Source organism: Bubalus bubalis, chromosome 1 (assembly GCF_019923935.1).
Source record: "Bubalus bubalis isolate 160015118507 breed Murrah chromosome 1, NDDB_SH_1, whole genome shotgun sequence".
NCBI lineage: Eukaryota > Metazoa > Chordata > Mammalia > Artiodactyla > Bovidae > Bubalus > Bubalus bubalis.
The window spans coordinates 112,133,492-112,246,729 of NC_059157.1; the positions used below are offsets into that span (position 1 = coordinate 112,133,492).

Consider the following 113,238-nt stretch of genomic DNA (forward strand, 5'->3'; position numbering starts at 1 on the left):
ACATATCCTATCTTTGTTAAAAACAGTTATGGATACATTCTAGAACATCCTACTAGGAAAGATCTTTGGAGCTAGAAGAGGTTTAAAGGGAGATGAGAACTGTCAGCATAGTAATAACTAAAAAGACATAGACTGAAAAGAAGTATTATGAATAATATTAAGAGCCTACTTACTGTTTAGCCATCTGAGCAAGCCACTTCCCCTGTCTTGGCCTCAGTTTCTTTGCCTGAACACTGAGCTAGATCGGGGTCAGCAAATTTCCTGTCAAGTGTCAGATAATACATGTTTTAGGCTTTGTGGGCCACTCATTGCCACAGCCACTCAACTCTGTCATTGTAGCACAAAAGCAGCAATAGACATTACACAAAAAAATAAGCATGGCTGTGTCCTCATAAAACTTTATTTATGGACACTAAAATTTGGATTTTGCATAGTTTTCACATGTCATGAAATATTCTTCTTCTTCTGATTTTTTGTTTTCAACTGTAGTTTGCTGACTACAAACTGGGCTGGGCTGGGCTGGAGGATGCCTGAGCTCCCTTCCTGGTCTGTGTCTCTGTTGATTCAACTGCTCTTGAGTCCCTGCTTACCTAACACTGGGGTTATATCTCTCTTACACCTTCTTGTACCTTCTTTTGCAGCCTAAAGCAGTTTCTCAAGCTTTATTTACTCACATCCCATTAGATAAGAATTAGAAAGATGTCATATCGTTTGTGGGCTTCCCTGGAAGCCCAGCTGGTACAGAATCTGCCTGCAATGCAGGAGACCCCTGGGTCGGAAGATCCCCTGGAGAAGGGATTGGCTACCCCAACTGGGGTACCCACTCCATTGGCTACCCACTCCAGTATTCTTGGGCTTCCCTGCTGACTCAGATGGTAAAGAATCTGCCTGCAATGTGGGAGACCTGGGTTCAATCCCTGAGTTGGGAAGATCCCCTGGAGGAGAGCATGTCAACCCAATCCAGCATTCTTGCCTGGAGAATCCCCATGGACTGAGGAGCCTTGTGGGCTACAGTCCATGGTGTCACAAAAAGCTGGACATGACTGAGCAACTAAGCACAGCATGCACCATATGTAGCTCATGATATTTTAAATGTAGCTATCTTTGGTCCTCCAAACATACACAAATATGGGTTTTCAACTTTGCATGCCCTTCCTCTCAACTCACCACATGGAGATTCCCAGGCTTGTCCTCATGCACTTGAAAAATCACTGCCTTACAGTCTCTTGGACTTGAAAACTCCCTGTGGGAAAGCCCCCTAAAAGCTTCACTTCTCTTTTCTGCTGGAAAAGAACATCAGTTTTCCACGAACTCCGAGCTTACTTTGTGAACCAGAGAGTTGCAGGTAAGACATGGACTTGACTACAACTTAGTCCTTTCTTCCTCGTGGTCAGAATCCACAACATAAGTGAAAGCAAGGGTTTCTGCATTTATCCCTCTCTCCACTTCCCCTAAGACCATGAGACAAGATCTAATCAGCTTGATGACCATGTAACTGGTTATAATTGCTATCAATACGAGAATAAAATTTAGGGAATGCACAGTGACGGTCCATCTGTATAAAATGTCTTTAAATTGTTGAGGAAGAGAAAAAAGTTAGCTGCTTTTAGATGTTCAAGCTGGTTTTAGAAAAGGCAGAGGAACCAGAGATCAAATTGCCAACATTTGCTGGATCATGGAAAAAGCAAGAGAGTTCCAGAAAAACATCTATTTCTGCTTTAGTGACTATGCCAAAGCCTTTGACTGTGTGGATCACAATAAACTGTGGAAAATTCTGAAAGAGATGGGAATACCAGACCACCTGACCTGCCTCTTGAGAAACCTATATGCAGGTCAGGAAGCAACAGTTAGAACTGGACATGGCACAACAGACTGGTTCCAAATAGGAAAAGGAGTACGTCAAGGCTGTATATTGTCACTCTTCTTATTTAACTTCTATGAGAAACCATCATGAGAAATGCTGGGCTGGAATAAGCACAAGCTGGAATCAAGATTGTCCGGAGAAATATCAATAACCTCAGATATGCAGATGACACCACCCTTATGGCAGAAAGTGAAGAGGAACTAAAAAGCCTCTTGATGAAAGTGAAAGAGGAGAGTGAAAAAGTTGGCTTAAAGCTCAACATTCAGAAAACAAAGATCATGGCATCCGGTCCCATCACTTCATGGGAAATAGATGGGGAAACAGTGTCAGACTTTATTTTTCTGGGCTCCAAAATCACTGCGGATGGTGATTGCAGCCATGAAATTAAAAGATGCTTACTCCTTGGAAGGAAAGTTATGACCAACCTAGATAGCATATTCAAAAGCAGAGACATTACTTTGCCAACAAAGGTCCGTCTAGTCAAGGCTATGGTTTTTCCAGTGGTCGTGTATGGATGTGAGAGTTGGACTGTGAAGAAAGCTGAGCGCCGAAGAATTGATGCTTTTGAACTGTGGTGTTGGAGAAGACTCTTGAGAGTCCCTTGGACTGCAAGGAGATCCAACCAGTCCATTCTGAAGGAGATCAGCCCTGGGAGTTCTTTGGAAGGAATGATGCTAAAGCTGAAACTCCAGTACTTTGGCCACCTCATGCGAAGAGTTGACTCATTGGAAAAGACTCTGATGCTGGGAGGGATTGAGGGCAGGAGGAGAAGGGGACGACAGAGGATGAGATGGCTGGATGGCATCACTGACTCGATGGAGGTGAGTTTGAGTGAATTCCGGGAGTTGGTGATGGACAGGGAGGCCTGGCATGCTGCGATTCATGGGGTCGCAAAGAGTCGGACACGACTGAGCAACTGAACTGAACTGAAGGAGTTATTTGGCCAATTAAACCAGGTTAAAAGACTCCAAATAGAAGTTTTCCACTGGGAATTTACCAGATAATCTTACCTGTAATGTTCTCTATTCAATCCTTATCACAAACCTGGTTATGAGTAAAGTTATTTTTGCAAGACAGCCAGAGAGAGTGGAGCTCAGGCTCTTAAAACCCCGAGATTGACTCACAGATCAAGTCAGAACAATAGAGACCCTGATAAGTCACTATTTGACTTCACTGAATTATAAAACACATTAATGTACACTGAACACTATTAAAAACTAAAGCATATTTTAAAGCTCTAAAGCTTCTGATTATTATAAATAAATTAAGTACCCAAATCACTGATTCATTCCCTTGAAATAGTGAAGGAATGTCAGATACTTTTAAAATAACTCCATGATATTATCAGATTTTATGTGGCTTATGTCCTACAATTCTGCCCCATAAAAATATATGCCAGGATTTGAAGCAATGTAGCTAAGAATGACACTGTTTCCCATTAGTTAGGATTTTGGAAATTTTTATTAATTTTTACAGAAAGTAGAAAAACAAATGAGTGGATATAAATTTCGAACCATAAGCCCAAATATCAAAGGAAATATAATTTGAGTTTCTGTATTTCTATTTCTACTTTGAGCTTTCATCTGATAGAGCAACAGCCTTAGCTCTCTGGCGGCTCCCCTTTCTTACTTTGGGTTATACCATTGTTCTAGAGCCTTATATAACACCAAAGGTGGGGGAAGAAGGGTCACAATCTGGCTCCAAGTCTCAAGCAGAGACTGTCCACGGTTCCCGTCAGCCTGCCCCTCTGCTCCCACCCTGGCCCTGGGCACAGGGATCGCTGCGAGGCTGCCTAGCATCCCACATGCTGAAAGCAGCTTGAAGTTACTTCCTCTTTTGGGTTTTGCTACCACCTTCCTTTACTCCAGACCCCTGAGATCTCTGTTCATTGATCACTTCCCTTCCCCTTGGCCAGGACAACATTTTCAAGTTCCCCTTAGGTTTCAGACAAATCTCTCCCTGTTCTGGAATGTAACCTCTTAGAAACAGAAGCCAGAAAGTCTAGCAGACTTCTGCTTTCTGCCATGGAACATCCCTTCCTTAGGACAATGAGGACAGGGTGGCCATTAATTTGAACGGGCAGGGGAAATGTATAAGAGCAAAAATACAGACAAGTATCTGAAATACTATCTGACCATTCTTTTCTTTTTCAGTATTTACATAGGTTCTTACATGCCTTGCTTGCACAAGTTTTGTATCTCTCATTATCCCATTTACTGAAATAAGTTTGCAAGTTTACTTTCTACTTCCAATCCCATTTTTCTCAATTGAATATTCTCTCTACTTTGGCCCTGTATTTCCCTAATACCAAGCATCCTGGGACTTAAAAGTATAAACTAAACCCAACCCAAGAAATCAGGGCATCTGATCATCTTCACTAAGGAAACTGAAATACTAGCATCCTCTAATCGATAAACATACATGGGCAGAAGTTTATATTGAACAATGTTTATGCAGCATTAATTATATAGGCAGAAAATGGAAACAATCTAAATGCTCAATAATGGAGAATTGTTTAAATAGAGGAATCACATGAATATCTATGAAGCTATTAAATCTCAAGTTGTAGAAGAATATGTGATAATATAGAAAGATAGTCACCAAAATAATAAAGGCAATATGAACTGTACAATCACAATTTTATAAAGTACACACTTAAATAGAGCCCATTTAAGGCTCTATTTAAGGAAAAAGGCTGGAAAGTTAAAAGGGATCTGTGTTCTGGGACTGTGAATGGTATTATTAACAATAATTATTTTCTTTCCACATTTTAAAATATTTCTACAATTCACATATGTTGTTTTCCTAATCAGATAAATAATGTTACTCAAAAAACTGAAAACATTTATTGAGCTTATGATTTGTGCACCAAGCATATGCTATACCTCAATAAAAGGATTTTAAAAAATAACAGAGATCTTTAACAAGAATAAGAAAGAAAAGAAACATCTCCTGAGATCATCTCAGCCCTGTTTGGGCTTTCTTTCTCACCAAAGAAATCTTGTACTAATTAAATTTCTTGGCTGTCCCATGGAAAACATGCTCCTGGTTATTTTTTTAATTTTCATATATTACTGTGCTTAAGAAAAATATTTTGCAAACCATAGCTGGCAAAGTTGGCAAAGTTGGCAAAATGAAAGTCGCTCAATTGTGTCCGACTCTTTGAGACTCCATGAACTTAGTCCATGGAATTCTCTAGGCCAGAATACTGGAATGGGTAGCCTTTCCCTTCTCCAGGGGATCTTTCCAACCCAGGGCAAACCATATGTACAGTAATTACTGATCCAAAGAGGAAATTATCCCATTTCTTCACAACTGACTGCAGAACCAGGAAGTAATCAAAATATGTCATACAGGTTATGTATGTCCTGGTTCACAGGTTAAGTGAGTCATCAAGAGCTTGTTGGGTAAAAATCCAGTCTGACTACTTGTTCTGGACTTCCTAGCTCCTGACTCTACCCTCAGAGCTCTGGTCGGGCTGTCAGACAGCCTCACCCTCTTGCTCAGGCTTGCAGAACAGAGGATGAGCAGTGATGTTCCCAAGGAGGAGTGGTGCTGGGCTGAGACATGTCTGGTGAAGAATGATGGATGTGGAGGATACGAACCTGTTTTGCCAAATCTGGGCCTGACTTCACCTATAAGCACCTTTTTTTTTCCTAGCTGAATCATTTATTAGCTCCATTTGGGTAGTTTCTGTCAATCAGTGATGCCATCCTCTGATGTCTTCTACTTGGTTTCAGGGTTGCTGCGTAACCAGAGTGGTGGAGGGGGATGATTTCTACGACTTGTGTAAGAACTGGCTAATGTTCCTTTAACTGATCTCTGACACTGAATCTTCAGAGAAAGCCTCAAAATTACATTCTGAGTCCCTGAGCTTCCCAGGTAGCACAGTGGTAAAGAATCTCCCTGCCAATGTAGGAGACACAAAGAGAAGTGGGTTCAGTCCCTGGGTTAGGAAGATCCCCTAGAGAAGGAAATGGCAACCCACTCCAGTATTCTTGCCTGGGAAATCACATGGACAGAGGAGCCTAGTGGGCTACAGTCCATGGGGTCACAAAGAGTCGGATACAACTAAGCATACACACATATCACCTCTAGGTCTAAGTGACTTTTAATTAAGTTAGTTTAACTTGTAGGATTTTAACCATCCTCAATCCATTCATTCAACTATTTATTGAATGCCTGGAATGTGTAAGACGCTATGCTAGGCACTGGGGATGATCTGGTGAACAAGAGACAGGTCCCTGCTTATGAAGCTTATGGTTTAGCTAGAAGCACAGACCAAAAAACAAAAGCAAAGCCAACAATCCGCCAAAAGCAAAACCAGCAATTCCAATACACTGTGCTAAGAGCTCTGATGGAGAAGTTACAATCATAACGTACCATAGGAGTACCTGGCAGAGGTATACAGTTGGCAGTAGGGAGAGAAGAAGCTGGGGAGGGGAGGGGAAGTTGGAGGGGGGAGAAGTTGGAGGAGGTTACGTCCCAAGGGCTTAGGTCTTGTGTTAGTTTTCCAGCGCTGCCACACACAGGACTACAGATAAGATGGCTTAACAGCAGATATGCGTTTTCTCTCCTTAACTTGTAGATGTCCACCTTCTTTTTCTTCACATGGTCTTCCCTCTGTATGTTTGAATCCTAATTTCCTCTTCTTATAAGGACACCTTGAGAGCTTGTTTGGAAGTTCTAGCAGGGGAGCACAGCTACTCCTATACCCTTGACGGAAGACTGGTCCTCCTCTATCAGGGATGGTGGGCTTCCCTGGTGGCTCAGATGGTAAAGAATCCGCCTACAATGCAGAAGACCTGGGTTCGATCCCTGGGTTGGGGAGGTCGGCTGGAGGAGGGCATGGCAACCCACTCCAGTATTCTTGCTTGGAGAATCGCCATGGACAGAGGAGCCTGTACAGTCTGTGGGGTCACAAAGAGTCACACACAACTGAGTGACTAGCCACATACAGAAGGATACCAGTCATATTGGATTAAGGACCACCCTAATGACCTCACTTTAACTTAATTACCTCTTTAAGGACACTGTCCCCAAATACAGTTGCATTCTGAGGCACTAGGGACTAGGACCTTGCATGAATTTAGGAGGACACACTTTGGCCCAAAAAAGGCCTGAAGGATAAAGAGGTATCAGCCAGCCAAACGGAATCACAGGAAAAGGCTTTCAGCACAAGCAGAGGCAACAAGGAAGGCACTCGAGGAGAATTGAACAGGAGCCAGATGAGAAAGGGCTTGTGACAACTGTGTTCTAAGGACAATGGAATGCTATCGAAGGGTTTTAATTAAGGAAACAATATGATTTTGTATTTTGTCTCTAGCAACTAATCCTCCCTTAGACTGGCCAACTTTTAGTGTAATCACCTCACTTTTGATTCAATTGTTTTTTCTTCTTGCCCTTATTTTTCTTCCCTCCTCTATTCCCTAGCTTCTCAGTTACAAATGGTACACGTTTATCTCATTGATATGTTGTAAGGACTTGGCCTGGCTGATCGGAATCCTTTTTAGAATATTGCAGGATGGAATAGAGAATCAATTCAAGATGGAAAATTGAAGGCTGTGGTTAGGGTTGTATGAATTATATTTAAATGCAGATATGTAAGGAATGACAACCAGGGCCAAACAAGGGTTCTATTTGCAATTTCTAAACATGCTTCAGTTGTTCCACAGGTTTTTCAGTTCTGACCTGCTTTCTGGCTCATCCTCAGTTTCGACTCAAGACAGAGATTGCCAGGGCTCTGGCTACCCTTGGTTGTCAGGGGTGCCCTGCTTTTCTTGCCATTAAGTTGTCAATCTCTCTAGAGTCCAACCATTTTCTGTATGAAAACACAGAAAATATCTTCAGCTTATCCAGAAAGTATAAGCCTACCTTATCCGTATGATGAAAGAATAAAAGGAAAACAAGAAAAGAAGAATGTGACCCTTACCATTCTTGTATATGTGAAACCATGTGTTATTGTTCAGTTCAGTTCAGTTCAGTCGCACCCGACTCTTTGCGACCCCATGAATCGCAGCACGCCAGGCCTCCCTGTCCATCACCATCTCCCGGAGTTCACCCCAACTCATGTCCATTGAGTCGGTGATGCCATCCAGCCATCTCATCCTCTGCTGTCCCCTTCTCCTGCCCCCAATCCCTCCCAGCATCAGGGTCTTTTCCAATGAGTCAACTCTTCACATGAGGTTGCCAAAGTATTGGAGTTTCAGCCTCAACATCAGTCCTTCCAATGAACACTCAGGACTGGTCTCCTTTAGGATGGACTGGTTGGATCTCCTTGCAGTCCAAGGGACTCTCAAGAGTCTTCTCCAACACCACAGTTCAAAAGCATCAATTCTTCGGCGCTCAGCTTTCTTCACAGTCCAACTCTCACATCCATACATGACCACTGGAAAAACCATAGCCTTGACTAGACAGAACTTTGTTGGCAAAGTAATATCTCTGCTTTTGAATATGCTGTCTAGGTTGGTCATAACTTTTCTTCCAAGGAGTAAGCGTCTTTTAATTTCATGGCTGCAATGACCATTTGCAGTGATTTTGGAGCCCAAAATTAAAGTCTGACACTGTTTCCACTGTTTCCCCATCTATTTCCCATGAAGTGATGGGACCAGATGCCACGATCTTCGTTTTCTGAATGTTGAGCTTTAAGCCAACTTTTTCACTCTCCTCTTTCACTTTCATCAAGAGGCTCTTTAGTTCTTCACTTTCTGCCATAAGGGTGGTGTCATCTGCATATCTGAGGTTATTGATATTTCTCCGGGCAATCTTGATTCCAGCCTGTACTTCTTCCAGCCCAGCGTTTCTCATGATGTACTCTGCGTATAAGTTAAATAAGCAGGGTGTTATCATTAGGGAGATACAAATAAGCAGACAGACACCAGAAGGTGTTACAGCCTGCTGGCAAAGTGATTGACTGGATTTTCTCTTTCCTTAGGGTTTTTAAAATTATTTAAACTAGTAGTTAAGGGCTTCCCAGGAGACCTGGGTTTGATCCCTGGGTCAGGAAGACCCCCTGGAGAAGGAAATGGCAACCCACTCCAGTATTCTTGCCTGGAGAATTTCATGGACAGAGGAGCCTGGCATGCTACAGCCCATGGGGTTGCAGAGTCAAACACAACTGAGCTACTAACACACACAACCTGGTAGTTAAGTCTAGTCCCAGTCCTATGCTTAACAAGCACTGTGAACTCAAAGTGAGCTGCAGTTTCAACTAAAAAATGGAAAACTTGACCAAGACATGTTCAGTCAATGATGTTCAAGGACTTCAGAGGTCTGTGTTGGATGGTTGATCCCTTCTCCCAAAAGGAAATTGGTGAGACCTATGAATTTTCTCACATGTTTGCTGGGCAGATGCTGTGTTTGATAACCTAGGAAATACACTGGGTAGCAGCCAAAACAGTGTCTGCCATAGAAGAGATTACAATCAGATTGTGGAGAAGATAAACAAAATATGTGTTAATACCTAAAATAACAGGAATATATAGTGCAAACCCAAACCTAAGGGGAAGCAGAAAACTCTGGATGGTGTGGTTTTTTAAAACAGTGTGTGCATGCTAAGTTGCTTCAGTTGCATCTGAATCTTTGTGACCTATGGACTGTAGCCCACCAGGCTCCTCCATCCATGGGATTCTCCAGGCAAGAATACTGGAGTGGGTTAGCCATGCCCTCCTCCAGGAGATCTTCCTTACCCAAGGATCGAACCCTCATCTCTTATGTCTCCTGCATTGACAGGTGGGTTCTTTACCACTAACGCCACCTGGGAAGCCTTTTAAAAGCAGTACTGAATGTAAATTTATGAAAAAGAAGATTAATACCCATGCAAAGGGGCATTGTATGAGCAAGAACATGGAGGCAAAAGTGAGGATGAGAAAGAGGAGTGAGAAACACCAGGACTCACCTGCAGGGGAGTTCTGAAGGAGGAGGCTGGCTCAAGAAGGACCTTGAGTATTTGAGTGTAATTCTTAAGAATTTAGACTGGATTTGATAGATAACTTCCCTGGTAGATGGGCTTTCCTGGTGGCTTGGATGGTAAAGAATCTGTCTGCAATGTGAGAGCCCCGGGTTCCATACCTAAGTCAGGAAGATGCCCTGGAGAAGGAAATGACTACCCACTCCAGTATATTCTTGCCTGGAGAATGCCATGGACAGGGGAGCCTGGCAGGCTACTGTCCATGGGGTTGCAAAGAGTCGGACGCAACTGGGCAACTAATACTGAGAGATGACAGGAAATTCCCAAGTTATGGAGCAACATTTTTTAAAGTGAATGAGAAAGAGTTTGATTTTCAGGAGGAACTAGAAGGATAAGACCCAGCCAGGAAGCATCAGCAGTAATCCAGTAAGGGGGTGGTGACAGTTTTGACAGAGTCATTCCTGTGAAATCAGGTATCGTGAAGGGTGAATTTGAAAGACCTTGTAAAGTCATAAACTGCCAGTGTATTTGAGTAATTCCTAGCAATATTGCCCCTGGGTTTCTGTGCAATGAGCCTTTAAGTTAGAGGTTTCCAAGACTTCAGTAATATTATGGCAAAACCTCATTTAATGCTGTTTCAGTCATTAGAAAGTGCTCCATAAAAATACAGTATTTCTAAATAACAATGAATGCAAAATAAGAGAAGATTTAATGTTTAACCCTGCCTCACCTTCTTTCCTAGGTGGTTGGCTCAGTGCAGGAGAAAAGGAATACTAGGAAGGTTAAAATGGAAATGACATAGAAGGCAAAGGGATTCTACAGATAGCAGAGAAATATTGTTTGTCTTTTGATTAACACTGTGGTGGGGCTATGGCCAACTTCTGTCCTCTATTGATTAAATAGCTCTACCTGCCCAGTCATGGAATCCTCAGCTAGGTTTGGGGCCATGGCCTTTGAGCTAGGACAAACGCTTTTTTCTAATTTTTTAATAATTTTATTTATTTATTTTATTTTTGTCTGCACTGGGTCTTCATTGCTGCGTTCGGGCTTGCTTTATTTGCGGTGAGCAGGGACCACTCTCTAGTTGCTGTGCACAAGCTGCTCATTGTGGTGGCTTCTGCTGTTGCCTAGCACAGGTTATAGGGTTCAAGGGCTTCAGTAGTTGTGGCTTGCAGGCTTTAGGAGCGCAGGATCAGCAGTTGTGCGTGCATGGGCTTAGTTGCCGTGTGGCATGTGGAATCTTCTTGGACCAGAGATCAAACCAATGTCCACTGCAATGGCAGGCAGATTTTTAACCACTGAACCACCAGGGAAGTCTAAGAACAAACACTTTTAAGGACTGGCTCAAAACATGCCCTCAGCTGAATGTGCTACTACATGAAACCCGGAATCAACTTGCAACTAACTCAATATGAACAACTCATGATAACAACATCTGCCTTGTTTCTTGCCTTGGGCTGTTTTCATTTGTTTTATCTGGACTGGCCATCCAGATTCCCACCTTTTCACCTCCCACCACACCCGTAAACCTAGCATACTAACACTGTTATTTGCTAGGTCTCTAAATTTAATGCTCAGAAGTCTTGTCTGGGGAACTTTCTTAAAATGCAGATTCTAAGGCTCACTCTAGAGAGTGTAATTTAATAAATATGGGAAAGGGTTCAGAATCTGCATTGAACAAGCATCCCAGGGGATTCTGGTGTAGGGGTCCCCAGATTACGTGTTAGGGTCACTACTAAGCTGAACCCGCAACACTAATCCATGCAGAGCCAAACTCACAAATTAACATTTATCAAGAAACCTTTGAGAGCACTGCCTTAAGTTTATGTATGTGCCCATTTTTTCCAAGGTGTAAAGCGACGGGAAGCCATGCTGGAAGACGCCTATGATCCAAGTGTGTCAGGCAGGACAGAATTTCCTCCCTAGGGAGAGGTGCAATAACACTGATTGCATAATATTACCCCACCCTGGCTTTTATCATTAGTCATAACAACTGACTGAACTGACTCCAATACTGCCAGGTCAATCGACGAATATCCAGGGTGTGTAAACCCCTAGAGTTCCCTTCCCTGTCCCCTCAAAGGGCAATAACACAGTGCAACTCAGAAATCAGGCTACTTGAGCAAGGGTCAGACAAGCTTTTCTACATTGTTCTTAGAGTCCCGAAAAGCCTTTGTGGTTGGTGACATCAGTTCCTTTGTCCTGCAGAGAAGGAGAAGAAGATGACTGATGCTGCAACCCTTTTGAAGTGAGAAAAGCTTCAGGTTGCTAAGAGATTTATTCTTGAATTCCAATTCATATGATCCAGCAATTCCACTTCTGGGCTTTTCTGAAGAAAACAAAATCACTGTGTTGAAAAGATACCTACATCCCCATGTTTATTACAGTATTATGTATACATACATAAGTCCACTTCAGGGTGTATAGTCAAAGGAAATGAAATCACTGTCTCCACGAGACATCCATACTCCCGTATTTATTGCAGCATTATTCACAGCAACCATGGTACTGTCACAATCTAAGTGTTCACCCACAGATGAATAAAGATAATATATTATCTATAATATATTATAGATATATATATATCTATATGAGAGATAATATAGATAGATGATATGAGATAATATGAGATAGATGATATAGATTAAGATATATATAATGGAACATTATTCAACACTTAAAAAGAAGGAAATTCTGCCATTTGTGATAACATGGATGAATGTAAAAACCATTTTACTAAATGAAATAAAGTCAAACAGAGAAAGACAAATACGACATGATATCACCTGTATGTGGGATCTAAGGGGAAAAAAATTGAATTCATAGGACAGAGAATGGAATGTGGTTGCCAGAAGCTGGGAACACAGGAAACAAGGAGAGGCTGGTGGAAGGGTGTAGACCGTCAGTTACGAGATGACTGGGCATTAGCATCCATGAGCAATATTGTGACTGTTGTTGAGAATTCTGTATTGTATGATGTATTAATTAACTCCATGCTGCCATCCTTACACAAGGTACTCATATACAAAATCATCACAATGAATGCTTTAAATATCTTACAATTTTATTTGCTAGTTATACCTTAAGAAGGAGCTGGAAAAAATATTTTTAATTAATTAATTTAGTTTTTGGCTGTGCTGGGTCTTCATTGCTGTGCAAAGGCTTCCTCTAGTTGTGGTGAGTGGGGGCTACTCTCTAGTGGTACACAGGCTTCTCATTGCAGTGGCTTCTCCTGTTTGCATATTCTTTCCTAAGGAAAAATGTTAAGGACTTCCCTGGTGGTCCAGTGGTTAAGGATCTGCCTGCCAATGCAGGGGACATGAGTTCAATCCCTGGTCCGGGAAGATCACATATGCCACGGGGATGCAAAGCCCGTGTGCACAAATACTGAGACTGCGCTCTAAAGCCTGTGAGCTGCAACTACTGAAGCCTTGAGCCCCCTAGAGCCTGTGCTCTGCAACAGGAGAAGCCACTGGGGTTTGAGGATGGCTGGTACCTCAACCTTGTCTGGGGTTTCCTGGGTTGTAGGCTTCACCACTGCAGCGGGACAGGGGGTGGGGGGATCCAGGGTCACAGGCACTCTGGGGGTTGAAGTTCAGGAGTGGCACAGCTGCGGGCAGGGATCTGAACTTGCAGGCACCTCCATGGCTGGAGGGACAGGATTAGAGGCCCCACTGCTGCTGCTGCCCAGCTCCCTGTGGCTGTGAGCACTGCCAGAGTAGGGAGGCCACAGACCTGTAGCCCCCTCACCTGCTCCTCCTGGCTTTTCTGGGGCAATGGGCCCAGACATTTGCAGCCAGGAGTCTGGGATGGCACACACTGCTTCCACTGTTCCCTCAGCCCTACCTCCTCTATCTACTTCAGTCCACCCACTTTTAGATGTATGGGACATCTGTATGGGACTCTCTGGCATCCTGTTGTGCTGGAAAAAAGAAGCTTTGTTCAGTTACAGATGTTTTACTAGTTGGAAACTGAAGCAGAGAGACAAAGCGAGTGTCTCATGAGACCATGAGGCTGGATAATCTCTACAATTTCTTAAATCTATTCACCAGTTGATGAACATTTGAGTCGTTTTAGTTTTGAACTATTATGAATAATGCAGCTGTGAACATTTGTACACAAGTCTTGTGTGGGCATATGTTTTCACTCCTTTTAGGTCAATACCTAGGAGTGGAAATGATAAGATGTAGAGTAAGTGATGTGTCCACACATTCACCCCAATCGTGGGTGGAAGCAGAGTTAGTTGAGGAAGTTCAGAGTCCCAGGCCTGTACCAAAGCCGGAGATAAGCCCAAATTCTCAATATCTTCATGAGTTAAGAGTCCTAAGCCTAGAATAAAATAAGACCTTGTCTGGGGACTATATACCCACTGTGGCCTAGTAGAGACAACCACCCAAAACCCAGCTCCCACCAAGGGAAATCTCCCATAAAAGATAATTCCTGTGGAAGACAAGAAATACACAACTTATGAATATGTCAAGTTCTGTAAAAATAGCCTGAATAATTGATATCCCCCAATCCAATAACACTATCTTAAAGGTACTTAAAAATAAATGTATATTAACCTAAAGATGGTGTCCTGGGCAGTGAGGGGAGCTATGGAGCTGCCAACAAACATCGAACATCAGCTGGTCCATTGCATTGTCAGAAAAATTCCCTGGACCACTTGAGTGAGCTGAGAGGGCACTTTGTACAATTTGGCCATGTGGGAAAGTGCACTGTACCTTTCGACAACGAGATTGGCTTTCACAGAGGTATGGATTGGATTCAATTTTCTTCAGAAGAGGAGCTTCACAACACACTACTACAGGAAAATCATGTTACTGATGGAGTAAAGCTCCATGTTCAAGCTCAAAAACCCAAAGATTTACAAAGGGATCAAACATCTGATGAAGAGAAAGATTTTTGAGACCATCACTGCCTATTAAACAAGGTAAATAAAACGTAAATAAATATGCATTTAATTAACTGTTTAATTAATTAAACAGTTAGCACAGAGATATTAATTGTTGTGTTTTTCTGCACTTCCTTATGTGACTCTTCCCCTTTCAATAAGAAGTATTCATTTTACCTTAAAAATAACTAGGACAAATAGTAGGACAAGAGCAACCTGTGCTTTGAGGAAGGTTCTGCTTTTAAAAGCAATTATTGAGAATCAAGAGGGAATCTGAGAGTAACAGAGCATAAGCTCTAGAAAGAGAACAGAGGATATGCTGCTTTCCCCATGGCTGACTCCTGGGGAGATCAGGTAAGAATCACCTGTATCAACATGGAATGACTAAAAATACATATTGAATAGCAAAAAGGGATAATACAGAGCATACGTTCAGTACAAAATTTAAGCAGATTTTTTAAAACACACTAAATAAAAGTATTTTTTAAATGGGCTAGAAGGATACCAAACTCAAAATGTAGTTTACCTGTGCAGAGGGCAAGACTGGGGATGAGGGAGTGGCAAATTGTGATAGTTTATTTCTTGAAAACAGCTACCAAAAAAAAAAAAAAAAAAAAAACAGATGGGAAGCAATATGACCAAATGTTAAAAGTTTTAATTCTGGATGATAGGAATAAAGGTGTTTGTTGTTTTATACTTTGTGTTTTTCTGTATTTTAAGCAGTTAGAAGTGTAAAAACAAGTAAAATACAAATATCCAGCCAAAGTTCTCAAGATAGATCTTTTACTTTTTTTTTTTATAAAGTTAAGTCCTTTTTAAACAATCGGCCTTGACATTATTAAAAAGTATTCCTTGAAAAAATAAAGTTTTGTTAGAGGTTTTAAACACTGGGAAAGTCTGGTTGTGGTTTTGGATTTCATACTTCAGAGGCAACAGGATGAAACCATGAGAACACAAAGAAGTTTGACTCTTGTTCCAACACAACACCTGTACACACCCATTCATTCCTCCCCAGCCCCTCGTTCTTCCCAAGTCCTCTTAGCGTTTTCCACAGAGGAAGCAAGAAGTCTTACTTCAAGGCATACTCATTTTCCCTGTGCTTTTTTCTCTCTGAGGAAAACAAAACATTCTATAGGCGGAGCTTGTGAACAACAGCCTCTTTAAAAACCAGAATCTCCACCCTTACTGACCACTTCAGCGCCAGCATCCTGCCCAGAAAAGACACAGTTAGCCAAAATGATCCCTGGAGGTTTAACTGAAGCCAAACCTGCCACTCCAGAAATCCAGGAGATTGCTAACACGGTGAGTGAATGCAGCCCAAGGAAAGGTTTGATCCCAAATCTTGGTTCCTAGGTTGGCCCTGGGCTAAATGTGTCAGTGAACAGGAAAACTGGAAGGTGGGGAAATGAGTGGTTTTGTTCGGACTTCCTTCCAACTGAAAATTTTTTCAGATGAAATCTCTGATAATCCTGAGAGTGATCTTGAGCAAGTCACATCCCTTCTCTGAGGCTCAGGTTCCCCATTTGTAAAAGAAGAATTTTTATGGGATCATCTCTAAAGCTCTTACAATGTATGATTCTAGGATTACTAATTCAGCTTCTGATGAAATTTGTCTTTCCTTACCAAGGGTAGCCAACATGTAATCAAAGTCTGAGGCTGTTAACTATTGATGAACTAGACTTTAAATGCACTATAGGAAAAAAATTTTTATGAGTTAAATGTAGAATAAATCATAAAAATGATCCACTTACAAACTTCCTACAAATTTGTCTCAATGGACAATGTTTTAGTATTTGGGAGATTACACTAATAGAGAAGTGACATAGTCTGTGGTGATTTCAAAATTAATTATGGTGAAAATAGAACTCAATGTGTTTAGCAGGTTAATATATTTTTCTAAGTGTTGTCTGATTTGTTATCACCTATCAAATAAAAATTATATTGCATTTTTATGAAAATAAAAAATATATAAATTACTATTTTAGATTTATTAATTATTGCCCTATTTCCTATGTCATTCCTTCCTGCCCTTTCATTCTATGACACTGGCAAAGACTAGCTTCATGTGTAAGTGGAAGAGATGGGATTCTCTATGTTAGAGCACAGAGACGGTCTCTTTTGCCTGGAATTCTATCACTCATTCTGTGGGGCTAAGTATTTTCCTTTCAACTGTTCTTTTAAAAGAGTAAATACCTTCTCACTTATCCTTTCTTGAAGAAGATAATATTAAGTCATTAATGTCTTCATTGGAATCCCTATATTGTCAGTGTTCTTAAACTTCAATGGGCACACGGATCACCTGGAAGTCTTGTTAAAAGATCGGATTCTGACACAGTAGGTCTAGGGTAGGCCTGCGGTTCTGCATTTCTAATCAGCTCTGGTGATGCCCAGACTGTGGTCCATGACCTCACTTGCCTGCAGGACTAGAGATACAGGGTATTCTGAGAAATTGACAGGAGATGGGCAGCAAAAATCAGAGGGCAGCAAAAGACTCTCTATTTCTTCTATGAAGTGAAAATAACACCACTTGCCTTGCAACTCATAAAAAAGACTTGGAAGGAATTCCCTGGTGGTCCAGTGGTTAAGACTCCATGCTTCCAATGCAGGAGTCATGGGTTTGATCCCTTGTCAGAGAACTAAGATCCTGAATGCAGCGAAGCACAGGTGAAAAAAGAAATGACTTGGAAATGAACGTGGATAAGTGAGGCATCACAATTGTTTACTTCCAATTTTTGCTTGAGATCATTACTGTCCTGGGAAAATTCCTGAGACTCTTCAGGGACCAGAGATGTAAGGGGGTTGGGAATAACAGATATTTGAAATATAGAAGATAGAAGGTACAGAAAATTATAATTATTTTTATAAAGCCTATCTTGGTTTGCAAGTATAATTTTTTTAAGTAACAACTTATAAGAAGGCCTTGCATTATTAATAATATCTATCAGTAAGCCACACCTTAAATATATAAATTAAGTTGAAAGTGTGTTTCTTCCTGCTCACCTTGGGCTTCAACTCTTGTCAGAGAGGTAGAATAAGAGTTAGTTATTGAGTAGCTACATCTGCCCAGAAAGATGTTTTGCAGTTTTGATAGCCTTGTCCTCCATTCAGCCTCTCATTTGATTTTTATAATCCCTGGGGCAAGGAGGGAAGACATCACATCAGTTTTTCAGATGATGAAACTAAGATTCAAAGGGGTTAATAACCATCTAATCAAGAAGCTAGCCTATCTCCAGATTTATGGCAGGGACATGATGAAGCTTGTGGAGTGGGGGGAATACACTGGGAGGAGACAATGTTGCAAACCTGCCTTCTCTGTGCAAGCAGCCAGCCTCCCTTTTAAATCAATATGAGAAATGAATATCAATGAATCATTTCTTGAGTACCTCTTAGGTGTCCAGCATTGTGTTAAATGTTATAGAAGATCCATAAGGACTATAAGATACAGCCCCTGCCCTCAGGAAGTTTACAACCCATTTAGGGAAGTCAAGATATCTAGAGCATAATATAAAACATTTTCCTGTTAAGTGCTTTTTCATAATCATAGGTTTGGAACCAGGAAAAACTTTAGAGATTACTGGTCAAACGTTCTTACTTTCAGGTGAATAATTCCTGCATGGCAGCTCTTTTCCTCCAGTACTAAACTCCAAATTATCACTTGTCTTCCCTGGCTCACAGACTTCCCTGGTGGCTCAGATGGTAAAGCGTCTGTCTACAATGTGAGAGACGTGGGTTTGATCCCTGGGTTGGGAAGATTCCCTGGAGAAGGAAATGGCAACCCACTCCAGTACTCTTGCCTTGAAAATCCCATGGACGGAGGAGCTTGGTGCAGGCTACTATCCATGGGGTCGCAAAGAGTCCGCAGGACTGAACAACTTCACTTTCACTTTCCCTGGCTCACAGGAGATAGCCTCAGGCGACAATTCCTATTTAAGGGCTGAAAGATTCAGGGATAGTCAGCTTAGAAAACATTTTAGAGTTTAAGAGGCACTTTCACTTCAATTATATCATTCATTCCCCCACAAAAAACCCCAAGAGGCAGATATTACTCCAACCAGTTTTTAGGTGAGGAAATTTAATCAACACCTTCTCCAAGATTATAGAATTATTTAGGTTCCTGGGCAGGGCCAGGGAAATGGGTATGTGTAGGTAATCACATACTTAATGTGATTTGATGGGGTCCCAGGGAAGACCTCCACTTACCTGTCATTTACCTTGAAGTCTTATTCCTTTGATGTTATAATGTGTTTCTAGTTTTAAAACTCACCTATTAAAATCAGATATACTTGGAGGAAATGAAGTTTATCAGCTTTCCCTGTTTTTATCAGAGAGCTTCTCAGTGGAATTCGAGCTGAAGGAAGCACCCATTGGGGAGGCAAAGAGGGGAGAGGGAGGTCATCACACATAAAGGGGAAAGCATCAAAGAAAAATGATGACCACAGGCTCAAGGAACTTGACATCAGAATGAAAGAGAGAGCTTGAATCAGAAAGAGAAGAAGGCCAAACAAAGGGCTTGGGGTTGAGAAGTCTTGAACATTTTTGAAGGCAGAAGAAAGGACTTTCTCTGTTCTGAAGATAAGAGAGACTGGATGGTGATGGGTGGTATCAGGTATTAAAGGCTGTTAATGGTACTTGGGTCCAGAGTGTGTGTTAGTTGCTTAGTCGTGTCTGACTCTTTGCAACCCCATAGACTGTAGCCCCACCAGGCTCCTCTGTCCATGGGATTCTCCAGGCAAGAACACTGGAATGGGTTGCCATTTCCTTCTCCAAAGGGAACTATAGAAGGAAAGGAAGTGAAGTCGCTCAGTCGTGTCTGACTCTTTGTGACCCCACGGACTGTAGCCTACCAGGCTCCCCCATCCATGGAATTTTCCGGGCAAGAGTACTGGAGTGGGTTGCCATTTCCTTCTCCAGAGCACAGAGGAATAAAGCCCCTCCATCAATATTCCTCTCTTCTATCTTCTTTCCTATCTGGGGAGACAAGCTATTAGGAGGGAAAACAACGCTGGTTTCTGCATTCAGAAAACATTGATTTGAGAACTCCCTGGTGGTCCAGTGGTTAGGACTCAGCATTCCCACTGCTGAGGGCTTGAGTTCAATCTCTGGTCGGGTAACTAAGATCCCACAAGTTGCATTGTGTGGCCAAAATTAAAATTAAAAAAAAGAGAGAAAATCAATTATACACACAGCACTGAGTGAATTGCTATAGGAAGAGAAGGGACATTAACCTGGTCCTACCCTCAGGGAAATTTGTAAAATAAATTGGAGAAAAGGGATACACACAAGGAAACAAAGACTCAAACATGGCCCCATCCCTGAATATGTGTATTTAATATGTGTGATTAATTACTTAAGATGTAAATTATTAATATGTGTGATTAATTACTTAGTATGTAAATACTTAATATATGTAATTAAGGATCAGATGAAGGGCCCACTGGCAAGAGCCTCTGGATCATTTTGGCTGATCCATTACCTTACATTATATGTGAAAAATCACTGGATGAGAATTCTGAGTATGTTTATATACAGGAAAGAAATGTTATAGCAATAATTTTTATTTTTAGAAATAAGAGCTATTATTACACACGGGCAGATGCATACACACAAAACATACACATGTGCACACACACCCCTAAGTCAAACCTGGCTGCTGAATACCATTCCTGGCATACCCACAGATCATAACTTTTGTCTGCCAGGACACCACACAAAACCTGCAACAAAAACAACAGACAAACACCCCATCTGCACACCATTATGGACACACCCGGGAGCTTAGCATGCTGTGGCTCTTACTCACCACAAAAGTGTGTTCTCCTCTCTGACCACAGCCTCCTCATCAGTCAGCTCTTCCATTGCCCCCACTTACAGAGAAGCTGCGGTTCAGCCACACCAGAGCCCTTCAGGCACTGACCCTCCCATCTGCATCAGAGCATGCCTCAGCCCACTGATCACTCACCCAGCTGGACCCCATCGTTGGTGGTTTCCTCCCCTCCTCCACCCTGATTTCCATGACCCCGTGAGCTCTGGCATTCCGGTCCTCAATCAGAGGTCACTCCCACTGCCATCACTTCCTCCTCAGCTTCTACTCCAGCTTCAGAGAACTTTGCTCAAGGAAGATGTAGAATCACAGAAAACTCCCCCTTTACACAATTCACACCAGTGAACAACGGCTGCAGGGCCCTGGGGCTGCCAGCTAGCCTTCCAGTCACATCCTGTGGGTTCTTTTCTAGAAACCCGACAGCGGTGGAACTGGACCTCCTCTCTCCTCAGGTTCTGAGTCCTCCCAATCCCCATGTCCTGACCAGATGGCATTTCAGTCCTTTCTCTTAGAAGATTGCAGCCATCTGGTGTGAGAACTCTCTGATTTACTTTCCCTTGATGACTGCGTGCCTCTCTCTGGTCTAAGACTTTGTCCTCCTTTCTTAAGGCAGGTGCCATTATTTCTTGTATGCTGGTTGCCTTGCCCCATACTTCTCCGGCCCTCAAAACATAGGCGAAAAATGTCCTCAAGTCACCTTTCACCAACCCCTCTGTACTTTCATGCTGCTACCCAAACTCTCCTTTGTTACTCTCTAAAACATCCCCAAAATGGCCTATTCATGCTGCCACCATAATCTTTCTATTCATTTTTCCTAAATTATGCATAGCCCAAGTGTGTTTCTGCAGGATGACTACAGGTTGGGGAAGGTAGGAGAAACACCTGCATCTTTGGTGCAGCAAGGCTGAAATCCTCATATCCCAGAGAATTAACAACTCACCAAGATTCATCCTCTGCAGCAACAAGAAAAGCTTGAACAGCTCTGGGGTGACTGCACTTTATCAGCTGCTCCTCCCTGATAGCATCCTTCCCCTGGTTTGGACCCCAACCTATACTGTTCCCTTCAGCACCTCAACCACCACCATGCATAGCAGATTGAAGAAAGTAAGGGGCAACTATGCACAGCTTAAGATCTGTGTATTTCCACCACATTGGACCACCACTCCCCGCTTGTCTTCACTCTCCTAGCACCCATCCTGGGGGGAGGTCTTTCAACACTAACCTGCCTTCTGAAACTTAAGGTTTCGTCATCAGTTCCTTTCTACCCTGCCCGTTTCCTCCTCCTGACCTGATATCCCATCATTCAGGTTCATAGCATCCAACAATAGAGCAATACAAATCTGTTTTGCTGGTAAGAAGGAGCAGGGATACAGGGTGTAAGTACAGTGAACCTGCAGTCAGGCTGCACAGTCTGTCAAATGTCCATGCACTTATGAAAATGAACAAGGACATTTGAAATCTGTCAAACTCTCTGATGGAAAATTGTGGGTTGCATAGATACAATGCTGCTGCTGCTGCTAAGTCACTTCAATTGTGTCCGACTCTGTCTGACCCCATAGACAGCAGCCCACCAGGCTCCTTCATCCATGGGATTTTCCAGGCAAGAGTACTGGCGTGGGGTGCCATTGCCTTCTCTGATAGATATGATGGAAAGACCCAAATTACAGATTTGGATGTGTTTCTGGGACAATAAGAAATAAAAATGTCTGATACAGGGTTCCAAAAAAGATAAATCAGTATAATTAATAATTTTTCAGCCTTTAGCTGTCATGTTCTCTCACAGTCTCAGGTTCCTCACCTGCAAAGTGAAGCTTAAATAGATAATTCAGGGTTTAGTGTCAAGATTAACCCTTCCCAACTCAGCTCCTAACGTGACAGGTACCCAGTATTGGCTCTAAAGCATGAGGATGGGGGGAGCAATAAGACACTGAACTCTTCCCTAGCTCATTCTCTCTGCACACTTGGCCACTTTTCTCTTCTCTCTCCTATGCCCTGTCTCTTCCCGTTTCTTTCTCTTTTTTCTTCACTATTTGTCTTCTTCCTTTCTCTGCTTTGCAACCTCACTTTCCATCCCAAAAAACAATCACATTTTTCCCATCTATTCTGGAGATTTCCCATTTATACAGTAGAAATGGCTGGTGGTCCATGAAGTGTTTGCCCTTCAAAAAAGGTCTGAGAGCTCAAAGAATTTGCAAATGTCTAGGTCTTTTTTTTGGCTCTGCCATACAGCTTGCAGGCTCTCGTTTCCCGACCAGGGATTGAAACCAGGCCCTGGCCATGAGAACACCAAGTCCTAACCACTGCACTGCCAGGGAACTCCCTAGATATCTAGGTCTTTGAAAACAGTTCTGGTACCCAAACTGAGGCATCAATAGAAAAGGATTCAAAACATTTACCCACTGAAGGAAGGACCAGATGGTCTTGGGAGAACCCTAGATGCAATGGAGGCCTGATTGAAGCCATATATGCATATAAAATGTTCAGTTATGGGCAGGGAGGCAACTTCCCAATAAACAAGGTATATCAAACACACACACTTGTTTCCTTTCCCTCTAAGTGATAAGAAAGGGTTGGAGGGGAAAGTCATATCAACAAATATGAAGACAATGAGAGACAGGCAAACACCTCAGAGATATCAACAATATTTTGTGGATTTTTTTACAACAAAACTTTGAAAGATGGAAAACACGAACAATGTAAAATGATTTGAGTGATCTAGACAGCCTAAGCTACATAGGGGAATGTCTGAGCCAGAAGCAAGCAGATTCATGGTGCAGAACTCCAAAATGGCTCAAGCACTAGCAACATCAGAAACGGGAAGACAAGAGTGAGGCATGCAGCTAAAACCCGAGAACTGATGGAAGATTGAGAAGCAATTACGCTGTGCCTAGGTCCTTCCCTCTCACTATTCTCCACCCTGAAAGACAAGCTATTTCCGGTCCTCCACACAGACAGATGATCAGAACTCTACTCTTAGCAGAAACTGAGTCAGAGAAACCATCGTGGGCACTATTGTATCATGCCTGGCTGAGAGCAGGAATTCAGTATCGGGGTACCCTGTACTGAAAACTGACGGACTTAGTAAAATCTTACATATTCCATTTGAGATTCTTTAGCTGCCTTTTCATGCTTGGTTCAGGAATGCTGGCATCTAAGCTTGTATCCCCTTCTGGTAGACAGAAGGATGGCCTTCAAAGATGGCCACACTCTAATCCCTGAAACTTTCCATGGCAAAGGGACTTGCAGATGTGATTAAGGACCTTGAGATATGCTATACTATTTTTGCAAATTTGAGTCTGAAATTTTTTTTAAAGATCTTTTTTTAATGTGGACAATTTTTGTTGAAGTCTTCATTGAGTTTGTTACAACATTGTTTCTGTTTTACGTTTTGGTTTTTTGATCACAAAGCATGTGGGTTCTTAGTTCTCCAACCAGGGATCAAACCTGTATCCCCTTCACTGGAAGCCAAGGTCTTAACTACTGGACCACCAGGAAAGTCCCTGAAATTATTTCAAAATAAAAACATTTTGTACTTAGTAGGAATTACTGGTCTCCCACTTTTATTAATCAAAGATGTATTTAACTATTTGTAAACACATATATAACAAATTTGTAAATCACATACATGGAGTTCAATACAGCTTTGGTAATTTGTTCCCTCTTGTTGACAAAAAATTGATCAGCTGATTTAAGAAAAAAATGGAAATTTTATTCAAGCTGAATTTGAGGATTATAACCCAGGAAGAGCATCTCAGAAAGTTCATCTAATGTTCCACCTTTTAGAAGTCAAGGCACAGGTATATAAGTTTTTTGAGACCAAGAGCTGTGCATCAAATGATGTTTAGTTGACAGTTTATTTAATCCAGATCTAAGCAGCAATACGGTATGTCATGTGACACCTTACAAGATCAAGGAGGAATGTTATCTTTGAAGGAGTTGTCTTGTTGATGCTAAGAGAATGTTGCTCTTTATGGTTGAGCAGGTATTCCTGCTCTTGGGGTGGTTTGGGCGATGCATAATGCAGACACGCAATGCAGAGTGTGGGCCAGGAAAAGGGAGGCCAACGGGCAGAGAAGATTTTTTGTTGTTTAAATTTCTCTTGTCTTGCCATAAAAATATGACTTCTATTTCACACTCTTTTCTAAAGGTTAAACCACAGCTTGAAGAAAAAACAAATGAGAAGTATGAAGAATTTACAGCTATAGAATATAAAACTCAAGTGGTTGCTGGAATAAATTACTACATTAAGGTTAGACTTCAACATTCATTTTAGCACTAAAAGATATTGTATCTTTCATTTTATGTGATGTTCCCTGTCACCCTTACTTTATCATTTGTTCCTTCTCCTTGTCCTAAATCAGGACACCTACCTAGCATGATACTTCCCAAGTGGTAACTCTCAAACTTGGCAGATGATAGTATATTTATATCATCTTTTTCTTGTGAAATTAGAAGGCTTTCTTCTACTGATTCTTAACTTAATTTCCAGAAGATGTAAAGAAAAAGATTCAGAATTCAGAGTGTGTTTAGCTCATAACCATGGCTTCTTCATGTGGGATCTTCAGGATGTGGGGCTGGACCAGATGCTATCTTGAAGCTCTTTCTGTCTCAAAGCTTTGTGATTCTATGTGCCGGCACTGAATGGATTTAAGGAATGGTTTGAATCAGTAGCTGAGAAAATAATTTAAACCACTTTTGCCCTTTAAATAAGCATTTTGATTAATATAATTTAAATACATGGGGACTTTCTGATGGTCCGGTGACTAAGACTCTGTGCTCTCAATGCAGGGGGCGCAGGTTCGAGCCCTGGTCAGGGAACTAGATCCCATCTGTCACAACTAACAGTTTGTGAGCCACAGCTGAAAAACCTGCATGTCACAATGAAGATCGAAGATTCTGCCTAATGCAAAGAAGACCCAGGGCAGCCAAATAAACAAATAAATATTTTAGAACTTTCATTGTCCAAACCAAAAACAAAAGTGGAAATTCTTATCATAGTTTTCTAGGACCCAGATTCATGCCCAAACTACCATGTCAGTCTTCATACAAATGATTTCCCAGGAAGATTCCTTTATTTTAGAAGGAAAACTAGACTCTCCATCCCTGGGTCCTGCTCAGTTTTACCTCTGGGCATTTATAAAGCAAGTTCTAGTATAGATATGGGAACAACACATCCCAAATTTCCTAGGGCAATTCTGATTTTCTTCTTTCTCAAACCATGTGACAAAGTATCCCAATTTGGGAGTCAGAACATAGAATCACAGAAAAGGCTGTCACCTGTTTTTTTGATCTGTGTGTCCTTGAAAATAAAACGTAACTCTGGATTTCATTTGTGCACACGACCTGTGCCTCTTGCCTTGTCTTTAGCCTGCCCTTTCTCTCATAAAATAAAGTGATAGGTTTATGTAAGTGTTAGTCACTCAGTTTTGTCTGACTCTTTGCGACCCCATGAACTGTAGCCTGCCAGGCTCCTCTGTCCATGGAACCAAGGGTCTAAAAATGGTGGTCCAGGAATGCTATTCCAAAAGAGTTTATTGCAGCGAAGTCTTTATGGGTTTGTAGATTTTTCATTTGATATGGATCCACACAAATAAATCAATCTCCTTTTTCTTTTTCAACTTCCAGATACGAACAGGTGATAATCGTTATGTTCACATTAAAGTATTCAAAAGCCTTCCTCAACAAAGTCATTCTTTGATACTTACTGGCTACCAAGTTGACAAAACCAAGGATGATGAGCTGGCCGGCTTCTAGCAGCATGTTCCTAAAGTGGTCGATTCTTTCCTCTGGCACCTGATTAATGACTCCTGCTAATAATAAATGTAGCTATCAATAAAGAAGCATTCCTTTTCCAATAAATTAATCTCTTCAACTAGTTCTCGTCTATTTTGTATAATAATAATTACCTTTTCTTTCTCAAAATCAATTTATATCTTGAGATATAAGAAATTCCATGCAAACTGATATCAACTGGAAATCTTAGAAAAATTACTGAGGATGGCAACCCACTCCAGTGTTCTTGCCTGGAGAATCCCAGGGACGGGGGAGCCTGGCTGGCTGCTGTCTATGGGGTCGCACAGAGTCGGACATGACTGAAGCGACTTAGCAGCAGCAGCAGCAGCAATGCAACTGATCATGGGGTTCTCAAGGCAAGAATACTGAAATGGTTTGCCGTTCCCTTCTCCAGATGAGGAAAAGGATGGAAACAGTGACAGGTTTTATCTTTTATTGGCCTCCAAAATCACTACAGATGGTGACTATAGACATGAAATAAAAAGATGCTTGCTCCTTAAAGAAAAGCTATGACAGACCTAAAAGTCAGACACAACTCAGCAACTGAGACAGCAACAAACATGTGTTTACATGCTTTTGTGTATTCAAATGTTTTTACTTCTCTTGGGTATATACCTAAGAGTAAAATTACTGGTTCAAGACAACTCTGTGTTCAAAGAGTGACGTTCAAAGACTTACAAACTGCTTTCCAAAGCAGCTGCCTTATTTTACCCTCCCAAAAGCAGTGTGTGAGAGTTTGGACTTTTCCAACATCCTCATTAACATTTGTTTAGCTGACTTTTTGAGTCTATTCTTCCTACTGGGTGTGAAATGATTTCTTATCATGGTTTTCATTTGCATTTCCATGATGACAAGCATCTTTTCTTGAGTTTAATATTCACTTGCATATCTTCCTTGGAGAAATGTCTATTCAGATCATTTGTCTATTTTTAAATTGGTCTATGTGTCTTTTTATTATTGATTTTAGGAGTTTTTGCATATTCTGGATATAAGGTACCTTCAGTTCAGTTCAGTCGCTCAGTCGTGCCTGACTCTTCATGACCCCATGAATTGCAGCACGCCAGGCCTCCCTGTCCATTACCATCTCCCGGATTTCACTCAAACTCACGTCCATCGAGTCAGTGATGCCATCCAGCCATCTCATCCTCTGTCGTCCCCTTCTCCTCCTGCCCCCAATCCCTCCCAGCATCAGAGTCTTTTCCAGTGAGTCAACTCTTTGCAAGAGGTGGCCAAAGTACTGGAGTTTGAGCTTTAGCATCATTCCTTGCAAAGAACACCCAGGGCTGATCTCCTTTAGAGTGGACTGGTTGGATCTCCTTGCAGTCCAAGGGACTCTCAAGAGTCTTCTCCAACACCACAGTTTAAAAGCATCAATGCTTTAGCGCTCAGCTTTCTTCACAGTCCAACTCTCACATCCATGCATGACCACTGGAAAAACCATAGCCTTGACGAGAAGGACCTTTGTTGGCAAAGTAATGTCTCTGCTTTTGAATATGGTATCTAGGTTGGTCATAACTCTTCTTCCAAGGAGTAAGCATCTTTTAATTTCATGGCTGCAGTCACCATCTGCAGTGATTTTGGAGCTCCCAAAAATAAAGTCTGACACTGTTTCCACTGTTTCCCCATCTATTTCCCATGAAGTGATGGGACCAGATGCCATGATCTTCGTTTTCTGAATGTTGAGCTTTAAGCCAAGTTTTTTACTCTCCTCTTTCACTCTCATCAAGAGGCTTTTTAGTTCCTCTTCACTTTCTGCCATAAGGGTGGTATCATCTGCATATCTGAGGTTATTGATATTTCTCCCAGCAATCTTGATTCCAGCTTGTGTTTCTTCCAGTCCAGCGTTTCTCATGATGTACTCTGCATAGAAGTTAAATAACGAGGGTGACAATATACAGCCTTGACATACTCCTTTTCCTCTTTGGAACCAGTCTGTTGTTCCATGTCCAGTTCTAACTGTTGCTTCCTGACCTGCTTATAGGTTTCTCAAGAGGCAGGTCAGGTGGTCTGGTATTCCCATCTCTTTCAGAATTCTCCACAGTTTATTGTAATCCACACAGTCAAAGGCTTTGGCATAGTCAATAAAGCAGAAAGAGATGTTTTTCTGGAACTCTCTTCCTTTTTTCATGATCCAGCAGATGTTGGCAATTTGATCTCTGGTTCCTCTGCCTTTTCTAAAACCAGCTTGAACATCTGGAAATTTGCAGTTCACGTATTGCTGAAGCCTGGCTTGGAGAATTTTGAGCATTACTTTACTAGCGTGTGAGATGAGTGCAACTGTGTGGTAGTTTAAGCATTCTTTGGCATTGCCTTTCTTTGGGATTGGAATGAAAACTGACCTTTTCCAGTCCTGTGGCCACTGCTGAGTTTTCCAAATTTGCTGGCATATTGAGTGCAGCACTTTCACGGCGTCATCTTTCAGGATTTGAAAGAGCTCAACTGGAATTCCATTACCTCCACTATCTTTGTTCATAGTGATGCTTTCTAAGGCCCACTTGACTTCACATTCCAGGATGTCTGGCTCTAGGTACCTTACCAGATATATAATTTGCAAACATTTTCTCTCAATTTTCTTGTTGTCTTTGCACTCCTTTTTTTTTAATAAGTAATCTTTTAAAATATTTATTTATTTATTTATTATTTGACTGCACTGGGTCTTAGCTGAGGTGACCATCTCTGAGTTGCATCATGCAAACCCTTAGTTGCAGCATGTGGGATTTAGTTCCTTGACCAGAGACTGAACCTGGGCCCCCTCCTTGGGAGCGTGGAGTCTTAGCCACTGGACCACCAGGGAAGTCCCATCTTTGCATTTCTTGATAGTGTTCTTTAAAGCACAAAAGATTTTAATTTTAATGAAATTCAAATTATCTTTTTTTCTTTTGTTGCTTTTGCATTTGGTGTCATATCTAAGGATCCTTTGTCAAACTCAAGTTCATGATGATTTTCTCCTGTTTTCCTCTGAGAGTTGTGTTGTTTTAGCTTTTAATTTGAGTCTTTGATCCTTTTGAGTTAATTTTATAAGTATTAATAGTATGATGTAAGGATTCCATTTCATTCTTTTGCATATGGTTATCTAATTTTTGCAGCATGACGTGTTGAAAAGATTATTCTTTCCCACATTAGTCTTGGTGTCCTTGTTGAAAACTAGCTGATTACAGTCCCGTGAGTTCATTTCTGGACCTTAATTCTGTTTCACTAATTTACACGTATATCTCATGCCAGCACCACACTTTCTCGATTATTGTTGCTTTGTCGCTCAGAGTCAGACACGACTGAAGCAACTTAGCAGCAGCAGCAGTAAGTTTTGAAATCAACAAGTGCTGAGTTCTCCAACTTTGTTTTTCTTTTTCAAGAATGTTTTTGTTCCCCTGGATCCTTTGAACTTCCATATGAATTTTAGAATCAGCTTATACATTTCTACAAAAAAGTCAGCTAGGATTCTGATAGAAATTGTGTTGAATCTGTAAATCAATTTGGGGAGTAGTGCAATTTTAACAATGTTAAACCTACCAATACACAAATAAGGATGCTTCTCCAAATATTTATACTTTCTTTAATATCTTTTGAGAATGTTTTATAGTTTTCAGAGTATATGTTTTATACTTCTTTTTGTTAAATTTATTCTATGGATGCTATTGTAAGTGGAATTGTTCTCAATTTCATTTTTGTTTTTAGTTGTACAAGTATAAAAAATACAATTAATTTTTATGTACTGGTCTTGAATTCTTCAAACTTGCTGAGCTTGTTTGTTGGTAGATTCCTTAGGATTTTCATATACTTCAAGAACACATCATCTACAAAGAAAGATAGTTTTAATTCTGCCTTTCCAAATTGGATACCTTTTATTTTAATTAAGTACCTAATTGTACTTGCTAGAATCTCCAAAGTTGAGTAGAAGTGGTGAGAATGAATATCCCTGTCTTGTTCGACCTTTAGGGGAAAACATCCAGTCTATCACCATTAAGTATGATGTTATCTAAGGGGTTTTTGTAGACACACTTTATCAAGTTGAGGATATTCTCTAATATGTTGTGTTTTTTATGATGAAAGGACATCAAATTTTGTCAAATGCTTTTTTTCTTGCATCTAGAGATGACAATGTGGTTTTGTCTTTTTATTCTACTGATACAGTATGTTACATTAATTGATTTGAGAATGTTAAGTCAACTTTGCATTCTGAAATGCATTTCATGTGGTCATAGTGTACAATTCTTTCTTACATGCTATATTTGGTTTGCCAGTATTTTGTTTAGGACTTCTGCTTCCGAATTCTTAAAAGATACTGGTCTGTGGTTTTCTTCTGATGGCTTTGGTTTTGGTATCTAGATAATACTGGTCTCATAGAATGAGTTGGAAAGTGTTCCTCTCTTATTTTTTGGAAGAATTTATGTGAAATTAGTATCAATTCTTCTTTAAATGATTGGTGGAATTCAGCAGTGACGTCATCTGGGCCTGGGCTTTTCTCTGTGGCAAGGTTTTGATTACTAATAGAATCTCTCTACTTGTTATAGATCTATTTAGACTGATTATTTCTTCCTGAGTTTGTTTTAGTATTATGTCTTTCTAGAAATTTTTCTATTTCATGTATATATTCTACTTTATTGACATACAACTATTCATTGTAATCCTTCCTTGGCTTTATCTAATGGATTTTGGACTGAATTGTTTAGGAAGGAGAGGGGAAGAAGTGAGAGAGATGAGAGGGAGAAAAAAGAAACAGGAATAGGGGGAAAGAGATGAGGATATTTGTTATAAAGATGCCCTGAATAATGTCTCCCAGTGTGTTCTGCACTCTGCTCACTACTCAGCTAGTGCCACTTGCCAATCCCCCACCCCCAGATAATAATATAGTATGTATTAAGTGCTTATTATATGCCAGAGCCCTAAAGACTTTCCACATATAATTCATTTAATTCTTATAACAACCTCGTAAGGTAACTATTATTATTTTCTCCCCTTTACAGAGACTGAGCATAGAGAGGTTAAGTTACTTGCCCACAGCCTCATGGCTAGTTAGTAAAGTAAGGATAAAATCCCAGGCTGTTTGCCTCCAGAACCAATACTCTTAATCCCTACACTTCACTAAGACAAGCTTAGAATTCATTTGCTCAGCTCTTCTGACCCTGAAGAAGGTTCGAGAGAACTTGAAATACAGCGATTTTTTTTTTTGGTAACCACTGACAACTCTAAATGCTTCTGGATAAGGAAACTGTTCTATTCATTTGCTATCTTACTACATAGAGATTTAGTTCAATAAATGAACTAAAAGATCTCCACTGCCTGGCTAGTATTAATGCCACAGGGCTCTTAGGTAACAGGGTTACCACAGATGATTCCACATGCCTAATAATAAGAATCATTTTCTGAACCGTGAAAACAAGGACACAAATATCTATAGCTATATACACAGAAGAGCTGATCAAAGATATTTGAAAGCCTATACCACCCGTTTAAGAATTGGCCTAGGGGCTTCCCTGGTGGTCCAGAGGTTAAGAATCCTCCTTGCAATGCAGGAGACACCAGACCGATCCCTCATCTAGGAAGATCCCACATGCCTTGGAGCAATTAGGCCCATGCGCCACAACTACTGAGCCCTCATGCCACAACTACTGAAGCCTGTGTGCCTAGAGCCTGTGCTCTGCAACAAGACAGCCATTGCAACAAGAAGCCAAGCATTGCAACTAGAGAGTAGCCCCTGCTCGCCACCAGTAGAAAAAAGCCTGAACGGCAGCGAAGACCCAGTGCAGCCAAAAATAAAACTAACCAAATAAATAAATAAAAATTTTTAAAAGTAAGAATTAGTCTAATGAAGGACGCACAGAATCTATACAAAGACAATTATTGCACTTCACTGTCAGAAATTAAAAACTGGAGTAAATGGATACGTATATCATGCTGCTGGTTAGGTAGACTTTATGTTAAAGAGAACATAATAATAAATAGGAATAAGTAGGAAAGAAGATCAAGTAATATGTGCAGTGATTCTCAATCTTGCCTACATATTAGAACCACTTAATTTATAAATTAAAAAAAAAAAAATCTACGTTGGAGTCCCACTGCAGACCAATTAAATAAGAATCTCTGGAAAACAGTTGAAGTGATTCTAATGTTAGCTAGGGTTCAATACTTCTATGCTATAAAGGAAAAAAGAAAATGGTTTAACTGAAGTACCTGCCTTAATAGAATTGAAAATGGAAAGTGTGACCCAGGGAACTCCCTAGCAGTCCAGTGTTTAAGACTCTGTGCTTTCATTGCCAAGGACACAAGCTCCACCCCTGATTGGGGAACTAAGATCCCATAAGTCTTGTGGGGCGGGGGGGGGGGGGGGGGTGCGGGGGGGAGTGTGACCCAAATCTGTCTAAGCCAGGTAAAATAAAAATAGCATGAAAATAATTTTTTTTTTCACGAAATGTTGAAAAATACATTTTGGGGAAAGCCGGGTGGGATGAATTTGAAAACTGGGATTCACATGTATACACTATTGATACTATGTATAAAATAGATACAGTTTATTTTCTTTTATTGGTGGATAGTGCAGAAGCAGGAGCCCCACAGGCAGGCTGCTTGGGCTTAGCCATATGTGAGCTGCCGCCTGGGGACTGGCCGGGCTGTCCACGCTGAGGCAGTGAGCGGTTGTGCGCAGCCCATGGCCCAGCCCCCACCACTGTCGCAACTGGCTGCTAGCTCCTGAGCCAGGGAAAGAGAGGTGGAGCCAGTGCAGCCACCCGCCCAGAGAGCAGATTTCTAGATTGCAGGGAGAAATATCAGCAACTCTGATATGCAGATGACACCACCTTTATGGCAGAAAGCGAAGAGCAAATAAAGAGCCTCTTGATGAAGGTGAAATAGGAGAGTGAAAAAGCTGGCTTAAAACTGAACATTCAAAAAGCTAAGATAACGGCATCCAGTCACATCAGTTCAGTTCAGTTCAGTTCAGTCGCTCAGTCGTGTCCGACTCTTTGCGACCCCATGAATCGCAGCACGCCAGGCCTCCCTGTCCATCACCAACTCCTGGAGTTCACTCAGACTCACATCCATCAAGTCAGTGATGTCATCCAGCCATCTCATCCTCTGTTGTGCCCTTCTCCTCCTGCCCCCAATCTCTCCCAGCATCAGAGTCTTTTCCAATGAGTCAACCCTTCGCATGAGGTGGCCGAAGTACTGGAGTTTCAGCTTTAGCATCATTCCTTGCAAAGAACACCTAGGGCTGATCTCCTTCAGAAAGGACTGGTTGGATCTCCTTGCAGTCCAAGGGACTCACAAGAGTCTTCTCCAACACCACAGTTTAAAAGTATCAATTCTTCGGCACTCAGCCTTCTTCACAGTCCAACTCTCACATCCATACATGACCACAGGAAAAACCATTGTCTTGACTAGACGGACCTTTGTTGGCAAAGTAATGTCTGCACATCACTTCATAGGAAATAAATGGGGGAAACAATGGAAACAGTGACAGACTTTATCTTCTTGGGCTCCAAAATCACTGTGGACAGTGACTGCAGCCATGAAATTGAAAGGTGCTTGCTCCTCGGAAAAAAAGCTATGACGAAACTAAACAGCATATTAAAAAGCAGAGACATCACTTTGCAGACAAAGGTCCGTATAGTCAAAGCTATGGTTTTTCCAGTAGTCACGTACAGATGTGAGAATTGGACCAGAAGGAAGGCTGAGCCCAGAAGAATTGATGCTTTAGAACTGTGGTGTTGGAGAAGACTCTTTAGAGTCCCTTGGACAGAAAGGAGATCAAACCAGTCAATCCTAAAGAAATCAGTACTGAATATTCATTGGAAGGACTGACGTTGAAGCTGAAGTTCCAATACTTTGGCTACCTGATGCGAAGAGATAACTCATTAGAAAAGAACCTGATGCTGGGAAAGACTGAGGGCAGGAGAAGAAGGGGACGACAGAGGATGAGATGTTGGAAGGCATCACCAACCCAATGGGCATGAGTTTGAGCAAACTCTGGGTGATAATGAAGGACAGGAAAGCCTGGCGTGCTTCAGTCCATGGGGTCACAAAGAGTTGGACATGACTTAGCAACTGAACAACAACAACAAATAAAATAGATAACTAATGAGAACATACTATATAGCACAGGGAACTCTACTCAATGATCTGTGGTGACCTAAATTGGAAGGAAATCCATAAAAGAGGGGATATGTATATATGTACAGCTGATTCACTTTGCTGTCCCACAGAAATTAACACAACATTGTAAAACTCCAATGAAGATTAATATAAAAGAAAGGAAAATACATTTCTCCACATTTAAATGTATCATAATAATTTGCAAATTGGTTTAAAAGTATTCAACTGGAATAGTTTAAAATCAGCTTTAACATAGATGATTTTGTGAAAAGGGAGTAGCTTATTTAAAGGCTAAGGAGGTGGTACTTGAGCAAGTAGATTTATTCCTCCAAAATTGTTGGGATTCCCAGAGTAACAAAAAGGAAAATAGACCTAAAACTGGATAAACTGTTGATGGAAAGGGTGTTCAAAAGTTGGTTGGCCATTTAATTAAAGGCCTTATCCAAATAAAGGATCAGATTTTTCCCCCAAAAGACATGTCTTCTCTTAGCAATACCACGGCAAGCAAAGGAAAAAAATTACATTTGTGAAACATTTGCCCCGCCAAATTTGAAGTGGAATCTGGGAGAAAGAATTTGTTCTTTATGGTGAGAATTATTTTCCCTAACCCCAAAGAAAGAGACTGAGAGGATGCACTCTTGCCTTCAAAGGTGAGGGCCTCAACCCCAGCTATCTGTCAGGCACTTCCAGAATTCTCTGCCATAGACATGGTTAAATGATGTATTGGGTCAACTGAAGATTCAGAGGGCATGAGGCTACCCAGGGTTGTAGTCAGTGCCTACCCTGTTCTTTCCTGGGAAACAGGATTGCTTTACTTACTTAAGGGAGTGAATTGATCAATTTCTGGCATGTTTCTCATTTAAAAGCCAAAACTCAACCTGGAAGCTAATCTGAGTCTTTCCTTGCTGGAACTGAAGTTCAGACACCATGGGGAGTTTCTCCCAAGAGGCTATCCAGCACATCCATGGTACTCTCAACAACAGTATGAGAAAGTATTGATTGGATGAAGAAAAAATATCCTAATGTCAACAGACTATTTAAACAAGAAGATACTGCTTGGCCACTGACTGACTGGAAATGTTCTTGATAGACTCCTTTGGTTCAAAAGAACTTTTTTATGTCATGTGGGGATTTATCATAAAGATGCATCTACCGAGAAATCTAGAAAATGCCAATCAACCAGGTCTCATGGAGAAGAGGGACCCGAATACAAACGGATATCACAGCCAAAACCGGGATCCAAGGCAGCTCTAAGGAACTGAGAAGCTGTGATGGTGAGTTTTTACTCTAGGGGCCGATTACTCATGGGTCTCAGCTATTCCCCAAGCTCTCTGCTTCTCTGTTTCTGTCCACCTTTCTGCCAGCTCCAACTGGCATTCTCTCTTCTATTTTGTATCCTTTTCTCTGCTTCATGGCATGCATCCTCATATGTGTGTGTGCTGTCATGTTCGACTCTTTGCAACCCTTGGACTGTAGTCCACCAGGTTCCTCTGTCCATGGGAATCTCCAGGCAAGAATACTGGAGTGGGTTGCCATTTCCTCCTCCAGGGGATCTTCCTGACCCAGGGATCAAACCTCTGTCTCCTGTGTCTCCTGCATTGACAGACGGGTTCTTTACCACTGAGCCACGTGGGGCCCCTGCTTTTTCAGAACAGTGGGCTCTCCTGGCCCCTGTTGTACCTCATCACCACTCTCCTTCAAGCTTCACCTCCCACTGCTAAGTACATCATTTTCTCAGTATTTATCAGTTCAGAGCCTTGAAGAATTTGATTGTCCTGATCAACTTTTTGTTCTAGGACTTGTCACAGGACACTGGCTAGCTTAAGGTTTGCCAGTTCTTGGGTCAATCGCTCAGCCCTGGTCCAATCAGCATGGTATAAAGTGGGCTACCAAGGAGTGCTCTGTAAGTGGGAGCTATGAGCCAGAGTCCTGCCTAGAAAGGGCTCTGATATGGTATCTGATCCACATGACAAGTATATGGATGAGGAGATGGATGGATGGATAGGCAGACAGGAACATTTTGTCCTCAGAAAGGTAAAGAACAATTGATTAGGGAAAGAGAGAGAAACTTAATGTGGGTTGAACAACTGAGCAAAGAGAGAAGTGTATTTGCATGGTGGAATATTTCAATGAGGTCGGACTTCAACCCAGGGATGCCCTCAACTAGTCACTGCACTCAGAAGCTGGGAGCTAGCTGAGTTCAAACCTCTTATTAACATTTTGACTTTCCTCTCCAACATAATGCTGTGGGTAAACTAGGCTTTTTCTGGAAATGCTGTCGCTATTATGAGAGATCACTTTAGACCTTTTTGGTTTTTTTTTTACTCTTCAGTGTTTATACTCAACTAAATAAGTTGTTTTTTTTTTTTTTAAAGAAACAATCAAGGCTTATCTAGAAGGCTAAGTGCACACAGAAATCATGAGTAACCTAAATGGTCTCTAATGTATTTAATTATATCACCCATCTCTAGGCAGAATATTCATTTTTCTTAATTTGAAATGAGACCACATCTTTGACTAATCTCCCAGTTTACAAGGTATTCCTGGATGGTCTTACGTAGGTAGTGTGGCATGGAAGCAGAGTCCACTGCGGCAGCTCTAGGTGTATTATCGCTCTGTTTCCCAAACTAGTATCTTTGGAGCATAACTTGAAAAGAGACTTACTTATTAGAAAACCTTTTTTTTTTTTAACCACGCTGCACCACCACATGTGGGATGTAGTTCCCTGACCAGGGATGGAAACTGCATCCCCTGTGGTGGAAGCTCAGAGTCTTAACCACTGGTCTGCCAAGGAATTCCCTAAAACTTCCTTTTTATTACTATACTTATTTGATACATAACATTCTCTAATTCAATTGACTTTTCAAAGATCAAAAGCATTATAATATTCTCTTAGCTAAACAGTCATTTGCAATCTCCATTTCTGATTTCTTGCTTTTTGGTGGGGAGGGAGTGGAACTTTATCACCTCTTGCTGCTAAGTCGCTTCAGTCGTGTCTCACTCTGTGCGACCCCATAGACGGCAGCCCACCAGGCTCCCCCGTCCCTGGGATTCTCCAGGCAAGAACACTGGAGTGGGTTGCCATTTCCTTCTCCAATGCATGAAAGTGAAAAGAGAAAGTGAAGTCTCTCAGTTGTGTCTGACTCTGTGCGACCCCATAGACAGCAGCCCACCAGGTTCCTCCGTGCATGGGATTTTCCAGGCAAGAGTACTGGAGTGGGGTGCCATTGCCTTCTATTTCCTCTTAGCATACTATATAATTGTTTTCTATTATTTGTCTCCCCTTACTATATGTAAGCTCTTGGTTGCTGTTGTTCAGTCACTCAGTTGTGTCTGACTCTTTGTGGCCCCATGAATTGCAGCATACCAGGCTTCCCTGTCCTTCACAATCTCCTGGAGCTTGCTCAAACTCATGTCCATTGTCTTGGTGGTGCCATCCAACCATCTTGTCCTCTGTCCTGTTCTCCTCCTGCCTTCAATCTTTCCCAGCATCAGGGTTTTTTCTGAGCTCTTTGCATCAGGCAGCCAAAGTATTGGGGCTTCAGCTTCCTCATCAGTCCTTTCAATGAATATTCAGGACTGATTTCCTTTAGGATTGACTGGTTTGATCTCCTTGCTGTCCAAAGGACTCTGAAGAGTCTTCTCCATCACCACAGTTCAAAAGCATCAGTTCTTTGGTGCCCAGCTGTCTTTATGGTCCAACTCTCACATCCATACATGACTACGGGAAAAACCATAGCTTTGACTAGACAGACCTTTGTCAGCAAAGCAATGTCTCTGCTTTTTAATATACTGTCTAGGCTCGCCATAGCTTTTCTTCCAAAGAGAGTTTTTAATTTCATGGCAGCAGTCACCATCTGCAGTGATTTTGGAGCCCAAGAAAATAAAGTCTGTCACTGTTTCTTTGAGAAAGAAAGCTCTTTGAGAGCAAAACATTTTTTAATCTGTTTTGTTCACTGATTAGCAGTGAAACTGATTAGCACTATTAGTGGCTAATCGTACCTAGAATTTGGATGTGGAAGGTACTCAAATACTTGTTAAAAGAATTTCAAATGGATTATCATCGGTATTTCCTCTATGGTTATCTTCCATTTTGCAGTGAAAGGGCCAAACTCTTCTCTGAACTTTTGCACCTTCTGTTTTTTCTCTTTCTGGCTAAATCTTACCTATCCTTCAGGGTCTTCCTTGGTGGCTCAGACAGTAAAGAATCTGCCTTAAGTGCAGGAGACCCAGGTTTGACCCCTGGGTCAGCAAGATCCCCTGGAGAAGGGAATGGCTGCCCACTCCAGTATTCTGGCCTGGAGAATTCCATACAGAGAAGATCCTGGAGGGCTATAGTCCATGCAATCACAAAGAGTCAGACACAACTGAGTGACTAACATTTACCTATCCTTCAAGCAACAAAATCAATACATTGTTGTAAGGCAGCAATTACATGCAAGACACTGTTTCAGCACACAAATCAACTTTCAAAAGCAATGTACCACCCATTTCTTAAAAACTGGAGGCTTTAAATGCCATTCATCACAAACTAAATACACTAATATTCATTTACACTAAAAGTCATCCATACCATAATTGCATTTTCATAATATTGGAATGATTCAAGCATCCTGCTAAAATTGGATTAGCTAGACAGTACTTTAGAGCAGACGTGAAATGCTGGAAAGGCTGTTATGAATCTTTTCCAAGGATTCTGGTTCTGAATTCCCTGTTGGACATCTTTGTTGCATCTTATTTTTATTCTTGCATGAATCCATTCAGTTCACTCATACATCTAATAATTGTTAAACATCAGCTGTCATGTGGGTTCTTCAGTAGCTCAAACAGTAAAGAATCTATGCAAGAGATCCAGGTTCAATCACTGGGTCAGGAAGATCCCCTGGAGAAGGGAATGGCAACCCACTCCAGTATTCTTGCCTGGAGAATTCCAGGGACAGAGTCTGGAGGGTTCCAGTCCATGGGGTCGCAAAGAGTCAGACACAACTGAGTGACTTTCACTTTTTTCACTTTTTCTGTCAATGTACCATTCAATAACAGGCAAGTCCTATAGAAAATCCTTTTCATTGCTGGCACTAGGAAATTTTTTTCTTGTTGAAAGACTATATAATCTTCACAAAAGTAGGTCTTGTAATATCCTCAACAACTGAACAGTATCTGATCCATGGTAAATGCTCAAAATGCTCTAGTGCACAACCTGACAGTCAACACACTGAACACACAAGCCTATCCACAACCCTGCTGGGAGGGTTGATCTAACTGCGCCAGAGCCAGGAGGCTTGCATTTAAACGGTGGTGGGCAGTACTCTGGCCTGGAAAATCCCATGGAGGAGCCTGATGCGCTGCAGTCCATGGGGTCGCCAAGAGTCGGACACGACTGAGCGACTTCACTTTCACTTTTCACTTTCATGCACTGGAGAGGGAAATGGCAACCCACTTCAGTGTTCTTGCCTGGAGAATCCCAGGGACGGGGGAGCCTGGTGGGCTGCCGTCTATGGGGTTGCACAGAGTCGGACACGACTGAAGCGACTTAGCAGCAGCAGCAGCAGGCAAACTCCTAGAATGGCTCTCCAAAACGCCCCACTCTAATTCCTCAGACTGTGAATAAGAGACACTACATCTGTGATGTTACATTACCCAGAAAAAGGGATTTGCAGATATAATTAAAGTTGTAATCAGTTGACTTTAAGTTAAAACAAAGGAAAATTATTATGGTAAAACTAATATACACCCTTTAAAAGCAGTTTTGTTTGGCTTATAAAGTCAGATTCCAAGAATGAGGGTTCAATACACCATTGCTAGCTTGAAAAGGGAGGAGGCCATAGCATTAAGACATGTGGATGGCTTTTAGAAGCTCAGAGTGGCTGATGAGAACCAGCAAGGTATCAGGAACTTCAGTCTTAGGACTGAAAGGATCTGAATTCTATTAACTGAATGAGCCTGGATGCACGTTCTTCCCTTGGAGACTCCAGACAAGAGCCAGTCACAAATTGATTGCAGCCTGTGAGACCCCAGGCAGGGAACTCAGACAAGCTTTCCTAGCCTTCTGACCTACACAACTGTAAGATAACAAACAGGAGTGACTTTAAGCTGTTAAATTTGTTAAACAGCAACAGAAAATGGATACGATCACCCTATACTAGAAGTCCACCATGCAAGCCGTCTTCTACTTTTCCATTTTCTGAATTTGTTTTACTTTGCCTTCCTTTTCACTGTCCACAGAAACATTATCCAGGAAAATATTTCCACCCAACAATAGTTTTTGCATATAAAAATAAGGTACTAAGAGAGTTTCCTTGAACAGTATCCAGGCCATATTACTGCCCTTTAACTTATGAGCGATAAACCTAAAGAAATAAATAAGAGATAAAACCATCAATGACCAAAAAGGTCCACGCTGATGTCAATAAATTTGTAAATTTCAAAAAGATAACAATATAAATCAAATTACGTACTGAATCTTAGAAGAACTTACTGTCTCAACTGGGAAAACAATGAAATAATTGTGTACATTGAGTCAGAAAATTATTTTAATAGTTACAAAACATTTTTTTTTTTACAGAATCAGTATAAAATAGCAGTTGATTTCTCCATAATTATCAGAATTATTTATATGTGAGGTCTTGGCTAAGTGGGGCTGAAATCAACAAAAGGTCTTGGACTGTTGGCTCAGAAATCCTCCTGGGAAGCCCACCATGTTGATGTCTGTCATGCTTGACTCTTTATGAGATGACCCGGTCCATCTTAAAAAAAAAAGTATCTTTTTATTCATTCTTTGGAGGCTTGAAGTGAATTCGGCAGCGTTCATTAAACACCTAAGACATGTGAACAGAAACAAAGATCACTGAGTCATCCTGTATAAATTAGACCTGAAATTTCGGGTGAATATAACCTTCTTTGGGGCTTCCCTAATAGTTCAGTTGGTAAAGAATCTGCTTGCAATGCAGCAGACCCTAGTTCAATTCCTGGGTGGGGAAGATCCACTGAAGAAGGGATAGGCTACCCACTCCAATATTCTTGGGCTTCCCTTGTGGCTCAGCTGATAAAGAATCCACCTGTAATGCAGGAGACCTGGGTTCAATCCCTGGGTTGGGAAAATACCCTGGAGAAGGGAAAGGCTACCCACTCCAGTATTCAGGCCTGGAAAAGTCCATGAACTGTATAGTTCATGGGGTCGCAAAGAGTCAGACACGATTGAGTGACTTTCACTTCACTTCATAACCTTCTTTGCCCCAAGTCAACAGGTTTAGGAAACAGAGGTGTTTCCTCACTAATTTAAACTGACTTACTAGGCACTAAGAGTACAGTGCCTAGTCTATAAAAGACCCTGATGCTGGGAAAGATTGAAGGCAGGAGGAGAAGGGAATGACAGGATGAGATGGTTGGATGGCATCACCGACTCGATGGACATGAGTGTGAGTAAGCTCTGGGAGTTGGTGATGGACAGGGAAGCCTGGCGTGCTGCAGTCCATGGGGGTGCAAACAGTCAGATATGACTGAGCGACTGAACTGAACTGAAGAGCACAGAATGCCTTGATATTCATTTATAAAATAATTTTCATTATTTTAATAAAATTTAAATTATTCAAGGACAAAAATCATCACAAGTTAGCTTATTTAGTAAATCACAAATATTTTAATTCCATATAACATATTTTGGATAGTTTTAAAAAATATCTAAATTAAGAGAAAACTGTTTTAAAAATTCTTTTATAATGTAGATTTTATTTAGATATCTGTCATGCTTTTCTAAATGAATGCCAGATGCTTCTACCATGTAGGTAGGGAAGTCCAGTGTACGAAGGGAGCCCAGTCTTTTGCTAAATTGTATAAATTTATGTAATGTTTTGTTCTGTTTACCTTGCTTCCTAAAAACTAAACCAATATATATGTTAAAAACATTCTAAGATTACTTGTTATATGGACTGTGTTAAATAAAAATTTTGGTATAGCCATTTGATGGAATACAAAGCAAACATAAAAAAAGATTAAGAAATCTCTTTACATCCTAATTTGAAAAGATCTCCAAGATATATTAAGAAAAACACACTTCCATTTGTCTGATAAAGGAGAAAATATACGTATATGTGTGTGCACATACAAACAAAATTTTAAAGTTACAAATATCTGAAAGCATATACATCCTTTCAGAGGAAAGGGAAAGGAGGTGGTTAAAATTAGAGAGGCATGAGAGTAGAATTTTTACTGTATATCTTTTAATATTTTTTAAAAAATTAATCATGTGTCTAAAGAATTTTGTATTCCAATTAAAAAAATTATAAAAATCTAAAACAATTTTTTCTCAGAATTTACCCTCATACTTCACTGATGTAAGGAACAAACCATTTTTAGGTAAAAAAAACAAACCAAAAAACCCCCCAAAGAAACCAACCCATGTTGGCTAAAATGGACTAGCAAAAACATAAAGAAAAATCTACATAGGGTACTGGTATTCAATTTCTTAAACTGGGTAGTAGATACATGTTCATTTTACTAATATTCTTTACATTAGACATGTTACATGCTCTTTGGCATATGTATCTCACAATTAGAACATGAAGAAATAATATAGACTCTTTCTGGCCTTTTTGTCTTACATCTCCTAGCTCTGACATGTCCCTGGAGTTCCCAATGCTCGGACCAGAGGAGGCTTCAGATTAGTGGTTTTGACACACTGGTTGGGATGTTGTACACAACCTGGTTGAGCCTCTCCAAATCCTTCTCTTAAATAACTTCTTAACCATTTTTGCTGGCCTATTGGACCATGGCTACAATTTCTTCCCTTGAAAACAAATAGCCTCATTATATGTGGAGTGGATGGAGCATATTTTCTTTTAAAGTAATACCAAATCCAAAAATGCTTCACTCTTCCTACTACATTTTACATACATCAATTCCTGCACTGGGTTTTCCAAACTAGATGTTCATTGTACCCACCCCCATCCCATCCCAAGAGTAAATATTCTCTCTCTAGAGAATAGAAATGGACAAATTTTGCCAAAATCTTTCAAGGAGCAAACATCTTATCACATAGGTGGAAAGGGCAGAAGTATGAAATCTTAGCAAAAAGGATAAGATAAATAAATGTGATAGAGCAAAGAAAGTCAATTTGTACTTTGCAGTTTATTCAGGGCTCTGCAAGTTGGTATTCTCCAGTTTTTGGTTTTGTTGACCTCGTCTGGATTCAGCCCAATTCCATCAGTTAATTTCAAAGGATAAAACAATTTTCAGTTCATTCTTTCAGATTTAATAGATTTTGCCCTTTGGAAATCTTTGAAGTTTTAGAGAGGACATGTAAACATACTTTTCCAGAAAACTAAAAAGTCAGAATTTTGTGGTTTTTAACTACATGTAAAGTCCTAGGATCCTGGTCCCCCAATCTAATTCCTAATTAGAATCATGTAGGTGGTAATAGTGGAGAAGGCAATGGCACCCCACTCAAGTACTCTTGCCTGGAAAATCCCATGGACTGAGGAGCCTGGTAGGCTGCAGTCCATGTGGTCACTAAGAGTCAGACACAACTGAGTGACTTCACTTTCACTTTTCTCTTTCATGCATTGGAGAAGGAAATGGCAACCCACTCCAGTGTTCCTGCCTGGAGAATCCTAGGGATAGGGGAGCCTGGTAGGCTGCCATCTATGGGGTTGCACACAGTCAGACACGACTGAAGTGACTTAGCAGCAGCAGCAGCAGGTGGTAATAGGGCTTCCCTGGTAGATCAGTGGTAAAGAATCTGCCTGCAATGCAGGTGGCCTCGGTTCGATCCCTGTGTTGGGAAGATCCCCTGGAGGAGGGCATGGCACCCTACTCCAGTATTCTTGCCTGGAGAATCCCACTGACAGAAGAGCCTGGTGGGCTATAGTCCATAGCGTCACACAGAGTTGGGCACGACTGAAGCAACTAAGCAGCAGCAGCAGGTGGTAATAAGGAGCATGTGAATCTAGGAGGCATGCTAATGCTAAGTCGCTTCTGTCGTGTCCGACTCTGTGCGACCCCACAGACGGCAGCCCACCAGGCTCCCCCGTCCCTGGGATTCTCCAGGCAAGAACACTGGAGTGGGTTGCCATTTCCTTCTACAATGCATGAAAGTAAAAAGTGAAAGTGAAGTCACTCAGTCGTGTCCGACTCTTAGCGACCCCATGGACTGCAGCCTACCAGGCTCCTCCATCCATGGGATTTTCCAGGCAAGAGTACTGGAGTGGGGTGCCATTGCCTTCTCCGAGGAAGCATAAAAAGCCCTATTATCGGAAACCAGTGAAACTATATGAAACGATATACAAAAAAAGTTTCATGATCAGATACGTTAGAAAACGAGCAACTGTGAAGGTTAGTTAATGATATGAAAATTTATGGAAATAACTAATCACCTAACTTAAATAACCTGACTGAAGGTTCTAAGTTAACAACTAATAACTCTAAATATCAAATAGCCCACAATTAATATTAGGAATCATATAGAATGTCTCCAATTCTGTTACCATGACAACCATGCAATTCTACCATAAGACTGTAAGGCTATTTTTTTATAAGATGGCTCTATTTGGATTCTAACTGCAACTCCCATCCCCCTAAAAAGTTAAAACCTTCAATTGCTTCTAAATGAAGGACCTTTATTCTTAAGTGCCCAAGGCACTCTTTACTCCCTCCTCCCTTGGTTTGTTTCCTTTTGCTAGTTCTGTTTCCCCTCCTAGTTCCCTCCAAGAATCAACATTATTTTATACCTTCCAGCTCCTGTCATTTACCACTTCTTCAACATTCAGTTCTGACTGCATCCATTTCAACTGCAAGAAAAGGAAAACAAAAATGAAGTTATGAAGATTTAAAGAACTAAAACCAAACTCTATAATGTTTTCCTAATAAAACCAGCTGCTGCTCCTGCATTTTTTGTCAATACTTAGGTTAGATTTCAAAACCTTCTTTGATATTCTTGTATTTAATCAATTGTGAAATCTTATAAAGCCATAGTTCTCAAGCACTGCTGCATATTATTAACAGCTTTAAAAAAAGAAGAAAAACAAATGGCCAATAAACCTATTTATAAATGTACACTCTTACTTATGCAAAAAGAAATGCAAATTAAGTCAGAACATGACCAAAAACATTTTTTAAAGAAGAAACCTGATAATTCCAATAAAACCTAGTATTAGTGAGGGTATGGGGAAAGATACACTCACATATTTTTTTTTCTTTTTTTTTTTTACTAAATTTTATTTTATTTAACTTTACAATATTGTATTGGTTTTGTCATATATCAAAATGAATCTGCCACAGGTATACATGTGTTCCCCATCCTGAACCCTCCTCCCTTCTCCCTCCCCTCACATATATTTTTTTGTAGGAGTACAAATTGTTGTAACTTCTATAGAGAGCAATTTGGTAAGACTTAGCAAAAATGTAAATTCCCATGTCCTTTAACTCAGTAATTCCAGTTTGACTTATTGATCCTACAGTATAGATTTGCAAAGATAGCACAGAGAAACAAAACAAAAAAAGGACAAGGAGGTGGCAACCTGATTTGAACAAAAGAAAAAAGAAATAGGAAGAAAAACAGAAGGGGGATATAAAAGGCTCAAGTAATTGAGAAAGGGATGGATTTTCCATACCTTAATCATACGGCCAGAGGTCTGAGGTCTAAAATGCTAAAAAGTCTTTCTAACTTTCTTTTTAACTGCCAAACTAATAACTCCATCAAAAAAGTAGCTAATCCCACTGCCAGGTCCAGATGGCAGGGCCCATCATACTCCTAGTCGCCTCTGCTCAGAGAGACTTGACAGGAAGGAAGCTAACTAGTTCCAGGAGGAGAACCTCGAAGTATTCAGGAAAATTAGCAGAAAGTAAGTATGAACTACAGGTTGAGGCAGCCAAGAAGTTAACAGCAGGCTGATGTCCTCAGGCCAGGAGACTTAGGGGAAAAAATGCCAGAAAGTTAGACAAGATTTGGGCAACAAAGAGGTGGGGACCCAGACCAAAGCACCTAACCATAAATTAGGAGTACAACTCAGACAGGTTTGAGAAATGTGCATCTAACACTAGTAAGACTGGATGTGGTACTGATTCAATGCTCCTTGTAAACTCCCTTCTTAGATTCAAAACTTGGTGTCAAGAGTATGCACCAGAATATAGGACTGAAACCATGAACAAGAAAGGACAGCATGTCTGCTGTGCTGCGGAGTAGTAACAAGCCTGAGGAAGCCTGCCTGCTTAAACGAGAACAACCTCAGTTTCAGATTTTAATCAGCTATACAGACACAGAAATCATTAAAGCTTCACTGCTCTGTCAAAGCCCAGATTTTCTGCCAAAGAAGTAACAACTTCAAAGAACAGTGTTACAACAGGCCACTAAGACAGTGTTTATAATTGTTCTCAAATATTTAAATGGGTGTCCTGTAGAAATAGGTTTAGACTTATCCAGAGGGATGATTAAGGATCAGTAATTACATGCTACAAGGAGACAAGTTTTCACAATAAGAAAACATCTGAACAATTCAAGCTGTCCAAAAAGAAAATGCACTGACACATAAGACTGTCAGATCAGTTCAGTTCAGTCGCTCAGTCGTGTCCGACTCTTTGCGACCCCATGAATCGCAGCACGCCAGGCCTCCCTGTCCATCACCAACTCCCGGAGTTCACTCAGACTCACGTCCATTGAGTCAGGGATGCCATCCAGTCATCTCATCCTCTGTCGTCCCCTTCTCCTCCTGCCCCCAATCCCTCCCAGCATCAGAGTCTTTTCCAATGAGTCAACTCTTCGCATGAGGTGGCCAAAGTACTGGAGTTTCAGCTTTAGCATCATTCCTTCCAAAGAAATCCCAGGGCTGATCTCCTTCAGAATGGACTGGCTGGATCTCCTTGCAGTCCAAGGGACTCTCAAGAGTCTTCTCCAACACCACAGTTCAAAAGCATCAATTCTTTGGCGCTCAGCCTTCTTCACAGTCCAACTCTCACATCCATACATGACCACAGGAAAAACCATAGCCTTGACTAGCCAGACCTTCGTTGGCAAAGTAATGTCTCTGCTTTTGAATATGCTATCTAGGTTGGTCATAACTTTCCTTGCAAGGAGTAAGCGTCTTTTAATTTCATGGCTGCAGTCACCATCTGCAGTGATTTTGGAGCCCAGAAAAATAAAGTCTGACACTGTTTCCACTGTTTCTCCATCTATTTCCCATGAAGTGGTGGGACCAGATGCCATGATCTTCGTTTTCTGAATGTTGAGCTTTAAGCCAACTTTTTCACTCTCTACTTTCACTTTTATCAAGAGGCTTTTTAGTTCCTCTTCACTTTCTGCCATAATGGTGGTGTCATCTGCATATCTGAGATTATTGATATTTCTCCAGGCAATCTTGATTCCAGCTTGTACTTCTTCCAGCCCAGCGTTTCTCATTATGTACTCTGCATAGAAGTTAAATAAGCAGGGTGACAATATACAGCCTTGATGTACTCCTTTTCCTATTTGGAATCAGTCTGTTGTTCCATGTCCAGTTCTAACTGTTGCTTCCTGACCTGCATACAAATTTCTCAAGAGGCAGATCAGGTGGTCTGGTATTCCCATCTCTTTCACAATTTTCCACAGTTTATTGTGATCCACATAATCAAAGGCTTTGGCACAGTCAATAAAGCAGAAAGAGATGTTTTTCTGGAACTCTCTTGCTTTTTCCATGATCCAGCAGATGTTGGCAATTTGATCTCTGGTTCCTCTGCCTTTTCTAAAACCAGCTTGAACATCTGCAAGTTCACGGTTCACGTACTGCTGAAGCCTGGCTTGGAGAATTTTGAGCATTACTTTACTAGCGTGTGAGATGAGTGCAATTGTGCGGTAGTTTGAGCATTCTTTGGCATTGCCTTTCTTTGGGATTGGAAAGAAAACTGACCTTTTCCAGTCCTGTGGCCACTGCTGAGTTTTCCAAATTTGCTGGCATACTGAGTGCAGCACTTTCACAGCATCATCTTTCAGGATTTGAAAGAGCTCAACTGGAATTCCATCCCCTCCACTAGCTTTGTTCGTAGTGATGCTTTCTAAGGCCCATTTGACTTCACATTCCAGGATGTCTGGCTCTAGGTCAGTGATCACACCATCGTGATTATCTGGGTCATGAAGATCTTTTTTGTACAGTTCTTCTGTGTATTCTTGCCATCTCTTCTTAATATCTTCTGCTTCTGTTAGGTCCATACCATTTCTGTCCTTTATCAAGCTCATCTTTGCATGAAATATTCCTTTGGTGTCTCTGATTTTCTTGAAGAGATCCCTAGTCTTTCCCATTCTGTTGTTTTCCTCTATTTCTTTGCATTGATCGCTAAAGAAGGCTTTCTTATCTCTTCTTGCTATTCTTTGGAACTCTGCATTCAGATGTTTATATCTTTCCTTTCTCCTTTGCTTTTCAATTCTCTTTTTTTCACAGCTATTTGTAAGGCCTCCTCAGACAGCCATTTTGCTTTTTTGCATTTCTTTTCTATGGGAATGGTCTTGATCCCTGTCTCCTGTACACTGGTACAGCTGTGAAGAGATACCCCACCCTGTGCCCAAGGTAAGAGATACCCAAGTAGATGGTAGGTGTTGCAAGAGGGCATCAGAAGGCAAACACACTGAAACTATACTCACAGAAAACTAGTCAATCTAATCACACTAGGACCACAGCCTTGTCTAACTCAATGAAACTAAGCCATGCCTGTGGGGCAACCCAAGACAGGCGGGTCATGGTGGAGAGATTTGACAGAATGTGGTAAACTGGAGAAGGGAATGGCAAACCACTTCAGTATTCTTGCCTTGAGAACCCCATGAACAGTATGAAAAGGCAAAATGATAGGATATTTAAAGAGGAACTCCGGCCCAATATGCTACTGGAGATCAGTGGAGAAATAACTCCAGAAAGAATGAAGGGATGGAGCCAAAGCAAAAACAATACCCAGCTGTGGATGTGACTGGTGATAGAAGCAAGGTACGATGCTGTAAAGAGCAATATTGCATAGGAACCTGGAATGTCAGGTTCATGAATCAAGGCAAATTGGAAGTGGTCAAACAAGAGATGGCAAGAGTGAATGTCGATATTCTAGGAATCAGCGAACTGAAATAGACTGGAATGGGTGAATTTAACTCAGATGACCATTATATCTACTACTGCGGGCAGGAATCCCTCAGAAGAAATGGAGTGGCCATCATGGTCAACAAAAGAGTCCGAAATGCAGTACTTGGATGCAATCTCAAAAACGACAGAATGATCTCTGTTCGTTTCCAAGGCAAACCATTCAATATCACAGTAATCCAAGTCTATGCCCCAACCAGTAACGCTGAAGAAGCTGAAGTTGAACGGTTCTGTGAAGACCTACAAGACCTTTTAGAACTAACACCCAAAAAAGATGTCCTTTTCATTATAGGGGACTGGAATACAAAAGTAGGAAGTTAAGAAACACCTGGAGTAACAGGCAAATTTGGCCTTGGAATAAGGAATGAAGCAGGGCAAAGACTGATAGAGTTTTGCCAAGAAAATGCACTGGTCATAACAAACACCCTCTTCCAACAACACAAGACAAGACTCTATACATGGACATCACCAGATGGTCAACACCAAAATCAGACTGATTATATTCTTTGCAGCCAAAGATGGAGAAGCTCTATACGGTCAGCAAAAACAAGACCAGGAGCTGACTGTGGCTCAGATCATGAATTCCTTATTGCCAAATTCAGACTTAATTGAAGAAAGTAGGGAAAACCACTAGACCATTCAGGTATGACCTAAATCAAATCCCTTATGATTATAAATTAGACTGTACATCCCCTCAATTCTCTTAATACTGGTTAAACAAAAGGTGGAAACCACTGGTTGGGTGGATATTGTAGAGAGAATTAATGGAATGAATATGGAGTCCCAGAGATTCAAAGAGGAAAGAATCTGCTACTTCATATCAGTCAATATGTTACCTCTTACATATATTATACAATTTAATCCTTACCCTCCAAAATAAAATAAAAGATATTAAGTATCAACTCCATTTTACAAACTGAAATTCAGAAGTTTCATATTAATTTACAAGATTACAAAACCTCCAAGTGGTAGATGGGTTTCCTCAGAGCAATCTGCCTTTATAATCAATGTTTCTTCTATTCTTGAACATGGCAGACATTACAGCCAGCTTCTAATACAATTTCAGTGGCACCAACAAAATGCTACCTTTGAGATAGTTGTTTTTGAGGCTCTGGGTCTTACACAGGTAAAATTCCTCTCAAAGGCTATGAACAGGTAACAGCAGATATATAGTTCCAGCAAGGTTTTTTTGAGGTAAGGGTTAGTTAGGGTAAAGAACTGGGAACTTTCAGATTGGCATTGTATGCAAATGAACTATTCACTAAAGTAATCAGAATTTAACTATTAGTCACAACGCAATGGCATTCCACTCCAGTACTCTTGCCTGGAAAATCTCATGGATGGAGGAGCCTGGTAGGTTGCAGTCCATGGGGTCACTGAGGGTCGGACATGACTTAGCGACTTCATTTTCACTTTTCACTTTTATGCATTGGAGAAGGAAATGGCAACCCACTCCAGTGTTCTTGCCTGGAGAATCCCAGGGACGGGGAAGCCTGGTGGGCTGCCGTCTATGGGGTCGTACAGAGTCGGACACAACTGAAATGACTTAGCAGTAGCAATGTAAAAACACTGACTGAATTCAGAGTCAGAAGAAATGGATTCAAGTCCAGTCCCACTACTTACTAGTTTGTGACTCTGGGGAGGTCAGTACCTCTGAGTCTGTTTCCACATATAGAAAATGATGAGGTAGAGCTGGAACATCTTTAAGAGCTGCCTCTTTCTGATTCCATAACCTTCATAGCAAACTTGAAGAAAAAATCCAAGCTTCCTTATTTGCTCAAGTACTACCCATGGTTACCTTCTATTATAGTCCCATGCGATGTCACAGGCTAGAAAATTACCTTTCATAACTCACTGGCTGGTTTCCAAAATGCCTCCTAAGATGACCTTTACAGCCCAAGTTCACTGAAGAACCCCCTGCTGACTAATGAATGAGCAGGTGTGAAACACAGGGCTGAAGCAGTCATCGTGAACAAAGGGAACAGTAAAGATAGTGGATGAATCCTGTATCCATTGAGACATACTGCATCAGTAGGATGACTAAGAAAGTGCACACACTCACCTGTGTGCAGCAAAAGACAAGACTTGAGACAGACAGCAAGGTCCCCTTCACTAAATTTGGCTACATCCACTAAACAAAGAGCAAACTTCACAACTTGTTCAGTATGAAAACATGATTCTATCTCACACTGGATTTTCAGTTACCCAACATGCAAGGACCAGTAAGTCACCTATTATGCCATCTTAAAATGCAGACAGGATTTTGGTAATTATACAGCAGTCATGTTAAGAGAAGGGCTTCTCTGGTGGTTCAGTGGTAAAGCATCTGCCTGCAACGCAGGAGACCCAGGTTTGATCTATAGATTGGGAAGACCCCCTGGAGGAGGGCATGGCAACCCACTCTCGTACTCTTGCCTGGAGAATTCCATGGACAGAGGAGCCTGGCAGGCTACAGTCCATAGGGTCACAGAGTTGGGACATGACTGAATGACTAAGCAGCAGCAACAGCATGTAAGAGAAAGCCCCTGTTCTTAGGGAATAACCAACATATGTAGGGGTAAAAGAGTATAATGTGTATATTCCCAAATGCTAAGAAAAAAAAATGTGTATGGAGGGAGGGGGAGGATGACAGGGAACAAGGGAGGCAAGGAAGAAAAGGTGGGAAGGGTGGAGAGAATGAATTGTAAAGCAGGTGGAGCAAAATGTAAACAAAAGGTGAATATAGGTAAAGGGTACATGGGAGTTCCTTGTACTCTTTGTGCAACTTTTCTGAGAGTGTGAAATTGTATCAGAATAAAGTTACCCCTTGAGCTATTCTCTCACCAAAAGACAGTAATGCAGTCCAGAAAATAAAATATGGTATACATTTCCACTGTTTTCTTGACATGCCACATTTAAGGGCTATAAAGAAATTGCTCTGCCTCATTAAGTCTACTCTGAAGTCCACACTCATCTACATTATAGCTGACTTTAGGAAAATAAGGCTTCCTCTGACATATCACTCAGTGGATGCTTGGTGTTTTCCTAAAAGGGAAAATGGCAGGGATGGGAGATGAAATAGAAACAAAGGAGAGTCTGGAAAGAGTCAAAGACCCATACCATCTTTTCCATAGCAAAGAAATAAACATAAGGAGGCTCTAGTGTACCTGGTTATATTTAAACAGTACTGTACTATATTTTTACGGCTGAAGAGGGTAATATCTTGAAGCTAAACATCTGTATTACATTTAGCAGGTTTCTACAGATGAAACCAGAGGTAAATATTTTTAAACTGCAAATATATTTTTAAAATGTTTCTTTTCAATTCAAGACTCAAAATATAGATACAGATGTGATTTCCAGATATTTTAACATGGTGTTGATCTGTATTAATCCTTATATCTTTAACTGTAGAATATATAAAGGAATGGAAATAACATGATTACATGCTTTTTTTTAGCTAAGGCTGCTACATTACATACAATCATGAAATACAAATTTACCAATTAATACTGAAGCACAATAAAATAAAGCCCATTAAGAATGAAGTACTAACCTCGTGGTCATTTTAAGTAATAAGCATATCTTACTCTGGATTTTTCATATTAAAAACTGCTTTTATTTTGAAGGCTGTTTGGAAACCTTGCCTTAGAAATGTAAACCTTATTCAACTTACCTTTGTCTGTTCTTTTCTAAGTTGCTTTAATAACGTTAAATCATCCAAATTCTTTTCCCTCTCTTCTCGGAGCTGTTTTACTACTGATGAGGTCTGAGCTATACAGTTTTTTATGACTCTGTCCCTACTGGCATGGGCCTCCATCAACTAAAAGAACAAAGAAAGAAAAAGGGAAAGAAAAAAATCACACCAATTTGTCACATTTCAGTATTTTTTAGACTACAGAAATGTTAAGACTTTCCAAAATAATTTTTTAAAATTGAGTCTATGGAAGAGAAGTTTGTGCTGAATGAGCTAGATCAAAGGCAGGAGCTGTGAGGGTGGAAGTGAGAGGCTGCATTGTCCTCTTCCTCATACGCTCCAGGCCTCCCTGCTTCTCTTCCCACACTCCTCCTGCTGGGCTTCTCATCTCAGTCTCCTTCTCTCTGAACCCCTTTCTCTCTCATTACTGCATCTGTGTGTTCATCTACCCTATACCTACTCACACACACTTTCTGAGCCACTTACTATTGCTGCTCTTTCTCTTTTTTGTCCTTTCTTTTTTTTCCCCAGCCTCACATTGTCAACAAGTGCAAAAAGTTATGAAGTAAGTGATGTAGAAAAGTCTTTAGTTACAATAAAGAAAAAAAAAGAATGCTACATTTACCTATGTCAGACAGAACTCTTTTCAGGATTTTAAAGTATCAACCAGGAAAAACTGTAAATGAAGTAGAGATTGTTGATTCCATCAATTGTGCTAACAGTGGTTCACCTCCAACTAAAATTTAAATGCTGGCCTGCTCCACGTAATCACGCTGTATCATTCCTTTTTCAGTCAAAGGGAGAATACCTTAATGCTATGCTAGTGACAGCTGTCATAGAAATAACCTAACCATTATATGTATCTCAAATACATAAAACACAGGACTGAAAACCATTCTATAAGCATTCTTCATAAGCTATTTGAAATACATCTCTTAAATGACTATATTGGAACCCTGTGATTAAGAACTACTGGTCTAATAGATACCAAGAAAGAATAAATCTTTATATTTCTAGAGAGTAATACTAAAAGTACATTACTTATAAGTTGTACTCATGTAAAAGGAATTGCCTAATAGACATTAATCCCACCTATAATAAATTTCTCTAATATGCTAATTCTTTTCATTGTAACATTTAGGATTCACAAGAACAGCCTCAAGGCCCATATTTACTAGCTAGTATGCTACGTCTGTTACTTATTAACTCCTTCAGGTATAATTACAGAAAATTAAAGGAGGCATTGAGGGTACAGAACTATTCTCCCCCAGACAGAATAACCGTCAGAGTTAAGAAACTCTCCCTGAGGTTGTGTAAGACTGGCTAAATAATTAGCTTTACAGGCTTCAGGTCCCTTTTGTAAAATTATTGAATTATGAGTAAATAATTGCTAATACCCCTTTCCACCTCTAAAATTTAGAGGCAACATGACTCAATATATTACTCAGATGCTAAATGCTATTTAATTACTTTGATATTTTGTCTAACAATTGGCCAAACAGCATTAGCATCAACTAGAAGTCTAACACAATATTCTCATTTTTCTATCTACATCTTAAAATCAAATTCAGATTGTATGCTGCTGCTGCTGCTGTCACTTCACTTCAGTCGTGTCCGACTCTGTGCGACCCCACAGACGGAAGCCCACCAGGTTGTACACATTTTATTAAATATTCAATAATTCTCTTTTGGTCTCTCACCAGTTTCCTTCCGCATTTGGGCTTTCTTCCAGTTCCCCTCCTGAACGTGGCACCTTCCCTGTGGATACATTTCTGGATGCTGACTATGCTCCTACCCTCACCTGCTTACTTTTCCTTCCCATTAGACCCTCTGTGAACCCACAATCATGTAAACAGGAAGGACGGGGTAAATCATCTTTTACTCAGTATTGTCAATTATTTTCAAGATCATCTTTCAATAAGATTCAAACCTAAGAGTATGCAAGAGGAACACGCATGGACTTCTGTGCATGTATGTCAAAGAAATGAGGACACCTGATAAGAGTAATAGTTGGTGTGACATAAACCTACCAGAGGAAAAAAATAACACAAAACCAGGCTTATTGGCTCATCAGTATCAGATGCTTGAGGATTTGGTCACATGAGAATTATTTCTGATCTATAAAGTGTTTATCAAAGGAACTGAGATAATATTTATTAAGAAACTCAGTATGGTAAAACTGTGGTTAGAGGAGAAAAATCCTGAAGGATAATCATATCATAACCATATTTCCTTTGATTTGGGGAAAGCAATTTTGAAATGAAGACATTTGGGGTGGGGCATGAGAATGATTCAAAACGAGTCTAAAGCGGGTATACCTAGAACTTCCCAGTTATTTTTTATTTTACCACAGCTTTGAGAACTTCTTTCAGTCTAAAATTTTCATCATCTTTTTTTTTTTTGGCTGCACAGCTTGCCAGATCTTTGTTCCCTGACCAGGGACTGAATCTGTACCCTTGGTAGGACAATTTATCTGTGGCTTTTCCTTCTATCCTGCCAAATGTTTCTTTTCCCTTTCCTGATGAGTAAGGGAAGAAAGAAGATACAGAAAGTGTGAAGGGTTTTAATTCTTCCTTATATCAGCTGTCTAGCTTTTTTTAACACTAATTCATTCAAAGACCCCACTTTTATCTCACTGTTTTACTTGACTGTTTCATTCTCTCCTGTTTTCTTTGATGTATAAGGTTTCCTTAAGTTAGAGTCTGCCCACAAGGGGAGACTGTTTTCATTTCTTAGAACCATATCTCCCCATTTCTTAGAACCATATCTTCCCAGACTGTTGCTTAAGATCACACATTTTCTTTAGTTTGTAGAAACCAGATCAAAACTTTTACACACCTTCAGGTGTGGGCAAGAAAACGTGAAGATTCCATTCTTTTTCCACAGTTTAATTATATGCCAATTGATTTCTTATTTTGCCTGCAAAGAAAGACATAAAGGAAGCACAAAAGACTCAAAAGATAGACTTACTGACTCATAAAGTTGTTTACAGGTTTGGCTGGCATCAATTTTCCCTGCAAAGGAAGCTGTTGGAACCGTAGTGTTTAATTCATGTACTATTCTGTCATCAATCGTCCTCATCACCTTGAGTAATTCCTATATAATATTTAAAATAAAAGAATAATAATTTGAATGGAAAGTTAAGTGATAAGACCAGTTAAGCAAAAATTAATAATTAAAGCTCTTGGATATGTTACAACACTGTATATTAGGAGTGGGGAAACCATGCTATATACAGTACAACCACAGAAAAATCTTTATGAAAAGACTGACAGGTAGTTTATGTAATAGTAGTTCTAACACTTGGCACAACTCTGTTTCCTTGGCCCAAATGTGATTGCCTTAAGCGTAAAGATTTTTTTATTCATTTGTAAACCCCATTTGCTGGCACATGGTGCTTAGCAAATACTGTGTCTTCTTTCTATCTCTAGCATACAGCCAAAAAGGATTCTAAGGAACTTGATTACTTCAACTTGTCCAAAACAATCCAACATAATTGCTTGCTCTATTCCCTCTTTGTCACTCTAAAATGTGGTGCTAGATAGAAAACTTCTATAAAGATATATAAGAAACCATCAGCAGTGATTAACATGCAGAAATTAATCTATACTCTCTTAGGCTGCCCCCCCTACCCCGCCTTTAGGCTTTTTGTTTTTTAGTTTTTTACTATGAGTATATATTATTTTTGTAACAAAAACAAGTACGCTGCTAGCCAAGGAATCAAATCTCTTTGTGGTTTTTTGTTCATACAACAAGCAGAAATTAGCTTTACCTTTTCTCAGTTACCCAGGTTCACATTTCTCAAGAATCTCTCCCCTCTAAAAGAGGCTCCAACTCTCAAAAAACAATCATCAAAGTACAAACACCAAAAGGGCAGAGGACTTAGAAAGACTCTGATGAGTACCCCAACCCAGCATAGTCCCTTCTCCCCACATTCTGAGTAGGGTACTTCTTCTCACTTGTCACTAGAGAAGGCTGAGCATCAGCTACCTCCTGACTCCAGATAATATAAACTCTAGAACGTTTCTAGTATATACCCTTCGCTTTCTCTTTTAATACACTCCCACCTCACCCCAGCCCCACAAAACAATCACTGAAAAGCATCAAGAAAATGAAGTAAAACAGCTTGTAGAAGGCTCATAATTTAAACTAATAAAAACAGGCAAATGTCAGGTCTAAAACCAACTTCCTGTATCACCTCTTCTTGTATATTTCTATTTTGGTCAACAGTATCAAGATTCTCTGTAATCTGGAATTCTTAGGGGATAATCTCAACATACTAAGCAAGCATCACATTAAATAATGTCCTATACACAGTAGAGGATATATAATGTCAATAAGTGGCAAATTCCAAACAAACAGTGGCAGCACTATTTAGAGAGGCAAAAACTGGTTAAGTAGTAGACAGGGACCTTCCTGGCAAACTTTACCTCCCACAACTTGCCTATTAAAACAAAAAAACCTTTAAACTCTCATCTTTCCTCCTGTCTAAATCAAACTGATCCTGAGGCCAAAGTTTATACCTTCCAGATAAAGCTTTCCTTGGATGAGAGTCCTCAGTGATCTTTCTTCTTCAAACATACGAAGCAATTAGAGAGAGAGAGCACAGAGTTCATTCATTAACTCACTCTTCCTTCAAAAAATATTTACTAATGTCTAGCACATGTTAGACACCATTCTAAACACCAGGGCTACAATGATGAGTAAAACAGAAAAGGTCCTTGCTCTTATGGAGCAAAATTCTCAAGGGGGAAACAGACAATAAACAAGTGTCCCAATAAACAAGACACTTTCAGTGCAGAAAAGTACTGCAAAAAAGAAAACTGTAGTAATGAGATCAACAGTGGGGTTGAGGGGCTAATACATTATACAGGGAGATCAAGACAGACCTCTCCAGGACATACCATTTGAACTGAGATCTGAATGACACAAATAAGGCAACTAAAAGGACATTTTGGGGAACAAGGCAAAAATTAAGAGGCAAGAACAAACTTGGGGATGTTTGAAGAACAAATAGAAGGCAAGTGGTCTGGGAGCGAGTAAGTGAAAAAGTGGTATTAGGTGAGAGCAGAGTTGATGAGAAAGTGAAGGACAAGAGAGACCACAGAAACAATTAAGGATTCTGTTCTAAAGGAAACAGGGTTTTAGGCAAGGGAATGATATAACAGTATTTTAAAAGACAACTTCAGCTGCTAAGTTGAGAATGGAAACATTGAGCAGACTACTATGGTGGTCCAGGCAAGAGATAAAGATAGTTTGATTAAGAGGTTGGTGAACCTGGGCCCTCAGCAGTGACAGCCAGGGAATTCTCCAAATTAATTTAACGCCATGAAACAGGAAGAGATCACTGAAGGAGACTATAGCTAATAAAGGGGGTTAACAATCAAGAAGGAACTCCAGCATCTGAAACTACAGAAGAGGACTTCCTTGGTGGTACAGTACATAGGAACCTGCCTGCTAAGGCAGGAGACAGGGATTCGATCCCTGGTCCAGGAAGACCCCACAGAGCAAACTAAGCTCCTGCACCAACTACTGAGCCCGCGCTCTGGAGCCTGCCAGGCACAACTACTGAGCCTGCGTGCTGCAGCTATTGAAGCACTCACACCTAGAGCCTGTGCTCTGCACCAAGAGAAGTTACAGCAATGAGAAGCCATGCACTGAAACTAGAGAGTAGCCCCCACTTGCCACAACTGCAGAAGAAAGCTCACGTGCAGCAACGAAGACCCAGCCCAACCAACAAAATAATAAAGAAATAAAATTAAAAAAATAAAACTACAGGAAAAAGACTGTGATGTCACAGAACTGAAAAGAAGAGAGGTTTCAAGGAAGGAACAGTCAACTGTGCTGAATGCTAGTCACTCAGTTGTGTCTGACTCTTTGCAACCCCATGGACTGTAGTCCACCAGGCTCCTTTGTTCACAGGATTCTCCAGGCAAGAATACTGGGGTTGGGTAGCCATTCCCTTCTCCAGGGGCTCTTCCAGACCCAAGGATGGAACCCGGGTTTCCTGCACAGAAGGTGGGTTCTTTACCATCTAAGCCACCAGGGAAGCCTGTTGAATGTTACTAGAAGTAAATAAAGATGTGGGCAGAAATTAACTTCTTAGATTTAACATGATGGAAATTACAGGTCATCTTTACAGGAGTCATTGAAATAGAGTGTTTAATGGACTGAACAGTTAACATGGCTTAAGTATAGAGGGTAAGACAAAGTATGGTGTAAAATGAGGCCCACCATTATAGGTCACCTTATTGGATGTTAGTCTTTTTCCTGAGCACAAATAGAGAACCAATGAAGTGTTTAAATACAGTGGAGTTGTATGATAGGGTTTGTATTCTGAAATGACTGCTTAGGTTCAAGTATTAACATGTGGAAAATGGATTAGACAGGAATAAGAGTAGATACAAAGAGGTTAGTTAGGAGATTGGTATAGCAATGCAGGTGAAAGATTATATATCTTCACATTTCCCAGAATTATGACTTACTTTGAACTTCAGGTTTGAGTACAATCATTAGCAATACAGCCAACTTTCCCTCTGATAAAACAATCTGGATATACTATTAAGTTCCTTATAACAATGTGAATTTATCAGCATTAACTAGGTAATGAATCAAACAATTTAAGTCTTACAAATGGAAACTAAAATGTGAATTTTCAAATATATCAGTCCTCTCTCTGTGTGCTAAAGAATCATCAATATAGGATCGAGTGCTTGGCTTTTAATACAGCAGACATTAGCCATATGAGGTTATTTTAGTTAAAATTAAATTTAAAATTTAGTTTTTTAGTTGCATGAGCTACATTTCAAGAAGTACTCAAGAGCCACATATTGCTAGTGGCTACCATATTGTACAGGACAAATTTCCACCACCACAGAAAATTCTACTGGACAGTACTGAATTCAAGATGATATAATAACAATCTCTAAACTGATAATGTACTTATTCGGGAATTGCTGAGAATCGTAAGCTATTTTTAAGATAGGAAAAAAGACACTAGAAAAGCTCAAGGAGGGGAAAGGGAGTAAGACTTAGGAAAGAATTTCTTTCAAAATTGCAAAAAGAAAAAGAAAAGAACTATAAACTACCTCACTAGGCACAAATTTCTTTATTACAAAAAGTGCCAGGGCTCTTCAGGCAGCTCCAAGGTCTAGAGAAAAGCTTGAGCAGACCTCACAGGCTGAGAGCAGATGAAGGTTAAGGCAGGCACATAAATCCTGCCATTAAACCATCTGTATCATTCAAAATGAATTACTGACTGCCTACCTGATACTAGCTCCAGCGATGTACCTTCTTTCTCACAAATTCGCCAAGAAAATATAAAGAAGACACCCTTGAGCAGACATCATACAATGAACTGCAACACAAGTCCACAGAGATAATACAGAAATATACATAGTTCAGTGGCTCTCTCTGTATAGGAGCTGGAACCCTAAATCAGCTTCTAAGTGTCAAAGCACAGCAAAAAAGATAACTCTTCAAACTTTGTAGTATCTCTAGCTTCTCCTTTCACCCTCCTCAAAACAAGAAGAAATTGATACATCATGAATCTCTAATTTTAGACTGACCCTTTAAAATTATTCTGGCACTTATCTTGGAATTGTATTTCATGCATTATCTTTCATTCATTTCACCCTCTTGGAAGGCATACTGAAGGACTAGCATGTCTAGCAGCAAGGAGGGGTAGAGAAAACTTCCTGTTGTCCCTACAATTACAATTATACTACACTCTATTCCTAAGGTTAATTCTTAGGTAAATCCGTTTTATTGTTTTAGGAAGCTTTCAAAGTATATAGGGAGAGGTAAAAGGTCTATTACATGACAGTAAAATTAAAATGTGCTCCATAGAATGATCTGGAATTTAACCTTTCTTCTCCTCACTTTGCCTGAAGGTACCCAGAAGTAGATCCCATTCACATGGTGCTCTTTTTAGAAGACGTGCGTGGTTCCTCAAACTCCATTTTTACAACAATGTTCACAGTGTGCTTCCTGCAAGCCAGAAATACAGACTTGCCTGCAACTGCCAGAATCGTCTGCAGTCCTCTGCACTCCCAGGCACGGGAACAGAGAGCAGCTAGGCATGTTGCATCCATCATGGATGCTAGAAAATAGCCTATTCAGTCTATATTTAATTACCAAACAACTCAAAATTAATCTTGTAAGTTAATATTCCTATCAGAAATATGAAAACTTACATAGCCTAGGAATGCTCAGTTGATTTTGCTCAGGTAATACATGCACTGGGTCTCAGGAAGAAGGTATTTCAGGGTGTCAAGTGGGAAAAAAGCACAAATGACAAAACATCATGTGGTCAGGGAAAAGCAGGCCTATATGGCTAGACAGCAAAGTTCAAATCTATATTGGAAGTGGCAGGGGTTGGGGAGAGAGAATATGTATGAATAAGGGCAGTGGTAAGAAATTTAACTAAGCAGAATCACTTTGGGATTGGATTTTAAAGACTTGTATGCTATGTTAAGTAGTTTACACCCAGTCATACAATTCTGAAATTAGATGCATGGTTCAGATTCTAAAATTTAGAAGATATTAATAACAGTATGAAGCCATAGCTTTATGGAGATTAGGTTGAAGAGGAGAAATTAAGTAGAGAAAAGAATGACTGAAGATAAGAAGAGCTACAACAAAGCTAACTGCAAAAATGATAGGGCACAAGCAAAGACTGTGGCAGAAGTAATGAACCTTCCGAAAGCATCTCTTTGATCAACTCCCCCAGTCTGCTCACTGACTCCTGAACCTCACAAGTGGCATTCAAGGCCTTTCATAACCTGGTTCCAATCTTTTGTGTAATCCAAATATGCCCCTGTGCAAATTCAGAATTCCAGCAATTTTCTATTTCCCCCGCAGCACATAAAACTTTCTGCCTATATACGGTTTCTTCTACCGAAAATTACCCTGGTTCTATCTACCAAAGACCCAGTTCAATTAACATCTCTTTGACTTAGTTCTCTCTGAACAGTTATAACACTGTGCTCATAGTCTAAACATCTTCTACATGTTTTATACCCTGATTTGAGCTCTTTTTATATTTTACTCTCAATTTCTCCAAGTGCCTGGTACCTAGCAGATATCTGTGACGGATTGAACTATGCCCTCCCCGCAACCTGCCCCCAATTTCATATGTTGAAGCCCTAAAACCCTGTGGCTGCATGGAAACAGGGCCTTCAGGGAAGCAATAAAAAGTTAAATGAGGTCATAAAGCGTGGGACACTAATCCCATAGAACTGATGTCACTGTAAGAGGAAAAGACACCAGAGACCTCTCTCCCTTTGTGGCCACAAATGGGTCATATGAGGATAGTGATGAACTAGCAACTTACTTTGAAATGCATCAAAAAAAATTAAAAATGTGGATTGATGGATAGATTGAGAACAGATATGTGAATTTAGATTACAGTGAATCACTATAAAATCCAGATACTGGGTACACGAGTATTCATTGTAAACGTCTTTCAATTTTTCTACAGTGTTTGAACATCTTCATAATAAAATTCTGGGGGGAAAAAGTACCTAAATCTTTATAATAAAAATACATGATTTTCTTTTTCTCTTTCACAGTATTCAGTGCAGAGCTTTTCATATATAAGGTATTTACATACACAATGTAATGGTTTCATAGTTCTAAAAATACAAACTTTGATTCATAATTTGAGTGTGCCAGTTATCACAGTTTATAACTTTATAAAATCCATTAAAACCTAAATGTTATACTAAACTTTTACATTTTAAAATATATATTTTTTACATTTCTGTGCCTCTGAAGCAATAGGGGCAAATGTTCTTATATTCATTCAATATGAGGTAAAATGATATGCCAAGGCCAGATCTGGAAAACCAAATCTTCTGACTTTTAACCAAGGGTCTTCTCCATTATTTGTAAAGAGTTGGATATGACTTAGCAACTGAAAAACAAATTCTCCATTATAAATCACACGTTTGAAAAAGAAAAACAATCTAAAAACTTCTCCAGGTTTCATTAATGAGATTCATTTTATGACGTTTTTATTTATATCATCTCTGCAAATAAAATGGTTCTCCAAGACAGTTAAGCTTCTGCCCCACTTATAATATATAACCTGAGTGTCCAAAGGAAAATCAAAAGTGTTCTTCAAGCATTGTTGGATGTTTCAACAGCTCAAAGATATCCTCAGAAATTTGGTTTTAGAGATTCAAATAAACACAGAGGTGGAAGCAGTTTTAAATGTTATTTAACATTATCTTATTTTACAGATTCAGAAGTTAATTATGGAAGGGGGTAAGCGATTTGCTCAAGGTCCCAAAGCTGTTAATTGCAGGAACAGTACTAGAACCTGGAACATTTAATTCCCTAACCAGGGCTCTTTCTAACAAACTTGAAGGCTAGCATTGCTCAATTATTTGAGCTCATTAAGTTAGATTACAGGGCTAATATGACAAGACCAAGACCACAAATGTGCCAGTTAATCTTAAACATTTCATATATGTTAGAAGCCAAGTCTTTTTTCTATCTTATTTAATATTTTTACAACTTTTGTATCTCTTGGGCACTCTGATCACATTTGAAGCCTGTTGCTGTTGTGCTGATCTAATCTGTGCAGCTTAAGTGGTGAAAAGGATGTATATAATGGTGGAAAGGCCCCACACAAACTTCTTTGATCAAATGATGTTTGTCAAATAATCCAATCTGTTGAGATTACCTTCCAGAATACCACTCCCTAAAAACGGCTCCAAGAACAAAGCTTACTACAGAGGTCAATGATACATGAACAGATTTTTCAGTATCTCCAGCTTAAAATACCCTTTTCATAACTTAAATTCAACCGTTTATCGAGACAGCAGCAAATTTTTGACTACAGTAGTAGAACTTTCATAGCAACTTGGTCAAAATCTAGACCTTTTGTTCTTTAATTCGTGGGTTAATAATTAGCCCTGGACCTCTGGTGTTTTAATACATAAAAGATACAACCTTTTTCTTAAATGTATTTTCTCTAATGGTTAGGAAGGCAGAGTACCATTGCAGGTACTAGAATTAATCGCCCCTCCAAGACACCAAAAGTTCTGCCTCATCAAAATAGTAAAACAAGATTTTTTTGTTTTGTTTTATCAAGTGAACAAGCTCTCCTTCACTTTCTTTCTTGCAAATGCTCAGCTTAAAGTAGGAGGGGAATGACAGAAGCTAAGAACTGAGTTCAAAGAATGGCTAGAAGGTTGTTAAAATCTCTACCCACCCGGCCGAGCTCGGCTTTGCCACTGCAGAACCACCAGAGTTTCTGGGTGCAGTTACTCAAGGACTGGGAGGAGAAGGGAGAATCATGACCCCAACGCGGCAGCTTCTTTCCCTAAGGCCAAGCTCGCGCCCCCATGACCTCCAATGGCTCGAAAAAGGAGTCTTGAACTGCCCGCTTCAGCCACAACTAGTCCGCATATCCCTCCCAGGCCAGAGCAGGGAACAGGGTCCGGGGACAAAAGGAGGGGTACGCCTGCCACGTGAGGAAACCCCATCACCTGGAACTCGGCGAACTCCTCACAGTTCACACCGCCACTGGGCGCCGCCATATTGGACAAACACGAGGTCCCCGCCCCGAGCCAATCACCGCGGAGCGAAGGTGCCCGCGGCGCCGCCTAACAAAAAATACTGAGAGGGAAATCTCAGCAAGAAAGCTGAGTTCAAGGTTTGTCTTTTCCGCTTATCCTCATCCACACTGAAACCCGTAACGCTGCTATCCTTCTTTTCATTCTTCTGCGTTTAGCCTGTCCTCCTGGAACTGGCCCCAGCGCATAGATAGAAGAATGTCAGAACTTGAAGGGATCGTTTGACGCCAATCCCATTTTCTTACAAAAAGGGAAACTGTTTAATGGCCCCATCGACCAGATGATTCGAGGAGGAACTCTTATGTAGAAGTAAGATTTTTCTTAACTCTCTTATCCCGTCCCTAAAGCAGAGGGGCTTTTGTTCTTTAAGAATTTGATTCCAGCAAGAAATGTCAAGAAAAGACACTCCTGGCAGTATGGGGTAAGAGGTGAATGTTTAGGTGTAGAAATAGTAACATGTTGTTTTATAAAAATAGGCAAATAGAAAACAAAATAGGAAACATGTATGTGAAGAAGAAAATGGAGAGGGAAATGGCAACCCACTCCAGTACTCTTGCCTGGAGAATTCCAAGGACAGAGGAGCCTGGCGGGCTACAGCCCATGGGATCACAGAGTCGGACACGATTGTGCAACTTTCACTTTCTTGTGAATTTCTCAGGTGGCCTGATATTCGCAAAGCCAACAAGAGACCAAGGCCACTAGTCACTAAGAACCCAATTATGTAGTTTTGAGAAAGGCATGTACATATTCACTGAAAACACTGAAAAAACTGTACTGAAATACTGGTTTATCTAGGCAGTGTGACTTCGGGGTCTACAGTTCACAAAAGTCCTCCAATAAGCATTTACTTTTTTTTCTATTTTAAACGGGTACTTTCCTAGGTGCAGAGAATACTTTGCAATGGCATTGGAAACCAAGATTCCAAAAGAGCATTCTTAAGGCCTCGGCCAAAACGCGGGACCGTGCGGGCGGGGCGAGGCCGCTCCCCGCCCGGTCTGAGCGCTACGCACGACCTGCACGTTCCGCTCATCGCTCAGGCCCCGCCCACAGGGGGCCGGCAATCACGCTTACGTCATGCACGCCCCGCCCACCACCCCGCCCACGGTGCTCTCGTCCTCCACTTTCCCGGCGCTCGGTGACATTGAGCTCGCCCGCGCCACCGCCGGCCTTGGGGCACTGTGCTGGTCGGCGGAGTAGGCGGCCATGGGGAGCCTCCGCGGCCTGCGCCTGGTGGCTGGTGAGACGCGGGCGGCGCTGAGGGTGGGCGGGAAGCCAACTTGGCCGCTTTAGGTGAAGGAAGCCTGCAGCCCCATTAGGCCTGGTAGTTGCTTGGTTCTGTTACGCATTCCCCTCAGGTAGTTCGGGATCCTGCTTGCAGGGTAGTAATAGTGGGAGAGAGCAGGAACTGAGCGCGCAATTGGTAAGCAGACATGCGTACTAGACAGGAGTGACCCTCGCACCAGGCTCTGCATTCACCCAGCTGCCTCCAACTTAATGAGCCCTCGTTACGATCAGTTTCGCGACCCCCCAGGCCCAATGAGTCAGTTCTTAATGCACCTGCCATTCCTAGAACTGGTGCGTCAGCTTTCCAGGAGTCTTAGTGTCCTCCTCACTCCCATCCCCAACCATCTCTAGAGTTTATCTCTCAGAGAAAATTTCTAGTCTGGGGTTTCCTACCCATTTGGTATCTGATTTGGCAAGAGATTTAAGGTCTCCCAGAATAGTAGTATTTGGTTTCCTAAAGTGGGAGGAGGACATATTTCTTTTAAATAATTCTGCAATAAAGTGCTTTGAATTTCTTAGAGGAAAGTGTTACGTAAATGCAGGACATGCGTTTTGTTTTCCTTGTAGACGTTTGTATAATGACTTTTGGGAGTCAGAACTTAATTAGCCTTCTTGGGAACCAACAGAGCCTTTGCTTACTAGGGGCTTAGAAATCAAAAGTATTTGCCTTTTGACTGTTTTCTAGCACCAGGGCAAATCACTCTTTTGGTCTTGTTCATGAACTTTGATAATGTGTAATGATTGATTCCTTAGTACCAATAAGTTGTTTAATTCACATTTTAAAGAGAGAATCGCCTTAAACTTAGTGATTGAGATAATGTAAATGAACATTGTAAATGAAATAACATAGAAAAAGTTATCCTTTGCATAGCTTATTTTGCATTTCAGTGGCAAATAGGCAGGAAAACTTGTTTCAGACTAAATATTATTTATTTCCTTTAAAACAAATACCTTTTCCACTAAAGAAGATTGATTTCATTGATTTGTTCAGTTTTGATGAACTAATTTGCTTAAAATCTTTTGTATACATCCAGTTAACCTTTTTAGTAAGGTAAGTGAAAGAATCTCTGCTCTCTAAAAAATGTCTTGTAAAAGGGACTTTGACTATGGAACCAAGACTGAATGTTTTTAATTAGTTCATGTTCTTGCCTTGAGAATATTAATACATTTATGCACTATAAGGATTCCAAAACCTCTTGCAAACTTTTAAGAACTTTACTCTTGGGCCCTCAGTCAAAACAAAATTCCTTGAGCAATTTAAGGACAATTTGTTTTACTCCAGATAGATCCTCTAAGGATGTTATATGAGCAACTCTTTCCAAAGGATCTCTGAATGTCTGAGATTTTGTGAGCAACTCCAAGCAGTCTGCTCTTTCACTCACTTTTGCCCATTTTATATCTAAATACTTTCACCTGCATTGTTTTATATGATTGATTATTCATAGTAGCTCTCTTAGGTAACTCTTATCATCCCCTCCCTATATTACAAATGAATAAACAAAGGTTTGAGGGTTAGATGACTTGTCCCAGTTCACTTCACCATAAAATGTTCGAGTCAGGAGATGAGTCAGTGCCCTCAAATTCTGGAACTTGTACTCTTTGCTTTGTTCGAGCTGCTTGTTCAGATATGTATGTACATGTATTTCTCATGGCTGACAGGGTCTATTTGGTGTGAAATGGAAGAGTCATGAAATGCAGGTTTACTTTGAAACTGAAGCAGTCATTCATATGCAAATAGTTTTCAAGTAAGAAGAGTGATTTAACTGGCAGCCTTACTAAAGGAATGGTAGATCAGATAGAAACACAATCTAGGCATACCTGACTTATCCAGAATATTGTTTGGAAGGCAATGGCAACCCACTCCAGTACTCTTGCCTGGAAAATCCCATGTACGGAGGAGCCTGGTAGGCTGCAGTCCATGGGGTCGCTAAGAGTCAGACACGACTGAGCGACTTCACTTTCACTTTTCACTTTCATGCATTGGAGAAGGAAATGGCAACCCATTCCAGTGTTCTTGCCTGGAGAGTCCCAGGGATGGGGGAGCCTGGTGGGCTGCCGTCTCTGGGGTCGCACAGAGTCAGACACAATTGAAGCGACTTAGCAGCAGTACTTTAGGTGAATGAAATTTCAAAAAGCCAGAGCTTAATCCTTTAAATAATGGATCCTTATTTTTAATCATTTCTGTTGGAAATCTATACTTCCTTAACAAACAAAAAGAATATAGACTTTTATGATCTTGGTTTTGTTTATTGTTTTGTCGATGTAGCTGTAGAAATAGATCAGTGTTGTTAACTTTTGGTTCTTGGACCTCTTCACAGATAAGAGGGCCTATGAACCTCGGAAATTACATTTGAATTTTTATGGTTGTATGCCTGTCTGGGGAAGAGAGGATCCATAGCTGGCATCCATTTGTTGTTGTTCAGTCACTCAGTTGAATCCGGCTCTTTGTGACTCCATTGACTGCAGTACACCAAGCTTCCTGTCTTTCACTATCTCCTGGAGTTTGCCCAGACTCATGTCCATTGAGTTGATAATGCCATCCAACCAACTCTTCCTGTCTCCCCCTTCTGCTCTCAATCTTTCCCTGTTGCAAGGTCTGTTCCAACGAGTTGGCTCTTCACATCAGGTGGCCAAAGTATTGGAACTTCAGCTTCAGCATCAGTGCTTTCAGTGAATATTGAGGGTTGATTTCCTTTAGGATTGACTGGTTTAATCACCTTGCAGTCCAAGGGACTCTCAAGACTCTCTCCAGCACCATAGTTCGAAAGCATTGGTTCTTTGGCACTCAGCCTTCTTCATGGTCCAGCGCTCACATCCGTATATGACTACTGGAAAAACCATAGCTTTGACTATAGGGACCTTTGTTGGCAAAGTGATGTCTCTACTTTTTAATACGCTGTCTAGCTTCTCTTCCAAGGAGCAAGCATCTTTTAATTTCATGGCTGCAGTCATGTCTCCAGTGATTTTGGAGCCCAAGAAAATTAAGTCTGTCACTGTTTCCATTTTTTACCTATTTGCCATAAAGTGATGGGACTGGATTCCATGAAGTTACTTAGTTTTTGAATGTTGAGTTTTAAGCCACCTTTTTCACACTCTTCTTTCACCCTCAAGAAACTCTTGAGGTCCTCTTCGCTTTCTGCCATTAGGGTGGTGTCATCTGCATATCTGAGGCTATTGATATTTCTCCCAGCAGTCTTGATTCCAGCTTGAGCTTCATCCAGTCTGAGATTTAACATGATGTACTCTGCATATAAATTAAATAAGCAGGGTGACCATATCAGCCTTGAGGTACTCCTTTCCCAATTTGGAACCAGTCCATTGTTGCATGTCCAGTTCTAACTGTTGCTTTTTGACCTGCATACAGATTTCTCCAGAGGCAGGTCAGGTGGTCTAGAATTCCCATCTTTTTAAGAATTTTCCACGGTTTGTTGTGATCCACACAGTCAAAGGCTTTAGTGTAGTCAGTGAAGCAGAAATGATATTTTCTGGAATTCCCTTGCTTTTTCTATGATTCAGTGGATGTTGGCAATTTGATCTCTGGTTCCTCTGCCTTTTCTAAATCCCTCTTTGCATCTGGAAGTTCTTGGCTCACATACTGTTGGAGTCTAGCTTGAAGGATTTTGAGCATGACCTTGCTAGCATGTGATATGAGTGCTGTTGTGCTATAGTTTGAACATTCTTTGGCATTGCCCTTCTTTGGGATTGGAATGAAAACTGACCTTTTCCAGTCCTGTGGCCACTGCTGAGTTTTCCAAATTTGCTGGCATATTGAGTGCAGCACTTTCACAGAATCATCTTTTAGGATTTGAAATATCCTGAAATGAAAAACCTAAAAGCTGGAATTCCATCACCTCCACTGGCTTTGTTCGTAGTGATGCTGCCTAAGGTCCACTTGACTTCACACTCCAGGATGTCTGGATCTAGGTGAGTGGTCACACCATCGTGATTATCCAGGTCATTAAGACCTTTCTTGTACAATTCTTCTGTGTATTCTTGCACAATTCTTCTGTGTATTCTTGCCACCTCTTCTTAATATCGTCTGCTTCTATTAGGTCCATGACTTCCCTGGTGGCTCAGACAGTAAAGCGTCTGTCTACAATGTGGGAGACCTGGGTTCGATCCCTGGGTCGGGAAGTTCCCTGGAGAAGGAAATGGCAACCCACTCCAGTACTCTTGCCTAGAAAATCCCATGGACAGAGGAGCCCGGTGTCCATGGGGTCACAAAGAGTCGGACATGACTGAGCGACTTCACTTTCTTTCTTTTTGTTAGGTCCATACTGTTTCTGTCCTTTATTGAGTCCATCATTGCATGAAATGTTGCCTTAGTATCTCTAATTTTCTTAAAGAAATCTTTAGTCTTTCCCATTCTATTGTTTTCCTCTATTTCTTTGCATTGTTCCCTAAGGCTCTCTTATCTCTCCTTGCTATTCTTCGGAACTCTGCGTTCAGATAGGTATAGGCTCTTTTGCCTTTTGCTTCTCTTGTTTTCTCAGCTATTTGTAAGGCCTCCTTAGACAACCATCTTGCCTTGTTGTATTTCTTTTTCTTGGGGGTGATTTTGGTCACTGCCTCCGGCACAATGTTACAAACTTCATCCGTAGTTCTTCAGGCACTCTGTCTTATCAGAGCTAATCCCTTGAATCTGTTTGCCACTTCCATTGTGTAATCACTGGTATCCATTACTTAGAGCAATCTGTGCTAAGGTAAAAAGCACTTCTATGATGATTTGTAAATAGGTGGCTAGTGACCCATGCTACTGTGGGTACCATGAGGGTAAAGTGGGTCTGTCTTCACCACTTACCAGTGTCCAGCTCATAGTAGATAGACAATAGATATTTTTTGGAATAATTTTTTAATATTGTATTATTTTTTAAAGATAATTGTTTTTACTTTCTATATAATAATTATTAGCCCAAAGGAATGAAATGGTCTTATAAGAATGTTTATTCACACCTTCAAAAAGTATTTGCTGCCCTAAACTCCTTTGACTTAATAGGAGATTTTAAAGTGAATTTATTATTATTATTATACCAGTGAAGTGGGCCATGGACAGCCTCCTTGTCAGTTTAGCTCATGCCAAAGCATTAGAATCAAGAAATAACTTAGAAGTCATGTACCCTAATTTTACTGATGAGGCCAAAGAAGGAAATTGACTTGGTAAGGGTCACACAAGTACAAAGCTGGGAATATCTCCCAGCTCCTATTCTGATTTTATTTCTATTACAGTAAGTCCCCTGCATAAAAATGAGTTCCGTTCCAAGTCCAGTTTACCCGTAAGCCCAACAAAGCTAGCCTAGGTACCCATCTAACACAATTGGCTATATAATACTATTGCAATAGGTTTATAATACTTTTCACACAAATAGTATATACAAAATAAACACAAAAAAACATTTTTAATACTACAGTACAGTGCCTTGAAAAGTACAGTGGTACAGTACAACAGCCGGCATACAGGGCCATGTTTGCATCTTTGAAAGTTCAGAACTTGAAGATTCTTATGTTGGGGACTTACTGTACATTCTGCTCCTTCATTGTACTTTTTGTTTGTTCTTGCTAATCAGCCCTAAGTGAGTACATGCCCATTTTTACCATTTTATGCCTCTAGTCTTTGGCTTTGCTTATCACTCCCTCCAAGTCTTGCCAACAGGTTTTTATCAAGCAAACACTGTGTGCCCTATTCACTATGAAAGCTCTAGAATGAGTGGACTGCCATGCTTCCTAGGGCTAGAGCTTATTGCAATAAACAGATGTATATAATATATCTGGAGAGCTTATACAAGATAGTAGATATTAAGTGCTAGATTGCAGAACAGATTTTAAATGCTGCTCTGGTGTCCTGATTGGGTTCCTTTTGGCTTTACACATATCTCTTTCTAGTTTAACAGTTAACCTTTTTACATTGGTACCTAGACATCTGCCGTGGTGAGGGTTTTTGGCAAAAGCTACAAATCAGGGCTTTTCCCCACCAGCCCCCTCCCAAGCATTCAGAGAAAGGAAAAGTAGTGTATGTTAGGGTTATCTACTGAAGGCTCCATTGAAACAAAAGGGATGGAAGAGTGACATGAGCAAAGGTGGGGGCAGTAAAGAGTATGGAAAAGGTGTTGGAGGAGAAAGAGCAGTAGGGAGAAAGGATTATCTTGGATTGCAGGAGGTAATAGGAGATAAAGTATGGCCTTTGAAGATTTTAACCAGATGAATTTGGACAAAAAGGAAATCTTCAAGCAAAAGTCATTAAAAAACATTTTTGGAAAATTAACATGGTAGCTGCTACCTGTGAAGATATTACTGTAATCTATGGGTGAAGTAATGATGGAAATGATAAAAAAGGAATTTATCTAGGAAGTGTTTTGAAGAAACTATTCATATGACTTTGAGACATAGAGTAATGTAAGGAAGGACATAGACTAAAGTGTTTGAGTGTGGAGGACTGAAGGAGTATTGCCCCATTGTCAGAGATAAGAGAGTTGGGAAGGAATTTGGCATTTGGGAAATTGGAAATTTGGGAATTTGGCAGAGAGGATGGTGCACTATTGAGTAGGAGATGGCATTGAGTTATAGGTAAGGATGGAACCTTTCAATTAAAGACCTAAAGACAAAGGAAGAGTAGAGTTAGAGAAATATATGAGAGCCAACAGTTTTGAGCTGATTATTAAAATAGGATGGAGGAGCCCTCCATAAGTAGTGTGAAGTAGAGGCAAAGATTGAACCCTGGAGGCCTGACATGGTGTGGACAATAGGAAGTGGCAGAGGATATTAAAGAAAGTAGATCACAGAGGTCAGAGATGAAGGGGGGAACATGGCAGTGTAATGCACAGGAGGACTGAGGCCTTGTAGAAGGATGAGATCAAAGCTGGGAAGAGGAGAGTCTAATAGGCTAGTGATAAGATTAGAAAAGACATATTCATATGACTGGAAAGAGATCACTAGTTTACAGCAACTTTAGTAAATGGGGGAAGGAACATCAACATGTGTGTTGATGGGGTCAGGGTAGTAAATACAAGCCACTTAGTCAGTCACTTGAGCTATGAAAGGAAGGAGATGGTATTTTATTTATAGGAGCTGTTGAGAACAAGTGAATGTTTTGTTCCAGACAGTGGACCCTCAGGGCCACTGTAGTATAATGTGTCAGGAATTCTCATCAACTACCAGCAGATGTGTAAATTGATTCAGCCTTTCTGGAAAGCACTTTGTTACATATATTAAGAATCTTAAGGATGGACCTAGAGATTATCATACTAGGTGAAGTAAGTCAGAGAAAGACAAATATGATATCACTCATGTGGAATCTAATTTTTTTTAAAAAGTACAAATGTTATTTCCATAACAGAAGCAGGCTTATAGATATCAACAACACAGTTAAGGTTATCAAAGGGAAATGTTGGAGGGAGGGATGAATCAGGAGTTTTGGAATGAACACACGCACCCTACTGTATTTAAGGACGCTACCCAATATTCTGTGATAACCTATATGAGAAAAGGTTCTTAAAAAATATATACACACACATGTATATGTATAACTGAATCACTTTGCTGTACACCTGGAACTAACACAACATTGTAAATCAACTATACTCCAATAAAATTAAAATATTAAAAAAAGAATCTTAAAAGGGTTCATGTCCTTTAACCATTGTATTCTTTAGCCCTCCACTACCAGGATTCTATATAAGAAAATAACCAGAAATGCCATTAAAGATTATGTAGAAAACTATTGATGCTTTTGATCTGTGGTTTTGGAGAAGACTTTTGTGAATCCCTTAGACTGCAAGGAGATCCAACCAGTCCATCCTAAAGGAAATCAGTCCTGGGTGTTCATTGGAAGGACTGATGTTGAAGCTGAAACGCCAGTATTTTGGCCACCTGATGCAAAGAGCTGACTCATTTGAAAAGACCCTGATGTTGGGAAAGATTGAAGGCAGGAGGAGAAGGGGATGACAGAGAATGAGACGGTTGGATGGCATCACTGACTCAATGGACATGAGTTTGGGTTAACTCCGGGAGTTAATGATGGACAGGGAGGCTTGATGTGCTGCGGTTCATGGAGTCGCAAAGATTCGGACATGACTGACGGACTGAACTGAACTGAATTCATTGGAATATTATTTGTAATAGTGAAAAATGAGAAATAAATCCAGCTATAGAGAATGATTGAATTCAGTTTATATCCATTGGATGTTATGCAGTATCAGAAGTATTTTTTAATTAATGTCTTGGTAAAGTGTTTGTGACATAAGCAAGATATGGAATTATCTGGTAATGGAAAATGTATATGTTGTGTATAAGTATAGGAAGATGTCTGGCAAAAAATACACCAAGTTGTTACCCCCAGATGGTGTGATTATAGATGCTTTTGTTTTTCTTCATGTGTATTTTTAGTTTCCCAAATTTTCCATTATGAGCAAGCGTTACTTTTATAATATAACAGATTCTTTTGATTTGTTTAAGAGTGAGGAGACAGTAGTTGGCAAGAAAAAGGCAGTGGAAAAGAAAGATCTAGGGGTTATGAGAATTTTGGTACAGCATCTCTCAGCAAGAAGGATCACAGATGGAATGGTTCAGAATGAAGGAAGAATTGTGTGGATGGATGAAACAGACACAGAGGTAGGGAATCTGTTCTGTCACAAAACCTATTTAGGTCAACAGCTGAGGTAGAGAGAATTTCAAATAACCACTGTTGGGAGTTAGGGTTAGGGTTAGGGTTAGCTGAGATGTTGATGGGAGGATAAATGATTACCAAGGAGTAGCCCCTTATCACTGGTATTTGGGCCCACCCGATGCATGGATACTTTTCTTTCCGTAAGAGTCCCTGCCCACTCTCCCCCACCACCCCCCAACCTCCACCACCTCAGCTTAAAAACTGGCCAGGTTCCAAAGGTTTATTTATAAATCTATTTTTTGAACTTTTAAGAATTTTTTTCTATGAAAGTAACATTTCAAATGGTAATTACAGTTCTAGCAAGCCCACAAAACTTATGTCATTGTGTCTTGCCCATTTTTTCCTTACTAGTATTTTTCACATCTGTTAGTTTCTTTCCATTGATACCTATAAGTATCCTCTTTCCTGTACACAACCCACTTGAACTTGTGACACCACTTAAGAGGAGGTTTCCACATTTATGTCTATGCACTTCTGCTCCCTTTGTCCTACTTCTCCCATACTCCTAGCCAGTCCTGCATTCTGCACTCAGATTTATCTGCCAGAGTCACCGTGGTTAGTTTTAGTTTCCTACTCAAAACTGCTTTGCCTGTTCCCCAAAATCTTTTTGGGGTTTGGCAGACAAAAGGACTGTCACTGTGGAGAAGCATAGACAAACACAGAGTGCTGAACCAGAGTGCATTAGGCCACTATCATCACTTAAGTTCTCAGCACTAGAACATCAGCATGTCAGCAGCAAGGCTTGTGAGCATTGGTTGCCTGGCAGCCAAATCCAAAATTTTATGTCACATACAAGAATAGGGCAAGTCAGTGTTTGAAGCCAGAAGAAATCCATCATTTGTCAGAATAGTTGCAGACATGAGATATCAAGCTGTTAAGGTCTCATCACTGAAAAAGCTCAGAGCATGTTAATGTTTCAGTCTTTTTCATTTGTTTTGTTGTGGTCAGCTTTTAGGGCAGCCCAGCTTTGCTTCCAATGTAGAAAGCAAATCAGTGGTTCTCTATTCTAAATGAGCTCTGAGTGGGAATAAGAGTTCCAATTTCTCTGTGTGATATAATTACACTACCTTATTCTTCTTTATAGTAGGTCTACTGAGCAGCTACAAACATTTGACATATGACTTTATCATAATATAAAATGTAGTATTGATAGTTTACATGTAGGAACTTTGCCATCCTCAGGATAAACATACATTTAGTTTTTTCCACTTGAGACTTAAAATTGATTCACAAAACAAACTTTCAGAGTTCCTTCCTCAGACTTGCCATTTCCTATCACAGCAAACATTTCAGGACAAGCAGTATCCTATTTCAGTTCAAGAAGGATTAAATAGGCATTTGTGGGCTAGCATGAGAACCGGCTAAGTATTTAGATAAAAAAAATCTTTCCATGGAACATGAAAAAGGAACATTGTTTCCTTGTAAATAATTTGAGAATGGGAATGTTTTTGATTTCCACAATGAAATTTTAATAACTCATCCATTTTATGAGCCTTTTTTTTTTTGATATATGGTTGATTTACAATGTGTTAGTTTCAAACATACAGTAAAGTGATTCAGTTGTACATATATATATGTATATATGTTATTTTTCAGATTCTTTTCTTTTATAGGTTATTACAAGATATCGAATATAGTTCCCTGTGCTATACAGAAGGTCCTTGCTTTTTATCTATTTTATTTATAATAGTGTGTATCTGTTAATCCCAAACTCCTAATTTATCCCTACTCCACCCTTTCTCCTTTGGTAACCATAAGTTTATTTCTATGTCCGTGAGTCTGTTTCTGTTTTGTGAATATATTCATTTGTATCATTTTTAAGATTCCACATAGAAGTGATGTCATATGATTATTTGTCTTTCTCTGTCTTATTCACTTAGTATAATAATCTCTAGTTTGATCCATGTTATTGAAAGTGACTTTATATCATTGAAAAGAGGGATTTTGAACACAGCTAGAGACATATGTATTTAACTTTGCAGGTGTACCTTGGTCATTCTTGTAGCCTTTGTTCAGAAGGGACTCTAGCTAGTTGTGCTGAAGAACAGCAATTCTCAAACATGGCAGTGCATTAGAATCACTTAGAAAATCTTTCTAATGAATACTAATACCAGAGTCCTGTTCACAGAAATTTGGATTTAATTGATCTGGGATGGCCCTGTTGGTTGGTTTTTTGTTTGTTTTTCTGTGATGATTCCAGTATACTTTGAAATCCATCTTTCTCAAATTTTAGTGTGCATAAACATCACTTGAAGGGCTTGTGAAAACAGTTTTCTAGTCCTCACCCCAGGAGATTCTAATTTTGGTTGGTGTCTGAGAAGTATTTCCAAGAAGCTTCCAGCTGAGGCTGAAAAGCACTATTACAGACTTTAGAGTATATGGTATTGGTTTCCATGTGTCTAGCACAAAATATGTATGCATCAAAATATTGAATGAATGTGGCTATTGGCTTCTTGAAATAGAATGTTCATATGAATGACTTGGATATCTCATTAAAAATACAGATTCAAATTCTGTTAGGTCTGGGGTGGGAGCTGAAAGTCTGCACTTGTAACAAGCTCACAGGAGATGGCAACAACATTTGAAAATAGCAAAGTATGACAAGATATATATCATCATGTGTCATTTTCTCATCAGTTCCACCAAGGTACCCTAGGCAGATGACCTTCACCTGCACATCTTTGGTCTACCCTGAATTGGGCACGTTTCCTATTATACCCGATTTCTTTCCTTTTCTCTCCTATTCCAAGAGCATACTGGAGTGCAAATGAGTGAGACTGACATTTTTAATGAGATTACATCAAATCTTCTCTAATTTTTAAAATACTTAATATTAAGTAAATATACATTTTTTTCATAGTTTGTATAAAGTAAAAACAATAAGATCTAATTAGGCCCATGTTTAAAAATATTTTTATTTAGAATAATTTTATTTACAGAAAAGTCACAAAGATAGTATAGAGTTCTGTGTATTGCTTACCCAATTACCTCTAATTTTGTCATTTTACATAACCCACAGTACATTTGTCATTACTAAGAACTTAACACAAACTTCATACCTAGCAACATACTTGCAAGAGACCTGGCAGCTGATCTTCACACAGGTTCTAGTGTGTGTGAAAGTCGCTCAGTCGTGTCTGACTCTGCAATTCCATGGGCTATACTGTCCATGGAATTCTCCAGGCCAGAATACTGGAGTGAGTAGCCAATTCCCTTCTCCAGGGGATCTTCCCAACCCAGGGACCAAGCCCAGGTCTCCCGCAGTGCAGGCAGATTCTTTACCAGCTGAGCCACCAGGGAAGCCCTCACACAGGTTAAGAAACACTAAATTAGATAATCTTATAAAAGTGTCTTTCTCCACCAGCATTCATTGAACCTTCATTTATCATCACTGGTTCTCAGAGATTGATCATATTCCAGGTAACATCATTGACTGTTCTCTGGGAGAGTCTTGAATGATTCTGAGGGGGAAGAAAAGAGCATTCCCACTGCTCTACACTGTCCATCATGGGGTTGAAAAGAATGGAAAGGAAAGGACAGCAGGACAGAAGTCAGTACTTGAATCAGATTCATTGAGACTGACCCGCTAAAGCCTCCAGGTAGCAGTAATAACTCTAAGGCACTGATTTACAAATTGTGAGCCCCCAGACCAACAGGGAGAAGGCAATGGCACCCCTCTCCAGTACTCTCACCTGGAAAATCCAATGGACGGAGGAGCTTGGTAGGCTGCAGTCCATGGGGTCGCTAAGAGTCGGACACGACTGAGCGACTTCACTTTCACTTTTCACTTTCATGCATTGGAGAAGGAAATAGCAACCCACTCCAGTGTTCTTGCCTGGAGAATCCCAGGGACGGCGGGGCCTTGTGGGCTGCCGTCTATGGGGTGGTACAGAGTCGGAAGCGACTTAGCAGCAGTAGCAGCAGACCAACAGGATTGGCATCACCTGGGATATTGTTGGAAATGCAAATTCTGAGGCTTCACATACACTTACTGAATCAGAAACTTTGGAAACGGGGTCCAATAGAATGTGTTACGAGTCCTCTGGGTGATTGTGTTGCATACTAAAGCTTAAAGGCAGCTACTCTTAAGATTAACAAGCCATTTACCAGTCAGAGCCTTACAGGCACAGTGAGGCTTGACTTCCTGCTAAGGCCCTGGGGACACAGATTCGGTCACCCAGGGACAGGCTGCGGCGAGTGAAGCCAGAGGGTTAAAGGGCTGTTTTTCTTTTGGGTTTTTTGTTTGTTTTTAATTGTGATCCACCAGAGGATGGAAAATTTTTGGCTTGGATGTCTGGGGCAATAAATTCTTATCTCTTTGAGATAGAAAATAGTCTTAATAATTATAGAAAAACTTTTATGCTTCAATTTTATTGTAGTTGCAGAATAAGTACCAAAATCACATCAAGACGTCATATATTTTTTTAAGTGATGCTGGGTTTTTAAATTATTTTTTCCAATAGTCTGTTGTTTCTAATATATATAATATTATGTTTACTTATGCTTTAATACCATTTATACCTTAGGGAGAGAAAAATTACTGGCATCCAGTGTGAAGTTGTAGTAAGAAAAGGTTGGGAGATATTTTCTGATCTAGGTAAACCTCTCATGCCTTTAAGTCCCTATTCTTCCATCCCAGGTGTGTCTGTAACCTCAAGTCCCGCTCTCTTTTCATTATTCCTCTGTTCTGGCCATGCTGGCCGCCTCACTGTGTCCCTGGAACCACTTTAGGGCCTTTGCACTTACTGTTATTTCTGTTTGGAGTATCCTTCCACTAGATACCTGCATGCTAGCTCCCTGACTTCCTTCATGCCATTCTCATAGAGAACTTCTCTTACTACCCTATCTAAAATCTCTCTCTCACACACACACACCACATTTTAAGCACACAAACATTTTGTTTCCCCTTTGTTTATTTTTTCTCTCTGGCATTTACTATCTAACTATATATATATACTACCCCCCTCACCTTCCTCCAGTAGAATATAAGCTCATCTGGCATAAATTTTTATCTGTTTTTTATATTGCCTAGAATAATACCTGACAAGTACTATTTGTTGAAAGAATAACTGTCTCCAAACGTGCATTTGTGTGACTGACAGTAAGTAGGTGTACATGCTAACATTTTTGTTTTAACCTGAACTGACTTTATTTTTGGGGGCTCCAAAATCACTGCAGATGGTGATTGTAGCCATGAAATTAAAAGACGCTTACTCCTTGGAAGGAAAGTTATAACCAACCTAGACAGCATATTAAAAAGCAAAGACATTACTTTGTCAACAAAGGTCTGTCTAGTCAAGGCTATGGTTTTTCCAGTAGTCATGTATGGATTTGAGAGTTGGACTATAAAGAAAACTGAGCTCCGAAGAATTGATGCTTTTGAACTGTGGTGTTGGAGAAGACTCTTGAGAGTCCCTTGGACTGCAAGGAGATCCAACCAGTCCATCCTAAAGGAGATCAGTCCTGGGTGTTCATTGGAAGGACTGATGCTGAGGTTGAAACTCCAATACTTTGGCCACCTGATGCAAAGAGCTGACTCATTGGAAAAGACTCTGATGCTAGGAGGGGTTGGGGGCAGGAGAAGAAGGGAACAACAGAGGATGACATGGCTGGATGGCATCACCGACTCGATAGACATGAGTTTGAGTAAACTCCAGGAGTTGGTGATGGACAGGGAGGCCTGGCGTGCTGCAGTTCATGGGGTCGCAAAGAGTCAGGCACGACTGAGTGACTGAACTGAACTGAAGTGAACTGAGCTAAGAGGCAACTTGTCTTTTACTCTTCTAAACTGTTTCTGTTCTATTTTTCTGAACTTCCTCTGTTCTAATTAAGAGGGATGGGAAAGGATGGTACCTAAGGAGATAAGTATTGTTTCTTTTTCTGTTTCCTCTTTAGACAGTAGAGCTCGCTGTCAGTTAACTTGGTTCCTTTCTGTCTCAGTACCTGCCAGAAGGGGATAGGACAGGATGGTGTGGGAAGGGTCACATTAAACTAGTGGTCCCCTGGGGAAGATGAAAAAGTCCTGAAGATGGATGGTGGTGGTGTGTGCATGCTCAGTCATGTCCAACTCTCTGCGACCCTCATGGACTGCAGCCTGCCAGGCTCTTCTGCCCATGGGATTTCCCAGGCAAGAATACTGGGGTTGGTTGCCATTTCCTCCTCCAGTGGATCTTCCTGACCCAGGGATCAAACCCCTGTCTCCTGCACTGGAGGGCAAATTCTTTACCACTGAGCCACCTGGGAAGCCCTGGATGGTGATGATGGTGGCAAAACAATGTGAAGTACTTAATGCCATAGCACTGTACACTTAAAAGTGGTTAAAATGGTAAATTTTGTGTTATATGTTTTTTACCATGGTTTAAAAAAAAAATTTAAGGGACTAGATCTGATAGACAGAGTGCCTGATGACCTATGTCCGGAGGTTCATGACATTGTACAGGAGACAGGGATCAAGACCATTCCCATGGAAAAGAAATGCAAAAAAGCAAAATGGCCGTCTGAGGAGGCCTTACAAATAGCTGTGAAAAGAAGAGAAGCGAAAAGCAAAGGAAAAAAAGGAAAGATATAAGCATCTGAATGCAGAGTTCCAAAGAATAGCAAGGAGAGATAAGAAAGCCTTCCTCAGCGATCAGTGCAAAGAAATAGAGGAAAACAACAGAATGGGAAAGACTAGAGATTTCTTCAAGAAAATTAGAGATACCAAGGGAACATTTCATTCAAAGATGGGCTCAATAAAGGGCAGAAATGGTATGGACCTAACAGAAGTAGAAGATATTAAGAAGAGGTGGCAAGAATACACAGAAGAACTGTACAAAAAAGAGATTCACGACCCAGATAATCACAATGGTGTGATCACTGACCTAGAGCCAGACATCCTGGAGTGTGAAGTCAAGTGGGCCTTAGAAAGCATCACTACAAACAAAGCTAGTGGAGGTGATGGAATTCCCGTTGAGCTATTTCAGATCCTGAAAGATGATGCTGTGAAAGTGCTGCACTCAATATGCCAGCAAATTTGGAAAACTCAGCAGTGGCCACAGGACTGGAAAAGGTCAGTTTTCTTTCCAATCCCAAAGAAAGGCAATGCCAAAGAATGCTCAAACTACTGCACAATTGCACTCATCTCACACGCTAGTAAAGTAATGCTCAAAATTCTCCAAGCCAGGCTTCAGCAATACATGAACTGCAAACTTGCAGATGTTCAAGCTGGTTTTAGAAAAGGCAGAGGAACCAGAGATCAAATTGCCAACATGCGCTAGATCATTGAAAAAGCAAGAGAGTTCCAGAAAAATATCTCTTTCTGCTTTATTAACTATGCCAAAGCCTTTGACTGTGTGGATCACAATAAACTGTGGAGAATTCTGAAAGAGATGGGAATACCAGACCACCTGACCTGCCTCTTGAGAAACCTATATGCAAGTCAGGAAGCAACAGTTAGAACTGGACATGGAACAACAGACTGGTTCCAAATAGGAAAAGGAGTATGTCAAGGCTGTATATTGTCACCCTACTTATTTAACTTCTATGCAGAGTACATCATGAGAAACGCTGAGCTGGAAGAAGCACAAGCTGGAATCAAGATTGCTGGGAGAAATATCAATAACCTCAGATATGCAGATGATACCACCCTTATGGCAGAAAGTGAAGAACTAAAAAGCCTGTTGATGAAAGAGGAGAGTGAAAATGGTGGCCTAAAACTCAACATTCAGAAAACGAAGATCATGGCATGTGGTCCCTCACTTCATAGGAAATAGATGGGGAAACAGTGTCAGACTTTATTTTTTGGGGCTCCAAAATCACTGCAGATGATGATTGCAGCCATGAAATCAAAAGATGCTTACTCCTTGGAAGGAAAGTTATGACCAACCTAGATAGCATATTCAAAAGCAGAGACATTACTTTGCCAACAAAGGTCCATCTAGTCAAGGCTATAGTTTTTCCAGTGGTCATGTATGGATGTGAGAGTTGGACTGTGAAGAAAGCTGAGCGCCGAAGAATTGATGTTTTTGAACCGTGGTGTTGGAGAAGACTCTTGAGAGTCCCTTGGACTGCAAGGAGATCCAACCAGTCCATTCTAAAGGAGACCAGTCCTGGGTGTTCATTGGAAGGACTGATACTAAAGCTCAAACTCCAATACTTTGGCCACCTGATGCAAAGAGTTGACTCATTGGAAAAGACTCTGATGCTGGGAGGGATTGCGGGCAGGAGGAGAAGGGGACGACAGAGTATGAGATGGCTGGATGGCATCACCGACACGATGGACATGAGTCTGAGTGAACTTCCGGAGTTGGTGATGGACAGGGAGGCCTGGCTTGCTGTGATTCATGGGGTCGCAAAGAGTCGGACACGACTGATCGACTGAACTGAACTGGAAAAAAAAAAAAAAAGCAAAACCCTGTAGTTCTCAAAGTGTGGTTTCAAAGCAGCAGTAGAAGCTTCACCTAAGAGCTTGTTAGAAATGCAGATTCAACCCAAAACTGTTTCTAAAACTGGAGATAGGTGTGCTTATGATTGGCATTTTACCGAGCCATTTGGGTGGTTCTGATGCATCCTGAAGTTTGAGATCACAGCATTAAATATTTTGGTTTTAATCTTGAAAGCTATGAAGAACTTTAGAAGAGATTCATGGAATTTATCCGTGCCCTGATAACAATTTAAAACTACCTTGGTCAGAAATTCTGACCATCTTAGGGATAAAATTGAAGTGCTCTGGAAATGTTTTGAAGATTAGTGTTTAAGGAAACAACTTAATGTTTAGAGTACCTGCCATGTTTCAAGCATCTTGCCAAATGCGCTCACGTGTATTTTCCATTTAAACTTTAAATCAGCCTTGTTGAAGTAAATACTACATTATCTACATTTAAAATGTGGAAACTAAGGTCAATTATGATTTATCTACTTTTACAGCGTACACGTGCTGTCACTAGGTGGCACTGGTAGTGTGGTTACTCAGACCCAGGCAAAGCTTTCTGGGACTGCTGCCTGGAAAACAGAAATAAATGAGGCCTCTTGTGAAAGAAATCAGACTGCAGGCAACCACAAATCTTGATACAAATAGAGGTTCCAGCTTAAGGTATGTTAGTGAATCTGACAATTCACTCTGAAAATAGGACCTCTGAAAATTCACCCCTATATAAAAGCAATGAAAATATGACCATAGTCTTAGAGTCAACTTTTTCAGAACTCTAGGGAATAACCAGAGGCTTGTGACAATCTGTGTAGCATTTGTCCAAGAAAATGACTTAGTCACGTTAAGAACAGCAAGGCCCATGGAATGTTAATTCCTGTCTTCTCTTGGCTTCACAGTAATACTTTGAAACCAATACCTTGAAATCATGTAGCTCTGAAAAATATAGCAGACACTGAAAAAGGCAGAATGGATTTGGAGCTCTGCAAACCCCTACCCCCAGAGGACTGTTACTGTTTGGTCTGTCTGTTCCGTGGAAACCCTCACTTAGCGGGCTTGCCTTTTTAAAAAAAAAAACAAAAACACCTTACTCAGAGCTAATACAATGCAAACAGCTTCTTCCATACTCACCCCCATAGCATGCCCCCTAAATGCACACAGAGCCCTTCAGCAAAAGCTGGCAAATTTATTGGTGAAAGGCATTTAAGGAAGTCTCTGTCCAGTTATTAGTGGACAGCAAAGATAACGCCCTCCTCCATCTTTTACCCACCTCTCTCTCTGATTAATTACTGTCCAGCAGAATATTGAAGCAGAAGGTGATTCTTTGTTTTACACATTTAAAAGGATGAATTTTTAATGTGAAATTATGTATCAATAAAAGTGTTCTTTTAAAAATCTTTACACAAATATAAACGTGTCCATGAGAAGTCCACAGTGATTTTTTTTAAGATTGCTATGTTTAAAGATTTTCTTAATAGCAAGAGAAAGAAAAAGCAAGGTAATTATGGTTCTCACCAACTTTGGGAGGTCCGGTGCTGTAACCACATTTTAGTGCTCTTTCCTCTCTTTCCTCCCCTTACTGCTTCAAACTCTGAAGCTACAATGACACTCTATTAGGCTTCTGGAACTTCAAAGGTATATAGACTGTTTATCCATTAACAAATAGCTTTTTAAAACTGCTTGAAATCTGTGAAGTTTTAAGCACAAAGCTGTGAGGCCTCATTCTTGTCACACTAAAGGCAAATCTTGGGTGGGTATCCCATTCTTTGTCACCCAGAGCATCACGGAGCATCAGGATCTTGATCAGATTTATTATTGCTGCCTTTCCAGCTTTCTTTTCTGTTTCGTTCTTCTGTAGTGCTCCCTTTCTTCCACATCCTAGGGCCCTAGGGCTCTTTTGTGATGATCCTTTGACTGAGGATCAGCCCTAGCCTCTTGTATGACCCCCCCACCCCCATACTCAGAATTATCCCCTTTTACCCTCATCAGAACTGTTTCTGGCTGTCTCTGCTTTGAATTCTGATTAATTATTGATTAAAAATGTTCATGCTAACACTGAGGCTTATACTAACACTAATGATTCATAACAGAATCATTATTGTTATAAGACATGTGAGAAGTACTTTTATAAAACTTAAAGCCAATAAAATATATTGTAAATTCCTAATTTCCTAACCAGCAAAACATGCATATTTTAAGATAGCACTAAGTATAGTGCTTTAAATAGAGTACATGTATCTTACATAGAGTAGGATATTCATTTTTTAAGTGAGTTAATTTTTATAAATGAAATATGTATTTTGCAGGCATTTTTCATTGTAAGATAGCAAATTTCCTTTATCTGAAACATTTTTTTTCTCTTTACTAGGAAGTTGTTTTAGGTCATGTGAAAGAGATGCTTTCTCATCTTTAAGGCTTACCAGAAACTCTGATTTGAAGAGAACAAATGGATTTTGCAGCAAACCCCAGGAAAGTCCAAAGCCTCCAACCCAACGTAAGTTTTTATTTGTCTTTCCAGTTATGGACTAGGCAGCTCCCAAAGACTAGAACAACCTGGAATCAAAAGGACCTAAGAGAGGTGGTCACAGGGGTCCCTATCATGTAGTTCAGGCCTCCCAAATTGTACTTAATATAGTTGTGCTTACATGTGGCAGTGATTTCTTCATTTTTCCCATTTGTCATTTTCATCTCTTACCTCAAGGATTTGACTAGAGCTTTCTGTAGATGATAGATGTACCAAAGTAAATATTCAGTTCAGTTCAGTTCAGTCGCTCAGTCGTGTCCGACTCTTTGCAACCCCATGGATTGTAGCAAACTAGGTCTCCCTGTCAATCACCAACTCCTGGAGTTCACTCAAACTCATGTCCATCAAGTCGGTGATGCCATCCAGCCATCTCATCCTCTGTCGTCCCCTTCTCCTCCTGCCCCCAATCCCTCCCAGCATCAGAGTCTTTTGAATGAGTCAGCTCTTCGCATGAGGTGGCCAAAGTACTGGAGTTTCAGCTTTAGCATCAGTCCTTCCAAAGAACACCCAGGACTGATCTCTTTTAGGATGGACTGGTTGGATCTCCTTGCAGTCCAAGGGACTCTCAAGAGTCTTCTCCAACACCACAGTTCAAAAGCATCAATTCTTCGGCGCTCAGCTTTCTTCACAGTCCAACTCTCACACCCATACATGACCACTGGAAAAACCATAGCCTTGACTAGACAGACCTTTGTTGGCAAAGTAATGTCTCTGCTTTTCAATATGCTATCTAGGTTGGTCATAACTTTCCTTCCAAGGAGTAAGCGTCTTTTAATTTCATGGCTGCAATCACCATCTGCAGTGATTTTGGAGCTCCCAAAAATAAAGTCTGACACTGTTTCCACTGTTTCCCCATCTATTTCCCATGAAGTGATGGGACTACATGCCATGATCTTAGTTTTCTGAATGTTGAGCTTTAGGCCAACTTTTTCACTCTCCTCTTTCACTTTCATCAAGAGGCTTTTTAATTCTTCTTCACTTTCTGCCATAAGGGTGGTGTCGTCTGCATATCTGAGGTTATTGATATTTCTCCCAGCAATCTTGATTCCAGCTTGTGCTTCTTCCAGCCCAGCGTTTCTTGTGATGTACTCTGCTTAGAAGTTAAATAAACAGGGTGACAATATACAGCCTTGACATGCTCCTTTTCCTGTTTGGAACCAGTCTGTTGTTCCATGTCCAGTTCTAACTGTTGCTTCCTGACCTGCATATAGGTTTCTCAAGAGGCAGGTCAGGTGGTCTGGTATTCCCATCTCTTGAAGAATTTTCCACAGTTTATTGTGATCCACACAGTAAAGGCTTTGGCATAGTCAATAAAGCAGAAAGAGATGTTTTTCTGGAACTCTCTTGCTTTTTCCATGATCCAGCGGATGTTGGCAATTTGATCTCTGGTTCCTCTGCCTTTTCTAAAACCAGCTTGAACATCTGCAAGTTCACGGTTCACGTACTGCTGAAGCCTGGCTTGGAGAATTTTGAGCATTACTTTACTAGCGTGTGAGATGAGTGCAATTGTGCAGTAGTTTGAGCATTCTTTGGCATTGACTTTCTTTGGGATTGGATTGGTCAGCCTCAAAGATGAACCAAATCAAAAAACGACATTTGGGTATATAATATACTTAGGGCTATGCCCTGGCTTGTACATGTTTAGTCCTATCCCTAACTCCAGGTTCTGTCACTGTCAGCACTGGAAGGAAGAAGCATAATATTTAAACTGTCTGGTCCCAGGAACTACTTGCTCATTGCTTCTTCATGGGAATTGCTTCTTCTGGGCCCTGCACTAGGGCCAGATAGGTACTGATGGGTGGAAAAGAACTGTTCTCAAAGAATATTTATCAAGAAGTTAAAAGTATTTATACCTCTTGACCTGGTATTTCACTTCTGGGGATCTATCCTAAGGAATAATCCCTTTATGTGGAAAAAGCTTTGATTGTAAAGCTGTTCCCATTTGTTTGCATATATGTATATATATGTGTATCTCTATATATTTATACACACATGTAAAGGAAAATGAGAAATTAGTCTAAATGTTAAATAATCTGGGAATGATTAATTATACATTAGATCTACTTGATGAGTTGTGAAACTGTTGGAAATGGTGCTTATAAATACAACATAGTGGCATGGAAAGTTTTTGTCATAATGTTAATGAACAAGACAGGGTACAAAATTTTATATTGTGTGTAAGCCCAAGAATGGTACATATAGAAATTACATATATGTACCTATGTATGGTGATAAGATTTAGGAAACATACCAAAATAAAGATAGTGCTCATACTATGAGAGGAGAATTAAGCATGGTTTTTATCTTTTTCTTTTTTACATCTGTACTTTCTGAATTGTCTTTAATGAGTGTGTAGTACATAAAGTAAAAATAAGCTATAGAGAAAATACCAAGTGCTAAAAGATTCAGTTCAGTTCAGTTCAGTCGCTCAGTTGTGTCCAACTCTTTGCGACCCCATGAATCGCAGCACGCCAGGCCTCCCTGTCCATCACCAACTCCCGGAGTTCACTCAGACTCACGTCCATCGAGTCAGTGATGCCATCCAGCCATCTCATCCTCTGTCGTTCCCTTCTCCTCCTGCCCCCAATCCCTCCCAGCCTCAGAGTCTTTTCCAATGAGTCAGCTCTTCACATGAGGTGGCCAAAGTACTGGAGCCTCAACCCCAGCATCATTCCTTCCGAAGAAATCCCAGGGCTGATTTCCTTCAGAATGGACTGGTTGGATCTCCTTGCAGTCCAAGGGACTCTCAAGAGTCTTCTCCCTTACAGCAATACTATTTCTGTACTTCTGAATGTCTTTGCTTGCCTTTGGTTCTTTATAGATTTTTTTTCCCTAGTGACTTTTCTGTTCCTCTTGCTGTTGGCTTCTGATTAAGTGAAAGGTGCAGCTTAAACAAAGGTGACGTAGTCAAGGAGATGGTCTGTCTGCAAGAGAGATGTCAGCAGTACATGAAAGTTAGATGAGATTATCTCCAAGGTCCTTTGTAACTCTGACATTCTGTGATCCCCTTTTTCTGCTTCTCGTCTTCAGTGACTTCCCCTTCCTTTGAAAGACTCTTTCAGAGTCTGTGGTTCTGCCTGTTTCAGCTGCTCCATTTTCCTCTGCTGCCTCTTTGTCCTTTCTGGGTCATGCACCAAAGCTCAGCCCCTGCTCTTCTGCGTCTATCATCCTCACTGGCTCTTTCTTTGCACCAGTGGTTATCTCCACTCCCAACTCATTAATGAAACTTACCCAGATGGTGTGAATTTAGACCCAGTAGATCTAAAATGGCATTAGTACTTTTTCCTCTCCTGACTGGTTGTTTTCAGTCACCTTATTTTGGTTAACAATACTGCTTTTATTTTAATCATCCAAGTTTGAGGTTCTTCATGAATCTGTCTTTATGTTAATCTCCAAATTCTTTCAGATTGACTTTTTGTCTCTCTTCCCACTGTTACCACTCTAGTTGAGACTATAACAACTCACCCTTGTATTGTAATAGCTTGTATTATAATCTCCTATTTGGTCTTGTCCACTCTGTCCTATCCTTTCTCTTTCCAGCCACTGTGCAGATTAAACTAAGTACAATAGTTCATGAGTCAGGTCTAAAAGCCTTAGCCTGCCATTCAGGTTCTTTTATAATCTGATTTTACCTTACAGACTTAAAAATTCTACCTAAGTCAAACAGGCTCCCATGCTGTTCCCTTCTTAGTTCATCCTTCTCACCTTTGTATCTTTGTTCATGGTGTTCTTTCAGCTTTCAATGGCTGGGGCTTATATTGGGAAAAAACACTTTTATTTCATCTCAGTCCTTACAAAATTTTTGAATTTTATTTAAGAAATAAATGAGCAACCTAAGAAATTCCATTCAAATAAAGCTCTAATTAACTTGAGATTTCTCAATAATTCTGTTTAGTGAATAGCTAAAAAGCACAAATAGCATTTTTCTGTTGCTAAATTTGGGAGTCAATCTCATATAAATAAGATATCTTCTCTTGTTTTTCTCATAGACACTTACAGCCACAGAGTGCCATTGCATAAACCTACGGATTGGGAGAAGAAGATTCTAATATGGTCAGGTCGCTTCAAAAAGGAAGATGAAATTCCAGAGACTGTCTCGTGAGTGCTGAATTTAGGGTTGTAAGCAGCTTTTATTTTTCAGTAATCTATTTTAAAGGAAAAGCAGTTCCTCTGAGTCTATTTAAAACCTTTCAGCCATATTTAAAAGTTTCCACTTTTCTAAACGTTTACTTCTTGACAAGTACCTGGAATAAAAGCAGTGCTGGAAAATCAGTACATTGTCGTTGCTCTTATGTAGTGCCTAGTGAAGAGCTGTCAGTCACTCTGAAGTCAGCTGGTTTGATTTTCTCTCCTAGCTATAGAAAGTAACTAAATTAATTTCTCTTTTTTTATTTTTTTTTTGTTAGCATGTAGAAATGCAACAGATTTCTGTATGTTAATTTTGGTCCTACAGCTTTATCCAGTTCACTGATGAACTCTAGTAGTTTTCCTGGTGGCATCCTTAGGATTTTCTGTGTATGGGTATCATGTCATCTGCAAACAATGACAGTTTTACTTCTTCCTTTCCAATTTGGATTCCTTTTATTTCTTTCTCTTCTTTGATTGCCATGGCTAGGACTTGCAAAACTGTGTTGAATAAAAGTGGCAAGAGTGGGCATTCTTGTCTTTTTCCTGATCTTAGAGGGAATGCTTTCAGCTTTTCACTGTTTAGTATAATGTTAGCTGTGGGCTTTTTTATATATGGCCTTTACTGTTTTGAGGTATGTTCTTTCTGTGCCCACTTTTTGGAAAGTTTTTACCATAACCAATATTAAATTTTATCAAAAGCTTTTTCTGCATCTATTTAGATCATCGTATGGTTTTTGTTCTTCAGTTCGCTAATGTAGTGTATCATACTGATTGATTTGTGGATGGTGAAAAATCCTTGCATCCCTGGGATAAATCCCATTTGATCATGGTGTATGGGCCTTTTAAGTTATTGTTGGATTTGGTTTTCTAGTATTTTGTTGAGGATTTTTGCATCTATGTTCATCAATGATACTGGTCTGTTATTTTTTTGGTGGTGTTGGTATCTTTGTCTGGTTTTGGTATCAGGGTGATGGTAGCCCATAGAATGAGTTAGGAAGTATCCCTTCCTCTGCAATTTTTTGGAATAGTTCCAGCAGGAGAGGTGTTAACTCTTCCCTAAATGTTTGCTACAACTCACCCATGGAGCTCTCTGGTTCTAAACTTTTATTTGTTGGGAGTTTTAAAAATACTGTTCAATTTCAATACTAGTTATTAGTCTGTTCATATTTTCTATTTCTTCCTGGTTCAGTCTTGGGAGATTGTACCTTTCTAAGAATTTGTCCATTTCTTCAAGGTTCCCATTTTATTTGCATATGGTTTTTCATAATAGTCTCTTGTGATCCTTTGTATTTCTGTGGTGTGGGCTGTAACTTCTCCCTTTTCATTTCTGATTTTATTGATTTAGGCCCTCTCACTTTTTCTTTTTCCCTAATGAGTCTGGCTAAAGGTTTATCAGTTTTGTTTATCTTTTCAAAAAACCAGCTTTTAGTTTCATTGATCTTTGCTGTTTTTTTTCAGTCTTTGTTTAATTTATTTCTGCTCTGACGTTAATAATTTCTTTCCTTCTACTAACTTTTGGTTTTGTTTGTTCTTTCTCTAGTTGCTTTAGGTGTAAGGTAATTTGTTTATTTGAGATTTTCTTATTTCCTGAGGCAAACTTATATTGCTTAAAAACTTCCCTCTTAGAACTGTTTTTGCTGCATCCCAGAGGTTTTGGATTGTTGTGGTTTTGTTTTCATTTGTCTCTAGGTTTTTTTATTTTCTATTTGATTTCTTCACTGATCCATTGGTTGTTTAGTAGCATATTGCTTAGCCTCCACATTTGTGTTTTTTGCAATTTATTCTTATAGTTGATTTTTAGTCTCATAGTGGTTGGAAAAGATGCTTGATATGATTTCAATTTTCTTAAATTTACTGAAACTGGCTCTGTGACCCAGCATATGACCTGTCGTGGAGAATGTTCCATGTGCACTTGAAAAGATTGTATTCTGCTGCTTTCATATAGAATACTCTAAATGTATCAAGTAAGTCCATTTAGTCTAATGTGTTATCAAGGTCTGTGTTTCCTTATTGATTTTCTGTCTGGATATAAATGGGGTATTAAAGTCCCATACTAATATTGTCTTACTCTCAATTTCTCCTTTTATGTTGGTTAATTTTTACCTTACATATTGAGGAGCTCCTGTGTTGGGGGCAGATATATTTAAAATGGTTATGTTTTCTTAGATTGATCACTTAATCATTATACTGTCTCTCTTTTTCTCTTGTAACAGTATTTTAAAGTCTATTTTGTCTGATTGATATGAGTATTGCTACTTGAGCTTTCTTTTGATTTCCACATGCATGAAATACCTTTTTTCATCCTCTCACTTTCAGTCTGTATGTGTCCCTAGATCTGAAATGAGTCTCTTTAGGCAGCATATATATGGGTCTTGTTTTTCTTCCATTCAGTCTGTATTTTTTGGTTGGAGCATTTAGTTCATTTACATTTAACGTAATCATGTATATGTATATACTCACTGCTTTTTTGTCAACTATTTTGGATTTTTTATTGACATATATCTGATTTACAGTGTTTCAGGTATACAGCAGAGTTATTCAGTTATATATATATATATACACATCTATTATTTTCCATTATAAGTTATTACAAGATATTGAATATAGTTCCCTATGATAGACAGACTGCCTGATAAACTATGTATGGAGGTTCGTGACATTGTACAGGAAATAGGGATCAAGACCATCCCCATGGGAAGGAAATGCAAAAAAGCAAAATGGCTGTCTGGGGGAGGTCTTCCAAATAGCTGTGAAAAGAAGAGAAGTGAAAAACAAAGGAGAAAAGGAAAGATATTCCCATTTGAATGCAGAGTTCCAAAGAATAGCAAGGAGAGATAAGAAAGCCTTCCTCAGCGATCAGTGCAAAGAAATAGAGGAAAACAACAGAATGGGAAAATTAGAGATACCAAGGGAACATTTCATGCAAAGATGGGCTCGATAAAGGACAGAAATGATATGGACCTAACAGAAGCAGAAGGTATTAAGAAGAGGTGGCAAGAATACACAGAAGAACTGTACAAAAAAGAGCTTCATGACCCGGATAATCATGATGGTGTGATCACTCACCTAGAGCCAGACATCCTGGAATGTGAAGTCAAGTGGGCCTTAGAAAGCATCACTACAAAGAAAGCTAGTGGAGGTGATGGAATTCCAGTTGAGCTATTTCAAATCCTGAAAGATGATGCTGTGAAAGTGCTGCACTCAATATGCCAGCAAATTTGGAAAACTCAGCAGTGGCCACAGGACTGGAAAAGGTCAGTTTTCATTCCAATCCCAAAGAAAGGCAATGCCAAAGAATGCTCAAACTACCGCACAATTGCACTCATCTCACATGCTAGTAAAGTAATGCTCAAAATTCTCCAAGCCAGGCTTCAGCAGTATGTGAACCGTGAACTTGCAGATGTTCAAGCTGGTTTTAGAAAAGGCAGAGGAACCAGAGATCAAATTGCCAACATCCGCTGGATCATGGAAAAAGCAAGAGAGTTCCAGAAAAACATCTCTTTCTGCTTTATTGACTATGCCAAAGCCTTTACTGTGTGGATCACAATAAACTGTGGAAAATTCTGAAAGAGATGGGAATATCAGACCACCTGACCTGCCTCTTGAGAAACCTAAATGCAGGTCAGGAAGCAACAGTTAGAACTGGACATGGAACAGACTGGTTCCAAAGAGGAAAAGGAGCATGTCAAGGCTGTATATTGTCACCCTGTTTATTTAACTTCTATGCAGAGTACATCGTGAGAAACGCTGGGCTGGAAGAAGCACAAGCTGGAATCAAGATTGCCTGGAGAAATATCAATAACCTCAGGTATGCAGATGACACCACCCTTATGGCAGAAAGTGAAGAACTAAAGAACCTCTTGATGAAAGTGAAAGAGGAGAGTGAAAAAGTTGGCCTAAAGCTCAACATTCAGAAAACTAAGATCATGGCATCTGGTCCCATCACTTCATGGGGAAACAGTGGAAACAGTGTCAGACTTTATTTTTGGGGCTCCAAAATCACTGCAGATGGTGATTGCAGCCATGAAATTAAAAGACGTTTACTCCTTGGAAGGAAAGTTATGACCAACCTAGATAGCATATTCAAAGCAGAGACGTTACTTTGCCAACAAAGGTCTGTCTAATCAAGGCTATGGTTTTTCCAGTGGTCATGTATGGATGTGAGAGTTGGACTGTGAAGAAAGCTGAGCACCGAATAATTGATGCTTTTGAACTGTGGTGTTGGAGAAGACTCTTGAGAGTCCCTTGGACTGCAAGGAGGTCCAACCAGTCCATCCTAAAGGAGATCAGTCCTGGGTGTTCATTGGAAGGACTGATGCTCAGGCTGAAACTCCAATACTTTGGCCACCTCATGCAAAGAGTTGACTCATTGAAAAAGACCCTGTTGCTGGGAGGGATCTGGGGCAGGAGGAGAAGGGGACGACAGAGGATGAGATGGCTGGATGGCATCACCGATTCCATGGATGTGAGTCGGAGTGAACTCCGGGAGTTGGTGATGGACAGGGAGGCCTGGCGTGCTGCGATTCATGGGGTTGCAAAGAGTCGGACACAACTGAGCGACTGAACTGAACTGAACTGATGCTCTACAACAAGCCTTTATTGTTTGTTTTTTATGTGTAGTATGGATTTGTTTTGTGGGTCTTTTTTTCCTTCTTCTTTTGTTCTAATGTCTTCTAATATGAGTATAATTAGTGTATGTTGTATTCCTTTTTCTTTGTTGTGTGTATATTTATTATAGAGTTTTGGTTTGCAGTTACTGTGAGGTTTTTATGTAACAGTCTGTGTATATATGTGATTGTTTTAAGGAGCTCATCTCTTAGTTTCAAATACATTTTAAAAAAACACCTGAATTTGTACATCCCTCTCCTAATGACTACTGTTTTTGATATCATGTGTGTGTATGTGTGCATGCTCAGTAGCTCAGTCATGTCTGACTCTTTGCAACCTCATGGACTGTAACCCAACAGGCTTCTCTGTCCTTGGAATTCTCCAGGCAAGAATACTGGAGTGGGTTGCCATTTCCTTCTCCAGGAGATCTTCCTGACCCAGGAATCAAATCCATGTCTCTTGCGTTTCCTGCGTGGCAGGTAGACTCTTTACATTGTGCCACGTGGGAAGCCCATATTTTACATCTGATTGTTTTGTGTATCCCTTAACTGCTTACTGTAGATACAGATGATCTTTACTACTTGTCTCTCTTAATCTCCCTAGTATCTTTGTATATGTATAATTTCCTACCTTTACTAACTTTGTATGTGAATGATTTCCTAACTTTACCTTTGCCAGTGAGCTCTTTCATTCCATAATTTTCTTTTTCGTAACTGTGGCCTTTTCTTTTTTGCCTAGAGATGTTCGTTTAACATTTCTTGTTAAGGCCACTTTGGTGGTGCTGAATTCTCTTAGATTTTGCTTGTCTGTAAAGTTTTTGGTTTCTTCATCAAGTCTGAATAAGAACCTTGCTGGGTAGACTATTCCTGGTTGTAGGCTTTTCTCTTTCATTCCTTTAAATATTTCATGTCACTTCCATCTGGCCTGCAGAGTCTACTAGAAAATCAGCTGATAGCCTTGTGGGAATGTCATTCTATGTAATTTGTTATTTTTCTCTTACTGCTCTTAGTATTCTCTGTTTATCTTTAATTTTTGTCATTTTGATTTTTGATTACAGTATTCTTGGTGTGTTCCTCTTTGGGTTAATCCTGTATGAGATTCTGTGCTTCCTGGACTTGGATGACTTTCATTTCTCAGGATAGGAGAGTTTTCAGCTATTATCTCTTCAATTATTTCTGAAACACTTTCTTGCTCTTCTCCTTCTGGGACCCCTATAATGTGAATTTAATGGGCTTGATGTTGTCCCAGAGGTCTCTTAAACTGTCCTTATTTCTTTTCATTTTTTTCTGCTCAGTGGCAGTGGTTTTCAGTATTCTGTCTCCCAGCTCAGTGATCCATTTTTCTGTATCATTTAGTCTACTGTTGATTCCTTCTACTGTAGTTTGCATTTCAGTTACTGTATTTTTCACATCTGGTTATTCTTTGTGTTTTCTCGTTTAAAAACTTCTAACTTCTCGTTCTGTGCACCCATTCTTCTTCCAAGTTCTTTGCTCATCTTTATGATCATGACTCTGAGGTCTTTCTCATGTAGGTAGGCTATCTCCACTTTACTTAGTTCATCTTCTAGGGTTTTATCTTATTCCTTCTCCTAGAACAGATTCCTCTGCTGCCTGTTTTTATCCGAGTTGCCAGTTGTGTTCTCATGTGCGTGATTGCAGGTCCCCGGGGAGCCCTGGCACTAGTGGCGGCCCGCTGCCGGCCAGAGATGGGATCCTGATGAATCTGAGCCTGTCGCCCACCCAGAGGCGGTGACGCAGATCCTGGGGTCAGTACCAGACTACTGGTGGGCACAGCTGATTCCTGGAGTCTGGCTGCACAACCCAGGAGCCCCAGAGTTCATTTCAGACCTGGGAATCATTCCAAGTTGAGAACCACTGCTCTTGCCTCATGGTTTGCATCTTGGCCAAAAGAGATTCTAAGAAATCGTTGCAGTCTCCCCATGGGACATCATCCTCTTCAGAGACAGGTACTTGGAACAAAGCTCCTGGACATTCATTCTCTTCCAGTAAGGAATTGTTCTGGAGCCTTCTGGCTTCTGAATCAAGTCATGATTGAAGAAGTTCTGGGTTCATTCAGGGTATCTTTTTCTAGGAAGATAAGTAGGTTTTGCTTTCTGTTTACAACAACTTTAACAGCGCCCTTCTCTTTTTGCCTGTCAAATTAAATAACACATTATATTCACTAGAATTATTTCAGCAGGAGAGCCTTGGTCCTTCTTAGCTCAAGTGACAGTTGTATTCTTCTGGGAGAGCATGCTGGAAATAAGTATGACTTCAAATTCTTATCTGTACTGTAATTTCTTCATGAATATCCCAGCAGAAATCAGGCTGGTATGTACTCATGGCCCTAATAGGTGCTTTATACACTTTACTAAGTAAAACCTGCTATAGTCTGATTTGTAGGTGGTCCCAAGACACCATCAAGCCCAAAGCACGATCTCACGAGTCACCCTAGCAGTCTCTTCTCTGGGCCTGGGCTGCCATTTATCCTTGTGTTGGTAATTCTGAACAGGCACTGCTTAACATACCAGTTCTTATTGCTCCCTGTAGAATGGAGGGCAACCTTGTGACCTTATTTAAATGCATTTTACTTTTTTATGTTCCCTCAAACGGAAAGTACATTACTTTTCCTGAGGATTACAACACTTCAGTTGGAAATACCAGTTCACATAAAACATTTGTCAACATGAGTAGTTGTGGTTGGTGGGATCTCAGATGCTCTTACTAGAGCAATTCAGTGTTCTTAGCAGTTGTCCCTGGTTCCTCCCACCCTGCAGGCCCACCTTCAGTGCCTAGAGGACTCCATCCACATTGCTCCCTCACTGGATCCAAGCTCTTACATCAGTGTATATATGCTTTCAGGGTTCTTCTCCTACCATCTGTAACACCCTGGACCCTGTGCCTCCTTCCATGCATTTTTGAAGTACTTTCCTCCCTCTAGTTTCAAAAGTAATATAAGGAGGAAAAAAAAGTTAGCACTCAAATTCATTCATCTAGATATAATCACTCCCTACATACTACTGAGTAGGCTAGTTCTCTATCCTGAGCCCATTAGGACTCCACATACCCTGCCCTGATGCTCACCAAACACTCAGGTAGTAGAACTGGGACCCACTGCCTACCCGCAGAATCACCAAGATGAAGCAGCCTTCTGTTTAGACTCCTCCTTGTTAGGCCGTTTAGCTTTCACATAAGAATGGTAATCCAGCCCAAAACTTTCTATCAAGGTACATAGGTCTGTATTCAGCAGACCAGTTATAGGAGGCGCTTGACAAAGAGCACAATCTCAAGTTCATTGTCACTCAGTTTTACCAAAACATTAGTTAAAAGATAAAGGTTAAGGGAGCATTGCGTAAAGGATCTTTCTGCTGTGCCAGGTATCCTGAAATCTCTTCCTGGTTCAAGGCAGAGAGCAAAAGCTGGGTATAAAGAGCACGTTGTTTACCTCTCCCATGTTTGTTTTCTTTCTGAGTTGCGCTTTGTGTTGAACCTTATGAAGCTCATTGCAGTGTGGCTCAGATGGTAAAAAAAAAATCCACCTGCAATGCAGGAGACCTGGGTTTGATCCCTGGGTTGGGAAGATCCCCTGGAGGAGGGCATGGCAGCCCACTCCAGTATTCTTGCCTGGAGAATCCCCATGGACAGAGGAGCCTGGCGGGCTACAGTCCATGGGGTCTCAGAGAGTCAGACACGACTGAGTGACTAAGCACAGCACAGCACATTGTCAGGATATTATTCAGAATGTCATTATATCATATAGTATTTTCTTAAGAACCTCAAGAAGAAATAGATACTGGTTCATTTTAGCACTGGCTGCTAAAGTGAAGCTACAGAGCCAAAACAGGCCCACCATGGCAAGTGTAGATTACCATGTCTTGCCCTTTTTTGGCTTTTTATCTTTATTTTGCCTTGTTCCAGGCTCCATTTTTCATCTTCATACTTTTTTTTCCCTTATTTTTCCTACTTTAAATTTGTGCAGTCTTACTGTGTTTTTTTTTTTAAAGTTCAGGTATAGCTGATTTAAGTGTGGTGTTTTAGTTTACAGCAAAGTGATTCAGTTATACATAATACATACTTTTTCAGATTCTTTTCTATTATGTTACAAGAGATTAAATATAGTTCCATATGCTACATAGTAGATCCTTGTTGTTTATCTAATATATGTGTGTATCTGTTAATCCCAAACTGAATTTATCCCTCCCCCTCCATTCTCTTTGGTAACCATAAGATTATTTCCTATGTCTGTGAATCTATTTCTGTTTTGTAAGTAAGTTCATTTCATATTTTATATTCCACATCTAAGTGATATCATATGATATTTGTCTTCCTCTGGTCTGACTTCACTTAGTATGATAACCTCTAGGTCCATTCATGTTGCTCCAAATGGCAACTTCCATTATCTTTTTCAGCTGTGTAATATTCCATTTTATGTGTGTCGTGTGTGTCTATGAATGTGTATAGGTGTGTGTGTGACTGTGTCATCCATGTCTTGGCTGTTGTAAATGCTGCCGTGAACACTGGGGTGCATGTATCTTTTAGAGTTTTTGTCTCTTCTGGATATATGCTTAGGAGTGAGATTGCCAGATCATATAGTAACTTTATTTTTGGTTTTTAAAGGACCCTCTATATGGTTCTCCCTAGTGGCTGTATCAGTTTTCATTCCCACCAACAGTGCATGAGCGCTTCCTGTTTCTCTGCATCCTTGCCAACATTTGTTACTTGTGGTCTTTTTGATGTCAGCCATGCTGACAGGCTTGAAGTGATACCTCATTGTGGTTTTCTTGATGATTCTTGATGTGTTTTTATGTGACTGATGGTTTCTTTTAGAAGTATCTACTTAGGTCTTCTGCCCATATCTGATTGGTTGGTTTTTAAGATATTGAGCTGTATGTGCTGTTTGTATATTTGGGAAATTAAGCCTTTGTTGATCACATCAGTTGTGAATATTTTCTCCCATTCTGTGGGGTTTTTTTTTTTTTTTTTCCTGTTTTGTGTGTGGTTTCCTTTACTGTGCAAAAGCTTATAAATTTAATTCAGTCCAATTTATTTTTGCTTTTCTTTCTTTTGCCTTGGGAGACTGACCTAAGAAGACATTGGTAAGATTTATGTCAAAGAATATTTTGCCTGTGTTCTCTTCTACGGGTTTTATGGTGTCATGTCTTATATTTAGGTCTTTAAGCCATTTTGAGTTTGTTTATTTTTGTGTATGGTGTGAGGGTGTGTTTTGATTTCACTGATGTACATAAGGCTGTCTAGCTTTCCCAAACCACTTACTGAATAGACTTTTCTCCATTGTATATTCTTGCCTTCTTTATCCAAGATTAACTGATTATAGGTGTGTGGGTTTGTATGTTCTGTTCCACAGATTTGCATGTCTGTTTTTGTGCCAATACCATGCTGTTTTGATTACTGTAGCTTTGTAGTATTGTCTGAAGTCTGGGTGTGTTATGCCCCTAGCTTTGTTCTTTCTCTTCAGGATTGCTTTGGCAATTCTGGGTCTTTTGTGGCTCTATATAAATTTTAGGATTATTTGTTCTAGTTCTGTGAAAAATAGCATGCATAGTTTGATAGGAATCACATTAAATCTGTAGACTGCTTTGGGTAGTATGACCATTTTAACTATTAATTCTTCCAATCCAAGACTGCACTATGATGAATAGAAGTGGTGAGTCAAATGTCCTTGACTTGTTCTAGAATTTAGTGGGAAGACTTTTAGCTGTTCACTGTTGAGTATTTGGTTGACTATGGATTTGTCATAAATGCTTTTATTAAGCATTTTATTATTTTTAAAAATTTCCTCTGTACCTACTTTGGTGAGAGTTTTTAGCATGAATGAAAACTGAGTTTTATCAAATGCTTTTTCTATATCTGTTGAAATGATCACATGGTTTTTGTCTTTCTTTTGTTAACGTGGTGTATCACATTGATTTGCATATGTTGAACCATCCTTGCGACCCTGGATGAATCCGACTTGATCATGGTGTGTGATCCTTTTTATGTGTCATTGGATCCAGTTTCCTAATATTTTGTTGAGTATTTTTACACCTATAGTTATCAAAGATATTGGCCTGTAGTTTTCTTTTTATATGTCTTTGATTCTGGTATGAGGGTGATGGTGGCTTCATGGGATGACTTTGGGAGCGTTTCCCCCTCTTTAATGTTTTGGAGTAATTTGAGAGAGATCATTCTAAGTTCTGTGTTTGGTAGAATTCTCCAGTGAAGCCATCTGGTCCTGGACTTTTGTTTGAAGAAAGTTTTGTTTTATTAGTACTACATATTCTATTTCAATTCCAGTGATCAGTATGTTCAGATTAGTTATTTCTGCTTGATTCATTTTTGGGCTGTATGTTTCTAGGAACTTGTCTGTTTCTTCTAGGTTATCCAGTTTGTTGGCATATATTGTTCAAAGTATACTCTTAACGGTTGGGTTTTTTTTTTTTTTCTGTGGCATTGGTTATTATTTATCCTTTTATTTCTTATTTTTCTTATTTGGATCCTTTCTCTTGTTTAGCCTAGCCAGAAGTTTTTTGATTTTTTTTTTTTTTATCCTTTCAAAAAATGAGCTCTTGGTTTTAATGATTTTTTTCAATGTTTTTTCTTAAACTCTATTTTATTTCTTTGCTGATATACTTTCTTCTGCTATGGTTTTGTTTGTTCTTCTTTTTCTAGTTCTTTTAGGTGGTCGGTTAGGCTGTTTGAGATTTTTCTTGGTTTGGGGTGTTTTTTTTTTTTTTTTTTTTTTCAGTTTTCATAAAAGTGTGTTTTATTATTGGCAGATAGCACCTTTAACAGTTAAATACATTTAAGTAATGTATAGGCTTCCCAGGTGGTGCTGGTGGTAAAGAATCCATATGCCAATGTAGGAGATGCAAGAGACATGGGTTTGATCCCTGGGTTGGAAGGATCCTTTGAAGGAGGGCATGCAACCTACTCCGTATTCTTGCCTGGAGAATCCCACGGACAGAGGAGCCTGGTGGGCTGTAGTCCATAGGGTCACAAAGAGTTGCACATGACTGAAGACTTAGCATAGCATGGCAGTGTATAGGTGACTGCACAACTGCAGCGTTGGTAACGAGATAGATAACCCTTTCAACTAGCAACCAACTAATAAGTAACTATCTAAATATTTAAAATACAGCTCTTATTTAGATCATCCTTTGTTTTGATCACCTTGGGTATATGGGGCTCCTGTTGGTCACACTGCAAATATATTAAAGTCAGATCTTCTGATACCCATTCCTGGAGGTTTCTCTCATCCTCCAGCTCCAGAACAAGCCCAGGTTTGTGACCTCCAGCATTATACTCTTTCTATCTACCAGAGCAGACAATGGAGGCTTCATACCAGGCCTCAAAGTCTGAGTGTAGCCTATTCCAATTAAACTATAGTTGTTGACTTTTGCATAAATTGAAGCAGTAGGATCCAACTGATATTTAGTTGCAGGGCCAAAGCTAGTGCAGCTGGTTCCTGATGTCCAAGCAAGGTTTATTAAAGTGTGAAGATCTTCACATACTTTTGGATAAATTGATCCTCTAAATTCTTTCCCATCATTGGCATAGTGTGTAGCTGGAAGTCCTCAGTCCCACTATCTTCATCTCCACCCCTTTATCGTGATTTATATAAAAATATAAAGTGAATTGTGAAAATGCTCCATCTTCCACAAAGATCTCGTAGGTCTTTGGGGAAGACTTCCCCAAAGTCCTACAAGATCTTTAGGTCTCAGCTCCTTTTTTTATATTTATGGGCACCACTCCACTCCTGATTTGTGGGCACAGAGGTTTATATCCTCTGGCAACTCAGAAACTTTAACTCTCACTCATGATCTCACTGCATTGCTAGGTTTGAGATGCTCGATGCTGCAAAGAACAAGGTCCGGGTGAAGATCAGCTATGTAATGATTGCCTTGACAGTGGCAGGATGCGTACTGATGGTTATAGAAGGCAAGAAGGTAAGAGTGGACCTCCCCTCTATCTTTATGTATTTTCCACAAAAGACCTAGAGGAAATCAGGGGTTAACTCTTTATTGTCTGTGATGAGGAAGTCACTTCCTATACAGGAAATGATAAGAAACAAACTAAAATATGGTAGGACCACACCTGAGATTATCCTGCGTGGCGGTAAATAGCAAACCCTAACTTTGGCATGCTGAAGAACTAAAATAGAAGGTTTTAGTTGCCACAGGTGTCATAAGGAATGTGAAGCAAGATGTGTGGCACTGGCACATATACTCATATCTCCTTGTATGTCTGTAAAGCACTCACAGTACATGGACTTACTGATCCTCACTCTGCCTTAGCCTTGGTGAGTGTTCTTATCACTGTTCTCTACTTGGATGTTCCAACTAGGCCATCTGTCTAAGCTCCTAAGCAGTACACAGGCATTCAGGTCCACAAATCCAGTCATTATTAATAACTGTCTTATCGTCTTCCAGGTACCTTGTTGTTGTCTCAGTTAAATCTTACAACAGTGCTGCAAGGTAGATACTGTTATTAGGACCTCGTTTATAAATGAGGAAACAGCATAGAAAGCTCAGTAACTTACCCAAGTTCACACACGTCTCCCTAATAGCAGAGCCACAGTTTGAATCTTGACCTAATTGAGGTGACAGGAAAAGTATTCCCACTTACTGAGTGCTCCTTTTATAACAGGTATTGTTAAACTTGGGCTTAGTGGTTAAGAATCCCCTGCCAGTGAAGGAGATCCAGGTTTGATCCCTGGGCTGGGATGATCCCCTGGAGTTGGAAACGGCAACCCGCTCCAGGATTCTTGCCTGGAGAATCCCATGGACAGAGGAGCCTGGCAGGCTATAGTCCATCGGGTTGCACAGAGTCCGACACAACTGAGGCAACTGAGCACAGCACAGCACATTGTTCAGCTTACTAATCACCACAATAATCGTGAGAACCTAAGAGGTCAGTTCTCTTATCCATGTTTTGTAAAAGAAGAACCAAAACTTAGAGACATTACTTTCCCAATGTCACATAGCTAGTAAGTGGCAAGACAAAAAGGTGGAGCCAAGTGTGCCGACAACTATCTTGTGATTAAAATGCAGGTATTTTTCTATGCAGCAGTACTGGCCAAGCCATTATTTAAATCCCATGTCCAATTCTATATATCACAGCTTCCACATGGAAAGAAATGTCTTATATCTATTGTCAAGAATCTACAAGGGTTCTTCTGCAAACCCAGTGATAACTGACTTCCTTATGCGCAGTGAGTCCAGAGTAAAAGTGAACTTCTGACTCTCTTGAGAGTCTTGGAATAGAAAATACCAACCATTTAGGCTGATGTTATGACAGCATGAAGGGCAAGTGTGGAGGCCTGGGTGAAGTTCTTTTGACAACTGTGTTCCTAGCCCACTTCAGTATTTTTCCTGCCTCCCTCTTTGACTTTTCATGCTTAGCTCTCAGACTGAACCTACAGAAGCATATAAAACAGGACATAGGGATTCTAAGAATTCTGAGAAATCTGCATTGCTTTTGTCTACTTGATGATGCTAGCTGAGTTTAAATATTCCAGAAACAGATCACTCCCTGGGATCCCCCCAGCCTCATGAAAGGGTATGCACTGTATAAAGAGCTCCTCTCCTGTCCTATACCAAAAATGTTATTTCTCTTTTATGGAACTGTCCGTTTCTGAAAAGTTGGTAAATGCTACTGGAATGACTAACTTCTGAACTTACTGTGATTTAGAAGAGAGAAATTAGCCCTTGTGTTTTGTCCTCTTCATCATCTAACCATTCTGATTCTGCGCCCCTCTCCATACTTAATTCTGAAGAAAAACACCACCTTATAGGGTGCTGGTTTCACTCATTTGGTATGAAAATTTGAAACTAGACTGTTTATGTAAGCTTCAGAGATTAAGCAAGTCAGAGGGAGGGAAGCAAGGGAAGAAGATGGTTGCATCTCCTCCACTGCTCTTCACTCTCAGAGGATGGAGTGCCAAGGTAGACACTGCTGGGAGTCATCAAGGGTAGTACTTGGTGAAATCTGGGATCCCCAAAGCTGAATGTTTTCGGTAAAAGGAATAGGGAACTAGAAGGGTGTGAAAGTATACACATGAGTTGGGGATGGAGAAATGGTAGCAACAAAGAAAAGTGAGAGGAGGAAGAAAGGGGGTAGAAATGGAAACAAAAAGGTGTTTAATGCTAAAGAGAGGAAAAGAGAAAGACAAGGGAATATATTATAAAGGGAGGAGAGAGGCTAGAAGATTTAAAGAGAGAGGCCAGAAAGGAAGAGAAGGCAGAGGTGTGGCATTTCTCTTGTGCGTGAATGGATGGACTGCCATACTGGGAGCATTAGAGGAGGCAGAAGGCACATGGAGAGGGCTGCTGTGCCTGGCGCACAAGCAGTGAACCATTCCCCCATGCCTGTACTTGCCACGTCAGGTAATGACACCCTCCCCGAACCGGCATAAATAATCACTTGTTCACATTTGTTTCACTTTAGGCTGCCAGAAGAAATGAGAGTTTAACAAGCTTGAACCTAGAAAAGAAAGCTCGTCTGAGAGAAGAAGCTGCTATCAAGGACAAAACAGAGTAGCAGATATATCGTTGGTCGGATTCTGAAGATCTAGAAATAATGCTGCAGCAATAGGGCTTACTAAAAAGAATGTGGTATATGAGCTTCCCTATTTCCACTCTATAGCTACAAATAAATTTTCTTAAAGAAATGACTTGTCTATATTTTACAACTTTCAGTTCAGTTCAGTCGCTCAGTCGTGTCTGATTCTTTGCGACCCCATGAATCACAGCACGCCAGGCCTCCCTGTCCATCACCAACTCCTGGAGTTCACCCAAACTCATGTCCATTGAGTCAGTGATGCCATCTAACCATCTCATCCTCTGTTGTCCCCTTCTCCTCCTGCCTTCAGTCTTTCCCAACATCAGGGTCCTTTCAAATGAGTCAGCTCTTCACATCAGGTGGCCAAAATACTGGAGTTTCAGCTTCAGCATCAGTCCTTCCAATGAACACCCAGGACTGATTTCCTTTAGGATAGACTGGTTGGATCTCCTTGCAGTCCAAGGGACTCTCAAGAGTCTTCTCCAGCACTACAGTTTGATCTAGGTTAAATGCAGCCTGCTTTTTTTCAAGAAAATGAAAGAATGAAAAATGAGGTGACTTATTTGAACTTTATTATTAACTCTTCTTTATAGTCAGGTCCCATATCCTACTTTAATTCCCATTACCACAGTGACATCTCCCCAGCAGCCAGATGGTTTGTGTGTCCTCGTTTCTGGAGAGGTTAGGAGGGACAGCTGAGTACTCTGCCTGGGGGCATGCTGCCCGAGTGCACGCCGAAGAGCTAACCTCCCCGGGTGCCCTGGTGCTTCTCAAGAGCTCTGGGAAGCAGCCAGACCACACTCTGCCTTTGTCAGGTGTGCTGGTAAACAGAGGCTTTTAGGAGAACAGTCTTGGAAAGGTCCTGGCAAGGTGATGATGGCATTCTGGCCACAAGTTTCTGAGGATTTTGAAATCCCAGCACCATGGAGTTACTTGGGAGCAGCACAGTTCCCTCTTCTGTGCTGTAGCTTAGAATTCCTAACTGGTCCTTTCCTTCTGCTTTTATACTAAATTTCTCAATTATGAAAAGCTATCAAATGTATTTTGTTGTTGTTGAAAAATAAGCATTTGTACCTCATATATATCTTATTTAGTCTGACAGGGATGCCAAGTTGTCTCATATTTAGCTATGGATGCTGGTTTCTATTTAAGTATTTCATTTATTCTCACATGCTTCATGAGTTTTAAGGGATGGCAAGTCCTTATAAACATTCAGAGGGTTATATCAGATTAAATGATATATGCAGGTATTTGGGAACTTAGTTTAATAAAATAGTAAAATCTAATGTACTATACAGCTTCATAATCCATCTGATAACTGTCTATCTATATAGAGTACTTTGACCTTAGCTTTTAGATACCAAGCTCTTTGATTTTTATCACTTGGCAAATTTATCATCAAAAAACATTACTTTATATATATTTTAGCAGATTAGTCTTCCTTGATTAATATTTTGGAATACTTACATATTATCTAAATGTAGGTTTTAAATATGGGTAAATCTAATGTATTTTTAAGTCATTTTTCATAAAACAATACAATTTTAACTTACAAAGAAGCATTTAAAAAAATTTTTTAAGTGTTGTATTCCTGAAGATTTATTGTTGTAAAATGTTTAAGTCAAAGCTCAAAAATCCTACTATGCAGCAAGAATTTATGTCATCATTTTGTGTCAGCTGTCCCCTTTATAAGTTATAATAGTGACTGCCTCTTTGGGGGTTGAATATAAATTTTCTGACCAGAATTTAAGACCTTCCCCCATCCGATCCCACTTCTCCCAGTAGTCTCACATATTAACTTCTGAGCTGTCACACACCCTACTAGTAATTATAGTATCTTATATTGCTTACAACTTCTCAAGCAAATCAGATTTCATGAGCACTGTTATAAGCAACGAGGACAAAACTGTCTTCTTTTGTATTCTATAGTACCCACTTTCAATTAAGTGATTGTTACTATTTTTTGCTTAATTTCTGAATTATTTTTTCATGTTTATCATGTCTCTACAGGTAAAGGGAGCAGAAAATGTTTTCCAATTTTATTTCCTATAAACCCTGTTTGAATGAATTAACATGTGAGGCTATGGCTAGGTACTTTTTAAGTTTTAATAAAAATAATAGTATGGGGAATTGACTCCAAAATTTATTGAAATCAGGCAACAAGTGAAGTTGTGATGGAGGTATAATTCATTGTCATTAATCAAACATTACTTGAGTCCCTTTTATATACAAAAACTGCAAATTCAAAGATGAATAAAACATACTTAGAGTCTACAGAGCTCATAATCTACTGGACACATAGCCTGTGAAACCATTACAGCACAGGCAGGCTGTGATGGTTCCACCAAGTGGTGATTTCTGAACTGAGTTTGTAGCATGGGCAGAAGCGGGTAGTTCAGACATAATAAGAAAGAGGCTTTACTACTCGGACGAGCTTGCCCTGAGAACCAGGAGAGGGCAGTCTGACATGGTAGTGAGAGGTAAATGCCTCTCACAGTAAAATGCCTTTATTAATTTTGATTTGGTTTATTTTTACTTTTTATCTTGGTAAAAAGACTCAGAAAAAATACAACCATTACTTGTTTTTTCCCAAATTACAAACGATTCCACAGACCATTTCACATCCCATCATGTAGTCTGTCACTTAAACTGTGGGAGTAGCATCTGACAAATCTCCAGTCCACCACCATCCCAGGCTTATTCTCTTCTGATCTCCCAAACCAGATGCCTTGGAGTTATTCCAAACTCCCTTGTTCCTCTCATTTAATCAGTCATCCTGTTTTGTGAGCTTTACTTCTAAATTTTATCAAATACAATGATCCTCTAGAATAGTCATTGAAAGGAATAGAATGAGAATCTGTTCAAGGACAGACACAAGAGATTAATCACAGATATCAAGATTCCAGTCAGAAACCCTGGGATCTAAACTTGCATTTCCAACTGTCTTACTTTGCAAACTGAGGGTCGGTTCAGTTCAGTCGCTCAGTCATGGCCGACTCTCTGCGACCCCATGAATCGCAGCACGCCAGGCCTGCCTGTCCATCACCAACTCCTGGAGTTCACCCAAACCCACGCCCATTGAGTTGGTGATGCCATCCAGCCATCTCATCCTCTGTCGTCCCCTTCTCCTCCTGCCCCCAATCCCTCCCAGCATCAGGGTCTTTTCCAATGAGTCAACTCTTCGCATGAGGTGGCCAAAGTATTGGACTTTCAGCTTTAGCATCAGTCCCTCCAAAACACCCAGGACTGATCTCCTTTAGAATGGACTGGCTGGATCTTGAAACAGGTCTTACATTCTTATAATGCAAGACAATATTACAAAACAAAACAAAACAAAACAAAATACATGCCAAAATTGAGAAAACACCATCTTTTAAAATACCTAATTTTTTGGCCAGTTTGACTCTACCACTTGATTTCTAAAGGGTTTAGTAAGTACTTGTCCACAATTTAACTGTTTTGTCATTTCCTAATGCTGCTGACGCAATGATGTTTTCTGTAGGATGACAAGCTGCTGAGATTACCACATCTGTATGACCTTGCAATTTCTGTACAATCTCTTTAGTTTGAAGATTCCAAATGTATACCAGGTTATCCTCTGAACCAGAGACAATCCATTTTCCACCAGTAACTGAAAAACTGGCAAATACACAGTATTTCTCATTCTTATGACCAGTATATGTCTTCAGGCATCTGCCTCTGCTGTAATCCCATAGTTTAAGAGTATTGTCCAAAGTTGCAATGAGAATATATTTACCGTTTGGAGAAAATTTTACAAAAGAGACAGGAGGGTTATCATCATCAACAAGTGCTTTTAAACACTGACCTGATGCAGCATCCCAGATTCGACAGACACCATCATAGCTACCTGATACTATCAAGGACCCACTACAATTAAAATGAACAGCAGAAACTGGGTCAGAATGAGCAGACAAAGTCTTAAGGCACTTGCCTGTTTTCACCTCCCATATTTTCACGCTTTCATCAAAAGATCCTGAAATGATGAGGTTGGACGGTGGATTGAAATTACAGCAAAAAACGTAATTACTGTGCCCTTTAAGTGTTTTCAAACATTTTCCAGACCTCACATCCCAAATTTTTAGAGTTTTATCATCTGAGGCAGAAACAAGACGACTGGAATCTGATGACCAGGCAACATCTGATATTTCAAGATTGTGTCCTTTAAGTGTTTTCTCGTATTTTCCATCATAGGCCCCCCAAATTATAATTACTTTATCAGCAGAAGAACTTGCTAGCCATTCTCCATTAGGACTAAACTTAACTGATGATACTGCTTCCGTATGTCCCTCCAGAGTGAATTTCAGAGCGTAGTTTGGTTTTTCAGACCCTGGCTTGCTCTGATTGGCAGATGAGGGGAGAGCCGGCTCTGCTTTCGCATTTCCTGACTGCTCCGTAGTCATGACTCTGAAGCTCGAAGTCTGTAGGTTGGCTAGATGTCCGGTCTTGAACCAAGCAGTCCGTATTTTGGCTTTGTACACAGCAAAATGAAGATAAAAAACATCTGACTCAAAACAAAAACAAACAAAGTCTTTTAGTGACTAATCTCTGGATTGTCTTTAAACGACGGTATACACTGGTTCAGCAGCACAGCTTGGACCACTTCACTTTTTCCTCGCTGCTTCTTCTGGAAACAAATACTTAAGAAATACTATTAAAACGGTCCCGTGCGCTGTCGGCAAGTACGGTATTAATGGTGCGTGTTTTGTGACTATATAACGCGCTTCAAAGCTGCAAGCGGTGGGGTGTGGGGGTGAAAATCTACAGAAAATATTTTTCACCGCTTCTCCCCCCAGCTCTGAAATATGAGTACTCAACACCCCTACCTGCCTCACTTTAGACATTGCACTTTGAGCATGAATAATCGCCGCTTTAAACAAGACTTCAGAAACTAAGCAAAAACCTGCATACACACGATTTCCTAACGCCCACACCTGCTGCCGACGCTCCAAACAGCTGCGTAAGGAATAATGCGTGCGCATGACAGCCGGGAGCTGGGCGCATGCGCAGGGAGCGTAGAGCGCATGCGCATAGGATGCCCCGCCCACCGCTTCTGAGCCGAGGAGGCTTGTAGAAGTCTGTTCACGCTTGCGCAAAAGCAGACGCTGGGGTTTCCTTCCGGCGTCTGCAGGAAGGGCTTCTTCCAGACCTCGCTGGATAGCGTGGGCCGCTGTATTTCGGAGACTATTCATGACTTTTGGGAAACCGTGGGACGAGAAAGAACTGAATTTTGAGATGCCTGCGGGCATGGATTTGGATGTAAGCCATTCACACTGCGCGTTTCTTAGCCTTCCTGGGCCCACTCAGCGCCGGTGACTCCGTATAAGCTCCTTGCTGCACAGGTGGCTTTCGTTCTCTTCTCCAGCTGTTATGTGGAGCCTGGTGGCGGGTTCGAAGGCCTGCAAGTAGGCGAGGGCAACGTAGCCAAATTTATGCCCAGGTTTAAATGTGTTCCCTAAATGTTCGGGAAGGATAAAAAATATGTTTTAGAGGCCTTTGAAGGCTAGCGCCTAGGTAGCCTGAAATGGTAGTGCCGTGGGAAATGAGCAAACGTTTTAGCACTTCCTATGGCTTAACTTTCCAAAGACAAGGAAAGTTCAGATCTGCTAGGTGCTTGGAACAGAAAAGGCGGAATGGGGTAAAAAATGTGTAAAGTGAAAGTGAAGTCGCTCAGTCGTGTCCGACTCTTTGCGACCCGGTGGACTGTAGCCTACCAGGTTTTCCGTCCATGGGATTTTCCAGGCAAGAATACTGGAGTGGATTGCCATTTCCTTCTCCAGAGGATCTTCCCGACCCAGGGATTGAACCCAGGTCTCCCTCATTGTAGACAGACACTTTACTATCTGAGCCACCAGGGAAGTCCAAAAAAAAAAAACAAAGTGTAAAGTTACTCGTAACTAGGCTTTATTGGAGAAGGAAATGGCAACCCACTCCAGTATTCTTGCCTGGAGAATCCCAGGGACGGGGGAGCCCGGTGGGCTGCCGCCTATGGGGTCGCACAGAGTCGTACACGACAGAAGCAACTTAGCAGCAGCAGCAATTAAGCTTTAGCCAGCCCTCCCTAGTTTTAAGAAGTGATTAGTGGCTGTGAAATATGTGAAGGATACGTGCTTCTCAGATGTTGTTTAGTCGCTAAGTCGTGTCTGACTCTTGCCACCCCATAGATGTAGCCCTCAGGCTCTTCTGTCCATGGGATTTTTCTAGGCAAGAATACTGGGGTCGGATCAAACCTGTGTCTCCTGCATTGGGCAGGCGGATTCTTTACCATTGAGCCACCAGGGAAGCGCTTTCCAGGTGTAAATTATTCTTTGCTGAAGAATAGGTTTACCCAAAATGAAAGCCTGCCTAGTTTCTCCAATCCTTTATAGGCTGTCCCTTGGTATCTGCGGTTAATTAGTTCAAGGCGCCGCCCCCCCCCCCCCCCCCCCCCCCCCCCCCGCCTTCCCTTCCCTCCACACAGCATACCAAAATCCACTGGATGCTCCTCTTTTGTATAAAATGATGTGGTGGTTTTATATAGCCTACTTATATCCTTCCCTATAAGTCGTCTCTGTATTACTTAAAATACTTAATATAAATGCTATGTAAATAGTTGCCAAGATGAAGCAAGTTTTGCGTTTTGAAACTTTATATTAGGGGGGAGGATGTTTCATCTGTGGTTGGTTGACTCTTAGGCTGTGTAACCCCCATAGGGAGGACCAGTCCTAATTGCTCAATAAAGAGTGCGGGAGAGAAGCTGTTTGTGTTCTGTTTGAAAGGCTTTCCTGCTAGCCGGTTGAAGTCAAGAAGCAAATATGTCTCATGTTGTTTTCTGTCAGTCAAGAATTGAAGCATTTGGAAACAAAACTGTCCCCTATCTATACTTATTGGGGATAATTGAAGGTCTTGTTTTTATAAGGCACAACAGCATAATTACACCTATAGTAAACTAGTAAAAACCTCATTACTTCAACACCCTACTACTCTAGTTTGGAATTTAGACAGTTGTTGTCTTAGCTAGGGCAAATTAATGGTATAAACACAATGAGGTGCCGAGAATGGGAAGAGCATCTTTAAAATGGTTTGGAGCATCCGTTTTTATACATTATTTTAAACTGATTAAACACCTCCTGCCTCTTTCCTCCTCCTGTTGATAGGGTTAGTGTGATTGTTACTGGGAAGCTTAGAAACACTCTAAATTCATAAAAAAATTTAAAAGCACTTCACAGAATAAAGCATAGGCTTTGTTTCAAAGAATATAAGTAAAATCTGTATTTTTCCAACACAGAGTAAAGAAAGGAAATTGTTGTTGTTTAGTTGCTAAGTCGTGTCTGAGTCTTTGCAGCTCCACGGACTGCACCATGCCAGGCTTCCCTCCTTCACCATCTCCTGGAATTTGCTTAGATTCATGTCCGTTGAGTAATTAAACAAGGTAAACACACAGTATGAGGGCTAGGATGGGTGCTGGTACTTGAGGATATCTACCCCACTAGAAACGTCAGAAGCATGAGGGATAAGCGGGCACACAATTAAGAATGTGTTGGCAGGAATATCCAGAAATAATTTTTCATCAGATTTTCTTAAAATTTCAATGGAGAAATTTTCATTATTCATTTCTCAGTATCTGGAACGTTCTATGAATAGTATCCAGAACTCATGTAAAGAAAAAACTGTAACTAGTTAAATCTTTATTCATTAATCATGTTCTAACACATACAGTTCTGATATTGTACTCATTATGAATTAGAACAAAGAGTATCATAGCTTTACTTCCTTGGGAAGAGGGGAGCATCAGCAACTGTGGAGTGTGTAGGAACAGGGATTACTAATATAAGTAAATCCAAAGTGACTGAAACCATTAACTGGAGATTTGTATTTGGGACTCTTCAAGTTCTTCCCTGGTGGTTCAGACAGTAAATCTGCCTGCAATGCAGGAGACTCAGGTACGATCCTTGGGTTAGGAAGATACCCCTGGAGAAGGGAAGGGCTACCCATTCCAGGATCTTGCCTGGAGAATCCCATGAACAAGGAAGCCTGGTGGGCTACGGTCCATAGGGTCGCAGAGTCGGACATGACTGAGCAACTAACACACAAGAAATGTTCTTTACTCGGTCCCGTTTTTAATTTCTCTTTTTGCTATGTTTAGTCTTCACCAGATAAGTGATTTTGTAAGTTTCTCTCCCATTAAAGTTTCTTTAAATTTCCCATAGAAGTTTTAGAACTGAAAGTCTCATCTGTGGTTGAAAGGTTTTTGCTCCTTGCCATGCAGTAAAGTTGGAGCTAGTCTGAGTAGAAATATTGCCACATATGTGTGTTAATATACAGTATTTGTTTTTCTCTTTTTGACTTACTTCATTATATATAG

The 113,238-nt window shown here is 40.4% G+C and overlaps 4 protein-coding genes across 5 annotated transcripts; 2 read left to right on the plus strand and 2 right to left on the minus strand.

Moving 5' to 3' along the window:
• The first annotated feature begins 15,815 nt into the window (after nucleotides 1-15,815).
• CSTA (cystatin A) lies at nucleotides 15,816-26,363 on the plus strand. Its single transcript, XM_006073435.3, has 3 exons — nucleotides 15,816-15,969; nucleotides 24,636-24,737; nucleotides 26,114-26,363. The coding sequence occupies exons 1-3, from the start codon at nucleotides 15,904-15,906 to the stop codon at nucleotides 26,240-26,242; spliced, it is 297 nt and encodes a 98-aa protein (XP_006073497.1). The 5' UTR covers nucleotides 15,816-15,903; the 3' UTR covers nucleotides 26,243-26,363.
• Nucleotides 26,364-40,881: 14,518 nt separating this feature from the next.
• MIX23 (mitochondrial matrix import factor 23) lies at nucleotides 40,882-64,770 on the minus strand. Of its 2 annotated transcripts, XM_025285076.3 has the most exons (6): nucleotides 64,624-64,689; nucleotides 64,347-64,409; nucleotides 56,096-56,221; nucleotides 53,105-53,251; nucleotides 45,091-45,150; nucleotides 40,882-41,184 (listed from the first exon to the last, which is right to left on the minus strand). In XM_025285076.3, the coding sequence occupies exons 1-6, from the start codon at nucleotides 64,672-64,674 to the stop codon at nucleotides 41,134-41,136; spliced, it is 498 nt and encodes a 165-aa protein (XP_025140861.1). In that variant the 5' UTR covers nucleotides 64,675-64,689; the 3' UTR covers nucleotides 40,882-41,133. The 2 variants fall into 2 exon arrangements, with proteins under 2 accessions (XP_025140861.1, XP_006073498.1); XM_006073436.4 differs by lacking the exon at nucleotides 64,347-64,409 and having other exon boundaries at nucleotides 64,624-64,770.
• A 1,021-nt stretch (nucleotides 64,771-65,791) lies between these two features.
• Nucleotides 65,792-104,985, plus strand: FAM162A (family with sequence similarity 162 member A). Its single transcript, XM_025285099.3, has 5 exons — nucleotides 65,792-65,947; nucleotides 85,426-85,551; nucleotides 89,571-89,679; nucleotides 102,154-102,262; nucleotides 104,763-104,985. The coding sequence occupies exons 1-5, from the start codon at nucleotides 65,914-65,916 to the stop codon at nucleotides 104,853-104,855; spliced, it is 471 nt and encodes a 156-aa protein (XP_025140884.1). The 5' UTR covers nucleotides 65,792-65,913; the 3' UTR covers nucleotides 104,856-104,985.
• Nucleotides 104,986-108,028: 3,043 nt separating this feature from the next.
• On the minus strand, nucleotides 108,029-110,652 carry WDR5B (WD repeat domain 5B). Its single transcript, XM_044942519.2, has 2 exons — nucleotides 109,829-110,652; nucleotides 108,029-109,398 (listed from the first exon to the last, which is right to left on the minus strand). Exons 1-2 carry the CDS (start codon nucleotides 109,896-109,898, stop codon nucleotides 108,305-108,307), a joined length of 1,164 nt encoding a protein of 387 aa, XP_044798454.1. The 5' UTR covers nucleotides 109,899-110,652; the 3' UTR covers nucleotides 108,029-108,304.
• Between the last annotated feature and the right edge of the window lie 2,586 nt (nucleotides 110,653-113,238).

Bases quoted from the DNA above. Each gene is read 5' to 3' on its own strand.
- MIX23 (XM_025285076.3), bottom strand. From the start codon at position 64,674: ATGGCGGCGCCCAGTGGCGGTGTGAACTGTGAGGAGTTCGCCGAGTTC. The intron at 64,410-64,623 runs GTGATGGGGTTT...TTCTCCTCCCAG, and splicing joins AGGAGTTCGCCGAGTTCCAG to TCCTTGAGTAACTGCACCCA. The intron at 53,252-56,095 runs GTAAGTCTATCT...TTGTTCTTTTAG, and splicing joins GTAAACAACTTTATGAGTCA to TTGATGGAGGCCCATGCCAG.
- CSTA (XM_006073435.3), top strand. From the start codon at position 15,904: ATGATCCCTGGAGGTTTAACTGAAGCCAAACCTGCCACTCCAGAAATC. The intron at 15,970-24,635 runs GTGAGTGAATGC...TCTTTTCTAAAG, and splicing joins TCCAGGAGATTGCTAACACG to GTTAAACCACAGCTTGAAGA. The intron at 24,738-26,113 runs GTTAGACTTCAA...TTCAACTTCCAG, and splicing joins GAATAAATTACTACATTAAG to ATACGAACAGGTGATAATCG.
- FAM162A (XM_025285099.3), top strand. From the start codon at position 65,914: ATGGGGAGCCTCCGCGGCCTGCGCCTGGTGGCTG. The intron at 65,948-85,425 runs GTGAGACGCGGG...TCTCTTTACTAG, and splicing joins CGGCCTGCGCCTGGTGGCTG to GAAGTTGTTTTAGGTCATGT. The intron at 85,552-89,570 runs GTAAGTTTTTAT...TTTTTCTCATAG, and splicing joins TCCAAAGCCTCCAACCCAAC to ACACTTACAGCCACAGAGTG.
- WDR5B (XM_044942519.2), bottom strand. From the start codon at position 109,898: ATGCGCCCAGCTCCCGGCTGTCATGCGCACGCATTATTCCTTACGCAG. The intron at 109,399-109,828 runs GTGTGGGCGTTA...GTTTTGAGTCAG, and splicing joins GTTTGGAGCGTCGGCAGCAG to ATGTTTTTTATCTTCATTTT.